The following is a 144,179-nucleotide window of genomic DNA, read 5'->3' as shown; positions in this document are numbered from 1 at the left end:
CTCAAAACCAACCGCTCCATGATCTTCCCCGGCACCGAGGTCAGGCTGACCGGCCTGTAGTTCCCCGGATCCTCCCTCCGGCCCTTCTTGTAGATGGGAGTCACATTGGCGAGCCTCCAGTCGTCTGGGACCTCCCCAGTTAACCAGGACTGCTGGTAAATGATGGAGAGCGGCTCGGCAAGCTGCTCTGCCAGCTCCCTCAGTACCCTCGGGTGGATCCCATCCGGCCCCATAGACTTGTGAACGTCCAGGTGGCACAGCAGGTCATTAACTTCATCCTCTTGAATTATGGGGGGTTTATCCTGCTCGTCGTCCTTGTCTTCCAGCTCAGGGGGCTGAGTACCCTGAGGATAACCACTCTGACTACTAAAGACTGAGGCAAAGAAGGCGTTGAGTACCTCAGCCTTTTCCTCGTCCTTGGTGGCAACGTTCCCCCCCGCATCCAATAGAGGATGGAGAGTTGGATCAGTCTCCTGTTTTGGTGAAAAATTGTAGATCTGCCAGTTCTACGTGCAGAATTGCTGAAATGTTCTGCATTTCTGTCACATAGTCACAATTGCCTAGGGATCAAGCATATTAAAGTAGATTAGCCACTCAGAATAAGGAGTAGAGCTACCCCTTCTTAATAGGTATAGGAAAACATGAGCATCAGCATTATACTAGTTCATTAGACTATCCAACATCCCGATATGAAAATAGCATAAATATAGTACATAGAGATACAGTTTATTTAATAGTAATTTATAGCATGTCTGATTTCATGAGAGAATTTGATCAAACCGCAAAACCAAAAATTCTGCAGATACTGTCACTACAATACCTGTACTGCTAGTGGGTAGGGACCACTTCAGAGTGGCCCAGAGGCTGGTCTCTCTCACATATGGGATGGCAGCCCAGGGAATGGCAGAGGGGATGGCAGAAAGCTGCCCAGCTGCTGATTTTTCCTCTAAGCAGAGCAGCATAACTGGGAACTGCTAGTGCCTCCACAGGACTGCCTCCTTTTCCACTTAATGGGTGAATCTGTCACTTTTTTCTTGGTCTCAACAAGGTCTTCTGTTTCTGTCACATTCCCTGGCTGCTAGGAGATGTTAACAATATGACAGTTTGGGAATCTTTTGCCTAGTGGGGAAAGGGTTTGGGGCTTCAGTCTCTATGCACATAATAAAAAAGGAGCAAAGTCCTTAAAGATGGCAAGGGCTAGGACTGAATGCTTTGCCGTGTCCCTGCATCCAGCCGGTCTAATTCTTAGCCAACAGAATTTTAGCCACTCAGGGAACGTCTTACTGCTGTATCTGGTGTGGGTCAGCTAATTAACAGCATGCTCCAGGAAGATGGGAGATTTCACTCGCTTTACACAGGAGTTGAACCGGCCTGAGTGAATGCTATATCACAGAGTTGCTGGAAACCAGGTCACACATCATCTCCAGCCACAGAACAGAGCCTTAACACTCAGACATCACTGGCTATGCTAGGCATCTTGTTGAAGGGACTTTGATGTATCCCATTTTGAAGCAAATATTTTCTGTGGGGATGCTGAACATCTAAATCCAGGGCTCTGGATTCTACTACCTGGCCTAGGTATACAAATTCTTCTGTGAAACTATTCCTACCCATGTGTATTTAAATGATACTGAAATACTTATACCTTGTTATACTCAACTCCCTGCTTCTTGTTTTTTTTCAGTGTACACAGAAATCAATAAAGAGATGCTAAAACCAGAGCAATGCAGAGATAAGTCATAATCCCATAAATACTGAGCAGACAAACAGGGGTCCTATTAAGTGAGGACTGAAAAGTTAGGCTGCAGTTATCCAGCCATGTTTATCAACCTCACTTTGTAATATTTATTTATGAGATGAAAAATCACCCACGTCCAAGTACCAGTATACCAGTGAAGCATACAGGAACTGTCACTTCCAATAATTCTGCCAATACAATAACTCTTGCCTCTGCAGCTGTAGCTGTGGAGCTTTCCTCTAGACTCAGTTATCTCTGTTCTATCTAGTTACACAGAAAGAGACTTCAAAATGAAAACACTGTCAACATAAGCAGGTCAGCGCTAGAGGGTGATCTAGACTTTTCAGGGTGTTGATTCATGACCTTTTAAAGCTATTTATCCCAGGACAAAATATGGTACAGATGGTGATAAATGAAAGTGAATGCAGAGCTTTAGGTAGGTGCTGGCTCATGCTTATCTTGCACAAATACAAGTGGCTACAGTAAATGTCAGCAAAGGAGAATCTGATTCCAGGAAATTATTTCCTTCTAACCTGCAATCACCTTTAGGCCTGTATATTTTTTTCATTGTCCATGACTAACATTAGAGACAGACTTTTTTTATACAAGCTATTATAAACTAGAGATCTTGCATGAATAAACAAACAGAAAAAAGGTGCATGCCCTAATTATTTTTGTTTATCTTTTGAAAATGGTTCTTAGCATAATGTTTTTCATATTTCCATAAAAGTAGAGTGGTGATGGTGTCATTAGATAGTTAAGTTACTTTGTCATTAAAATGATTCCAGCAATAGGATGAATAATGCGAACTGGGTACCTGAGACAGCCTTGATCTGGAGAGCCTGTTACCTACAGACAGAGATCAGAAAGGGAATAATAATAAACAAATTGCATACCATTTATACAAATAAAAGAATATCTATATAATTATAAAAAATATAAAATTAAAATTTACTAAAAATTGCTACAAACCAAATAGCCAAAGTGAGTTTTAGAGGTAAGCTGAATGTGGATAAGGTAGGATTCTCACAGGTTGTAACAGGGAGCTTGAATCATGCATACAGGGAGATGCATTTGTGACTAAGAAGAATTGTTATATTAAAATCTGATGAATATAAGTGCTTGTGAGCACTGGCAGCGTGAAAGTAAATGGGAGTAATACAGGAAAAGAGTAAGCAAGGTTTGAGATCTGATATACTAAGTGGAAAGCAAGCATAGAGAATTTAAGATGGGATTTAAAACCTCTTCTTTAAGCAGAAGTTAGCAACAATGTAGTGCGGAAACTAAAGAAAGATAAAGTAGGATTGTGATAATCAATATGAATGAGAAGAAAGAAAGAGGGACAGCTGTAGAAAGGGAGTACCTTGGAAATACCGAGGGAGAGAGAGTGACATGACTTAGATATGATCTGCAGGTGAGTTACAAAGTCACCAATATAGCACAGAAATCGTTGCTCAAACCTATGGTTTCCCCATGGGATTCACTGCTGTGACAGTCACTGGAATGCAATCAAGCCTTCAGTAGACTTAGATTAGTACCCACTTTAAGTAAGACAACATCATAAATATGATAGAGGGTGCTTTTCAAAAGGGCAGACTCATGAAGTCAGTAGTGGAGACTGCTGAAAGACATAACTTCTAAGTACATCACACGCTCTTAAACATATGACCCCAAATACCTACGGGAAATCATAATTAAAATGTGGTCTTTCAAATCCTTCACCCACACAGGCTATTTATTTTGATTTCACAGACTTGTACACGGATGAGGTACACTTGTCTCTGGTTATACTAGGGATTTGAAGTGAAAAGAGATGGTCTTCAAATGGTCAGGAAAATTAAAATTCTTCACTTTTATGGAAAAAAAAGTGCTGGATTTCACAAGATTTTTGGCTTTTTGTTTTTTTTTTCTCCCCTGACTCACACACAGTTGGTTCAAGTTGAACTGAACTCACAATATTTTGGTGTTGAAGAACACATCATAAAAACCATGAGGAACAGCGTAAATGTTTGTGACTGAAAAAGATTCTCCCGATGTAGATAAATTTAGGTAAAGTAGTTTTCAGTCAGATAAGTCCCTTTTCTCAAATACTGACATCAAAAGGTTGTTCTGGTTAAAGAGAATGATGGGATAGTATCCATTCATTATTTTCATTTTGGTAACAATTTAAGAGTGATTAGAAGTTACAGGAAAATGAAGTTGCAGATCCCACTTCCCGTTACAGTTAGAGTCTGGCTCTTTCAAGGGGTCTAAAAGACTGTATTTTTATATTCATACTACTGTTGGCTTATGTTAATATGTATGACAATTAGACGAAAATTTTTTATTTTAGTGTCTCCAAATCATCCCATTTGTTCTCAGCTGACTCACATTTCAACAAACTTTTCCCTAAGTATCTCACATGTGAGGAACCCTTAGTGAACATCCATCACTAAAGATGCTGGCTTGGTGGTCTTGTCCAGTGTCATCTCAGTGGCTCCAGAAAGAAAACAGAATGGAATTTAGTCCTCTGCCCCGGAAATTTCCTTTCTTCACTTAGCAACCACCTCTTCTCCTCCTGAAGATCTGCCTAACTCCTGCCTGACTTCTGCAGCTAGTGAGGATGAGGTTTAACAAGCCCAAGCTGTTACCATATAACCCTGATTAATTTACGGGACATATGACTAGTGCAGTGGATGAAAATAAATAAATTTTTAAAAGTATACTATCATGTGACAACATTGGCATTTTCAGAAACTTTAATCAAGAATCACTTCTACTCCAACAAACATTATATTAATCTCCTTAACAGAGATAAAGCATCATATTTTGTCCTGGTCTCTTTTTTAGAAATGGCAAAATAATTTGTTTTGAAACTCTGTAAGACAAAACAAAGTTTTGTGTGAGCACTGGAAACACTAAAGGTGGGACACTACAGATTTGTGTCCTATATTCCCTAAAGCCCGTAACTCCCATGTCTTAGCTTAGTTTTTCATTCAGCCACCAGTCTTCATGAATGTTGAAGAAATTTCATACTTTTGAGACCTCTAATTCCTCAGAAAGGTGGAGGCTTGGCTGAAATTGAGCCAAGGTACTCAAAAAAGGAAAGAGGAATTACAGATGGAGATCTGACCACATAAATTTTTTAGTTATTTTGTTAGGAAAATAAGATAATAAAATCATAATATTAATGTAACCAGTACAACACAGCCAAAGGTAGTGTGTGGACTATTTCAGACTGAACTGATTCAATATCGGGTCAAATACGGCGAATTATAGGCCATCGATGACTGACTGCCCTTAGAAACACAAACTGATTAAAACATACTCCCCATACATGAATTCATGGACACACACACAGAAAAAAACCCATACAACTAACAGACTAAACCTTGATTACAGGCGAAGTACAATTTGCACTGATGTTTATGAGAGCTTTGGCTAAATAAAATCAGTTTAAATTACACAGTCTAGCGAGTCTTACTTACAGTAGATCTTAGAGACTAAGATAGTCATTCTCCTTATTCAGATTGCCATAAAATAGTGGTAACTGCATTTGAAAAATAAAAATGAAAAATCTTGAACATAGGATTCTGCTTCTAAGAAGAACAAGAGGTTGTATAACATACCATGAATAAATCTATTTAATTTTTAAAAAATATTGTAAGATTGACTTTAGTTCTTGTAAAAACTGATAAATATGAATGTGAAGATGAATAAAATATAAGGTCATCAGCAGCTCACACTATTTTATGAACTTTGATCATGTAATAAGGTTTGCATTTGTTTCTCAGACATGAATGGAGATGGAATTCAAGATAAGATATTAATCATAATTAAACTGACTACGACAGGTCTATGCTGACAAATTCTTAACGACCACAAAGAATGCTTAGCCATAATGAACTGCTTCATTCATTAATTTCCTCATTAAGAGGGCTTCCACTTAATAAGTTCAGTAAAAAGTTGATATAATATTGTATTTGTATTCTCTTTTTTATCAATTTCCACTTCAGTGGTATATTATTTGGAAAATGAAATCAATCATTTAAAACATATAATTGCTTGTATATATTCATATAGTAATTCCCTAAGCGATGCTGTGTTTATAAGTTGTCAGTGTGCATATTAATTTGTCATACCCACCAACCTCATGTTCATTTATTTACTACTAGCCATTGAGAAGCAGATTAAAAAGCACATGTTGCCCCTTCTTTGAAAGTTTTATTACGGCCAAGTAGGCCAAACAGTATATTCCAATTGAATCCTGCTGGTTGCCAAGACTTGAAAATTACTAATTACAGTTCTAAATGACTTAATATGTTTGTATGCATGATTATTTATGAATACATGTTAAGTGCCGCATAAAATAACACTTTCTCATTTCAATATTAAAACATATTAATTGTTCAGTATGTACAGGTTCATATGAACTTGTTAAATACCATTAATTTACTGAAATGTGCGTCATATTTGTAAAAACTGGTGATGGCCTTGTGAGGAATAAACAAAAAATGAACTAAAAATACATCTTCCTTTTCCTTCTTCTTCTCCTCTTCCCTCCTTCTCACCACCAAACCAAACCCACACAACTACTCATATCACTACTACCCAGAGAAGTTAGTAGCTAGGCTTCTGCTTTCCAAAACAATAGCAGCAACACACATGCTGCACATGAGCAAGGAAAAAAGCATATTGTTCCTGCCTTTCCCAGAAACTAATCGGAATCATGGAATCACAAAATCGTTGAGGCAGGAAAGGACTTGTTGAGATCATCTCGTGCAACCCTCTGCTCGAGCAGGTTGCCCAGGACTGCATCTGACCGGGTTTTGAGTATCTCCACAGAAGAAAACTCTGCAATCTCTCAGGGCAACCTCTGCCAATCTTTGGCCACCCCCACAGTATAAAAATGTTTTCTTACGTCCAATGAAATTCCATGTTTTTTAATTCGTGCCCACTGTCTCTTGTCCTGTTAGTGGGCACCGCTGAGAAGAGTCTGGCTCCTTCTTCTTCGTTCCCTCCCATCAGGTATTTACATACATGGATAAGATCTCTCTGAGTCTTCTCTTCTCCGGGCTGGACAGTCCCAGGTCTCTCAGCCTCTCCTCATATGGAAGATGTTCCAGTCCCTTCATCACCTTTACGGCCCTGCACTGGACTCACTCCAGTACATCCGTATCTTTCCTTTACTGGGGAGCCCAGCACTGCACCCAGCACTCCAGATGTATCTCACCAGTGCTGAGTAGAGAGGAAGGATGACCACACTCAATCTGCTGCCAGCTCTCTGCCTATTGCAGCTAAAACTGTGAATGAGCCCTAGACTGCTGCTAAACACATATAATCCCCAAGATATAAAGCCTTAGACATAACATGATTTTCCTTAACATGTTTCATCCGTGTAGTAAGTAATAGAGTGAACCTTGCCATCGAACTCTGTTAAGTCGCACCTTTATAAATCTCTTTTAAAATAACTTTCTGCTAATACCTTTGACAGTGATTCTTTGGGCGGCTCCTAAACCACTCATTTGCAACAGACGAGTAAGCCTCACAAAACAACCTTTGCAGAAGTTACTGGGTTTGTTGCCCTGAATATGAATGGCCAATCTTAACTGCTTGTCCAAGAACAGATTTGACTGAGATTTCTACTCAAAAACTGTTTTAATTACTTTTACATACCTGAAAGAAGCATTTAGCAAACTGATTCTACATCTTTAACAGACAACTACTCACAGCTGCTCCAGATAAATAATAACATTGTCCTGCAGTTACAAATAAACCCACACAGATTATAAATGTTTCAGGTATTTTCTGTAAATTGGAGGTCACTGCAAAAAGATGTTAAGGTAATAAATCTACCGTATAAACATACTCTCCTGGCACTCAGCAGGGGTCCGCTTGGGATCATTTATCTCCAGTTCATTATCTTGTCTGCATTATTCAGCAGCCTGGTTCATGCTCAATGGGCTTCAAACAACTTTTAACAGCTGAAGCCTTCTTTGAATTTTGACTTAATTTCTCACTTTGTAATAAAAAGTTGAAAGTTGCTCAAATTGCTATGATGAATTAATGTCATTAATGCCATAGTTCAGTGTTCCTTCTTTATACGGTACTGTGAATGTTCAACTTGGAATTAGCTAATACACATGGTAAGATTCCATTTAACCATCATTACATTTACTTTCATATATGAATAACAGTTGTTAATTCAAAATGCATGTGAGGCACCCTTGAGGTATATATACATACTCGTGAAATTATTATTATTGTCTTAAAATTATAAAATATATAATATATTATTTTATAAAGATTTATTTTATGTACAAAGATGAACAAAAGATCAACATGTTGAAATAAAAGTCTGAAGAAGTAACGTTTTATTTGCATATATTTATAATTTATTGATATGTAAGAGTACTTAAAAGTCCACAGAATTATGTATCAGATCATGTATTCCTGAAACATGACCAGGACACATTTCAATCTAAGGGCTTCAAAGGTATCTGTAATACTGTGTATGGGGCTTGCATGGCAAGGTTTGGGTAGCAGGGGGGCTTCAGGGGTGGCTTCTGTGAGAAGTTGCCAGAAGCTTCCCCCAGCCGGCTCCAAGATGGACCCACCGCTGGCCAAGGCCGAGCCCATCAGCGACTGTGATAGCGCCTCTGGGATAATGTAATTAAGAAGGGAAAAACTGCCACGCAACAGCAGCTGGGTGAGAGGAGTAAGAACATGTGAGACACTGACACCCAGGTCAGTGAAGAAGGAGGGGAGGAGGTGCTCCAGGTGCCAGAGCAGAGATTCCCCTGCAGCCCATGGAGAAGACCATGGTGAGGCAGGCTGTCCCCCTGCAGCCCACGGAGGTCCACGGTGGAGCAGATATCCACCTGCAGCCCATGGAGGACCCCACGCCGGAGCAGGTGGATGCACCCAAAGGAGGCTCTGACCCCATGGGAAGCCTGCGCTGGAGCAGGCTCCTGGCAGGACCTGTGGACCTGTGGAGAGAGGAGCCCACGCTGGAGCAGGTTTGCTGGCAGGGCTTGTGACCCTGTGGGGGACCCACGCTGGAGCAGTCTGTTCCTGAAGGACGGCGCCCCATGGAAAAGACCCACACTGGAGCAGTTCATGAAGAACTGCAGCCCGTGGGAAGGATTCATATTGGAGAAGTTCATGGAGGACTCTCTCCTGTGGATGGGACCCCATGCTGGAGCAAAGGAAGAGATTGAGGAGGAAGGAGCAGCAGAGGCAATGTGTGGTGAGCTGACCACAACCCCCATTCCTCATCCCCCTGCGCTGCTCAGGGAAAAGGAGGTAGAGAAATCGGGAGTGAAGTTGAGCCCAGGAAGAAGGGAGGTGTGGGGGGAAAGTATTTGAAGATTTGGTTTTATTTTTTATTACCCTACTCTGACTTTTGATTGGCAATAAATTAAATTAATTTCCCAGAGTCGAGTCTGTTTTGCCTGTGACGGTAACTGATGAGTGATCTCCCTGTCCTTCTCTCGACCTATGAGCCTTTCGTTGTATTTTACTCCCCCTTCCCAGCTGAGGAGGGGGAGTGACAGAGCGGCTTGGTGGGCAGCTGGTGTCTAGACAAGGTCAACCTACCACACACTGGTTTTCTCATTCCTGCAGTTCCAAAAGAGCTTCTTGACAATTGTGGGCTCATATTGTCAATTTCAACATGAATTTATGTAATGTTTATGTCTGCTAAATGAACTCTTGCCATGGGAAGGAAGGTAGGGGGTTGTCATTATTTTCAGGCTAGAAGATGCTGGTACATGTTTTGAATTTATGAAAAAGAAATCTTTCTTTTTGTCCTAGGAAAAATAGATTTAAGAAAATCTGAATTCCAAATAAATTAATTTGGAAGGCATGTCTCAACATGAAATTCCACGATTTCCAGAGGTTTTTTTACTGGAGATGCAACAAAATACATTCTTCATTTTGAACAGCTAGAATCCAGACAGAAGAAACTCATACTTAAATACTTCTAAAGCAAATACACAACATTCCATGCATTTAGCAGTGTAAAGTTATGTCAGGGGAACAAAAAAAAGAAAAGTACAAATTCAAGTTTCTTTTTAATCTGTATATTTGTCAGATCTTAAGACAGGCAAGATTTGGGTCAGACAACGAGTACGTCTCTCCACGCTGTCATGTCTGGCTGTTCTATCTATTGCCAGAACAAGCTATAATTTGACTCTTAGTGATAGGATTTGATAGGCACATAAAAGCAGTAGAGACTACACAAACTCTATGAGCCAAATAACTGTATCTAAATGTATGTCACATGGAAGACCGTATACCAATGTAAAGAAAATACTCTTTTTCTTCCTCTCTCAGATTAGATTATACAGTAAAACAAAAGCTGAAACTTTGGAAAATTAAAGGGGTAATATATCTATGTTAAATTTATTACACGTTTATCATTGTGTACTAATTTGTAAGGTTTCACCACTGGGGAAGAATACATTCTGCCGTCTAAAGGCCATGCCAGAGTATATATTTCAGCACCAACTGGTGCAAAGTTGGTTAACTAGAGGTTGTAATTGAATATAGAACAAAACAAAGTTCTTCTGTAAGCAAAGTGGTTGCAGGAACTGCCAAGAATCCATGCAAACACAGAATGGGGGTAAAACAAAATTACACAGAAGAGCTAAGAAAGGTAGCTGAGGGACCTAGCAAATGCCAGTTATTTCATCCTATCCATTTTTTACAATTAAACAACCACCAACTTCTAATAACAAGTGCTGGGATAACAGTCCTGACAAGTCTGAAAAATGAGAGTGTTGTGAAATAGAAAGAATTTGCAAAGAATCGGGCCCTCACCCTTTTTCATTAAGAATTTCCCATTAGCATAACTTCTTTTGTCGTGTCATTCAGTAGTTTAACCACATCATGATCCTCCTACAAAACTAATATTTGAACCTTCCACTTCTGTTTCCTTTCTAAAAATACACGTCAATGAACAAAATAGAACAGTCAAAAGAATTTTGCTTTGAAAAGTAAGAAGAGTCATAACATTGTTTTTAAGTCTGTCTCACATCTATCTGAAGACCAGTTACTGCAGTCTGTAAGCTGTGCACTGGTATTGTACCCACCTCCCCGGAAGGAGACACCCACACCGAAGCTGCAGATAAACGAATAGACTTACAGAGGAGAACTCCACTCATGCTTTTGAACCCTTGAATATTTAATAGCATTCCAAGAGGAAACAGCCCCAACAAGATAAATGAAGATAGATACTTGAAGAAGACACAAAGAGAGCGGAGGAAAAAAGCAGAAACATTGCAGATCTTGGGTAGCCTGTAGCTAAGGAAGGAAGTCCTTGTGTGAGGACATGAATTTTGGTACAGTAAGTGCAGTTGTTTGCTGGCTTACAACAGAGCTTTGTTGAGATGTGGGACACGGAAATGTATTTAAAACAAAAAATGTGTGTTATTAAAGAGCTGACAAAAATAAGGCCAGGCTTTAAAACACATTTGGCCTGCAAACCTGAGATTTCCTCTTGCACTTGGCATGCTGGGAAAAAAACAGAAGCTAAAAAATATTAGAGTGTATATATATGTAACAGTACTGTTTCTTAAAGTCTACCTCCTTGCTGAGATAAATTTGGTATCGAGAAAATACAGAAGAGTTTTAATATTGGCCCAAGGAGTTTTTAGCCCTTTTTAGGCTATGTAAAGACACAAATCTTTTATAGTCTTTTCTAATAGTGCTGCTAGAGATGATCAATTTATTTCAATGTGACTGACACACATTTAATGGAACATCAACATCTTAAAATATTTTAAAAAATTATTTTCAAAAGTATAGTTTTCTCAGGCTGTCGTAAAACCAGTTTACTCTGAATAACAGAACAATTCAGAGCTGTGGTGCATTGGTTTATATCATTATCCCCCTACCGATTAAGCAATCCAGCAGCTAATTGTGGTATTACAACAGTGAATTACTCTCAAGATGCTTTACATTCCACTGTGTACTAAGAAATTAATTTGAATGGGATTAGGAAAGACTATGTAAGAGAGTACAAATGGTAATGATAGATAAGGTAAACCAAAAGCAGAACTAAGAGACAAAATCTATGACACATTACTAGACATGAGAATTCATCACTCATATAATCAAGAAACCAATCCAGATATTTCTCATGCTTCACTGATTTGCATTTATTATGTGATTTTTTTCTGTTAGAGGCAATATGCCTGCAAGATCAAGGTCTAATTTTTATTTTTTCATTTATATCATTTTGCAGAGTTGCTCATCCTCAGAAACAAACACCACAGCACTAGTGTAGCTGTGCCGGCAGTTGAATAATACATGTTCTTCTCTCAAAGGTTGGTAAAGAGGGAGATCGTATCAGCTGTAAAGAGACAAATGCAATCACACAAAGAATTATCAGCTTTATGAACTGAGGCTTCTTGACACTACTTGACATTCATTCTCAATTACCAATCTCTGGTTTCTCCCGTTGATTGAACAGCACTACAAAATATCTCAAGTAAATGAGTGGATTTTGTGAACCCATCATGGTGTAAGTAGCATGCCTCACTCTTCAAAGACGTTGAGTTAGCCAACAAAGCATTAAATGCTAATTTGTGTTTGACAGTAGCTACAGACTTTTGAAAATGCACCTTTCCACTCTTTCAGATATTTAGTTTTGAAGAAAGCTCTCACCATTTTGCTGCAATAATGAAGAATGTTGTAATTAATTTTGAAAAAAGGACATTTAACTTATGGCTATCTGCAGTAGCAGATGACTAGAAGCGTTAATTGTCCTCTTTCACATTTCTTCCAGTTACGACTCCAGGTAGGCTTGTTGGGAGGAAAAGTTACACTGTGTATAAAATGTTGTGAAAGAACAGCATGTTCTTAGACCTACATATGTATTTGGGGTAATGGGTTTATTTTAGAATCATTGTTATATCCTATTTATATTAGCAAACTAGTGATGTTTCTCATGGAATTCACCAATCACTTGATGAACCAGAGAATCAGTTGATTAAATCAATCAACTGATCTACCAGAAAAAATTATGTAATTACTTCTTGTCTAAATTCTGATTTCCATCTAACTTGTCTCTAAACCAGAAATGTGATTAGAATCTTGCAGGATTGATTAAAAAGGCTGTGGGATTTCCTGAACTAAATCTAATTTAGAAATAAATCATACACAGTTTTCAGTAGTATTTAATGACCACTAGACAGGTAGGTGTAACAATTAATTTTCTTTGCTGTTCAATCTTATAGTATTGATGGGTGATATTTTCACTTAAGACACTTGCACATTTGCACTTTTCAAAGCACTAATGTTGTATTCTGTTCTTCTACTAGCTGGACGGCGATCAGATCCCTAACAATATTCTTACAAACATTTCCCCAACCAGTGCAACACAGAATCTTTCTTACACAAAACAATCCAAGAAACCTGGTCTTTTTTCTTTTGATTCCTGGAAATTTATTACAGCCACTTACTTCACCTTGGAGTTCACAAGTTTTGTGCATTTTTTGTCACTACTCTTGCCATTGGAGGAAAAAAAATAAAAAGCTTCACAGCTTCACAGTTCTATTTAGAAGGTAGTGAAGTGGATTCCTGAACATGCTGCTGCAACACAAAAAAAAATCATTATTGGTTCAACTGTTGTATTCTTCTTTCATTTCCTTCCCTCACTGTATGGCTGTTGGACTATCAGCAGCTACTGATAGTCCAAATCAAATGTTACAATTTAATAGGAAAAGAATGCCAGACAACATCATTATGTCACTGAATAAACATCAATATATCACTGTATAAAACTCATGGCTCACCTGCATCTTGAACAGATAAACTGGAAAAACAAGATCAAGACAATGAGGATAATCAAAGTTATGGGATGGTTTGTCTGAGGAGAAACTAAATAAATTAAGATCCTTCAGGCTTATAAAGGCCTAGATGAAGCAAAATATGCAGAAGGCTTTTAAAATCATGAGTGGCTTCCAGGTCACTTTCGATGATACTTAAACCTTACATCAAAATAGATGTACAACTGCAATTCCTTAAATTTAAACTCTTTGAAGGATGCTGATATCACAAAACCATTATTTAATGATGTGTGAGGGTCATTATATTTCTCCCAGCTCCTCGCTGATCCACTGTAATTTATATTAGGTAGGGAGCACTTTTTCTCTCTTTAAATTCAGCAAGACCTGTTGAGCTACCTGCTCAAAGCTAGCTTTAGTGTGTGGCCCAGTATGTGATTTCCAGAAAGGATTTTAAATTATTCCAATCAGTTGCTGTAGGCATGTGTGCTATTCTAATAAATATATGCAGAGAGTATAGTCTGTGTTTACTCCCACCTTTCCTCAAATTGACATTACATACAATACTCAAAATCCAGAAACAAAGCGTTAAACCTCCTGCACCTCTACTTGCTGGTTCATTGCTCAAGTCCCAAGTTGGGTTCCCATCCACCCTGCAGAACCAGAAACAGGCTGATACACTGAGGACAATTAGACCTCAGTTTTAGGTGTTCCCACTAACCTCCACGGAAGCACTACCCCCATTCTGAACTACCCTGGAATCAACATATAAGGTATCTTCTGTCCCCACTAATACTTTCAACTGTTGATATGCCTATTCAGAAATATCATCAATCTTCCAAATGTGCTGCAGAAGGGTTCAGAGATGGCAGTACGCAGAAAAACCCATCATTATACATGTGGTTTTGTATTATCAGGGAACACATTAGGCAGATCACTGCATTATTTGTTTGGCATATGCACACTGCCAGCCCCTCACAGCATTAGTCTTTTCAAATGGATAAATCTGTTTGAAATGGATTAGCCCTTTTACTTCCCTGTGCAAGAATAACGGTACTGATGCAAATGTAAATCAGCTCTTTTCTGTTAGACATCACATTCAAAGCAAGTGCTTGCATTACAAAGGATATCGATTTGCTCTGAAGGTGTGAAGTGGTTTAGTGGGACAAAATTCTAGTCAACACTTGCTGCCATCTTCTGGTTTTATAAAAATCCACAAATGTATTTTAAAAATACTTCACTTCAAACCAAAATACTCCTTTGGGACAGACACAAAATGAAATACCACACTTTAAAAAAATCTACCATCCAATTTCATAGCAATGTTCATATCGCACAGGTGCAAATCTACAAAAAGCATACATGAAATTTGGGTTTTGACAACACAAAAAAAGAAATTAGGGCAAAATATTCATAATACAATTATTTTTTATAGGTACGAAAAATAAGAGATTTTTAGTAGTGGTAAGTTACCAGTGACAGACATTATGTTTTACTATATAATGTCCTATATAATATATATGTATATTCTTAGACGCATTATGTGCCGTATTTTTATGCTGCATAGAAATATTATGTTTCTATAAAAACCAGATGGTTCAACAAAAAACCCCAGAAGATTAAAACAGGTTTTGGGCTTAAGCCCTTTTGAGCACAAGTCCTATGAGGAGCAGTTGAGGGAACTGGGGTTGTTTAGTCTGGAGAAAAGAAGGGGAGACCTTATCGCTCCCTACCTGAAAGGAGGTGGTAGCGAGGTGGATGTCGCCTTCTTCTCCCAAGTAGCAAGCAGTAGGACAAGAGGAAATGGCCTCAAGTTGCACCAAGGGAGGTTTAGATTGGATATTACAAAAAATTTCTTTACCAAAAGGATTGTCAAGCATTGCAACAGGCTGCCCAAGGAAGTGTTTCAGTCACCGTCCCTGGAGGTATTTAAAAGACGTGTAGATGTAGTGCTTAGGGACATGGTTTAGTGGTGGACTTGGCAGTGTTAGGTTAATGGTTGGACTTAATGGTCTTAAAGGTCTTTTCCAACCTAAACAATTCTATAATTCTATGATTCTATGCCACTGGGAGCACATTATGCTTTTGGGCACTGAAAATCAACCGTACTGCAGTACTAGGAGAAGTGGGAGGGGAGATCAGGAGAATTTTAATGTAACTTCCAAGTCACAAACCAACAGGAATTCAGAGTTATGAAATGGGAGACAAGGCCATAAATTCTGAGGTTCAAAACACCAAAAGTGAGTACAAAACAGTGGCACAAGGGCCTGCAAGCTAGCTCCAAATAAGCTAATTCTGGAATTGGACTAGGATCTTCATTTCTAGGAAAAAAGGTTAATTAACCTAGACATATGACCAAGCTAATGCTTTGGTAATCCAAAAAGCCATACCGCAATTTATGAACATACCACTTTTTTCAGCATGGTGATCACTTCAGGTCTGCCCTGTTCAGTTTGAAAATGTCATTTTCAATAAATCACTTGGCTCGGTGCTCAAAGGCTGTTAAGCAACCTCCTCTACATGTGCATAAATCTACTAAATGCCACTGAAATTCACAAAATTACTCTTATTCAGTTGTCTAAGCCTTTAAAACTCTATGATTTCCCTGCTGTGATGTAAGAAACTTCCTAAAGTAGAAGTGGTTTAGATGCATTTCACCGGGAAGGCAGCCTGTCTTGCTTGCTGCCAAGAGCAAGCTTGCCTACTTCTGGCCAAGCTACTCAAATGGTAAAATGCTTATGTGCATTTAATGCCCTAGTACTTCAGTTCAATTCCTAAGCATCCCTTCCCTATCGCTATGCTTCCCCAAATAATGTATGGCCAGCTTGCGGCCACGTCTTGAGAAGGAGAATTTCAACAGGCACCAAGGCACATAGATTAGGACTTACCAAGTCGAGCTGAGCAACTTCAGGGACCTAAGACAAGCTAAACTTTAGGCATTTTTTAAAGACTTATTCTTCCAACTACAGAGGATTGCCCAGTGGAAGTAAAACTGAGAAGAGGAGAGACAATTTCACAAGCAGATGACCATTATTTGAGTTCTGGTCCTCATAATACACATTTTTTCCTCACTGAAAAAATTCTTGGGGTTCAGGGTTCTGTAGATAAATAAGTTCAATTCAGTACAAGGAAAAATAAGTGAAGAAATTGCTAGACAGAATTCTACATTACAGTATCAGGGAGAAATTAAGAAGCAGCCTAGAATGAATGTTATGAATTATTAGCCTGTTCTTTAACAGTTTAAACAGATCTCTTTGAAAACTTAAAACAGAGAATAAATGGATAATACAGTTTTCAGCTACTCAGACAGTCTGAAAGTTCCTGGTAAATTCTCTTACAAGAGAATACTTAGGTCCCTACTTGACTATGTGATGAAATATTGTCGCAGTATTAGAAAACAGGGTAAGAGATGTGAAATTGTAAAAATAATCGTTGTTCAATACATGAAAAGTTTAAAGAAGAGGTGATTCAAAGATGTTCATGGGTGTTGACGAATCTACTGTTACTACCAATTAAATAAATGAAACAGTACACTTATATTTGTCACAAAACCATGTTCTACAGTCAGGACAGTAGAACATGATATCTACAGTATTAGAAAGAATTTAAAAATTATCTAAACAAACAGGGTCACCAACTTTTTATTCATCATTTCATAAGAAAAAAAAAAATTTGTCATTCTGAGTTTTCACTTTGATACCTAAAATGTTTAATGGCACAAATCAAGAAGAAAAATCATGTTAACAATACTTAATGACTTACTATAATGTACAGAAAATTCACTCTATATAACGTAAAGGACAACCTTAAACTGGCTAACACCGATTTAGGCTTTGCTTCACCGGGGGCAAGTGGTTTCAGCTACAGTAGCAAGTAGCAAGGGACAAAGTTCAAACAATACATACATGCAAAATTTATGCTTTGAAGGTGGTGGATATCTGTTTCTTCACTATATGTCCCACATGGTCCTTCTATTTCTCATCAGTGATGACTTCAGACCTCCTAAACAGTTACCAGTCACAAGTAATCAGCTGCTTTTGCATAAGTTTGCACTCTACTCTAGTGCTTTTCTCCTATAATGATAAAAGTAACCATGGACTTTAATTAGACTACCTGGGCTAGGTGTTTTAAAATCAATTGAGCTCTAGTGTCATGTGGGTTTTAACTACAATGGTCCATCCCTCCTCTAACTGGGGTACAACTGCCCATACACCCTCTTCCTATGAAAAAGCTCATACAGGAGAACTACTGGATTCAGATCTGCCATTTGAGCTGTGGAGTCCAAGTATCTTCTTTTAGAACTGCAGAGCAAGCAACAGAGCAGAAAGACCAGGAAATGAGCATAGCAATGATGGCTCCAGTCCCTCCGGACTGAGTAGAGATGGGCAACTTGGCACCCCATCACAGCAGGGGTAGTCACAGTCCACATCCAAATGGTCCCTGAAGGAACTGTTTTGCTAGGGACCTCTCCACAGATTACAACATCAATGGTTTTTTAAAAGGGGAGACAAATGTGGCATTAATCCCTAGGACTTCTATAAATGATTTTTAGCATCTACATTGGCTTCCTGACCCTGTGGATGGAGATAAAACCTGCAAGAATGTCTTTGGTAACAAGTTCTATCTTTCCGTCTTGACCTTTTACCTATAGTACCTAAGGATATTAACAATATGGGAAGATCACATAGTCTTGCTCTACCTACTTCCATATAGAACTCATCCACTCGCTACTAGATGATTGCTGCGCTGTTAAGGGTGCTTTCCAAAGGACAATTCTGCCTGAAATGCAACTATCTTCATGTTGTGAGAATTTACGTTTGCCTTGTGCACTTAATTTAAAAAGGGACATAAAATAACTTGAAATTATTCATGTTAATTGTAATTATTTGTTGAATACAAATTACCAGAAAATGCATGAGCCCATCAATCCAATACTATGCTGAGAAATCTGTGTGTACCCACCAGGTGGTGCTGTCTTCGTCATTTAACGAAGACGGCTCCCCAACTGTAACTCTAAGTGTCCTGAACATTACGAGCTAAATTGCTCATTCACTCCGATTCCTGCAATCTTGTGAGGAAAAACACCAAGTGCCAAGTTCAGTATCCAGAGGTTCCATTATAGTTAAGGCTTCCCACTAGCATTTGAGCTTTGCCACTCTTTTTTTTTTTTCTTCCATATGTAGTCCTGCCTTTTAAGGTCTTTTTTTTGTTTTAATACATTCCTATCAGCTGACCCATAACACAGAAGAATTCGAAAAATACAGATACTGCAAAACAGTCCCAGCAATGCACATTTCATGAGAAGGAGTCATATTTCTGGTTTGGCCAACTGAAACAGATGAAAAAATATTTAGCCACACACTGACCTTCAGATCTGACACCACATACTTGCTTTCTCTTGTCTCCCTTCCTACTTTTTCCCACACCAAAAAAACCTCTAGAGGCATGCATTTAGCAGACTAAACAGTCTTACAGGTTAAATCTAGCGTACAAACTACCGTTTGACTTCTGCTACTACTAACTTCAGCATTGCATCAGTACAGCTGCAATAGCACAACTGTATTATCTGACTGAGGTTCAGTAGCACAACAGAAGTGTGAATGTAGCATAGGAAGTGCAGGCTTCATTGAAGACTAGTGCTTAGTGTTTAATTAAAACACAAATAATATGTTCAACAATTACATAGCATGTATAAATAGAAGCAAAGTGCCACGCATTGTCCAGGATATGCAGCATACTGCGGCTATGTGTCTCTGCAGCACAGTAGGAATGTACACTGTGGCTGAACAAATGAAGCTGTGCTTCACTCACAGAGGCTAGGAGTAAAGAACAAGATGAGGATGGCCTATGAGTTCCTTGAAGTGATTTCTTAAAATTAAGGAAGTTCTAGCTAGCTGCCATTTGTGTCAAAAAGAGGTTTGGGTTATTGTCGTGGTTTAACCCCAGCCAGCAAATAAACCCCATGCAGCTGCTCGCTCATACCCCCCCCACCCCCCCACCCTCCCTCCAGTAGGATAGGAGAGAGAATCGGGAGGGCACAAGTAGCAAAACTCCTGGGTTGAAATAAAAACAGTTTAATAATTGAAATAAAACGAAGTAGAACAGTAATAATAACAATGAGAACAACGACAATAACAGAATATACAAAGCAGGTGATGCACAATGCAACTGCTCACCGACCGCTGACCGCGTGTCACGAACAGGGGGCGAGTTCCCCCACACCCCTGGTTTTTATACTGAGCATGATGTCACATGGTATAGAACACCCCATTGGCCAGCTGGGTCAGCCACCCCGGCTGTGCTCCTCCCTCCCGCCCCAGCTTGCCCTGCACGTGGCAGCGCATGGGAGGCTGAAAAGGGAAACCAAATGTCTCCCCGGTGCAAGCACCACCCAGCAACAACCAAAGCATCAATGGGCCATCAATGCTCCTCTCATATCAAAACCCAAAACACAGCACATCCCCCAAGCTACTGGGAAGAAAATTAACTCTGTCCCAGCCAGAACCAGGACAATATCCACCCCTTATTCTATACCATCTACATCATGCCCAGGTCTCATATTTTCCCATACATTCCAATTAGTCATCACCGCTTTTCCTGCCTTTTGATATATACACACCAGAGGTATCATTCCCTTAGTCCATGGGTCATCCCTCTAAAATGTCCGTTGAGTTCATTTAGTCCATGACTTCGGGTTCCATCTGTCATAACAGTCTTTCAGGGCAGGAGAGATGGTGTGTGGTGTTGGGCTCTTGCATGCGGAGACCAGTTCTAGTCCCATTATCAGTGCGCTCGTCCGGTTCTGTCATCGTTGCACTTTGCTCGGTTTCATCGGAGTTCATTCTTCATTAATCTGGGTGATTCTTACTGTAATACTGTTAATATGGCATATAGTAACCAAAAAAGTGATGACATACAGTATTATATAGTAATTAACATCATACAATCCAGTTACTTGGCTATTTTCACCCAAAATTAAATCCCCTTGAGGTACACACTGGACTTCCCCATCCTTTTACATCACCCACCAAGTGCACCCAGGTCCTTGAGCAAAAGCAATCTCACGAATGGGTTTTCCCTTGCCAGAGGCAGGAGTAACCCAGACCGTCTTCCCCAGCATATTTCTCATATGCATGACCTCTTTATTCCCCTCTACAGTACGTGAGGCTTTTGCTAAATGTGTGTCCCACTGCTTAATGTCCCACCACCCATTGCCCTCAATGTAGTATTTAGCAGTCCATTGTATCGTTCAATTTTTCCGGAGGCTGGTGCATGGTAGGGGATGTGATATCCCCACTCAATGCCATGCTCTCTGGCCCAGGTGTCTATGAGGGTGTTTCGGAAATGAGTCCCGTTGTCTGACTCAATTCTTTCTGGGGTGCTATGTCGCCACAGGACTTGCTTTTCAAGGCCCAGGATGGTGTTCCGGGCAGTGGCATGGGGCACAGGATATGTTTCCAGTCATCCGGTGGTTGCTTCCACCATGGTGAGCACATAGCGCTTGCCATGGTGGGTTTGTGGGAATGTGATATAATCGATCTGCCAGGCCTCCCCATATTTATATTTCAACCATAGTCCTCCACACTAAAGAGGCTTTACTCGCTTGGCTTGTTTGATTGCAGTGCATGTTTCATTCACGGATAACCCGTGCAATAGCGTCTGTGGTCAAGTCCACCCCTCGATCACGAGCCCATCTATATGTTGCATCTCTTCCTTGATGGCCTGAGGTGTCACGGGCCCACTGAGCTATAAACAATTCACCCTTATGCTGCCAGTCCAGATCCACCTAAGCTACTTCGATCTTAGCAGCCTGGTCCACCTGCTGGTTGTTTTGATGTTCTTCCGTAGCCTGACTTTTGGGTACATGAGCATCTACATGACGTACTTTTACAACCAAGTTCTCTACCCGGGCAGCAATATTTTGCCACAACGCGGCAGCCCAGATGGGTTTACCTCTGCGCTGCCAGTTGTTCTGCTTCCACTGCTGCAACCACCCCCACAGGGCATTTGCCACCATCCATGAGTCAGTATAGAGATAGAGTACTGGCCATTTTTCTCATTCAGCAATATCCAAGGCCAGCTGGATGGCTTTCACCTCTGCAAACTGACTTGATTCACCTGCTCCTTCAGCAGTTTCTGCAACTTGGCACATACAACTCCATACAGCAGCCTTCCATCTCCGATGTTTTCCCACACGGTAACAGGACCCATCAGTGAACAGGGCATATTGCTTCTCGTTTTCTGGTAGTTTGCTATACAGTGGGGCCTCTTCAGCACATGTCACCTCCTCCTCCTCTGGGGATATGCCAAAATCTTTACCTTCTGGCCAATTCGTGATCACTTCCAAGATTCCTGGGCGACCGGGGTTTCCTATTCGGGCCCGTTGTGTGATCAGTGTGACCCACTTACTCCACGTAGCATCAGTTGCATGATGTGTAGAGGGGACGCTCCCTTTGAACATCCAGCCCAGCACCGGCAGTCGGGGTGCCAGGAGGAGCTGTGCTTCAGTGCCAACCACTTCCGAAGCAGCTCGAATCCCTTCATATGCTGCCAATATCTCCTTCTCAGTTGGAGTGTAGCGGGCCTCGGATCCTCTGTATCCCCGACTCCAGAACCCTAAGGGTCGACCCTGAGTCTCCCCTGGTGCTTTCTGCCAGAGGCTCCAGGTGGGGCCGTTCTCCCCGGCTGCGGTGTAGAGCACATTCTTCACATCTTGTCCTGCCCGGACTGGCCCAAGGGCTACTGCATGAACTATCTCCTGTTTAATTTGCTCAAAGGCTTGTCGTTGCTCAGGGCCCCATTTGAAATCGTTCTTCTTCCGGGTCACTCGATAGAGAGGGCTTACAATCAGGCTGTAATCTGGAATATGCATTCTCTAAAAGCCCACAACGCCTAAGAAAGCTTGTGTTTCCCTTTTGCTAGTTGGCGGAGGCATGGCTGTTATTTTGTTGATCACGTCCGTTGGGATCTGATGACGTCCATCTTGCCATTTTATTCCTAAAAACTGGATCGCCTGTGCAGGTCCCTTAACTTTACTTTGTTTTATGGCAAAACCGGCCTTCAGAAGGATTTGGATTATTTTCCCTTTCTCAAAAACCTCTTCTGCTGTGCTGCCCCACACAATGATGTCATCAATGTATTGCAGGTGTTCCAGAGCCTCACCCTGTTCCAGTGCGGTGTGGATCAGTCCATGGCAAATGGCAGGGCTGTGTTTCCACCCCTGGGGCAGGCGGTTCCAGGTGTACTGGACACCCCTCCAAGGGAAAGCAAACTGTGGCCTGCACTCTGCTGCCAAAGGGATTGAGAAGAACGCATTGGCGATATCAATTGTGGCGTACCACTTGGCTGCCTTTGACTCCAGCTCGTATTGGAGTTCTAGCATGTCTGGCACGGCAGCACTCAGCAGCGGCGTGTCTTCGTTGAGGCCATGATAGTCTACTGTTAGTCTCCACTCTCCATTAGACTTTCGCACTGGCCATATGGGACTGTTAAAGGGTGAGCGAGTCTTGCTGATCACTCCTTGGCTCTCCAGTCGACGAATCAGCTCATGGATGGGGATCAGGGAGTCTCGGTTGCTACGATATTGTCACCAGTGCACCGTTGTGGTAGCAACTGGCACCTGCTGTTCTTCAACCCTCAGCAACCCCACAACAGAAGGGTCCTCCAAGAGACCGGGCAAGGTGGACAGCTCTTTAATTTCCTCCGTCTCCAGGGCAGCTATACCAAAAGCCCACCGATACCCTTTTGGGTCCTTGAAATACCTTCTCCTGAGGTGTCTACGCCAAGTATGCATGGAGCCTCTGGGCCGGTCACAATGGGGTGCTTCTGCCACTCATTCCCGGTCAGGCTCACTTCAGCCTCCAACACAGTTAGCTCTTGGGATCCCGCTGTCACTCCAGAAATACAAATGGGTTCTGCCCCTTTATAGCTTGATGGCATCAGGGTACACTGTGCACCGGCGTCTACGAGAGCCTTATACTCCTGTGGGTCTGATGTGCCAGGCCATCAAATCCACACAGTCCAGTAAACCCGGTTGTCACTTTCCTCCACCTGGCTGGTCCTCCCTCTAGTCCTGGTCATCGTATTCGCTACCCATTTCTTGTAAGTACAAATCAGAAGTCCCTTTATTAAGGTTGGAAGTGGAATCAGCCCTTCTACTCTGTCTGGGGAACTGCTCACTGGAGACTGGAGCAGGATGTTCAAGGTACAGGCAAGTTATTTTAACGAAGGAGACGACATCATAGAGGAAGGTAGTGAGGGTGCCATTCTCGATTTCCTCCATAAAAAACCTCTCTGAGGAAGAGGTATAATTGCTAATGGTCTCCATGAAGTGGTACTCGAAATACAGTAGTGGTCATTACAAATCCCAAAAACCAAACAACCCCCAATGCCAGCGTTTTAGTAACAAATCTCCCAGGCAAAACATCACTAATCACTGCAGAGCACAGCAGACTACAAAACCCAACTCCAATCTTTAACAGGTACAGTAAAAACAAGAGCATGGTGCAGAACAAATTAATATGTTAACAGATATAAAATTCCTTAATATACTCTAGTTCATCTGTTGTTATCTTAACCCTTCGTGCCCCACGTTGGGCACCAAAAAGGACTGTCGTGGTTTAACCCCAGCCAGCAAATAAACCCCACGCAGCCGCTCGCTCACCGCCCCCCTCCGGTAGGATGGGGGAGAGAATCAGGAGGGCACAAGTAGGAAAACACCTGGGTTGAGATAAAAACAGTTTAATAATTGAAATAAAATGAAGTAGAACAATAATAATAACAATGAGAACAACGACAATAACAGAATATACAAAGCAGGTGATGCACAATGCAACTCTCACTGATCATCGATCACGTGTCACGAACGGGGGGCGAGCCCCCCCACGCCCCTGGTTTTTATACTGAGCATGATGTCACATGGTATAGAACACCCCATTGGCCAGCTGGGTCAGCCACCCCGGCTGTGCTTCCCCCCCGCCCCAGCTTGCCCTGCACATGGCAGGGCATGGAAAAGAGAAACCAAACGGTTTCTCCCCGGTGCAAGCACCACCCAGGAACAACCAAAGCATCAATGGGCCATCAATGCTCCTCTCATACCAAAACCCAAAACACAGCACACCCCCAAGCTACTGGGAAGAAAATTAACTCTGTCCCAGGCAGAACCAGAACAGTTATAAAAATAGCAAGTAGTGTACCCTGAGCAGTTCTGCCAATAGCATCTGTATCATATGACTAATTTTATTAACATTGGTTTCTCTTGTGTAAATTTGTCACATCAAATACAGATTACTTGTATTTCCAGCATTCAGAATTGCCCTACTGGGGCCCTGATGCCATTTCTACCGGAATCAGTGGTAACACTTCTGCTTTCTTTGTTGATAGGAGGATCACTTGCAATGACAGTAATGCTGCTCTTCAAAAAACAGACAGTAAAAACAAATGCTCCTGCAAAACTGTTTGGGATCCCAGCTCAGAGCGTATGTAATGGTCCAGGAAGTGCCACTTTTAAGGTGAGTTGCTAAAGTTGCTTTTTCATGTGTTTTTTTTCAATTGGAACTTTTCAGAGTAATCTTTTCCCCATATTTTACCTACACTGGAAAAGTAAGGGTCAGGATAGAGATCCAAAATCCTGTGAGTTACAGTAGAAATACAGTAGGAATAGGTTTGAAATGGGTCTAACAACTCAAAGGATGAAAGGTCTCAATGTTTTAAGTCCTTTAATAGTGGAGCAATTGTCATACTATGTGTGTTCAAGCTGAGTAGTCCATTCACTCTTTCCCTTTCCTCTGTCAACTCAAAATTTTGGTTTATCTGATAATACTTTATCAGAAAAAACTTATCACTATCTATGCATTTCTACAGAACATTTGGCTTCAGTGAAATTGTATACTTAAAAGGAGCAAAAAAATTTTTTCATTGGCCCTAGTAATCAAAGACCTGGAAAAGTAGTAGAGCAAGAACTAAAAGTGGAGAAATTATCTCCCAGATAGTTCAAAACACAGAAGGGATCCTTTACCTGGGAACTTTTTGCATGGATTAATGGTCTTTCACGATATATATTTTTAAACTGTAAATCCTTTAAACCTATTTGGTGGAAAGAATTATTGCTACTATTAAAAAGGTGTCAGAGGTTTTTGTCTGCCTGAAATTGTAATCCGTAGGTTTGGAAGGGTACATCAGCATGGTTTTTTTTTGTTTTGGTTTTTTTTTTTTTTAAATAGGTATGTGGCTATAGGACCTCTCCATATTGTCTCCTTTCAGATCTTTTTCTCTAGGCTTGCTTTCAGCCCAATCACTTTCTGTAGATTCTTAATTTACAACAAATTCTACACAATTCCCTCAAACGAAAACATGTCTCCTTCCATCACGTATGAACCCTGGCTACATATCTGCTCTGAGAAGCACAGATAAACTACGGAAGTCATGAATACTGCTTGAACTGGACTTATTTTTTTCCAGATAGTAGGGTAATACTACATTTAAATGAAAATATTTAAAGATTAAATTCAAGCCATTTCAATATAATAATAAAACTTATCTCGAGTGAAGAAAGGTTTTAAACTTTTTTGACATAGGAGGCATTAACAATCAGGGAAATAAAAGACATTTTAATTTCAACAACTCTATATTGATTTTAAAAACAACACAAAATCCCATAATACAGGATATAAGCAAATATTTGCAATCTAGCTAACATACAACATATCTTCAACTGAGCTTTTATCTACTTTTCAAGCCACTATCAATACAAATGACATGTACAATACTACATGTATATAGCTTATAAAACTCCCTGTAATTGCAGGAAATATATGCGGGTTTAATCCTAATACCCCTGTTCAAAATAAAGCAGACCCTGGCCTACTAGAAACATAAGCAATCTATCTACTTTACTTCATATTCTGCTCAAAGAGAAGATGGTGCCCTTTTATTAAGATTAACTTTTTCCATCAACTATAACTTCTCGGACCAGTCTATTGGTTTTGATTGAAATCAGGGCTTTATTTGTGATGCCCTGTGTTGCCTGACAAGCACTTTCATGAGTCACGAAACAGGCAAGGATATATAACAAAATATGCTCAGTGTCAGATTTAAATTTATCCTGCCAACGGTGCCACATCAGTATTTCCAGATGTAAGACAGATGTGCATTACTTTGTACATGCAAACATAATATTTCCAATTCTATTTTTCTTTCTGTGTCATGTTGTTTTTCATTGCTTATGAGTCATTTACCAAATTTAAAATTAAATGTAAATTCTGAAATCTGGTGTAAATTATATTTATTTATATGAAGTATAAAGAAAGTACATATAACACTAAGTATAGTACTTCATCAGTTCTTTTAATCAACTAGAAGATCTGCCAATATGCCAAATACATTGGAAAAACCTCTTTGGTCTACTCTATGTTAGACTACAACTCCATTTAGCTATTTCCTGCTGACTATACATTATGTGCTGGGTTTTTTATTCATGCAATCTACTTTAAATACTCCAATGGGAATAAAAAATAGAGCTTTTAAATAGCCATTGTTTCTCCTGATTTTTCATAACTGTTTCTCTTGTTTTGCTTAGATCATTTTAAAACAGGTTCCTATCAATCCAGATAACCCTTCAAATATTTATATTGATTAAAATAAACCATGAAAACACTGCTATAAGCCCACCTCATGAAAATCAAAGAATTTCAACTAACAAAGATGATCGTTCACAAGAAAAGAACTCCAAATTGCCAAGAAATGTCTTCACTCTAGAAAAGATTCCCAGATCTTTACTATTCCAAAACTATCAAGACCAATGAATGCTGTAAGAACCTGGCCAATATATCTAATCTCTACAGAAATATCCTGTGTTCTTTAAAAAAAAAGATTATTTTTCAGAAGTCCCACTTCTTGATTCTGGAACAAAAAGCATAATCAATAATAATAATAATGGTAACAATATTGTTCAATTATCAAACTACCAAAACAAAACCAGAAATATGGAAAACAGCAGTCTAAATGGCAAAGCTCATATTGAATCATATGGATAAAGTGCACAGCAATTGTCAAAACATGGTATTTTTTAATTCCTGGGACATCTGTATACAGGAAAGGAATCTTTATTCCACATAGATTTTACAATTACTGTAAATACACAAAAAGTAGAAACTTCAAAGCAAATCTATACGAAAGCTGTTTTAAAGAACCATTTGCAGACACTGCCACTAAGTTCACAGGAAACACGTAACGACTACAATTTATGCTTACAAGAAAGTACTGCCCATTATGACAGAAAAAGGTCACACTGTTCTGCATTTATGATGAAGTCAGCTTCAAGATCCTCACTGATTCAATTTATTAGTCCCAACATCTTTCCGAGTAGTACTTCCAAAAAGACATCCACCAGACCTTGTGATGCAAATCTGTGTCTTCTATAGAAAAATGCTTGTCTCCAGACAGCAATCCTGAGTATCTGATAAAATCTACAGGTTCATGCCCTATGCTGATTTCTGTTCCCGCATTATCTCTCAATTTCATCCAGTGTAATAAAGTACTGCAAAAGGAGAATACAGTGCAGCTTGACAAAAGAGGCCTGCTGAGGCGAGTTACTGAATGTAATTCAGGTAATGCAAATCTTAGAATGCATGTCATTGTGGTTGAGGATGTTTATGATAAGTCATTTAAAGCAAAAAAATGTTAACTGTAGTGTAGTCATGTCCCTAGTCCCAGGGAAATTCCAAAAGCTGCAAAGTGCAGTTACTAAAAACAGGAAAATTCTTGGTTTCAATGATGATTTCTTTTTTCATGGGATGATGAAAAGAGATCTAAAGTTTTGTCATTTTAAATTAAAGTTCTTAATAAAGGAACTACCATGAAAATTGACACAGTCTTAGGCAAAAATAGTTGCACACCTCTTGGAATGAATTGAGTCTCAGTGTTCTAACTGATGCATCTATTTTTGTGACAGCAAAATTACAAGACAAGGATTGCAAGTTAGCTGTAATAGGGTAATACTGTCAGTTAGAGAGAATAATAATGAGGGAGCAACTTCGGGACTTCAGATGTTATACTTAAAAATAACATTTGAAATAGAAATAATTACGTCCATGTATTATTAGTTCAAATATTGTAGTCATAAATCTGGTTTAGAAACATGTTTTCATGTTGTATGCAACATAAAAATATACATCCAGGTTATGTTGTCAAATCTCTATGAGATTCATTACTGATCTTGCAGGAAATGGCTGTAGGTGAAGCAGAAAGCATGAGGTACTTGCTTTCTAATACAAGTATAGGAGATCTGCCAGTGCAGGCAATTAAATATTGTTCTTACTCTTCCAGTTGGGATGACCCTCCACCTAAAATCCTCTGCACAGGTACTCTCTTACTTGTATGCACTTAGAATAAAAGAAAGACAAAGTGTGGATGTAATATACTTGGCCTTAATTAGCAACTTTGGTATCACAGAAGTTATTAATTTCCCTGCTTTTGCCATATGGCACCTCTTCAATTAAGGCAGGAACCTTCTACTTTGTTAACCATTTCTGCTAACCATTCACATATAGGGCCAGACTTTTGTAGTTACTTAGGCACCAAAAAATACATACTGGATGGTATTTGATGTGAGCAACTGATATTTCCTGCCAGCAGACATCAGGAAGAGAGAGCAGTTCACACCTATCAAGGGAAAAGCCACAGTTCACACTGCTAGGCATCTGCTGAAAAAGACTCTGAGTCTTCCAGGAGAATGTGTTCAGAAGCCTACTGGACTTTTAAAGTTTCTGTTTTGCCAAATCACTGAATGCATTTCTTTGATGACGGCAGGAAGAATATAATTTCTCTCTAGTTTGTTCCTAGAACTGCAAGAACTGGCTTTAAAATTAAGGTAAAAATGTTTTATTGATAAGCAGACTTTGGAGTTTTTATTGCATATCATGATCACATGGAAAATTCAGGAGTGGTTTTCTCCCCGAGTTTCAGAGTTTAAGCAGTTTAGGCTCAGTACTATGGACTTACTGAGTGAGATTACTACAGTTTTCAGCAGTTACTACATTGCTGCATGTATAATTGAAGTAGCTAGGACTTACACATATCTCACCTTGTCCTGAGGAAAAGGTTGTGTAAGTAGAGCAAATGTTGTTGCACCATGATTCAGCTGATTCCAAAAGAGATTCAAAACCATGTGCTCTGAAAGGTTTTAGAAATAAGGCATCCTTGCGATGTGTGGTTTTACTGCAGTTATGAGTGCATTCTAAAATAGTTCATTAAATAGTTCATGAATTTTGACATCCCTGTAAGACTGATAGAATTCTGGTTTTGAGGACACAGTAAATGAGGTTCATAGTCCATCCTGGTTCATCCACCACCCTTCATGATTCTTTGACCCTAAGCCATTTTGAAAGCACTATCTGCAACATGGAAGAAACACGGAAAAGAATTTCCGTATTTATGAACATGAAAATACATGGAATCATGGCCATATGCCTAAAGTTATGTGACTTCATTGGACCCTGGAAATTAGAAGTTTTTGAGGAGAATAAAAAAACCCGGAAACATATATTTTTTTCTATGAGCAAATTTACTTGCCCAGACTCTAATATGTGACTGAGAGGGCTGCCAGTGGTTGTCCTGTAGCAGAGGACAACACCGTACCCTGAAGATGACCTGCCATCCTGGTGGACCTGTGAGATGTTGAATCACTTCAGTAGAAATCTGAACAGTGTTCACACAGAGGCCAGCAGTAAGCTGGGATCCCCCTTTGGCACAGAGGAGACAGTGGCCTCCAGGCTCAGCTTGAAGAAATGGTATGAGCAGGGAGCCCAGAAGCTGGGTTGCTAATACTCAGGCAGATGTTAAACAGTTTTGTTATGGGTGTGAAGTGCCACCAAGGTATCAGCACCTTCGATTATAAAATTGGGAAAAGCACAGAGATTATTAATGGATTTCTATGGGGACTACGCAGGAACACACAGAACACCAGTTCAAGTGGAAAAATTGCTGTCCAGGTGGCTGTGACTGTGTCATGTATGTAGACAGAGTTCTCAAATTTCGTGGAAATCCCAGGGAGAAATTTTGGTTCGTGTGACTGGATAGATGCTCTGCAGATACTCCTCTGTTTGATGTACCCTGTTCCTTACTTCTCTGCTACTGCTCCGACTGGGCTTGAAATCACACTGCACCTGCTGGTGCCAGTGAGCTGTGGGACATGAGGAGGGATGAGGGAAAAAGAAGGTCTGAACCCCCTTGCCTTGGTAAGTCTGCAAATGTTATGGCTTTCTGCCTACGTAAGAGTCGCTAGTAGAAATCACATGCTTATCCATGGTCGCCTACATAGGCCTAGCAGTTCATCAACGGTAAGCAGTTTTTCTCAGATGCAGAGCTTCAAGCCTAGCTGACTGCTGTGGAATATTCACCCATATTTTATGCAGTGGAAAGATCTGTCATACCAAAAAAAATTTTTTTGCAGTAACAAAATGAAAATTGTATCCTTCTGATCAACACAAATGCTACTTAACGTAGGACACTTCTGTTCCCCTGAGTTAAGAATGCCTTCTGGAGAATATTTGAATAAGACAACTATACCCTAAGGAGCTGCAGACTTACAAAAGAAAATTAATTTAGAAAACTGACCGGTAGAAGAGAATCCTGAGAATGCATGCTGCCAAAGCCCGACTTCGGAAGAGTAAGTGGACAGGAGTAGGTGCAAATGGATTTAACAACTAGCTTTTCCACAACTAAATAGGAAGATATGTGATTTAGTCACAAAACAAGAAAAGCCCCGTGTTCACGCTTTTCTCTAGACACAACTTTTAAGAAATACATTTGGCTTTGTGTAAGAAATTTATGAAAAGCCTGCTGCGTAAGTGTTCTCATGTATGTGTATTAGTGCACGGACACAGTTACTTTTGATGCGCACAAGTTGCCGATTGCATTTTGGTTTTTATTGGTCTAAAATATCTCTTTCTAATGTAGTGTTTATTTTTACATTACTGCTGTCTCTCAAGAGAAAAAGGTGCTAAAACCAAGAACTGCAAATACACAGATAGCAATTTCTTCAAACAATACACAATAAACTTCAGAGGAACCTAAGTGTCAATATGTTTTTTCGTTGTCTGTTATCCTTCTTCCGTCTCTTTCTCCCTTTCCTTGCGTTAATAAACAAAGAACAACAACGATGCCCCTGCTTCCTTAAACCAAGCTACTTCTTTGTAAGTGATTAAATTCTGCATGTTGGGGGGAGGTGAGGCATTGCTGAGGCAGCAGACTGTGGGTGACTAGGCAAGTACAAGCCACAGTGAAAGGAAAGGTCAGGAGAAGTGGTAGGGAGCATTCTTTTATGACTACAAAAGGGAATGAAACAGGGTATCATTCTGCTGGTCTTCCCATTCCTATCCCCCCAGTAAGTTAGTCCTTCTAATTAAAATGCTTTCGTTTAGTATATTAGATACAAAGGTTCAGTGACACCCACTGAAAGGAATACAGCCTGCTCCAGCGTGTGTCCCCCACGGGCCGCAGTTCCAGCCAGAAACCCTGCTCCTGCGTGGGCCCTCCACGGGCTGCTGCTTCCCTCAGGGCACATCCACCTGCTCCGGTGTGGGGTCCTCCATGGGCTGCAGGTGAGTATCTGCAGGTGGACCTCCATGGGCTGCAGGGGGACAGCCTGCCTCACCATGGTCTTCTCCACAGGCTGCAGGGGAGTCTCTGCTCCTCCCCCTCCTTCTTCACCGACCTTGGTGTCTGCAGGGCTGTTTCTCCCACGTTTTCTCACTTCTCTCACAGCTGCCGTGCAGCGTTTTTTACCCTTTCTTAAACATGTTATCACAGAGGTGCCACGAGCACTGTTGAGGGGCCCAGCTGCACCCTGCGGTGGGTCGGCTGGAACCGGCTGTGCCTGGCACGGGGCAGCCCCTGGCGCCTTCTGACAGAGGCAGCCCTCCACCCCCCCAAACCTGCCATGCAAACCTAATACCGCATGCTATAAAAAACTCCGGGGTTTGCCTATCAAGAAAACATTTCAGCTTAATTTCAAACCCAATTGTTGCAGCTCCAGGAACAAGCTGGAGGATAATTATATTCCTCCTGCCATCATCAAAGAAATGCATGGTGGCTGTTTGGCAGAACAAGAACCTCGTGTGCGCGGGAGGCCTTGGCACTTACTCACTCAGGGAAAACATGACCCAGATTTTTCGGTTTGATTCAGCAGATCCCCAAGCCAGCAAACGGCATGAGAGTCAAGCTCTTTGGAGAAGCATCTTAAATTCAACTTGGTTTAGTCACTATGCTAATAATAGCTCAGCTGCCCTCAAACAGCTGAGAGATGTAATAATTTCTACACTTGCCTAGCCTGGGGAAAAAAAATTCTTAAGAAAATTGTAATGGTTACCACATTTAAACTCTTAGGACAAGCTGCTCGATATGTTAAAAACACACAAAAGCGGCTAGCCAGCGTGAAACCCTCGCATTTCCCTCGGAAATCATACGAAGCGACGCCGGACAGCGGCTACAGCGACTACACGGGCTCCAACGGCCACCCGGGCCGCCCCTCGGCCGCCCCTCCCCCAGCCGCAGGCAAGCCGCGCCGCGCCGCGCCCCGCCCCGCCCTCCCCGCGCCCGCCGCCGGCACCCGGCACCGAGCTACTGCGCCTGCGCGCGGGGAAGCGGACCAAGGCGCGTGCGCGCAGCGCCCCGCGGGAAGGGGCCCGCGTTTCGACGGCCGGCGGGAGGTGGGCGGGGCGGAGGCGGAGGGGCAGGACGGGGCCCGCCCCCTGGGGCCGCGGGGCGGGGCGCCGCAGTGTGTCTGTGGCGGAGGGCGGGGCGGGGCCGCAGCCGGGCAGGGGCAGGGGCAGGGGCAGGAGCCGGAGCCGGGGCGGCGGTGGTGCTGCTGCCGCTGCCGGGGCCGGGGCGGTAGGATGGTGTTCGAGTCGCTGGTCGTGGACGTCCTGAACCGTTTCCTCGGCGACTACGTGGTGAACCTGGACAGCTCCCAGCTGAAGCTGGGCATCTGGGGAGGTACGGGGCTGCCGCCGCGCCGCGGGGGGACGCGCCGCCCGGCCCGGCCGCGCTGGTGAGCCACCCGCCGCCGCCCTCAGCACCCGCGCGGCGCTTCTCGCCTGGCCGGGTGCGGGGCCGCCCTGCCGCCCGCGCAAGGGAGGAGGCCGGGGCGGTGTCCCCCGGGCGTCCGGCCGAGCCGGGCCGGGCGGTGCCGCGCCCGCCGCCGCGCTGGGCTGCCTGCCCGGCTGCTCTGCCGGCGCTCCACCTGCCCGGCAGCCCGACAGCTTAAAAATAGTCGTGGGGGCGGGCGGGCTGGGGAGGAGGTGTCCGCGGGGGGCGTGGAGCAGCCGGTTGCGGCAGCGGGGGGCGGCCGCGGGGCCAGGAGGAGCTGCAAGACCAGGGAAAGAAAAACCCGGGCAAAGCGCTCGAGGTGCGTGACTGTCCGGTGGGTTGCAGTTTTCCGTATGGAGCTGCCCTTGCTGTCTTCTCCTGGCCGGCGCCGTGCCTTGGCTTGCGGGCGGCGGGGTCCGCGCGGCGCGTACGGCATTCGCGGGAAGTTTGGGGAGGGCTGGGTGGGCAGCAGGAGCCGCCGGCGGCTCGGAGCCGGGAGCCCGGCCCGGCTTTGAGTGAAGGCGAAACGGAGGTGGCGTGCTGAGTGCTGCCCTGCCCGGAAGTAAGACACTGAAAATGAATGCCTGGGGTTTGGTAGCGTCTCGGTGTCGGTGCTGTGGTGGTGGAAGTGAGCAGCCTCTCTGCAAACAGCAGTGACGTGCCATTTCTTTTTGGTGCTGTCATCTGTAGGTCTAGGATATTCGTCATTTTTAGCGTTAAAGAATCAGGAATAGAGACTGTCTTAGGTGTTTGTAGGGGCTGTGACCGGCTGTGCTAGGCGAGCAATAGTCTGTAGAAATAAATTAGCACGCCAGTTCTGAAGGGAGGAAAGTGTTCTCTTTGAATGTGCTCTGTTGAGGTCCCTTTAGTAACGTATGTACAAGAAAACAGCAGCAAAGGTCTCTCTTTCCGGTATGTCTGGGCAAAGTGAGGTGGCATGAGAAGAGTAAGACACATACAATTAACAGATGCGTGCTCAGTGACCGCGCCTGGCTCGGTTTCGAATGTGCATTCCAGGTGTCTGCAGCCTCAGCAAAAGCAAACACGGAGGTGCTGGTTTTTTTTTTTTTTTACATGTGCGTTCATACGACTGCAGGTGTGAAGCATCCTCGAGGTATCCCCTACCTACAGTTCCATTCTTAGGTACTCATATATATGAATCAGATTTTGGAAGCTTCTCCTGGAGTTTTCTGCATCTTGGATGTTTTTGTTTCATGGTTCTGTTTTCCGAAATGGCGTCCTTATTTGGTTTCATCTCTGCAGTAATTTTCCTTCAGTTAGTCAAGGCATTTGTAGGATCTTTGCAAAGTTCAGTCTCTATGTGGAGTCTTAACACTGCAACAGCACATGTAGCTGCTGGAGAGAAAGTGGTAGTCCTTGATCTGTAGCAGAAGGCCCAGTATAGCATATTTATTACAGATTATGTGTGTCTTATTTGAAAGGTTGAGTTATTGCATCTTTCAGCAAAAGTGTGTCAAACTAATTGTTTGATTTGTGTACTTAACAGGTTCTTCAGTTGTCATAGTTTCTTCTTTCTGCTCAGAGAAGGCAAGCAAAATATTTAATATAAAATATGGAACATTCTGTAAATGTTTTGGGCAATATTTACACATTACAAAAAGGTAAAAGCTTATTTTTCCAGCTCTGTAGATTGTTGGTGGTTACTCTTGGCAGCTTATGCTTCTATGAGGCAACTCTTACCGGATTAGATGCACATCAGCTCTCACTTTTTTTAAAAAACTAAGTAGATCTCTCTAATTTTTACTTTGGAGTTTTGATATTCAGCTGTTATTTTTTTATGTATATGGAACTTGACTTCGGGATTTTTCTGTTATTTCCTCTTCAAGTAGTTTTAATATTTTAGAGGCTTTAGTGTATTTTTTCTTTAAATTAAATTCCTTTTTCCTCAGTACAGTGGCTTTGTACTAGAATACAATTAATTTTTCTCTACATAGTCTGTTTACTTGCTTAGCGTGAAAACTGATATATGAAGCTACGTCTTGCTTTGAGATGCCCAGAAACTACTGTGTGGCATTGTTGAAGCATCACCTCTAGAGGTTTATTTTTTCCTGGTCTCCCGCATGATGCTTTCACTTGTATTTACAACTTAAACTATGTTTAATGGCATGTGCATCTGCAATATTTCTTTCATTCCAAAGATCTTGGAGGACTTAGAAATTGCATTCCTCTATCTAAAAGGCAGTACCTATTAGTAGTAATAGCAGTAGATTAATATCTATATAGAGGCCATCATTGATTAGTAGGTCCCTACACTCACAGTATATCTAAAGTCTACTGATAATGTTACTGGCTTCCTAATTACAGAAATTGTGGAACTAAATTCTTTTTTAAGAAGAATATTCCTATTTTTTTGTCTTCATATTTTGTGTAAACTTGATAGTTTTTCATGCTTGTCTGCATGTTCTGAAAGCGTTTCCATTACAGCTATGTGTTTTCATACAGTGTTTGTCTTTATGTGTCGTGATAAACTTGCTAAATTTTACATAAATCATATAGTCTTGAAATTAAATTGTCCTAAATCCATTCAATATTTTAGTAGTGATTAAGTAACAAATGGCCAGTGCTTTTTAGATGCTATAGCACTGCACAGGTGCTATATATTTGTATCTTAAACTTTAAAAGGCATATATTTTTTCGCCTCTGAATGATTGAATACCCAAAGGAATTTTTTTAGATGCTGTAGGGAACAAGTTATGTCTTTGTGATATTTTATAGCTAGCCTGTTTAGATTAAGACTGATAACCTTGGTAGACTCTGGATATATGTATAAAAACTAACTTTATATAGTTTCAGCTTCTGTAAATTTGGGAGCTTTATTAATGAGTTCTTAATGAACATGCTTACCATTCATTTCAGTTTGGCATAACGTGAGGTAGGAAAGGCCAAGGCTCAGAAAAGTATGTAACAGGGAAGGAAGTCATATTCCTTAAGAACTCCATTAGTATGAAGCAGAATAAAAAGCTACTATGTTAGGCAGCCATCAAGGAAAGCTGTTGGATGGCTGATGCTGGGAAGGACAGTGTTTTAAACTGATTAGATAGGTATTTAGATAAGTTAGATATTTCTGAATGCTCTAGACCTAATAAAGTTATACTTCAATACCTGAAGAAACGATTGAAGCAATGTGAGATGTTGACAGTTATCTTTGGGAAGTGAAGTGTGTCTTTTACGTTTCCAAACACTGTGAGAGACCAGTCGTTTCACCAAAGTCCATGTTGCCACTATTTTCTTTTGACTGGGTCTAAGTAACTTTTCATTCAGTGTCTTGGTCAGACCCTCTATACTGCCCTTTAAAATACTTAATTCTCTGTTGACTTGGCACACCTACTTATTAGGTAATGTCTCAAGCATATCTTACTTAACACAACTTGTTATTTGAATAGTTGGTGTCTCTTACTGGAGCAGCTACGTTAGTCGGATGATATAGGCAGCTAATTGACACAAATTTGTGAGCGCACAAGCACTTTTTACTTTTTTTCTAGCTACACCTATTATTATAATAAAAGACGACTACTTTTGCATACTTGCCTTTTCTAGGTATAGCAGGTGCAAGGGTATAGCAGGTGCAGTCCCCCCCTTACATACTAGTAATTTGAATTGACTGGGGGATGAAGAATATGTAGTAGTCTCTGCTGCCTTTGATGACCTATTTTACAATAGATGTCAATAGAGGAGGTATTTGGCAGACTGATCCTCAAAGACTTACAGCTTGTCTCCAGAAGGTACGCTTAAACAGGAATAATTAACAGCACAAACACAAGTGGGAAATGACTGGCAAAGACAGCAGTTTGTATAAAGTGATCAAAGGGATTCACAAGTTAACAATGCTATTGCTAAAAAGCAGAAATTCTGTTAAAATACGTGAGCAGAAATGTTGGGTACTGGTCAGATACCAGCTGAGGGATTTTCAGTTTCTGATGCCTAACATCTTTCATCTGCCTTTCGTTGGCCTTCCCTGCCCCCCCCGCTACTTATTTACAAGACAGCAGAGATGTGATTAATACATAGGTTAAATCTGCAGGATTTTTATGTGGATTAATTTTCTTCCCTCTCTTTAACTTCTACTGACAAAATTTCAGTTAGGCCTCTTTGGTGAAATGGTTTATGGGTGTTACTTATTTTCTAGATCTCTTTTTGTGAGTTAAGTCCTTGGTAGTAGATGTTGGTTCATGCACTCAAATTTATGAAGTTATTTTGGGTATCTAATATTAAAACTATAAACTTATTTATTCCAGAATTTTGGCAAATGTTTGGTTTTGTTGAATTATTTACAATGTCCAGAGATCAGTAAAGCCAAGAATTTGCTTTATAATATAGCCTAAATAAATCCCAGACTCTGCTATAGGTATTTATAAACATTCTGGCTTTTATTATTGTTTTGGCTGTTAGCCTGCATGTTTAACCCTAGATATTTATACAACTCCAACTACTCGAATATACAGGTTGCTTAGTTGGGCAATTTTTAGCCCATCAAATGGGGTTTTATCTGGATGTATTTCTGTCGTCAAAACAAAAAAATATCCTATTGCCCCCAACAGGGGACCCCCCACAAACCCCAACAAAACCAAACAACCAAATCTTGATGTATTTTGAAATTCTTGCAATTAAAATCCATGGACAGGGCTCCAAGACAGTAAAATTCAGTAGCTGTGTTATGTCCTGTAACAGGCCTTTGTTCCCTGATTTTCCTGCTTCTGTTTGTGAGGGGTTGTTTTTTTTTTTTCCTCCCCCCGCCCCCGGCCCCTGTAGCAGAACAGTCAGGATTCAGTCCAATTGCACTTGGAGCTATGTTTCATTGCAAGTGAAACAGCCGAGTGTGATAGAGACTAAATTTTGGCAATGAAAGAGAATACTGTCATGGTCAGTTATTGCATTTGGAATCGTGAGTGTTAGAATTGGTTGCCAGCTGAGGTGTGGGAAACTTTGGAAGTAGTTCATGTTTACTTGCAGGAATGTTTAGTCAATCTCTTTCTTGCACTCTGTCTCAACTGTAGGAAAAAGAAAGGTTGCATAAATATACAAAACGTAGTGCTTTAGTAGTAACTTTTTGTGTGCTTTGGTAGTCCATTCACTGTGGGCAGACCTCAGTCAAGGTTTTTGTAAGTAAACTGTGATATTTTAGTCAACGTGTTTCAGTAATTTTATACTGAAACTGGGATGATTGAAGTTTTACTAATTTCTATTTCTTCTAATGATTTTAACTAAAACTTTTAAACTTATCATTTGTAAAATCATAGGTATAGGGAAAATGTTGAAGAATTATTTACCCCACTTCCCAATCCCAACATTTCATGTAGAATTGTCAAAGCCTTCTTGTTTGAAACAGTATCGATACCATGTCTATTCTCTGCCATTATGATGTGCTCAGGTAACATGAGCTATAGTTCTCCATCACAAAATATTGTTTGTAAGTGCTTGAGATAATAATCCTTGCTCACTTTGCAGTACCTTGTTTTTAGAAGCATTAGGGCTGCCAAATTATTGCATCTTAGGTTACTGTGCCTCAGCTGAAACGTGGCATGTGCCAAACCCTTGATAAATGAGAGGTAATGTTTACTGAGCCGACAGTGAAAGTGAAGAAACTGAACCCAGTTAAACTGCTTCATGTGTCACATAGTCTCAGAGTTTGCCTGTGAACATTTTTACCATGGCTCAACTGACATGCAAAAATTGCATGTCGTGCATGGTAGCTTGGTTACAAACCTGAACCTTTGCTCTGGGTACCATTAGAATTACTTGCCACGAATAGCATTACAATTAGTGATGTCTTCTTGGAAAAGCAAATGTTTTTTTTTTTTAGTGTGTGTGTGTCTCTCATATAATGAAACTTTTCCTAATGAGTGTTAAAATGGTCTGTGCAGGATCAGCTTTATCAGGGAATAAATTTAGAGTGGAACTGAACCCAATGGTATATAAAAACTGTCATCTTGTTATTGCCTACAAAGACTAGGTAGACTAGTTATAGTTACTACAGTAGTCACAGACTACTGCTGGGAATGCTTTCTTTGATTCCCCCCCCTCCCCGCCCCGGCTTTTCTAATGTTCCTGTCAATATTTGTGTATTGTAAGGCTTAAAAGCAGACCCACCAGCTCTCAAAAAACATCCTTCTGCACGCAGTATTTCTCTGGAGAGGCTGATGGTGGCACATGTCAGATGTATAGAATTCTACTGGAAAGTGATAACAGATGGTTGCAATGAATAAATTGAATCATTAAAAACTCTATCGTATTTTGCGAGTACTACAAGATGGATGGATTAGTCTACCTGGTCAGCTCTTCCACAGGAGTTCAACAACTTAAGCCAACTGTTCTAATGAATGCATTTTTGAGATTAGGGTCCAGTTTCCCAAAATTGGGGGTACTTTGAACAGTAGTCTAATGCCATCAGCACTATATGGAGCTCCTGTCTTCCCGTATGTTTGGCCATTTCTAATTTGCATTCCCAAAAGGAAAGCATTATTGGGTCAGTCAAATCTTCATTTGCAATCTCAAGTTGTAGTCCTTTCCAGGCCTATAATCTGCTTCTGGTTTCCTGAATCTCATTTATGCTCCTGCCCAGCTGTATCAGGTGTCTGTTCCATGTGTGTGTGTTAACACTATACAACTAATTCAGAGGTAACCATTGCAGGTGTTCCATCCTTCTTGTAGAACTTGCAGAAGACGTTGCTTCGGACTACGTGCCTGTTTTTAAGTTATGAGTTTCCTGGTCCCTTCCAATGTTCCTTTGTTATGGCAAGTGTCTGATGTCAAGTATGTTGTAAAAACAGATCTTGCAATTCAAATTGTCTGTGTTTACAGGGTACTGAATTTATTGCTGTCTTAAGGCATTTAAAAATTAGATTTACTGAAATGCTTCCTGTGAACTTTTATAAGCCTATAAATATAACTTGCAAATGGAAGATCTTTTGAGGGCTAAAAATTCACTCTAAATTTAATGTTGCTAGATTTCCACAAGCATAGGAAGCAGATGGTCGAGGAAAAAGAAGCAAACTTTTAATTTCAAAATGGGTCCATACAAAATGTGACAGTAATTTCCAACATTTTTGCTTTGAGAAATCTTAGTTTTTTTTCCATGGACATGCAAGCTCCATGCGAAAATCTCAGGTATTATTTTGTAGCATGAATGAACAGTGTGTTCTTAATCAACTTTCATGGATATTTGAGGTGTAGGTTGTGGATATTGCCCACAGCAAAGAGTTGAAGAACCACAGGTCAGGGACCACTGACTCAGACTTTGAGATGTTTAGTGTGCATCACTACTACTTTGCTTATTGTAGTTTTATTTATTGGCTTCTTTGCTTTTAGGAGCCGTAGCACTGAAGAATCTTGAAATAAAAGAAAATGCACTGGTAAGTTAGTGAAAATAAAAATAAAACTTGGAAAAAAGATTCTTGAACAATGTTTTGGGTTGTACATGCTTTTTTAGGTTCTTATTTTAGGATACACTATCTTTTAAGTGAAAACTTACTGGTTTGTTTTCTCTGCACTTGTGTGGATTGTCTGATTAATTCGAGATTAAATTTAAAGGTTAAGGTGTATGCTGGCTTCATTTAACTTCCCTCCCCCCTTCCCCCGCCTTCCTCCCCCCCAAAAAAACCCCACCAAACCCAAAAATCTCAGTAATTGCTGAAAGAATGTGTTTAGGTCAAAAACAATACTGAAAGACCTTTGTTTTTCTATAGCTAATGAAGCTAGAAACTTGCTCTTGGGAATGTATTTAGCCTAGCATGGCTTAACAATCTAAATCAGTAACCAAACGCTTGCTTGTACCGTTATACCGAATGGGTATTTTTCAGTGGTTGGAAGGTAAATTTGTTGGTAAGGTTATCATCATCTCTTTTTCCTATGCAGGAACATTTTACAAGTTGTTAAAATGAGCTTAAGTGTTCTAAAACATTGTCTTTCAGAGCCAGCTGGATGTGCCATTTAAAGTTAAAGCAGGACATATTGGTAAGTTACATTTTGTCATACACCCATGCAGGAGTTACTAAACATGCTACTTTTCCTTGCAAGTGGCTCTAGGCATCCTAAGCAAGTAATTTTCCTAGTTTCCTTGATTTGCATGCTTTGTACACTCTGAAGTTTGTCTCTTCTGAAAATAAATGTTTGAAGAAGCTCCTTTTCTTGAGCTGAGGTGGTACAGTTAAAATATACTGGAGTCTTGTCTAATCACTTCAATATTAATGAGAAAAGAGCCCAGCAGAGCAGGACTGGATCTCATCCCTTGTTTTAGCAAGACTCCACAACTGAATTTGCCTTCCACTTCCCTTTCTATCCTTGTTCCCTGTTTTTGCTAATATGAAAAGTTTTTTCATTGCAAGTTGACTGTCTTGTAAAAGTTAGTGGTTTCTTAAAGCAAACTAAGTCTAAAGGCATTATGTTTCCATTAAATCTGCCCTGGAAGTATATAGTTTGTTAAAATTGGCACTTGTGTGAAGAATGAGAGACGCTGTAACCTCAGGGTCCCCGTGTTCATAAAACATACATACTACCTTAAGATTCTCATCCACGGAAAAAGAAAGAACAATCTGTATTTTAAAAAATTCTGGTTTTGGGAGTATTTAGTTGACTGATCACCTATGAGCTGCCCATGCTTTTCTTGTGTATGAGGGTGCTGCAGTGGGCTTGCGAGGAAGGAGAGGTTGCTGTTAAGAAGGAATACAATTCAAGGGAGTATGGAGAGGACCTGTAGATTTAATAGTTCTGCTTATGTTAAAACTTGCCTCATGTTCATTTCTGTGCTGTGTAAAACAAACAACCCAAAGGACAAGTGCCTTAGATGCACTGTTTTTTCTGTCCAATATAATAATTGTTAAGAGAATTTGTGGTTAATGTCGATTATCTTTCTCATCTTTTTTTTCCCGGTCAACTATTTAACTGTATACCTCAACCTTTTTCTTTTGTGTTTGTAGGTCAACTTAACCTACAGATTCCATGGCAAAACCTTTATACTCAACCAGTTGAGGCAGTTCTTGATGGAGTTTATTTGCTTATTGTCCCCACAGCCAGTAAGTTAATGTAGAGGAAAAAGTGAACATAGGTTGGTGGGGTTTCAGAAGTATCTGGAATGGGTTGATATTGTTTTCATGAGCTTTATTCCTAGTAGATATTCTTAGCAAATACAAGAGATAATGGGAATAGGGTGACTTTCAGTAGTTTACATATGAAAATTATTTCTTTTGAAACAGCATCTTCCAAAAACATGTAAGATTTTTTGTATCATACCTTTTTACATTGTGTATTTAGGCATAAAATATGACGCTGAAAAAGAAGCCAGGCAGCTCTTGGAAGCACGACAAAGGGAATTGCAAAGGATAGAGGAAGCAAAGCAGAAAATAGCTGACCAAGGTAAGAGTGGAAAAAGCTAATGAAAGTGATGCGATTTCTTTCTTTCTTTTCAGAAAGATGCTGGATTTGTCACTTAAAGTGTTCTAGGTTCCTATTTTCCTCCTGATACTTAAAAACTTATTAGTTACAGATTTTTAGGTGTAGCTGCCATCAATATTGCAGAACAGGCATCCTGAAAATAAAAAGGATCAAGCATAATCTCATATAAATAAGGCTTTTGAAATATTGCTTACTTGTGTCATATGTTGCCTGGCATTTCCTTTTCTCTTCTTTCATAAGAAACAGTTTAAATGTGTTCCCAGTAGCAAAGAATTTTTATGGTTACACCTTTTTAAAAATTATGTTTAATTTGTTCTTTGATACATGTTAAGTCTTACCATCTTAAATTCAACTTTTGGTACTTTAAAGAAATATGTATTGGCCACCTTGAGTATCAGTGGATACAAGTCGTACTTTTGAACAACCTGATTCTTCATGCAGCAGGTAATAAAGCTGAAACCATTTAGTCTGAGGATAAAAATGTTATAGATTATACTGAAAGGACATGTTTTTGTACCACTAGAGTACAATGTAATAGCAAATTTGAATATGTCATACAAACTTTATTATGTTATTGTTTTCGCTAGTGTAGTTTTAAAAATACTTCAATGAAAACAAAATAATGAATTCTTTTCCTTTAACTTAGATAAAGTAAAAGAAGAGAAACAAGACACTTTTGTAGAAAAACTAGTCACTCAGGTCATCAAAAATCTTCAGGTGAAAATTTCCAACATCCATATTCGCTATGAAGATGATGTAAGTACTTTTGTATATCTCAGCATAAAGGGTTGTGCACTGTAACATGAAATTAGGAACCTGTCTGATTTCTTTTCTCCTAGTTGCTTTCCACATTGAGAGAATCCTGGTAAAGTTCTGGAAATTTCATAGGCTTAAAAAAAAAAAAAAAAAAAAAAAACCCCAAAAAAAAAAACACTGATAAAAAGCTTGTACCAAAGGATAAAGATATTTATAAGCATATGGTTGGGTACAAAGAAGATAGAATTGTCAGATCTTTGCTATACATATATTATTTTATTGTTGGCTATTTATTTCCAAATCTAAATTTAGAGCATAAGATAATTCTTTGTTGGTATTTTCCCCCTGCTCTATTAGATCACAAATCGGAATAACCCCTTGTCATTTGGGATTTCACTTCAGAATCTAAGTTTGCAGGTAATTTTATTTTTTATCTAAAAAGCGTGTTGGTGTATACTGATAGGTTAAGTTACGTTTTTGTGTGTTATTGTGCTGTCTGGTAACATACTGTCTAATGAAAGTACACCTATAATCATGAGCGATGTACAATGGTAACTACTTGGTTTATCAAATCCAGCATAAATACTGTGGCGGGGTTGCCGTTAAAGGTAAAGTGCTAGCATTAGAACAGACCTTTGGGACGAAATTCTTATTCTTCTGCCTGTTGCACTTTGTGGTTGCTGAGTACCAGACTTTGCTGGATTTGGGCTATTCAGAATCTACAAATATTTCACTGAAACTGCCTCGAGCCCCAAGAAAGGAAGTTACTACTTGATATTGGGGAGAGAAAAAAAAGGAAAAAAAAAAGAGGATGGCATCTTGTTTCAAACTGGACCTCATTTCTTTGATCTGCAAGCTCCACTTTAAAGTGCTAATAGTAGTCATCGTAGACCGTATACATTTTTTTTCTGGAAGACTACCTAGTGGCAGCAATATGCTGATTCTGCAGACTTGCTCTGATTCAGTAACTTTTGCTGTGTTAACTGATAAAGAAAATATGTCTAAGTAAATGTTACTTTCTTGAATGAAATAGTTGTCTTACGAACACTTGTTCCTAGCATATTGAAAGGTTTTTGCCAGCGCCTTCCCCTAAACAGTTTTGCATACTGAACAAAAGCTTTAGTATTCTTACTACTTCACTCTTGAAATGCATATTAGCTTTGAAAAACTATAATAGCATATAGTGTTTCTGTTGGGCTTAAACTAAAATGCTACTTCCAGAATTATGGAAGAAGTCTAGTCCCTTGTTTACCTCTTTCCAAAGAACCTGCCTAAAAATAATATTGGTGTAAAGGAAAACAGTTTGCAATACTGAAAACAGAATTTTGAAGAATCTTTTGGTTCTTGTGTGCGACCTGCCAGTCACTGCATGTACACGGGTGTATTTTTGGGGAGGAAGTAGCCTTATCAAGTTTCCATTTAAAATAATGGCTTAATCATCTTAAATCAGAAGGTGGCGTCCCATTATTTTCAGTGGGGTTTAATTATGATGATGTTCCTCTCTTTTTTCTGGTTTGTTTCAGTGATGATAAAATGTTGGTGTATTATAGATATTGGAATAACTTTCTTTAATTCTCATTTCAGACCTCAGATAAGAATTGGAATCCATGTTTACATGATGAAACTGCCAAGCTGTTCTACAAGGTACAGTATAAATTGTATGCTAAAGAAAGAATTGTTAATAAAACAAGCTGAGTTAGAGTTCCTTTCGCAGAAAGTGAGATCAAGAAAACATGTAACTGTATAGGCTCTAAAATAAAAGGACACTTAGTCTACAAGGAACATTCTGAATATTTTTATTCATCAAGACTTTGTGAAATCCAAATTATTAATCTAAAATTTGTAGGTATTAATACATATGTTCTGTTGTACTTTCAGCTTGTACGACTGGATAACCTTTTTGCTTACTGGAATGTGAAATCGGAGATGTTCTACCATGGTGGTTGTGATGAATCGTTGGTAAGTAAAGCATGAGATAATGTGTCTAATATTCTAGTTCATACTGTGAAGCATAGAGCATGCTTCACATTCTGTTCTGCTTCCATTTATGTCAATGTTCTGGAGAATTGTCTTGTTACTAATACTTTTTTAGGAAAAATAGTGAATGTTAAGGTTTTTATGTGATGGAAGAACTACACCCATCTGAGGAAGGAAAAAAAAAGTAGTCCTTTGCCAGTTACAAAGTTATACGCAATACATGGTCATCTTGCTGTTCAGTGATTTTATTAGGTAAAAATAGAAGTCTTATTCTGTTTAAAACATAGATGAGTGTTTTCACATCCAGAGGGTAGTGGTCAACGACTCAGTGTCCAGATGGAGATCGGTGACAAGTGGTGTCCCTCAGGGGTCCGTATCAGTGACATAGACAGTGGGATCAAGTGCACCCTCGGCAAGTTTGCAGATGACACCAAGCTGAGTGGTGCGGCTGACATGCCTGAGGGATGGGATGCCATCCAGAGGGACATGGACAAGCTTGATAATTAGGCCCGTGTGAATCTCATGAAGTTCAACAAGGCCAAGTGCAAGGTCCTGCACCTGGTTTGGGGCGACCCCTGGTATCAATACAGGCTGGGGGATGAAGGGATTGAGAGCAGCCCTGCCGAGAAGGACTTGGGGGTACTGCTGGGTGAGAAGCTGGACGTGAGAGAACAATGTGCACTTGCAGCCCGGAAGTCCCACTGCATCCTGGGCTGCATCAAAAGAAGCGTGGCCAGCAGGTCAAGGGAGGTGATTCTGCCCCTCTACTCTGCTCTGGTGAGACCCCACCTGCAGTACTGCGTCCAGCTCTGGAGCCCTCAGCACAAGAAAGACATAGACCTGTTGGAGCGGGTCCAGAGGAGGGACATGAAAATGATCAGAGGGATGGAACACCTCTCCTATGAAGAAAGGCTGAGAGAGTTGGGGTTATTCAGCCTGGAGAAGAGAAGGCTTCAGAGAGACCTTATTGCAGCCTTTCAGTCCTTAAAGGAGGCTTATGAGAAAGATGGCGGCAAACTCTTTAGCAGGGCCTGTTGTGACAGCACAAGGGGGAATGGTTTTAAACTAAAAGAGGTAGATTTAGACTAGATATAAGGAAGACATTTTTTACGATGAGGATGGTGAAACACTGGAACGTGTTGCCCAGAGAGGTGGTAGATGCCCCATCCCTGGTAACATTCAAGGTCAGGCTGGACGGGGCTCTGAGGAACCTGATCTCGTTGAAGTTGTCCCTTCTTATTGCAGGGCGGTTGGACTAGAAGACCTTTAAAGGTCCCTTCCAACCCAAACTATTCTATGATTCTATGATTTTTGAACTGTACTGTGTATCAGAGGGATTATCTGAAACCTGTATTAAAATGCTAACATTTTATATTTTAAAACTTTATCATGAAATAAAAATGCAACTTATTTTTAACTCCATTGTGTATGTAGGTTAACTTAAAACAGGGAGTTGCCAGCCACAATGTGATTCCAGAAGGTTACGATTTTGGTAAGTGGTATTTTATTTGTATTTGTAAAATGTGTATACTTCTAATTTTTAATGCCTCTCAGAGGTTGCTACTTTGGCTGTTATTAAAAAAAATCTTACTAAGGAGTGCAGTTTAGTTCTTTTGTAGGAATAACTGTCTCTCTGACAGGGAACACTGTACCATATCTGTAGCCTTAAAAAGGCTTTAATTAAAATATGAGTCTTGACACATGTATCGTTCTAATGGAATGTCATCCGTAAATCCTCATTTTTCACATCCATTGATAATTCCTTATTTTAAGAAGTTTAATGATAACGAGCATCATGTAAGTTTTGTGAATCAGATTGATTTGAGTAATAGAGTAATGTTTTTGAGGTCACCTGCCTTATGCAAAGTGTATATTTTTTCATTCGAGGTGGAAATAGTAATCGCACAGCTCTGAAACATCAACATTTTTATTTAATTTTTTTTAGCGTGGCCATATTGCAAGTTGTATTGCTTTAAGTGTGCTTGCTTTAGTCCGAAAGTCGCATCCACTCAAACATGGTGATTGTTTACTTTTCATTGTATGGAATATACATGGGGTTTCTTTCTCATGTGTATCAGTGTGATTGTTTAGTAACTGCTTGCAAGGCAGAATGGCCTTTGAAGTGGCTTGTTCTCTAGCAAGCAAGTCCTCGGTTCCCTATAGCCAAGGTTAAAAAGGGCACTATTAGTTTTATGGGTTTTTCTTCCTGCTGCCTTAACCTGAAAGAAGAAGCCTTTTGTGTCTCTTTATTTGACTGCCGGATAACTATTTAGTAATTTCTTCTGATTTCTTACCTATCTCTTTCAGTTGCTAGCTTTAACTCTTTTTACAAGAAGATAAGTTCAAACATCGTCAGTTGTCCAAGTCTTTACATAGAAGTTCAAAAATAATTGTATGTAAAATTGCAGGATTCAGGTTTTAAACTATTAAAATTCAGCAGTGCCATCAGAGATGCAGATATTTGAAGAATTACATCATGCTCATATTCTGTGGTAAATGAAAATTCTGGCTCTTTTAGAGTAACTCTTTAGATTGAGACATTGATAGAAAGGTAGTAAGCACAAAGTCTGCTTCTGTCATTTCATCTAAATGCAAACATAATACACATAGAAAGAATGAAAAAATGAAATTCAGGAAGGTAAATATAGGGAGAAAATTAGTAGAAATGCTACCACATAAAATATGTAGATAAAAGTAAAATAAGCTTCACAAGAAATACAAGGCTTAAAATGAAACAAAAGTAAATTGGTTTCATCTTGCAAAAATGTCTGTTTCAACTTGTATTTCACTTTCAGTGAATTCAGAGTATTTGGTATGTACATGGTCTATCAGTATTTCTGTTGAAACCAAAGGAATTTTAATTGATAAAAATACAATTTACTCAAATTCAAGTAATATATAAATTCTTATGGTTGGATCAATTGCTGAAACGGATGGAAATTGAACTAAACATGGCTTCTGAAGGCTATATTGGATGCCTGATATTGCCAAATTGTGGAACATTTCTGCTCTGAATATTTTTCATGTGATGTGCTTCACTTTACGTAGGATCCATATTGATGTTTTCCATGCTTACTTGGGCTTGGATTTAGAAATGTGGAATGTTTGGTTTTATCCACTGTTGTGAGTATAACTTATCAAACAGTGTAAAACATCAGTAACGTTAAAAAAAAAATCCTTATGGAATAAAAGTTATAGTGAAATAAGTGCTATGTTTGAAACTATCATACTATAAATAGCTTATGTCATAACCAAAAAAATTAGATTTGTTGCAAATATAAACTATTAATTGAAACATCTGCAATGTAATACTGCATACAGGAAATCTTGTGAAAATGTTCCACAAATATTTATTCCACAAATGTTGCCAGAATTAAACTGGAAATTAAGTATAGATTGTATTATATTTTAAGCTGTGTTGATGAAGTCTTCATGCTTTGAAGTCTAGCATTTTTAAATGAGTAATCTGGCATAATCTGAGCTGATAAATATTATGTATCATTTATGGCAGTCTTAAGTAATTTAATTGCACTTTTTATATCAACTTCTGTTTTTTAGTATTCCGCCCAATTTCAGCTAGAGCCAAACTCCTTATGAATCCTCGATCTGATGTTGACTTTTCATCACCGAAAATGGATTTAGATGTAAATTTACAGGATATAACTGTTGAATTCAATAAGCCACAGGTATAAACTATTTTTCTGAAGTTATATGTAATGTGGTAAAAAATTTAGTTTGCAAGAATAATAAGAAAAGCAGTCTGAAATTTTATAATAAACATACAGAGTCGATTCACTTCTTAGTCTTGTTCTTTGTAAGTTATTTTCTTTTTAAAGGGAAGCTTGATTCATGTTCTCAGACAGACAATAACACTCAATTTGAATTGTTTATTTGTTTGTTTGTTTTTTAGTACTTCAGTGTTATGGAGCTTCTTGAGTCTATTGATATGATGACTCGAAATCTGCCATATAGGAAGTACAGACCTGAGGTTCCATTGCACAACAATGCCAAGGCATGGTACGCCACCTCAGCCTTTGAAAATAATTTGTTAGTTATTCATTTGAAGTAATTACCAAGGGATTGTTTCTTACTTAAGGAGTTGGAACTCATTTCCTTCTTCTCTTATGTTTTTGTTTGTTTTTCTTAAGCTAGGAGTATTAAAAAAATTGGTGAGGACCTCAAACCATAGGTGAGGACACAATATTTGAAAGCCTGCATTTGCTGTCTTAAAGACAGTCTGATAGTGTTTTGATATCCTAACTCTGTGTTAATGAAGAAGACCCCATTAGATGTTAGGTACTGTTACAGGAACATAGCTATTATCTAAAAATAGGCAAACCTTTTCAACACAGATGGCAGAGATGTGATTTCTTTTCAGAATATTCCTTACAAATATGTTTTGATTATTCACACACACACACACACACATATATGTGTATTTGTGTGCATGTTTTGTACAAGGTTACTTCTTAATTTTAGGAAATAGCAACCTGTCAACTTTGTATGGGGAAAAAATTAAAATCCTTAGGTTCCTCTACTGATCAGAATTGTGAGATTAAACAAGGGATTTCGCTCTTTTACAACTTGAAGTTGTATTTAGTGGGAGTCTGCATAGCTGTAGGTGTCTTTTCAATATACCAAAAAAACTGTAAACTATACTTCATTTGTCTTTGCTTTTAGGTGGAAATACGTTATTTTTGGCATCCTTGAAATAAATGTTCAACCTAAGCTCCAAATGTGGTCATGGGAACATATTCGGCACCATAGAAAACAAGTGAAGAACTATAAAGAGATGTATAAAACAAAGATAACATCAAAAAAACCTAATGAAGAAATCTTAAAATTGTTGGAGGTTAGCCATTTTCCATTAAAGGCTTAAATATTGTTCATCTTGCTATTTTCTTAAACTTAAATGTTTACACGTTCCTAAGTCAGTACTAAGTTAAAAATAAATTTTCAGTGGCCAGACTTGCAACTTCATCAGTACCTTTCTCTGTGAGTAGTAGTAATAAACACATTAGATAATTTTTTAGATTAGTAACTACAGTGAAGAAAAGCTTAAACTGATGTGCTTTTCTTTTCCAGGTTTATTTTCAGTTTTCAGCTTGAGCAAATTATCTTGGATTGCACTGAAAGAGTTGTTTACTGTCACTTCCTGTAAAACTGAGCCGTGAAATCTAAGCAAATGAAATTGTCAAAAAATAATTTCTCATCTCCTTTCTAGGAATTCGAAAAGGCCTTGGATATTTTTAACATCACTCTAGCAAGGCAACAGGCAGAAGTTGAGGTAAAATTTCATCATTTAAGTGAGTCTAAGAGTAACTGCAACATGAGGTTGTGGAGATTTTAGGCAGATGCATTTTAATTCTAGTGATTGAATTGTGCATCATACAGTCTTTCTATTTTCCCTCTATTTCACATTTGTTATTATAAGGCATAGTTAGTTTTAGCTTGTAATTAAACAAAAATTAAATAGCTCCATATAGTGCTTCTTCAGAATAACTGATCTGGGATAAATCTCTTTCCCCTTTTGGAAAGGAAGATCTACTGTGCAAAATATGGTCAAAGGATGATAGGATAAGTCAAGTTGGAAGTGATTATACCCAAAGCTTCAGGCTTCCCCCCGCCCCGCTCCAGCCTAGACTATTAATTTATTCCGTTCCTTCCTGATACCTTATTATGTAGGCTGAACACCTGTATATGTGGTATGTTGACCTCCTGTTACTATTTGCAAATGTTACTTGGAATACAGCAAATGCAGAATGCATTTAAGTAGATAGTCACAATTAGGCAACGTAATGTCTTATTTTTGGCTCACATTCCATTCTTATCTAGAGCAAATAAGATGTTAGGCTAGAAAAACAAATACCAATTTATTTCTAATAGTAAAAATCAAAATGGTGAGAGCTTTTTTTTGGTGATGAGAGCTGGAGGGAAAATCTGCTATTTAAGGAGCATTTATTGACTTAAAATCAGCTACCTTTTGCTTGCTCTTTTTGTTCATAAAGGTGGTTGATTTTAGGCAATTGGTCTGATGATGCACTGGGTACTTGAAAAAGTTATTAGAAGAAAAACTAAAAAAATAACATACTGCCTTTTCAATGGTTGTCTAATGATGTTTTGATGTGTTAGAGCATGTCTTGGGTCTATATTTTTCTTCGGAAAATGAAGAAAGAAGCATGAAGAAAATGACTTGAGTATTTTTTAAATTTCAGGCAACTAAGGCTGGATTAAAAATCTACAGACCAGGAATAAAACAAGATGATGAAAATTCAGGTGGCTGGTTTAGTTGGATATGGAGCTGGTCAGGTGAAAAAAAGGATGAACAAAAACAAGAAGTAAAGGGTTCAAGTATGTTTCTTTATTGGTATATTTTTCTATTATTAAAAATGACTTATTAGAATAATATATCCCTAGCAATGGAACTTTGGAATTGTTTAATATTTGGGTTTTCGGATTATAGATGTTTACATTTTCTCTTCGCCTTTTTTTGCTGATGAAGTTAATTGCATGTTATAGAGGTATCTTACAATTCCTTCCAGAACTCTTTCTGAACTGTCTTCAATTTGTGCTTTCGTCTGCCACAGTTTTCGCATTTGTCTGCATGGTGTACTGTGTATGGGGATTTGAAGAAAGTGCTAGAAAACAGTAGCAGCTAATGGAATGTAAACAATTTTACTTCCATTCATTTTATAATTTGGCTGTTTCACGCAGTGTATTAAGTATGGGCACCTAGTAAAGGTTGTGGAACACTGAAAGTAAATCAAAAAGGTTGCTTCTATTGTTAGCAAGCTACGAAATAGAGTAGGTCAGAATAAAAGTATAACTTCATTTTAAAGCATGATTTAGGAGACTCAAGACTTTGCTTTAAACCTCAGGATTTTTGCTTTTACTAATTCAGGACAATGTTGACAGTATCTATTGTATGTAATAGAGCTACCAAGCACTGGAAAGTGTATAACGGTATTTGCATTTTTCAGATACCTATACTGAGTTTAACTAACCTCTTGTAATGTGACAGGTCTTGAAGAGCTGATGACACGTGAAGAGAAGGCTAAACTTTATGCAGCAATTGGATATAGTGAAACAGCTGTGGATCCAACCCTTCCAAAATCAGTAAGTCATAACTGACTATGATACCAAACAATTGGTATCTTTATCTACTAATAAAAATCTAAAGATGATAGGAAATAACTTTTAAAATTACTTGAATCTCTATCTTTATATTTGAATACTGTTCTGACAGTTTTCAATTAAGTTACTGCATGCTGGCTTTGTGCAGAACGGAACACCCTTAAATGTAGTTTCAGGAGAGTGGTTATAGAGCTTACTTTGGATATTCTGAAAAGGTTCAGAATGAAATTTTGCTTGCTCAGTCTAGAATAAAATCATACAAACAGTGTATTGTTGTTTAAGTTATAAAATGCTTATGTATAAAATGCTATAAATATATAAAATGCTATAAAATATCCTCTTACAATATTCAGAAACTTTTTAAGGAAGTGCACTAGGTGATTCACTGGAATCTTAAATATGACTGATAGTAGATGAGGTAGACTAGGTGAGTATTTAAGGAAAGAGGTGATTGAAGAACTGTAGTGGGGGAGAGCAACGTTTTTGAACCATTCAGGAATAGTCAGATAAGTCATTTTTATGTGCGATACAATGCATGGTACAATGGACTGCCTCTGCATCAGAGGCCCTTTATCTCGAAATGTGGTATAGAGACACCAAAGACATATGTTTGTAAGCATAGTGGACTCTTACTCTAACACTGTCTCTTTGTAATAACTATTTGGGAATGGCTTTTACGCCAGCTGTGATACAAGCTATTTATAGCACTGGAAAAATAGTATCAAACTGGTATTTGTGGTTTTCATCTCTTCATAAACTGTATTGAAATGTATATTAACATATTTTATAATCCGCTGTTGTTGTTTTTCCTGCATATCTAGTATGAAGCCATGAAGTTCTCTGTGAAGTTATTAAGCATGTCTATATCAATAAGAGAAAACAAGCAAACTCCTGAGCTGGTAGAATTTGCATTAACTGGCTTGAGTACAGTATTTACCCAACGACCAGGTGCACAAGCAATAAGGTGAACTTTCTCTGTCAAACTGCTTTTGCTCCTCATGAAATATTCATGATGGCTAATTGGCATTTTAAGGTTCTGTTATGATGTTTAACTTCCATTTTTTACTGTCACTTCTTGTGCAGTTTGCAAGCAGAATCATCCTGCAACTGATGGACAAAGTGAATGGATACTGTTTCCATGATTAAGTTCTCTCCATCTTCAGAATTTTTTGTGCCAATACAGAGTTTCTCCTTTTTTTCAGTTTATCATTGTTACATACAAGCAATCCCATTACTAACTTGGTTCTTGCTTTGGAAAGTGACTGTTAACTCCTTTTGAAACTTGATCTGAGCAAGGTGACCTCATAACTGCTTGTGTGTGGGGCATTTAACATGACTGAAAAGTTCTTGAGTTTTCAGCTGAGCTTTTAGATTTGCAGAAGAAAGCTGTAACTGGTGATTTTGGCTTCGTTTTGTGCTCTCACAGTAGGTGATGAAAAGCAGCGATATGAAATATTTTCTTTTCATTTCAAATGTAATGACTTAAAAATTGTGCGGGAGGGTAGCCCTCCTGTTTTAAACCTTGTCTCCTCTACTTTGGGGCGTATTAGTATAATCTATGTAGGTTATTAAGATACTATTGATCTTGCTGAGCTTTATGCATAATTTTATTTTTAAGTTTTGCTTGCAGCTTTTCTGTTTGTTCCTCTGTGCGTCTAAATGGCCCTAATAATGCTATCGTACCGAGAAAAAGGGAAGAAAATGTTGTATTTTTACAGTGAAACAACTTTCCTTTTAGTGTTGGAAGATAAAGATCTTCAGCTGAGAGCTGTTAAAGAGGTGGACAGGATATTGAATAAAAATAAATGCAACACCTAAAAAATACTTTCTCAGAGTAATAAGGCTATTCATCTTGTGCTCCTCTTGTGGTGTTTCTTCTGTTTCTCTGCACTGGAACAGTTCCTCCTCTGCTGTATCTCTGTTCCGCAGTGTAAACTGCGCAGTCTAATTCCTGAGTTCATACTACAGAATTTGCATTTGCAAGTCTCTTTCCTGCCCTGACTCCTGTCCTCGTGAAAAGTGCATGAAGTGAATAACTTGGACCCCCTTTCTTATTTAGTCAGGGGTGCCTAATAGACAGAAAAGGTAATGAAATGGAAAACAGTTAACACATCGATACATGTGTAATATCCTTAGACTAAGCTATTTATATTTGAAGTAGGGTAGAGATATGATGATGATGATGATGATGATGTTGTTTTGTTTGGGTTTTGATTTTTTTTTTTCCCTTTCAGCTCATTCCTTATACTCTTACCATCTAATTGTACCTAGCCAGATGGATATTACATTTCATGTTTACCTTTCTTTACAGATTTGAAACAAAAATTACCTCACTTGAAGTTACAGGCATGTCCCGAGAAAAGTGTACACCCTGTCTCCTATCTTCTCGAACGGTCTATTCAGACAAGAGTACCTCACTCTTAAGCATAATGTTTGAAACTAATCCTTTGGATGAGAAAGCAGATCAGAGGCTTAGAATAGAATCACAGCCACTGGAAATAGTATATGATGCGGTAAGTAAATATTTGAGTAAGTTGTAAATCTTGAAAAATCTTACTTAATAATAAATTTGCCATGTATTATTTTTGCTTTATTTTAACAGATGACAATAAATAGCTTAGTGGATTTCTTCAGGCCTCCGAAAGATGTACATTTAGAGCAATTGACATCAGCAACTCTGATGAAGCTTGAGGAGTTCCGTGAAAAAACATCAACAGGCAAGTGCTGCATGTTCTTCTGATTGCACACTCAGACAAATTTTAGATTCTAGGAGTATGAAAATACTATATCATTCCGTATGGAGATGCATGGATCCGAGTTATGGCTTTCTAACACAACACCTAAATAAGCTGAATTCTTCAGTCTCATTACAAAGCATTTGTTCAAGGTATTGGATAATTTTATGGCTGTATCTTTTTCAACTTCAACTTCCTTTGTAAAATATGCTCCACACCCTGAGGTAGTATTTCAGTATTTATTCTGTTGTACTCTATGCAGAGTTCAAAACAGTTTGTTACTTCCAACTTCTCTGTTCTGTTCATCTGAGTATGTAAATGGCCTTAATTGTTTCATACTCTTTAAAAACTGATACTGAGATATTGATCCTCAAAAGAAACCCCTAAATCCTTTCCAGAGTTGTTGCTTTTCAGGACACTATCTGCCTTTGTATAGGTGTTTTCCACTTTCTTTATTCCTTGATGAATGTTGATCTGAGTCAATCCAGATCAAAATCAAGTCATGTACACTATATTTATCTGTCTTCCAGTTACTCAGCATTAAAACCATTCCTCTAGTTTTAATTTCATCCTAGCTTTTTATCTCTAGAGATCTTATATTTTGACACATGAATGAAAATGGTGAATACTTTTAAGACTAACACTGAGCTTTGTGGAATTAATGTTTTGCAGTAAGGATGTCTGAGGCTTTCTAGATCAAAGGTGTGTCCAGCGCAGTGTCCTGTCTCTGACTGTGGATGGCAGAGGATGCTAAGGGGAGATTTCATATATAAATACTTTTTAAAAGGAGAAAAAAAAAAAATCAGTGATTTTTTTTTTAACCTCATTTAAATTTGTAATCTATTAATATTTAAATTATACATTTTAAAAATCTGAACACTCAGTGATAATAAGTGAAAGAATTTACAGAAAACTCAAGCATAATGTATATTTAATCAATTGCTTTTATCAAGCTAGTATCAGGAACGAAATCAGGCATCAATTATATTTTTATTCATTAGTTGTTCTTTGACTGACCTGTTTAATTAAGGACTAATGTCAGATTAAGCAGTCAAAGTTAGGTGGATCAACTTGCTTGCCTTTTCTATCAGAAACTTCTCCAGCAATACTGAATATATTGATACCACAGTTCATTCCTGAGATCAATTTGATAAAAATTTGCTTAGATTCAGTATGCTTGGTTGTTTGAGTATTCATTGCCGCTGAATACTCTGGTTCTGATCATGATTCTTTTTTTTGTGGAAATATGAAATCGTGCTGTGTGTCTATTATAATTTAAGCATAGCATTACTTTAGAGGTATATCCAATGACTTTTATCTTCACAAGAATGCTGAGTTGCCCATAGTAATCTAAAAGCTTGTTCCACTCACAAATGAGAAGCCTGATAGAAATTTCTAAAAATATGCTGTACATTGCTTGTAAAATCTTGGCTGAGACTTACAAAATTACCAGGAGAAGAACATTTGATCTGTAGAATATTCTGTTGCAGGGGACTATGCTAATCTCGGAGATAGAATAAAAAAAATTGAATCATATCAATATAATTAATATGTTCAGACTTGCAGTCCTTCTCAGGAAAGAATCTTTAACACTTTTCTTCCAAGCAGTAGAAGATAGCTGGAAAGTAGTGGGGAACTGTGGACTGCAGAAGTGAAGGAACTTGCTACAGCAAAATAGTTACCATTTTCAGCACCATTAAAAGACATTACAAAAGCTTAGTTTCCCAGAGTTCAATTTAGGGACTCAACTATGTTCTCTTCCCAAATGAAGGAAAAAAGAAAGTCTTTTCTTGAACTTTGTACATCATTCAGATACAGTTAGGCATTGAAAACTGAAAAAATCTCAACTTTTTTATTAATCCAAGTTATTTTATCTTGCAAATCCTGAAATGTCGTTGCCATCCAGTTCTTCATTGACTAATCTAGCTCTCCTGTGGCAGGACAACCTTTGATAATGTTGTACCAGTTTTAATTACTTTCTTACCAGTGTGGGTGTGTTGCAGTGTCCTGTTGTCATCTTCATAATTTATTATCTCTACTTCTGTGAGCATCATCTTATTGCACCTGGTAAATATTTAATGAGTCGTGGCTGAATCCTGAGGGAGTTCTCGGTGCTAACTTGAAGCAAGACCATTCATTCCTCTTCAGATGAGCAAAAAACCAGAATTTGATCTCAAATTTTCTGACAGTCTGAATTTCCCAACTAATTGCATGATTTTTAAATAGAATTTTGGAAAGACCTTGTATTTGCCGGTCTTCAGCATCTCAAGATGGAGATGCTTGTCAGCAGAATCAGTGTAAACTTCAGTATCTCAGTAGTGACAACACTAGCAGTTTGGCCAGTGCAGTTGGATACTTCCAATAAGAACTTCTAGAACAAATAAATTTCTGAATCTACAGAGCACAAGGGGTTGACTCAGCAATTGCCAAGTTGCAGTATGCATTCCGATTCTTCTTATTTCGTCTCTGCTCAGTATGAAATGTTTTTGGATTTGTATGTGTCATGCTGCTGTCTCTATTTGTCCTTAGCATTGTTTGCTATCATCATTTCACCTACTTCTTTAAAGACTGCCTATAACTACTGGTTCAGAAGAAATCTGAAGAGCATCTTTGCCTGCAATTAAACTTAGTTATCTAGCATTCACAGCTCATTTAAGTTAGACTTGAATTTCTTTTTATAGCTTCTTTTAATTCCATAGCTTCTGTATGGATTACTTTGTTTATATTTACTAATTATATTATTTTTCAGGTTTGTTGTATGTTATTGAAACCCAGAAAGTTCTTGACCTCAAAATTAACCTCATGGCTTCATACATCATTGTTCCACAACAAGGATTCTATGACCGTACGTCAAATTTACTACTTCTGGATCTTGGTAGTCTTAAGGTATGTATTTACCTAAAGAAGTAACTTACTGAAAAGGATAGTTCAGTTTTTATGTGATTTCCAGTTTCTTAATTTGTGTTTTGTGGTACTGGTTAAGTAAAAGTTCCTCTTGCAGTTTATGTATTAGGTATTTATTTTAAACTGCTTTCCAGTCAAGGCAGAAATTATTGAACTCTAGATTCTTTGAACCCAAAATAATTGTTAGAAAATAATCTTCCCCTGGAATGAAACCACTGTTGATGCTTTGCATGGTTATGTGGAAAACGTGTAACAATTTTTTACCTTAGAATATAAAATAGTAAACTTTTTACTTACATGATTAAATGGTCTTCTTATTTTTAATATAACTATTATTCTTGTTATCAATTACCTTTTGGTCATTCAGTTTACTTTAAAATGAGAACAGTAAACATTGGCAATTTATAACATAACTTGGATTAAATTAGAGATATATTTGAGATACTTCATGCAAGGGAAAAGTCAAAAAGGTAGGTTAATGATGTATTTAAAATTATAATTTAGCACTATAAAATCATAGAAGAGACTTTCTACATATTATTAACAATCTTACGCGTTGGTGAACTTGTGTTCTTTCAGGACAAATGGTCTTGGATGTGTACAGGCAATTTAATTTTTTTTTTTTAACTTGTACTCTCTGTAAGAATGATTCTGCCACTTACTATCACTTTAGATTGCCTTTTCTGCTTTTTTAACAAGAATTTGTTTCAAAGTTTAAAACCTTGCTGAAGCGAAGTAAGTTTTCCGTTTCTCTGCCACAGACTTACTTTCTGAGTGTGTGGGTTTCAGTTAGAATCGTAGAATGGTTTGGGTTGGAAGGGACCTTTAAAGGTCATCTAGTCCAACCGCCCTGCAATAAGGGACAACTTCAACGAGATCAGGTTCCTCAGAGCCCCGTCCAGCCTGACCTTGAATGTTTCCAGGGATGGGGCATCTACCACCTCTCTGGGCAACACGTTCCAGTATTTCACCATCCTCATCGTAAAAAATGTCTTCCTTATATTTAGTCTAAATCTACCTCTTTTAGTTTAAAACCATTTCCCCTTGTGCTGTCACAACAGGCCCTGCTAAAAAAATCTCTCCATCTTTCTCATAAGCCTCCTTTAAGGACCGAAAGGCTGCAATAAGGTCTCTCTGAAGCCTTCTCTTCTCCAGGCTGAATAACCCCAACTCTCTCAGCCTTTCTTCATAGGAGAGGTGTTCCACCCCCATGATCATTTTTGTGGCCCTGATCCACAACAGGTCCATGTCTTGTGCTGAGGGCTCCAGAGCTGGACGCAGTACTGCAGGTGGGGTCTCACCAGAGCAGAGTAGAGGGGCAGAATCACCTCCCTTGACCTGCTGACCACGCTTCTTTTGATGCAGCCCAGGATACGGTTGGCCTTATGGGCTGCAAGTGCACATCGTTGTCTCATGTCCAGCTTCTCACCCAAGTCCTTCTCGGCAGGGCTGCTCTCAATCCCTTCATCCCCCAGCCTGTACTGATACCGGGGGTTGCCCCAACCCAGGTGCAGGACCCTGCACCTGGCCTTGTTGAAAAAGAATATGTCAGGTGTCAGTGGAATTAGTGAAAAACATTGCTGTGTAGATACTAAAAATAATTTGGATTTACAACCAGATCACTTATTTCGGTGACTAATAATTCAACAGCTCTTCTGAATGCTGGTCAATTGGAGGTACTTTGTGGAGTTCAATAATCGCTGTGTATACTGATTCGGTGCTTGAGACGGCCTCCTAGATCTAATGGAGGGGGGGAATAGAACAGCCCACCTCCTCTACTCCACCCATGTGAAATTACTCTCAGAACAATACATAGAAGAATATGACTCATAAAGAGAATTAGGGTTGTAAAAAAGACAGTTCAGCTGTTGCTTCTCCTCCTTGCAACTAGTGAAAGGTGGAGGGGAGGAGGACTTCTGTGACAGGCTGGCGGGGCCGCCGGGAGTCTGAATATGACATAGAATTTCAAAATCAGACTCCAGTAAATGTGTCAATGAGATTTTTTTTCTGAAATAGATGAGTAATTTTCATAGTGAATGTGACTCTTGGATCGGTTCCTGTCCTTTAATAGAAATTAGAAAGCAAGGTGAAGGAATTGGGCAATACCAAAAGAGAAAAGTTAGATGCCTCTCAGGATGTGATTAATAATTTTGTATTCACTTTGAGTGACATATGCTTAAGTGAGATGTAGGTCATTCGTTGAATGAGTATGTTTAATACAAAACAAATAGTCTCTTTCCCTCAGTTATGTACTGGATAAGGTCAAGCCCCAAGGGGGAAAATGGCATATAAAATTAAAACTGTATCTCAATGCAGATACATAAGTGGACTTAACTAAAGTTGCACGGGCAATATTAATTTGGTAATTCTGAATTTTCAAACTGCAAGTTATTTTTAATGTAAAAATAGTCGTAGTTCAGTAGCGCTGGAAGAAGAAATGCTATGTCTTAGACACTAGTATGTAAACCTGTTTCACGGTTATTAACCTTATCTTGAATGTTATCTGGGTCCGACAAAAAAAAACATGGATCCAAAATTATTAGACATTCAAGGATGAGGACAGCCACATTTCACTGGAGCTGGATAGCAGAGAGGGCACATACAAATGTGAAATACTAAAGAAGTATGGGCATCCCAAAGCTGAGTCAAAGGGATATTGACTGAAGGAAAGACATTGAACATTGATGATGAATAGTCCAAACCCTCTTTTCCCTTTTACTCGTTTTGACCAATATGTAACAGGGTAATGCCACACTAAATTCAACAGGATTCAAAAATAGATTTCATGTTTCAGAGGTGATTAATGCAGTAATATTTTTATATATAAAAAACCTGAACAGTTATTCTTCTGATTACAAAGGGGTTGAGACTTTGTACTTTGGGGTATGAGTCATTTATTAAAGGAAATTATTCTATACAAAATATATTGTATAAAACTTCATAGATTTTAATTCATTTTTTATTTTGTTTCTTTCCTTGAAGAAATGGATTTTAATACTCTCAATTTTTTGTTTTGATACAGGCTACTAATTTTAGATAGCTCCTCTGCTGTAATATTTGTAAGACTGCCCTTATAATGAGGACTTAAATTTAATCTTTTTTTGTGGTAGAATCAAATATTTGTAGAATTAGTGCTTTGAATATTTTTGAAATTGATTTATGCTTTTTTGTAACTGTTTTTAAGATGAAAAGCAAAAGTCGTTCTGATTTATCAGAACTCAAAGTAGGACAAAGCACTATTGAAGATATAATGTCAAGAGCTTATGATAGTTTTGATATCCAGCTCAGCAGTATACAGTTACTGTACAGCAAACATGGTAAGTATTCATGAAAGCATATGAGTGAAAGTATTTTATATTTTATATTTTTAACTGAAGCAGTGGAGAATCTTTGGAATATACTTCTTTAAACTCATGTTCTAAACTCAGTGCTAAAACATGTTACAAATTTCCAAAACATATCTTTAGGCCTTAGATTCCAACCTTAGCTTTTGCTAAATAAATAAACTTATAATAAATCCCTTATTTTTGAAGATGTCTCATTTGATTTGTTGCACTATAAATATAAGAGTGTGATTAATTATTTATGGTATTTTCCTTCAGTGCCTTTTCCTTGCTTCCCTCCAAATTTAAAGCGGAATCCATGAGTAGTTGTAGGTTTGATCATGTTGTGAGGGTAAAGAAAGGATCAAAATCCCTTACTGAAGGAAACTTCTACTAGTAGTTTGGGAACTAACAATATAGAAAGAGTCAGAACCAGACAAGTCTTAAGCATTTAATTCTTAATCCTCTGGTTCCAGAGGGAATCCAGAGCCTAAACTCCCAGTACCATGCATGTTAAGAATTGGGCCCTTAGAAGTCTGCAGCAGGAATGGGATAGCTGTTTAGATGTGAACAGTAGTATTGAGTAGTCGTGTATGTCTGAAGTTCAGATCTTGTATAATATACATGTATTGATAGAGCTGTAAAAGACATCGTGTCACCTGAATTTTTAGCAAGGTATACTAGCTAATACAAGATACTTTAATGCTGTGGTATGTGTAATGAGAAGGAATCTCTTTCAGTGTTTAAAGCGTAGGTTTTCTTTGCTCTTCTAGATGAGAACTGGCAAGAAGCTCGGAAGTTGAAATATTCATCTCAACATATCTTGCAGCCCTTGGATGTAAAAGTGGAATTTAGCAGGGCTATGGTTGTTACAGATGCAAGAATGCCCAAGTATGTGTTTTTTCCTATTTTGAAATTTTATGGTAAATGACTTTTTTTAGGAGTGCAAAAAGAAAAAATCCAGAATCTACTTATAGTGGTGCTATTTTACATCAGCCATGTGTGAATCTTGGAAGTAAAACACCTCCATGGAGAAAAATAGAGAATAAACCCAAGAAGATGCCAGATATTGAAGAGGTGATAGAATGTTGTATTGTTATAAAATAAGTATCTATAATATATTTAAAGATTTTTATTAAAGATATTAATACGTGTTCTAGTTAGGTCTTTCTAATAGCTGCATTTCAGTTCTCATTGGAAATACTGAGGAGCAAAAAATCTGAACTTATGAAGTCTCTTTTATAAATATCACAAAAATATTTGAAAAGTAATGGGCTGTCATACTCCCTCTCTTTCACTTAGGTTATTCATCTTGTTTGTTTACTTGCTACAGATCACTTCTCAGGGAAACAGCTCTTAATGCGTCGAGTATGCACTTAGGCTTATTCAGCAAAAAACCTACTGTTATGGAAATTTTACTCAATCAGAAGAAAATATATGTTACTATTAATGATGAAACTTTGATGTTAAAGATCACTGAGTCAAAGTGGCAAAGATTAACTTTGCACGTATTTTGGAAAGCGCATCTTCACTAATGTCTAATAAGGACACTACTACCTAAAAAAAATCCAATTATCTTTTAAGTACTTGCAAACTAGCACATTAATGCATTACGACGTAATTTGGTTTATTAAGTCATTAATAAGAATCATATTCTTATGCTACAAGCGACCACGTGTTTATTTATTTCATAACACTGCTGGAAATTTAGTTAGGCACTTCAGAAAATTAATGGCATAAAAATAGACCTAGTGTGTAGTACAGTCAACAAAATCAAGAGGCAGTTTATGAAATAAAAGAATTACAAAGAATCTAGGATTTGCTTAGTCAGAAAAAAAACCCTAAAGAAAATGTACCTCACCAGGGCTGTGTATTGTGAAGGCAGATCAATGATTGCGTGGTATAATGGTGCCACCTTCTGGAAAGCTTGGACGCCAGATTCTGAGTTTTGATGCTTGACTTTATGAAATATCTTACTCTTTCCCTCCTCACTTCTCTGTTTGGTGGAGAAGGTGAGGTAAGGGAAATACAACTCACAGGAATCTGTCTTTTTATGACAGAAAGTCCAGGGAGGGAAAGTGAGATTTCATTTCTATGGCCATATAACAACAGAATGTCATTTTAATGTAGGTTTGTAATCGACATCTCTCCAAGCTAGTATAACCTGGATTAAGGCGTGTCTGCTCTTAATGAGAACACCTATTGCAGTATTGTAGTACTACCTGGCTTAATTGTTTCGGCTACCAGGTGTGCTTCTCCTTTTGGCAGTTTGTGTCTAGACTGATTCTGGGAAATTTTTCCCTAATGGATATTATTTCTGTGTTCCGAATTCTCATAGAGTCACTTACTTGACAGTAAATAGTTTCTACCTGTGTCTAGAAGTTGACAAATTTTTCTTCCACTGAGATAGTAATATTTCTTGGAGATCAGCTGTTCTTTCCTTCTCAGTCTACAACTGTTAGGAATGCCATGGACAGCAGTTTGGTACTACATAAGCGTATACCACAGTGAGTTACTAATCATAACTAATACTTTAACCTGTACCAAGAGCAAGTAACCATTTCAAATCTAGCACGTTGATACCATGACTCAGCAACAGCCGAACTTGTTCATTTTGTACCTGGTTCAGTCTCCAGATGCTTCCAGGATGTGTTCCACAGATAGTATTATAACGCTCTAGAGTCATCTATCAATCTTGAAATGACTGGTACAGCAGCTTTCTACCTGATGGTGGAGATTTGACTTTTTCTTTAAAGGCTTGCTGCTCTTCCTTCTTGTTTTGAGCTCTTTAAAATTCTGAAGTCTGAAAATCATGAACTCTGTATAGTATATATCCGGTTAGGATCTTATGATAAATTTTTACATCTGGTTATATGTCTCCTAAATCAGTTAAAACGACAAATGTTCTATTTTCTGTTGGTCTCTAGCTTTGACTACTCAAACCCATCAATACTATCAGTATTAATGTGGCTTCAAATGCCAAATCTCTTGTTATCACTGCATAATCTCCTTTTGTTTTTAAGAATGGTCAGTTAATGAGTGTTTATGTATAGATATATTAAGCCCGTGTGATCTCTAGATGACATTGTGCACAAATGATAAAAATTGATAGCTTTCGCATCAGCAAAAATCCCCTAAACTGTAAATTTTAGTAATTATAGTTGAATAGGGTATTATGCATCAGTATTGCTCACATCAGTTACACACATGAATGTATTTTTAGTATAAATGTAGCTATTCCTTTATGTTCCAATTTTTATAAGTATACTTGCATATAAAGCCAGCATTATATTTTTCCTGAGCCTTTTTTCATTAATGTTTCTCAACAGAACTGTTGAGAAAGGTGAGTGGAAAAATGTTTGTTCTACAGCAAAAACTAGTACCAAAAGGGCTCTGTTTACTGTAGTAGAATTTTATGAATGAGTCCCTTAGGTTGGAGGGTGCCTATTTCACTTTGTTATCTAAAAAGCAGGTGTCTGTAGTTTTTTGATTCTTTGATGTTTGTACTTCCTTGTACAGCCTTAAACAACCATCGAATCTAGTTGAATTCCTTGTGATTTTGTTGTTCAAAACAATAATGAATTCACCAGGACTTTGTGCTGGCTTTGTTTAGGAAAGTGCATTTCTATATTGCTGCCTTGAAGAGAATACTAATTTATGTAATTTTCATTTGTTGAAGACCACTGTATCAAGGGCCTTTCACTGTTAACCTGTGTTTTCATCTGCTTGTGTTTCCTAACCCTTAAAATGGGCTTTCACTCTGTGGTTGGATCTGAATATCCGCCTTTCTTTCATTTCTGAGAATAGGATGCAGTGCTCCTTGTAGTTTCTGTCACTTCACGTTTGGAAGCACTAATATAATTCTGTAGCTTTCTAGCCTGTGTAAGTTTTTTTTTTTTTTTAATGTTTGTTTTATCCTGTGATACGGTTCCCCCATTTTCTGAAGGAGGTGTCTGGGAGTCTGTCATCTGGTCTTTGAAGGTGTATGAAGCTAGTATTAGGATACCAGTATTAAAAGCATCCTTCCATATAATAGTGTTCATTTAAAAAAAAAAAATTCCAATTTGAAGGAATGTACTTATTTGCAGCTTTGAGAATGGCATTCTTAACGTTTCCTTCTCTCTAAATGTAACCGATCTGAACTTGCAAGAAGTTTCTGCACAGATTTCCTCATCAATTGAAATACTTAGCTCCTCCATGCCTCACTCTCTACAAATTGGGAATAATTGTATTCTGCTTCCGGATGTTTTCTGAACCTTAAAAGCTTTTGTTAAAAGAGCAGTCTAGCGAGCCTGGGATTATTTGCAGTTATCTGCCTTCTATCTGCAAAGTGCATTCCATGTAACTGCATGGGCTGGCTGCTGTGCGAACTTTCATCAAAAATGTCTTAACAATATACATGAATTTTTGTAGGGAGGTTTAAGTGCAATGGAAGAGAGAATTGCTAAGTGTCCTAGATTATTGGATCATTCAAGCAGTAGATGGACAGGTCCTTTCAGACCTGACAGCTACACTTCTACACTGCCCCTCTCTGTTAAAATAAAAGAAGAAAAAAGAAAAAAAAAAGGTCTAAATTTCTCTGTGACAGAACTGGAATTAAGAATAAAAATCAAAAGTAGCTGAGAATTAATTCCTTGAGAATTTAAGGATGTGAAGAAATTCATAAACTGTAGAGAACTAGGTACGTGCTGTTACAGCTTAACACATACAACTTTGTGCTTGGCTTGCACAGGTATAAGGAGCTGTTTTTCCAGTTACTCTTGTAGTTTCAAAGTACTCTTGTCATCTCAAAGTTAGTTGAGGGTGAGTGAAAATTTTGGGGGTCTTTGTCCTCACATTCTCCAATGTGTTATATTTTATGTTCCTTTGAAGATTGAGCTGTGAGTTAAGCACAGCAAAACTGGGCGGAAATAGCAAGTCCTGTTCCTTGCACCCCACATGTTAAGCATCTGCTGCTGCCTGTTGTTGGAGACAGTCGGCTTATTGAGCAGACCTCTTTACCTGTTCTAACTAGGTGTTGTAAGAAAAGCATAATAATGTTCTTGGAGCCAGTTTTCTGCTTACTTCTGTTCTGCTCACTTCTGTGAGAAACTGGGATGGGTTTTAGGTCTTTAAAAAATCATTGTCTACATTTGAAGTGATTCTACTTCTTTTTGGCCAAAGCCTATTCAAACAGGCTTAAAATATGTTTTAAAGACTTATGTCCTTTTTAGCTATGCCATTTATTCCTTTGTTAAGTATCTAGACTACTGCTAGAGTCAGCTTAAATATACATAACTTCTAGGAAGTATTTTGTATACTTTGCTTGAAATTTTGGGCTGTAAACATTCTTATGCAAAAAAACCTCACCTTTTCTTCTGTAAAATACTGTGTAAAGGCTCAGTTATGTGATTTATTACAAGTAATTCAATTAAATATACAAACAAGAGGAAACAATTTCTGATTGTGAGGAAAATATGCTTTATGTAGCCAAATTAGAAGCGGTTGTTAGTACTATTTGCAGTCGTGATGCGCAAGACATTGTATGAAATGGAAATATAAATTACGTTAATAATTGGGTATTTGCTGTTTAACTCACTCTTCTTTGTGCAACAGAAGTTACGCGCACATATGCACACACACATGCGCGAACATGCACACACACACATACACACACACGCAATGGTTAGATGAGTGATTTTCTGACCAGGAAGACTTGTGTGTTTTTCAGAAGAAAATTAATGTAAAGTTCGAATGAAATAGTTATAAGATAACTTTGATTGTTTACAAAACAGGTTCAAACTGTCTGGGCAGCTGCCTTTACTTTCTATCCAAATATCAGACCAGAAGCTGACAAGTATCTTGGAGCTAATTGATAGCATTCCTAAGCCAGAAAGTGCTCCTGCTACCAGTTCTCCTCCAAAAATAACCGAGGTAAGGTTTTTAAAAAATATTTCATTAATAATTACCAGAAAAATATCTTCTTGCTATTAACAGTGCAGTTTTGGAAGGAGCACAAGAAAGTGGAGAACAAGCATTTACTGAGTACCTCTTGAAAAACTTAGCTAATTCTCTAAAGCTATAGAAATTTTGCTTGTTATTTAGTTAGTTTATTGTGATCTTTAGCCAATAATTATGAAATAGTTGTCCAGTGGTTGAATTTAAAATAAAAAACCCGCAAACTTTTACTACTCTGGGAATTACTTTGTAGCTCATTAATCTTGATTAACAAGATTGTACCTTCAAATTTATGCAGGTATCAGAGTGCTGCAGAGTTTGGGTTTAGCTATTTTGTTCAATGAAAAAAATCGGAATTTTTAAAGTTGGAAGTATTGTGGATCTTAGACAGGAGTTTAACTTTCAAAAACATAACAAAAAATATCCACTGTCTGTGGCTAAATGTTGGCTAAACAGTGCCTGCCTGGCAAAAGTGGCAGCTTAATTTCAGCTGATTTCACTGCTCTTCCCAGCTTTTCTTCATTCAGATAGAACATACCCGAGTGGGTGGCAGTTCTGCCTTGCATTTCGAAGGTTTAGGAGTGTGGAGTGAGTTCTCTTCCTACTTCCCTACTCCCTTACCTTAGTGAAAGTGATTCAGGTCACTATTTTATGCTTTCTTCAGGACAGAGGGTTACCACTTTCTTGCTGTTGTTACTGAAAAGTATGTTTTACCTTTTGATGTGAGCTGTTTTGAACGAAACTAGGAAATTAACTCCAAATTGCTGATTTTTAACATCACTGTAGTCTGAGTGATCTGGCTATGTTTTATATATTTTTAAAGCAGTCAAGGACAAAATTGGGCTATCCATTTTTCTGTCATCTGTAAATACTTCTAATTATCTGCTATTTAATCTGTGTATTTGATTCTAAAGGAATAATTGGTATTATATGCCAATAACCAATAATTGGTAATTGTATACCAATACAAATAATGGTATTTGTGGGTTTTTTTAAGATTACTTAATAATTATCTTTCCATCTTTATACAAATTATTCTGCTCAGTTCCTGATGGCTGTTGCTGCAGTTTTGGTGGTGTTTTCTATGGGTTATGCTAGCATAATAGTCAATAGCTGTAAATGCACATGACTAGACATGCATACCTACTGAAAGTATTTGAAGAGTGAAGATTGTTTCCCTTCAACATGTAGTTCCTGCTATCTCTTTAGTGGTGATACTAAAATTGCAGCTAGTTTTGACCTGCTTTTTCACTCTTCATATACTAATAGTATCCCCAGCCAAAAGCTGCCCTAGTCTCTGTTGTTTTGTGCAGACAAACTTTCTTCAAGGATAAGTGATGGAATTTTAGCTTTACATAAATAAAATGTGCACATATAGGATGATTATCCTGTACTTTATAACATTGCCTATACTTGAATTTAATTATAGAATTCAACTATTACATTTAAAATATTTTAAGTGACTTTGATGTGCTTAGTATTACCTGTACATTACTTGTGACGTACAAGATAAGATGAGTAAAGACTGTTGAGCCAGTGTGAATGTATTTGCATTATATGCAGCATCCATATTAAAACTTACGGTTAAGCCTGTCTGCTCAAGCTTCCATCTACCGCAGAGCTTGATAGACTCTAATTGCTGATATTAAGTTTGGTTAATTTGAGTGGATTTGCTGCGTTGGTGGCAGATATACTCCCATGCTTTCATCCTTGTAGCTGAAATTCTTCTGAGCTTTGTTGCCATGACATCACTCCTGAACCAAAAAGGATGTGAAATCCTTTTTGAGAGCTCCACATGTGAACTTTGTTATTTACATTTTGAGTTAGTGGAGGAATTGTTCTTGGGCTGTGAAAACAGAAGACTCTTCGAAACAGATCCTTCTAGGTTTTTGCACCGTGCACTTTCTTGTATTTTGTACAAGAAGGCTGTCCACTTCAGTGTGGAAGGCTTTATTTCTCATGATTTGGTACTGAGAAGTCAAGTCCCACAGTTTCTTCTCCTTGTCTTCTTAGAATGTGAAAGTGTTACAGATGAGACACTTTCACAGTTACAAGACTCCTAGAGACTTGGTGTATCTATCACTCATAGACATGGATATATTCAGTAAGGTCAAATTATGTAGGCTGGAGACTGAGAAGAGAGACTGATGAAATGTGAAGAGCGAGATGAAAAATGGAGCCTTGGAAACAACATTCAAAGATGAATGTTTCTTTGTTGCCATAATACTTAGATTTCTGTAAGATACTGAGTTATTGAATAATTGTCTGAGACTGGGCTTTGAAAGTAGCAGTAATGGGGTGGGGGTGGGAGTGGAGAGAACTACTATCATGGGTGCAGTCCAGAGCTAAAGGCAGTCCAGAAGAATGGGCACACAGGCAACGGACGCGTCTCTCCTTACTTTAGTACTCTGTGCAAGGCACATGTATACTAAATATGCACGTGGATCATGCAGATGAGAATTCTTTACAAACTCAAACCACCGAGACTACTGAGGCTTGATGGGAAATCTGGCTTTGGTGAATAAACCATTTGGTTACCTTTGCTAAGAGAATTTAATTCAGTCACATATGATACCACATGGAGTGAGAATTCTTGTCCTTTTGTCCACTCTGGACAAAAACACTTTGGCAAAACAGTGACATTTCACATATTTTCAGTTACTTCTCTGGGTTGTGCATAACTGCATCTCACAATTAAAGACTCTACTAGCATCTCTAGTACAGATCTCAGATACATGAAGAAATGAGATTCAACAAGGCTAAGTGCTGGGTCCTGCACTTGAGTCACAGCAACCCCGTGCAACGCTACAGGCTTGGGGAAGAGCGGCTGGAAAGCTGCCTGGCAGAAAAGAACCTGGGTGTGTTGGTCAATAGCCAGCTGAACAGGTGCCCTGGTGGGCAGTGTGCCCAGGTGGCCAAGAAGGCCAATGGCATCCTGGCTTGTATCGCAAATAGCATGGCCAGCAGGAGCAGGGAGGTGATCGTGCCCCTGTACTCGGCGCTGGTGAGGCCGCACCTCGAATCCTGTGTTCAGTTTTGGGCCCCTCACTACAAGAAGGACATGGAGGTGCTGGAGCATGCCCAGAGAAGGGCAACGAAGCTGGTGAAGGGCTGGAGCACAAGTCTTATGAGGAGCGGCTGAGGGAACTGGGGTTGTTTAGCCTGGAGAAGAGGAGGCTGAGGAGAGACCTTACTGCTCCCTACAACCACCTGGAAGGAGGTTGTAGTGAGGTGGGTGTTGGTCTCTTTTGCCAAGTAGCTAGCGATAGGATGAGAGGAAGTGACCTCATGTTGCACCAAGGGAGGTTTAGATTGGATATTGCAAAAAATTTCCTCACCAAAAGAGTGGTCAGGCCTTGGAACAGGCTGCCCAGGGAAGTGGTTGAGTCACCATCCCTGGAGGTATTTAAAAGATGTGTGGATGTGATGCTTAAGGACATGATTTAGTGGTGGACTTGGCAGTGTTAGGTTAATGGTTGGACTTGATGTTCTTAAGGGTCTTTTCCAACCTAAATGATTCTATGATTCTGTGAAATTTAGAAGCAATTCTGTCTGCTCTCATGTTTTCTCTAGCTTTTTTTCTTTTTTTTTCCCACCTGCCAGTAGTATCATGCGATTTTTATAAAGAACAGTTATCTTTACGGTTCTCTGAAGTTGCCATACTGTAGTCCTGTGAGGGATTAGGTTTTGTCTTTCCTGAGTTTTCATATAATGTGCTGTTTCTGTCCATCTTTCGATCTGTGAAGTTGGATATGTCAACCTTTTTGCTGTTGTTTCCTGATGTGTTCTCTCTGTAGCTAGATGAATGTGCAGTACCCTGCTGCTTCTACTTGATTTAGGCCTCATTTCTCCCCATGCTTTTAATTTTAGTAGCGTAAGTGTTTAACTGTAATGATTTGCACTTAAAATAAGACCAATTTCCTTAAGTTGTAAAACTTCCATGCAGTATATGTGTATGCAATAGCATGACCAACAAATTCAAGCACAAAATTTTATGGTATCTCCTGTTTCAGGCTGCAATATCCCCTGTGCTCTCAGCACCACATTTGTCACAAGGTGTGTTTCCCGTTTTGGATCTTCATTCATTTGCTGAATCAGGTAATACGATCTATTTCAAAGTCTGATTTAATAAACAGGTCAAGTTAAGTTTTTGAGTTCACTGAATTAATTTGTTTCTTTTGGAGTAAGTGATCATTTGTGGCTTTGTTTCAAGTTCTTGAATGTTGAGTAGTGTTACATTCTGTGCAGCTTATTGTAATTCACTCTGTACAAAATATTTGTGTATTTTCTCATAGCAGTAAAATTCTGTACGCTTGTTCTTGCCGTTCCCTTTCTGAAGGCAAAGCAGTACAAGGTTTGGTAGGATGGGTTTACTTATTTTTGTCTTGGCATATGGTACTACAAATCTCTATTCAGAACCTCTGAAGTAGTATGTATGTCGTTTTTTGCTTCAGTATGTACTTAGTCCTTTGGTGATGGTATTAATTATCTTCTTCTTGCGAAGGATTTCTCTCCTACTTAGCTGGATTTATTTAAATTATTTATTAAAATTTAAATTATTTATTTAAATACGAAATACTGAAACAATGACTGTTAGAAACCACTGTGTTGTTATAAACAAACATCATTTCAGCTTCTACAGGATCAAACAGAGGATTGGCTGTGGAGAGACTGCTCATGTTTAATATTGCCTTGCTGTTAAAGCAGCTTAGCTACATTGTAACGTTCCATCTAGTAGTTACATCTGAAAAATAATTAAACATACCAATGTTATTTCAGTGTCAATCACCTTTGTCATGCCAAAACACTCGACTGGAGAAATAGAGAACAATACTTTTTCTCCTCTCTCAAGTTAATGATATATGTAGTTTGCAAACATTAGCAAAATTATCAGCAAAGTTAATTTTCATGTCTGCTTTATCACTTTAAATTCAGTATGTGTACAATATGTATAGAAATATGTATCTGTGCATCTTCATCTATTTTTTTGTATGAGTTCCTTTAAGTGCCCAAAGGTAGAGAAAAAGTGTCTTTCAATTCTTAAAAATCAGGGTGAGATGGGAGCGAACGCTGGCAACAATTAATTTGAGAAAGTAATAACTAGATTTAGATTGAGTCAAGTCTGTTTTTTGATTTATACTATACATACAGCTGTGCAATCATTTTAAGTGATTCATGTCGTTTTTCCATCTTCACCCCCCCAGACTCAAGGGTGCTTTTAAGCCTTAGAAAATACCTCTTAATGTAATTTCTTCAGTTTTGTTCCAGAAGAATGATACTTCTTCCACAGTTACCTTTAACTTCACTGTTTATAGTTTTTAGGTGGAGGAAAAGAGCCTTATAGGATGGTGCAATCTATTTGTCTTGGTTATACTTCTGTCAGGTGGATTAAAAGCTTCTTGTCCTTAGGAGCCTCTCCTGAAATGGGAGCTCCTTAGCAGGGAGAGCCACTGATAGGCAAAGGCTTCTGTACAGGCAGCAGCAGTCAGACCAGCAGAAGAGTTATTAAGCTATTAGTACACACGAAAGGCAAGATGAGGCATGGTTTGTCCTGTCTTTTGCACAGCCAATAGTGAGAGAATGCTGACAAAGGAGTTAGTTGATGAGAACTGATTTATGATGAAGTGATAGAGGGAGCTGTAGGTATGATGAAAAGTTGTGGAAGCAGGAGTGGAGATAATTACAGAAACAGACTTTGTTGGTTGCTAGTTATCAGTTAGGTAATCTTCTCATACTTGTATATTTAAGTTTTTACAGATGTAGACATAAAAATTCTGTGTCATGGTACTGCAAAATATTGGCTGTCCAAAATGTATATGTAATATTGTTGTGAATTAATCCTTAGAATCAGAAGAAGAATTTTACGATGCTCTAAGCAGTCCTGTGGAAGACATGCCATTTTTTGAAGCCCCATCTGGTTCCCTCACGCGAGCTAGCAGTACAAAGCGAAAAAAACTGCGTAAACAAGAATCTTTGAAAAATATGACAGAATTCCAGCTAAGGTTTGAAGTAGCTGAGGTAAAGTTAATTTTTTTTTTTTCTCTGAAGCACATCTGAACTTTTCCCGCTTTGTTGTATTCATGAATCCATGTCTGCAGAAGTATTGATTCCCCATTTCTTGCTGAAACTATTCTGTAGACTTTTTTCCAAGTCACAGTTGTGCTTCTGCATCCTTGTCGTCACTGAAATGCTTTGGTTTATCCACTTTATTTCCCAACTCATTTTATCACTGAATTTCCTTTACCTAACTATCACTCAGAAATCACATTATGTATTTGTTTTAAGATGTATTTGGCTTAAGATGTAGCTGTTGACATCTTGTTTCCAGGTACTGCTGTGGTCACTGGGAAAATTTCATTAATGTTTCATCTTGTAACAAGCACCCTATTTTTCCGCTCCGGTTTTTCCAAGACTGTGTTGGCCTCACACCTAAATCTGTAACATGTTCACTGTGAGGTGTTTTATGCGTTATTCGTGCTGTTTCGGACTCGGGGAAGAAAAAGAGTATTTTACCCAAATCAAGACACTGTTGCCAATTGCATTGGTTGGTCTAGTAAAAAAGATGGCCTCTTACCGCTATCATTACCTTTATCATTAGACCATCAGCTATGACAGTGTTGTTGCAGCTACTCACTGTATAACTTTACACATAAACCATACAAATTCAGTTAGCTTTATGAATTCTGTTTTAGAGTAGGGCTTACAGAATGGCTTCAACACATTATAACTAGCTTGCAACATATCTTACTATATACTACACGTTACAGAAAATACATAGGCAAATAAAGTTGAAATGTACTGATTTTTGTGTGATGACAAGACCTTGTTTAAGAACTACTAGTCTAAAGATAGATGCTGTATTTTACATTATTATCTAATGGAATCTACCTTACAATCTATAAGAAAAAAATACAATTGAGAATCTATTAAGAATCACTTTCTCTCTGTTTGTTGTCTTTATAGTTTAAAATTACTTACTGGGTTTGGTTTGATTTTCCCTATTTGTAGAGGGCATTATGTGGAAAGGAAGAGTAGATATCTTTGTTTTGCTTTGACTGTGAAAGACAGATAACAATAGCTTGGCTAGGTATTTATTTAACAACATCTTTGTCATGCATGGGTGAAAAAGTAGGAAATCCTCTCGCCTGATATTCAGCTTGGGAATCTAACTCTTACCAGGAGAGTTCAAAGCAATTCCAGTGAAAGCAATAAACTCTTCATGCCGACTGAAAATCTAATTTTGACTGTGTTGAACATTACTAAATGCTTTACAGAGTTGTTTTTAAAAATAAATTTGTTCATGTAAGTGTAACTTTGTTATTACATGTGTGCGTGTTGGAAGTTTTCGTTAAAATAGCAGCAGACAGTGTTCTAGCAATTTTGCTTGTTGAACTGCTTATCTTTTCCAGGGCATTTGCTGTATAAAGTTAAATGATCAATACACATTAACCAGTAAAATGTATGTACATATATAATCCTATTTAAAAATAAGAGGATAATCCCCTACCTTTTTTTTTCCCCCTGTTTGTTTGTTTGGGGTTTTTTAGGTCTTAATTAAATTATGCCGTCTTACTGGTAATACTGAGACACCCGTGCTGCAGCTTGATATTGTAGGGTTGGGCACTGAACTTAAATTAAGAACATTTGACATGACTGCAAATGCTTTCCTTCGTGAAGTTTGTCTGCTGTGCCCAGAGTATATGGGTAAGTATTTAGCAAATAAATCAAAGTCTGATCAAAAAATTATTCACAAATAACACTGAATTTGTTTTCAAAAAGCCTGTATGGCTTTCTTTTGTCAACTGACGAAGATTTGCTTCCTCAATTAAATGTGAGGCAGGGGGAAGGGAAAAGTAATTCAGGAGCTCATTCTTTTAGTAATGCTGTGGTAAATATGTTCTAGTGCTGATGATTTTAGTGGAGACATCTAATTATTTCAGGTCTGCAGAAGAGGTTTTGTGATTAAATAGTAATGACAGCTAGTAGCCTAGTTTGTAGTCTATAGATGATTAAGAGTTGTAGAAAATGTGTCAATTTTTTTTCTTTTAAAAAAAAAGTAATTTTTTTTTATTCTTTTGGGCTTTTTTAAGATGATAATGACAAGCCAGTTTACATAATTACTACTTTGGATAATGTAGAAGATGATCTTCTCACTCTGGAGTACATAAAGGTGAGAAAAGAGCAGACTTTGCTTTTGAATTGTAAGCCAATCATAAACAGTACAGTATTATTGAACAACTGTTTAAGGTTTTTTCCTTAGTTATTCATTCCTTACTGAGTGTACTCAGCATGATACTGAGTGTCATGCGCAAAGTCTGTCTGCTCCCTAAACAGATTAACTTGTACATCTTAAGTTGTAGTGGTTTTGAAATAAATTCTCTCTAATGAAATTTGCAAACTTCTCCTGATTTGTGTTTGTTTTACATGCGCTTTTGGTGGAATAGGCTGATATTAATGGACCGGAACTGAAAACTGCCTATCAGAATGTTCTACAGAAAATAAAGGTACGATATCTTTTTTTAACATAATTTTCTCATTGTGGGAGGAGAGGCATATTGGATAAACATAATTTGTTCTTTTAGGTGAACTTTTCATCTCTAGATGTTCATTTGCATACTGAAGCTCTGCTGAATGCTATAAACTATCTGAATAATCTTCTACCCAAACAAGAAACTAAAGTTGCAGAAGAACCGGTCCATGAAAAAGTGGAGGAGAAGAAGGATGTTCTTAAGAAATTAAGTAAGTTTCTTTACTTCCCGCCCCCCTCCCCCCCCTTTCATTCCTCTCTTTTAACTTATTTAAGCAAGGAAGAAAACAGACCTATTTTCTGTTTTTGTAAGCCTGTCAATGACTTTTGAAATGAGACATTTTGTTTAGGGTATATTTACGTATCCACTTCACAGTGTTTTTTAATTTCAATGGTAATAAGAATGTTAGCCGTCAGAGTACTATGGACTAGCAAGGGTATACTCTTATTCCATGGCTGGAAGTATGTAGGTGAGGAATAACTGGATAATTAATGAAGCAAGGTAGATGCTGCAGCTGTTGACGTTTCCTGAGGTAGAAATACTAAGCATGTTTTTTCAAGATATGTGTTCAAATTCACTTAGTTATGGTAATCTGCGTTGAAAAGTAGGTTGCTGATTATGTTCCTAATGGTGTTCTCCCATATAACAAGCAAAGTATTTTTGCATTGCAGTATTAATGCGGAAAAGGTGTTTATAAAAAGTAAGGAAATAAAAAAAAATTTATGGGTTAGAAAATTTAGCATGAAGGTGAAAACTTTCTGTATAAGTGTATTAAATATATTCTAGTCACTTTTGTGCTTTCCAAATAATAGCATAATTACTGTTTTAACTCCTCACTGAAACAACTTTGTACACTATCCTTCTTCCCATCCTCAAAATATTTTTGTTGGTTTAGGTTTGCAATCTGCAGATGGGTACTCATTTAGCAATTTACTGATTTCATAAACATTTCATAAGCTCTGGGACAGTTTCGGTTACTAGTGATCTACTGATTTGCTGAATGGCTAAATTCTGTTTGGCACCAATTTTGTCGGAATAATTTGTTGGAATTGCTGCTTTGGGTTTATGAACTGGCACATGAATTTGGATTTACCTTGAATCGTAATAAATAGGAAGTCCTTGCATGGTGGAAGATGGCTTGAGCATTTTCAATCTTTTGTTATAAGAAGCTACTAATAGCATTCATTAATATCAATTACTGTGTTTTTAGGGACACATAAGTAGAATATGAATTCCTGCAATTTGAGAGAAATCTGGTGAGCCTCTTCATGTTTATCAAAGGTTCCTGGTACTCTGTAGATATCCGGTTTCTATGTATAAATCTGGGTTCCTAGCTTTCCTTGGCCTGCAAAAGCATTAGCATGGTTGCATCCTGAAAGGGGTGCAGGCCAGTCAGTTATCCAACACTATTGGTCTGAAGGAATTACTGTGCTCTAATAAGGTTAATTTCATCTCTTTCCATGTGCAGTTTTCTGACATACTGGTTAAGATATACCTTTGCTGTGTATTCGAGGCACTGAGTATCTGCAAAAAAAGCCCCATAAATAGTCTTTTTTTGGGTTTGGTGTTTTTTTTGTTGTTGTTGGGTTTGGGGTTTTTTTTTTCTTTCCTGGGATGAATTGAGACTTTTGATTGCCTTACAGTTATTTTATTACCTTATCTTTGAGGAACACCAATCTCTTGTGAATACCTTGCTTGCTATGGAGTTTTATCATTTTCTGACCAAGAATTCAGCAGGTCTGATTTGTTGATAATGTTGTGCAGGAGCAAATGAACAGATCACTTTCATTTCTTGATCTTGCGTTTGGGAGCTACTTTGAAATGAATGCTTCTATTAAATGCTCAACATTATGCCAATGGTGTTCATTTCTGCTCTGAGAAGGATTTCTCTGAGATCTTTGCAGTCATTGCTTGCTGTTAATTATAAAACATTGAGGGTCCAGCTAGTTATTAAAACAAAAAAGAAAACACACACACAAAAACTATGGTAGAGGATAATTCTCAAGATTATTCTAGTTGAAGTTTTGTAATACTTCCTCTGCGTTACTGATTGCAGTAGTTCCCTCATTTGATTGACCTAGTCAACCCACTGGTATGCTGATGAGATCTTTCTGAGGCAGCCTGCATTCATGCAGTTAGTTCTTACAAGCATCTCAAGTTAAACTTCAGTACTAGTCGAGTTAAACTTCAGTACTAGTTTGGTATCTTTAAACCCCAAGTATCACACTTGCAAGATTTGGTGAGATTTTTTTGAGAATGTTAATTTGTGCTGCCTTTACAAACATATTTCTGTTTTGCCAAACAGAAGCATGTAAGGTGTATACTCATATTGAGTCATTAATTCACAGTGTTGCTGAGGGTTGATGATTTTATTGTGGGAGGTTGATGAACTAGTAGCCTGATTGTGTTTTTTGAAGAAGAACTTGAGACAGAAACGGTACTTGTATTAGGAAGAAAAAATTCAAGCTTTTGGATGCACAGCTCTTCTTGGGATTTGAGTATTTGTTTCCTACTTAAATGAAATCAGTTCTGTTAAGCATTGTGAAAGGAAAGGTAATTATCATGGTTATATCCTGGTTAACTGGGGAGGTCCCAGACGACTGGAGGCTCGCCAATGTGACTCCCATCTACAAGAAGAGCCGGAGGGAGGATCCGGGGAACTACAGACCGGTCAGCCTGACCTCGGTGCCGGGGAAGATCATGGAGCGGTTGGTTTTGAGGGTGCTCACGAGCCATGTCCGGGACAACCAGGGGATCAGGCCCAGCCAGCACGGGTTCATGGAAGGCAGGTCCTGCTTGACCAACCTGATCTCCTTCTATGACCAGGTGACCCGCCTAGTGGATGAGGGAAAGGCTGTGGATCTGGTCTACTTGGACTTCAGTAAGGCCTTTGACACTGTCTCCCACAGCATTCTCCTAGAGAAGCTGGCGGCTCACAGCCTAGACAGGTGCACTCTTCGCTGGGTAAAAAACTGGCTGGACGGCCGAGCCCAGAGAGTTGTGGTCAACGGAGTTAAATCCAGTTGGCGGCCGGTCACGAGCGGTGTTCCCCAGGGCTCAGTACTGGGGCCGGTCCTGTTCAATATCTTTATCAATGATCTGGATGAGGGGATGTCGTGGTTTAACCCCAGCCAGCAAAAACAAACGCCACGCAGCCGCTCGATCACCCCCCCCCCCGGTGGGATGGGGGAGAGAATCGGGAGGGCACAAGTAGGAAAGCTCCCGGGTTGAGATAAAAACAGTTTAATAATTGAAATAAAACTAAGTAGAACAGTAATAATAACAGTGAGAACAACAACAATAACAGAATACACAACGCGGGCAATGCACAACAGAACCGCTCACCGACCGCCGACCGCGTGTCACGAACGGGGGGCGAGCCCCCCCCCCCCACCTGGTTTTTATACTGAGCATGACGTCACATGGTATAGAATACCCCATTGGCCAGCTGGGTCCGCCACCCCGGCTGTGCTCCCCCCTCCCGGTGCAAGCATCACCCAGCAACAGCCAAAGCATCAATGGGCCATGAACGCTCCTTTCACACCAAACCCAAAACACAGCACACCCCCCAAGCTACTGGGAAGAAAGTTAACCCTGTCCCAGCTGGAACCAGGACAGGGGATCGAGTGCTCCCTCAGTAAGTTTGCAGACGACACCAAGCTGGGCGGGAGTGTTGATCTGCTGGAGGGTGGGAAGGCTCTGCAGAGGGACCTGGACAGGCTGGATCGATGGGCCGAGGCCAACTGTATGAGGTTCAACAAGGCCAAGTGCCGGGTCCTGCACTTCGGCCACAACAACCCCAGGCAACGCTACAGGCTTGGGGAAGAGTGGCTGGAAAGCTGCCCAGAGGAAAAGGACCTGGGGGTGCTGATTGACAGCCGGCTGAACATGAGCCAGCAGTGTGCCCAGGTGGCCAAGAAGGCCAACGGCATCCTGGCCTGTATCAGAAATAGTGTGGCCAGCAGGAGTAGGGAGGTGATCGTGCCCCTGTACTCGGCACTGGTGAGGCCGCACCTCGAATCCTGTGTTCAGTTTTGGGCCCCTCACTACAAGAAGGACATTGAGGTGCTGGAGCGTGTCCAGAGGAGGGCAACGAAGCTGGTGAAGGGCCTGGAGCACAAGCCTTATGAGGAGCGGCTGAGGGAACCGGGGTTGTTTAGCCTGGAGAAGAGGAGGCTGAGGGGAGACCTCATCGCGCTCTACAACTACCTGAAGGGAGGTTGTAGCGAGGTGGGTGTTGGTCTCTTTTGCCAAGTAACTAGCGATAGGACAAGAGGAAATGGCCTCAAGTTGCACCAAGGGAGGTTTAGATTGAACATTAGGAGAAATTTCTTTACTGAAAGAGTGGTCAGGCCTTGGGACAGGCTGCCCAGGGAAGTTGTTGAGTCACCATCCCTGGAGGTATTTAAAAGACGTGTAGATGAGGCCCTTAGGGACATGGTGTAGTGGGCATGGTGGTGTTGGGTTGACGGTTGGACACGATGATCTTAGAGGTCTTTTCCAACCTGTATGATTCTATGATCATGTCTGGAGCCAAACACATCATAAACAAAATGAGAGAAAATAAGATTTGTAGCCTCTGTTTTTGGGGAGGAGATGGAGAAAAAGAATATTTGCCTTAGGAATGCTGAGAGATGAGTTGTGGGAAAAATATTAATATGTCACACAGCCATTGTCTTTCAGCGGATGATTTTTTTAGTTCCTCAGCTCATTCTTTGAAGGTATTTTGTAGGTCTTCATTGCATAATAGAACTGAGAAGTAAAAGGTGGAATAATTGCTCTGTGAAAAAAAATTCTTCCATTTAACTGAATTTTTAAATTTTTTTTTTTGTGAGATTGTTCTCACTCATGGTGATTATTTGATTTCAGTTATACAGGGACATGCTTGGACACTAGATGAAATACTATTTGTGTACCTATGATAGTCTGTAAACTTAAAGGGTTCTGTTCTGTGGCTTACTAAGAGCTGTGGACAGAAGATTCAACACTTTTCTAGCTTTGAACTATTTTGCTAGGCAGGCAAACACTGAAGTGTTTGGTATCTTACAGAATTCTTGGAGGCAAAGAATTAAATTAATTTGTGTATTAACATGCAACAATTTAGACTTTACACAGCTGAAAAGCTTTCATAGGTGATCATGAAGCAGATTCTCCTGGAAACTATGCTAAGGCACATGGAAAATAAGGAGGTGATTGGTGACAGCCAACATGGCTTCACTAAGGGCAAATCATGCCTGACAGATTTGGTGGCCTTCTGCGACGGGGTTACAGCATTGGTGGATAAGGGAAGAGCAACTGACGTCATCTACCTGGACTTGTGCAAAGCATTTGACACTGTCCCACATGACATCCTTGTCTCTGAATTGGAGGGACATGGATTTGGTGGATGGACCACTTGGTGGATAAGGAATTGGCCGCACTCAATGAGTTGTGGTCAACAGCAAAATGTCCAAATGGAGACCAGTGATGAGTGGCGTTCCTCAGGGGTTGGCATTGGGACCGGAGCTGTTTAATATCTTTGTCGGTGACATGGGCAGTGGGATTGAGTGCACCCTTAGCAATTTTGCTGATGACACCAAGCTGTGTGGTGCGGTTGACACGCTGGAGGGAAGGGTTGCCATCCAGAAAGACCTTGACAGGCTTGAGGGGTGGGCCGGTGCAAACCTCATGAAGTTCAACAAGGCCAAGTGCAAAGTCCTGCACATGGGTTGAGGCAATCCCGAGCACAAGTAAAGGCTGGGCGGAGAATGGATTGAGAGCAGCCCTGAGGAGAAGGACATGAGGGTATTGGTTGATGAGAAGCTCAACACAACCTGTCAACATGTGTTTGCAGCCCAGAAAGCCAACCGTATTCTGGGCTGCATCAAAAGAAGCATGACCAGCAGGTTGAGGAAGGTGATTCTGCCCCTCTACTCTGCTCAAGTGAGACCCCACGTGGAGTACTGCGTTCAGCTCTGGGGCCCCCAACATAAGAAGGACATGGACCTGTAGGATCAGGTCCAGAGGAGGACCACGAAGTTGATCAGAGGGCTGGAGCACCTCTCCTATGAAGACAGGCTGAGAGAGTTGGGGTTGTTCAGACCGGAGAAAAGAAGGCTCCAGGGACACCTTATAGCAGCCTTCCAGTACCTGAAGGCGACCTACAAGAAGGCTGGAGAGGGACTTTTACAAAGGCCTGTAGTGATAGAACAAGGGGTAAGGGCTTTAAACTGAAAGAGGGTAGATCTAGGTTAGATATAAAGAAGAAATCCTTCACTATGAGGGTGGTCAGGCACTGGAACAGGTTGCCCAGAGAAGGTGTGGATGCCCCATCCCTGGAAGTGTTGGATGGGGCTTTGAGCAATCTGGTCTAGTGGAAGGTGTCCCTGCCTAGGTCTTTAAGGTCCCTTCCAGCCCAAACCATTCTATGATTCTGTGATTCTCCTCCGTCCTTCTCCCCCACGCCTGTACAACTGTGCAAACTAAACTTTGACTGAGGGTAGTTATTGGTTAATTTACAGTGGCTTGTCTTCTGTTAGCAACATACAGTAAAATGATGTAACTGAAGCTGGTGTATTTATGGAACCATAGCTTGATTGTGAGGGTTGAGAAAGCGTTAACCTACTCACACACAATACTTAAAGGTAATATCTCATCTGAAACCTAGGGGTGGAAAAATGTGTTGAATGTTTATTACTTTTAATTTTGCTGCTTTTAACTTTGTGTATAGATTACCTATAAGAATTTACCACATAGAACTCAAAGTCCCTGAATACATGATATGATATTTCCCTTCATTTGAAGTAACGTATAACATTACTTCAGATTTGACTTTCAGAAAAAATGGACTAAGTTATTGGCTGAGTCCCTTATTTGTTGACTTCTGTATTTAGCACTGTACCTGCAGATAATGTTGTGTGGCATCAGTCATGTCTCCTCAAAATGAACAGAGATTATTTCTCTTAACATGAAATTACTCTTATTCAGTTTTGGGAAAACCAAAAATGAACTAAATATTTGGACACCTCTGTTCTGAAAGGCACTATATTTGTGCTTGTATCTTTTGTAGGTCTTAAGGTTGCCCATACCCATTTTGAAGGATGCCCACTGTCCCTTCTCTTCAGTGGCTAGTTATATTACTGGTATTTTCATGTTTAAACCTTAAGTTTAGAAAATATAGGTTGTGGAGATTTAATAAGAAGTCACCTATCGTATGTAAACAAGACCACTGACTGCAGTTGACTGATCAACAGACCAGATAGAGTAGTGTATTAATGTGGCTATCATGTTACCACTATTTGAGGTAAACTGCTTAGTTCTGAATAACCTGTCTCTAATTTTGCATTCTGCTGTGTAGATGTATATTAAATATATTTCTTGCAGTTAATAAAATACTGATGTTGATTACCACAGTTAGTGAAGCACATGAGGATTCCTGTATATGCAATCCTGTATATACAATTTCTTTGTGTCATACTTACTAGTATCAGTGCAGTGTATTTTGCCAGTGCTGGAGGCTTGATGCAAACTAGGCTTTGGGGAAGGGATACTAAAATATTACATTTCCTCCTTGAAGAACTGTAATTTTTATTATTTTGTATTTCCCACAGCATCAAAAAAATCAAAGTATGAAGATGTTATTGACCTCAATATCTGTGCGGATTTATCCTGTTTACGTATCTTTATTAGAGAGAAAAAACATAGAATAGCTGAAATTCACATTGAAGGTAGGAACAAAACTTTAATCACAAAGGCACAAAACTTCGTAACCAGAATACTCTCTAGATTTTGTATGTCTTTTTTTTTTTTTTAAAGGTCTGGATAGCCAAGTTATCATGAAGAAAGCAGCAACAGAAGTGACCGCAAAATTAAAGAACATCATTATTGTGGATTCTGATGAGACGGCGTTGTATAAAAAGGTATGCATTTGCTTGTATCATTGATTTCTGAATAGAATAGAGATGCTAAATTGAACTTACTTTGTGGACTGTACTCTTTAACTGTGATTTTTTTTTTTTTTTAATAATGTTTTATGTATTTGCTGGGAGCATTATCCACTATAGGAAGACTGATTTTGCCTACACAACTGGTGATTGTTAGGCCGACATTGGTTTTGTGCAACTGTGATGCCCAGCTGCTCATTACGCTCCTTATTTTGTTGACTTTAATGGACAGAATTATTCAAGCTGAGATTCCAGCTGAATATTTTTGGCTATTTCAAGGAATTTTTTTTTTCATTTATTGTTGAGATATTTGAAGTAAAAATGTCTTAGAAGTGTGAGGTACTACATTTTATTTTGGAATTCAGTTCGTCCAGCATCTTTTTACGGTGGCGATACTCTTTTTTTTTCTTCCTAAGGCTCTTTACATCACAGGAAAAGAAGTCTTCAACTTTAGAATGATATCGTACGTGAATGCTACAGATGGCATTGCATATACAAATATGGATGTTGTTGACAATCGTGTTTACCTAACTGTTGGGTGTATTCAAGTAGTTTTTGTCAACAAGTTTGTTTCATCTATTTTGGTAAGTTAAATTTTCCAGATACTGTTCCTTAGCATTCAGATAACTGTCAGAGCTAGAAAAGCATAAAGCATTGCATATGGGATGGTGCCCCTTTGTGTAAGAACTCTTATATACTATTGTAAAAACTTCACTGGGATTGGTGGTTGGGCTATTTACCTTTCTTCTCCATATGTTTGTTTTTGTGGAGTGGGTGGCTAAGCAACAATATTTGCTGCTATTGTTAGTAATTTTTTTCTTTAAGTGACTTGTGTCAGCTTTTAGATATACACAGTGTTCATTGTTTATAACACTGAAATATAAGTAATAAACCATGAAAATTAATGCCTTTTCCATAAATTCTGCTAAGTAAATCTATCTTTTACTCTCTATATGAGTAAACAAAACGTGATTCATACAAGTCATGTTACAAGGTCATTGCTGTTACCGTCTGATTTGCCAGATATTTAGTATAGAAATCTATTTTTATATATATGCATACTTTACCATATTTTGAGGGGGGATTATCCCATTAAAGAATTCAGAAGAAATGTGTAGCAAAAATAGTATCTTAAGATGGTTTGCTATTTAAAAAACTATGATTCTTAGTGTTTTTGAAGTACTGTAATTCTTAATAAAATTCCAAAGATCTGTATTCTTTTCCTAGGCTTTTATAAATAACTTTCAAGCTGCCAAGGAAGCTCTTACTGAGGCAACTGTTCAAGCAGCAGAGAAAGCAGCTACAGGTGTAAAAGAGCTAGCGGAGCGTAGTTCCCGTTTGGCACTAGATATCAATATTAAAGCACCTGTTGTGATAGTTCCACAGTCAGCAATGTCTGCGAATGTCCTGGTGGCTGATCTTGGTCTAATCACCGTGAAGAACCAATTCTTTATTGCTAAAACAAAAACACGGTATACTCTTCCACCTGTTATTGACTCTATGACGGTGAAATTGAGTGAACTGAAGTTATACAGGTAATGTAGTGTCAAGATTTTTTTAAATTTATGTAATCCTTTTGGGGTACTTCAGTTGGAGAGCTTTGAGAAGTTCTTATCAAAATAATTAGTTAATGGTTGGTGCTTGATGGATACACTATTATCTTGAAATAACAGCAAATTAATAAAGGTTTTGTAAAAGCATTTAAAATGGGTGGTTTAGAAGAAATAGCAATCTACACATCTTTTAATAGAAGCAAATGTTTGTTTAGGGAATACTATGTAGAATAATAGACTTATGTATCATTCACTACTTTGGGACAGGTTATACCCATTTGTAAATGGCTATCTTGATGGGGTTTTCAAACTACACATAGCAAGAAAGATATCAAGTAAGGTAGCCGTAAAAAAGTGTTTGAAAATGAGCCTTGGCACAGGGTATTGGGAGGGAGAGAGAGAAGGGAAGGGGATTTTCAAACAAAGTTGAAGAGTACTGGAGAAAGAATTTACTCTGCAGTGGAGAGTAAGTAAGAGGTCCTAACTTGCAAGAAGTTAGTATCTTGCGTGCCTGGAATGTGCCTGATGTGTCTCCTCCCTGCCAAGAAAAGATGTCTAGTTGGTGGAGTAAGGCTTTAACTAGAGATACTAAGAGTAGTGTGAATACTGTTTCACAGTAGTACTCAAAAAGGTGAGGAAAAGACAGAAATGTGTTTGTTAGAAGGTGTAAGTGAAGTATATCAAGCTGGGAGTATTGTGTTTCTGTTACAGATCATACTATGAGCAGGGTTCATTGCAAACTGAAGTACAGTTGCTGCAGCCACTCAATCTGGAAGTAGCTGTTGAACGAAATTTAGCTGCTGCATGGTATAACGAAGTTCCTGATATTGAAATATCTGGCCGACTCAAGCCTATGAATGTAAGCACTCATTTCGGAAAGCAGCTGTTAAAATATCCGTGGAAAATGGCTTTGTTTTTCTGTCCATAAAAGTCCAAGTTCCTTAGTTAGGGTATTGTTTGATTTCAAGACGTATAGGTAGAGTGGATTTTGTTGTTTCATAGGGAAAAAGGAAGCTTTCTGTTCTAATCTAAGCTCTGTATTTCATCTGTGATACTGCAGGCAGACTTTGTACTATATATTACTGTTGCTAGTTAGAAATGGGTATGCTATTATAGCCTTCTTTTACCTGTCAGTTAGTATCTTTCAAAGAAGGATTGGAAAAAGTTGAGGGTTTATTGGTCTGTTCGTTAGCAGCACTATCACCTGCTGAATTTGTATCCATGACAAGCGTAAGTATGAGTTAGTGCACGTGCGCATTTAAATTTAACATCAAAAAATATAAAGCCTATCAGTTGTATGAGGAAAACCAATTTGCCAAATTTTGAAATAGAACTAGTAACCATTACTGTAAAGTACCTTGTGACTAAATGCAGATAACAATTTTGAGTGACTATAAGTCAAACTATATGTATACAATTTCTAACATTCAATTTCAAAATTGTAGCTTTGTAAAGAAAGTTTGTGGACAAAACCAAAATAATGTCTGAACGACTTCTGATTTCTACAAGTTACTGTAAGGGGTTGTGGGGATTTGAGGAGAACATTTTACTTGGTTCTTTAGTCTCCTAAACAAAGACTCAGATGAGATTAACTTGGTTTATCTGTTTATTTGTAAACTTCGGTTTTAGTTACTAGAAGTTTCATGAACTGAGTTGTTCTGAGTTTAATAACAATCTTTTTTTAAGCTAATTCTCAGTCAGGAAGATATTACCACAATATTGAGGACACTAAATGAAAATATAGGTGCAAGCTCTGGTGCATCAACGTCTTTACCAGAACCGAAAGATACGACTAGCCATTGTAGTGATATGCATAGTATTTCACAGCACTCTGCAGGTAATGTTTCCTAAAATTACGTGTGGTCTAGCATTTTTAGGTATTACTGTCAATTTATTATTTCTGTTGGAATTGCCTTTATGAAAGGTTGCCAGACTCAGGTGTTTTTTTAACAGTATGCCTCTATTATCTTGACATTGTGGTTTGAGCTATATCCAACAATAATGATAATGAATAGGAGCAACTGGGCCACTGTAGTGAGTTTAGTAGCATGATGTGTTTTAATGTAAGGACTGTCTTGTTCTACTTGCAATAATGCAGTGAGCACGTAAAAGTCTGTCAGCTGCATTTGGTAACATCCCAACTTTGGAAACTTGCTATGTTACTCTTTTTCTTGTGTGTGCTGGTTCTGTTGCTGTTCGGTTTTAGTTCTGTTTGTCTTGTCATAATGATGTCATCCCTAAAAGTTGTTCCTACTCAGTAGGCATCATTGCCCATAAGCTGTTCAGCATGCACTAAAAAAAAGCAAGTGAGGTTAAGAAAAGAATCTTGTTGAACTCTTCTATTAAATGTAACTCTTCTATTAAATAGCAAAAACGTGGCAAGATAAACAAATGAAGATGGAAGTAAACTTGTATTCTTTGTAACATTCTTGCACACATTACCATATAACATTAAGGGATGTTGTACATTTATGTCTTAAAGATGGTAAAAATTGCATGTAGGATATACAAGTGGAGTATTTTCTTTTCTCAGACTTTGTGTGATTTTACCAAAAGTAATTACAGAGAGCATGATAAACATATTCTAAGCGTGGATGGACTTAAATGTGGAGGAAAAGGGAGGTGGTTGTTTTTATAGTCATTAGGGAGCATGTTGGTTTGGGTTTGTTCGGTTTTTTTCCCCTTATTTGCAGTCAGGTAATTTTCTTTAATATTAAGTGTTTTTCTAATTTCTGAAAGGTGTAACTGTTGTGACATCAGCTGTGGTGGAATTGCATTCACCTATGAAAATAAAAACAACACTGAAACTGGACTTCAGATTCGACTCTCTGACTTTAGTATTGTATAGCCCAAATTCAAAACAGGTAAGTATCATTTTGGTTACAAAGAGAAAGAAACAGCTTTAAGGTTGCCTAGAGTCGTGGAAATTCTGAACAGGAATAGTTTAATTTATGGGCAGAGAAATTGATTTCTAGCAATAGTAACAAACATCTTGGAAATTATAAACAGTTATTTTAACTAAATCACGTGGCAGATATTACAGGAAAGAGAATAACCAGTGGTAGCACATAATATGTGGTATCTTCTGTGATCTGACTAAAAATTTGCTGAAAACTTATCTTAGTTTGAAATACAGTTTGGGAAGAAAAAAGTGCAGAGGGATCCAACCTATTCTTTAGTTACATACACACGTGTGGACACGCACATATATATAAATAAAATTGTAGAGAGATTTTAAATTTGTACTATAGTATGAATGCATTTTTATTCTTCTTGGTTTAAATTTACAAAGCTTGTCAGCAAATTTCTGCCTAGAAGTTAGGTAATATTTTATTGTAAACTTATAGTCTGTTATTTTAGATTTTGAACAATTTTCCAGTATGTGGCTAAACACTATGTAGTCAGAAGAGACAAAACTTAATTTTTCATTTGACGTCTTTGTATATACTATGTATTTTTAAACAGCAAACAAACCAAAATTGCTTATGCCAATTCTACTTTCTTTTAAACCTTGTCTCGCTCTCACTAAAGTAAGCTTGCTTTAGCAAGCTGGTAGAAGGGTAAAGCTTTGCTTTTTTTTTGTTTACTCTGTATGTTACTGATTTTTGTTGTCTTTTGAATTACCAGTGGGTTTATTTAATACATTATTATTAGAAATCTTACCAGTTAGAGTAAAGCTGTATATCACACCTGTGTTTTATTTCCATTACCTGTTAGCAAATCTACAAACATATTTTCATTTGATTGAAACAGGTTACAAATTTGGATCAGAGAGATGACCTTTTGAAGCTTGCAGAGTTTAAGTTAGTTTTGATGTCAGCTGCTGTGAAAATGTTATCAGATGGTTCAATGAATGCTTCAGTCAAGTTGGCAAACTGTACATTAGATGATAAAAGACAGTCAATCCAGAAGGCTACACCAAGGTGTGTATTTTGACATAAATTACTGTTTATTGGAGTTTGACAAAGAGTTCCAAATGTTTCCATTGTAGTATTCTGTTAAAACTGCAATTGTTTTGGTGTAGATGGTTCTTGAAGTACATGTTACTGTAGACTTGTGTCTTACTTGCCTTTTGTTCCGCATGTTGTTTATGAGAGACCAATATAAATGCTAGAAACAAACTTTAAATATGAAATAAAACAAACTTTAAATATGAAATTAATAAATGCATATAGAAACAAATTTCACTTTCAGCTTTAATAAACTGCTGGCCAAGTAAGACTAAGATTTTTTTTTTTCTTGAAGAGTAACAAACTTCAGTAAAGTATAATACTTTTGATATGTAAATAAGGAATTGTGATGGTTTGACTTGTTAAAATTATGAACACCTTTAGTTGCCAATATGTGGGAGTCCAATTAGTTTTGAAGTTTTAGAGAATTTATGTTAATGTTTTTATTGGTCGTTTTAAAATTTTTGGTGTTACTTTTTAAATTCACTCTTGTTAATGTATTGCAACTGGACTGAGAATCTTGAGTGTTTTTCAGTATTTGTGGCTGGTTTTTTATTGTCTCATTGAATGCTGCCTTAATGGTCTTTCAGGATGGTGGAAATGAAACATGGATTTGAAAAGAAAGTTATGGTGGATATAAGCTATAAGCAGGGGAGAGATGGCACTGTTCTTGATGTGATTGTTCAAGAGATATACCTTTGTGCAAGCATGGAATTTCTACTTACTGTTGCAGATATATTCCTAAAGGCTAATGCAGAAAGTGCTGCTGCACAGCGAAATCTCAAACAGTCATTACCTTCAAAGGAGCAAGGTATATACTGGAAATATTTTAAAATTTATATTTAAATCTCCATCTAATTTTGGTATTATAATACTATTTTAAAAATTATAATAGTCCTTTTATGGTATTTCTGGTGTTTATGTGTGTAGAGAGCTTCTTTTAACCATTGATGTTTCTTTCTTTGCATCATGGAAGTTGGTGTATGTCCCTTGGTCTTTATTTCCAAATGAAGTTTTGTCTTACCAGACAAAGGAAATACTTAAAAATGTATGTCTAAAATAAAATAAAATGGGAAAGGACAACTACAGCTGGTGCTCTCTAGGTTTGTTTGGCTATCTTTGCAGTCTCAGCGAAGTTCATAATGATGATTACCACCATTATTTTCATCCTTCCTGAGAACGATGGAGCATATTATATTATGCTTAAATGGGAATTCAGCCTGCCAGTTATTGCTGCCTAGAAATGTTGTCATTTCACTTGTGCACTGATGCGTGTTTCTTTTAGCTTGAGTGCCCAATTTGGTCTTTCTAGTGCAGGACCCTATACCTGACATCAGAAATTAATCCATAGAGCAGAAAATGGGCTATTTATGCTTCCAGGCCTCAGGTAGTTCACATCAGGTCTGTAAACCGAGTCCCTTTTTTTGGTTTTGTTTTCCTGTACCCTAAATATCTTAGTTGTGTCCACCTCAGCTAGGCCTGCTGTGATTATTTAGTAGATGAGCAAAATCTAAACAAATTAGGAAGTCTTACAGATGAATATTGATACTGCAAATGGTTACATCAACCACTAGTAAAAGCTGCATTATTGTACTATGGAAAAATGTGTGTTTTGCTGCTCCAGAAAGCAGAAAACGTGTCCAGCATTTTCATAAGATCCTATCATAGCTGGCCGATGTAGATATTTAGTGAAGCTGATACATTTGCTAGTGTCAGAGGTAATAACAGTGGTGATACCGTTATCCTTTCCATTTTGACAAAGAAGTGTTGTGGAATCTTTTGTTGTATCTGAAAGTAATTAGACCTTTAATGGTTTTGCATCTCCAGTCAAGAGCCTAGAAATAAGGCAGTTGCAGGGATCTACAGGTTTTCTGACACCAGTTATGCTAGATCTTATCACTAAATCTTTAAAACTTCTCTACAAGTTACAAGAGGTACGTAAATAATGACAATTTAATCTTTGAACAATTAATCTAATTTAATTTATGTTTTTGAAGCACCTGTGCAACCTGTATCTACCATGGAAATGAACATTGTTGTTAAAAATCCAGAGATTGTGTTTGTGGCCGATTTAACAAGAAGTGATGCTCCTGCATTAGTGGTTACAACACAGTGCGAGGTCTTCATTAAAAATAGTCCCGAAAGGCATAGCATGACAGCTGCTGTTAAAGAGATACAAATGAAAGCATGCCCATTTCTTCCAGAAAAAAGGAAAGGGAACATTACTACGGTGAGTTTGCAAACATCCAGTTTGTATTTAGAAGGTGCTGTGTAACTTATACTACTAGAATGCAAGTTACTTCTGAAGCTTTCATCATTGGAATGTATATTACAGACATATGATTAAAATTTTGTGGCTAACTTATTTTGCTGATGTTTTTTCTGTTTTGTCTGGTATGCCAAAAGCATCGTCTTGATCTGTGGTTTTGAGGTTTGCTTTGTATGACAAGCTAAAATTAAGAGCCCAGAGGAGTAAAATGTTAATAATCTCTTATATCCTGTGTAAGCCAAACAAATAGAATTTTATGAGTGTACACTATTTCAAATGCAATGTAGTAAATTTGGAATACTTTCAGCCTGAAACTTTGCATTAAAAAGCTATGTAAGTGAATAACAAAGGGTCACAGACAGAATGGGAAGTATATATTATGAAATAGATTACTTATGGTATGCTGTTCATAAATTCCTTTGTGTTAAGGTCCATAGATCCATTATATTAAAACTGCCTGTTTATATTTTTGGCCACAGAATCAGACTTGTTAGTTACTGGCTGGGTGGGAATGCATTGAGTCCTGGAGCTTCTTACAGCTTTTCTGCCTCTACAGCAGACTATACCTCAGTTAACTCTGTACTGATGTTGTTGTATCAGAGAAAAAATTCAATTTGACAGTGTATCCAGCTGTTATCTGTGTCCTCAGACCACAGGTGAATTTTGAAGAACGAGTCTTTTCAGCTCTGTGTTAATGCCTGCTTACTTTATGGAGAGACTAAAGCTATAAGCACAAAGGACTGGGACTTCCACTTCATCTCCTTATCAGATACTTTCATAGCAGCTCAGTTTACTCCTTGGGTAGACAGAGTCTTTGATTGCATTAATCTATTAACAATCTAGTCATTGAGAAAGTGATGCACTTGCACTGATAGCCCCACACAATCCAAAACTTGCTTGACTTCCACTTCCATAGCTGGCGAATGTGGCACAAATTAGAAGGCTTCACACCAAGCTTTCCCTCTTACAGGAATATCTTCTGCCAGAATCTCTTATCTCAGAGGTAGAAATACAGAAAAAGACCTGTATCTGACAGGGTGCTTGTGCTATAAAGAGGGTAAAAAATTCAGAGGATCTTAGTTTTGATGCTTAAAACAGTACCTTCTTTGGAAGATTCAGAAAGTTCTCGAGAGAGTAGTAGAGGTCAAAAAAGATGTTCTCTGTAGGTAGCAGCATAACTGCCCCTTTTGAAAACATGTATATAAGGAAATCTCTGAACCCAGGTTTTCTGTAAACAGTATGATTTCAGTCTGGGAAAATAATCAGAGAAGTAGAGATTCAGATGACGTTTCATGGTCGCGTTTAGTCAAGATAGAAGATGTATGATATGAGGTTATATGAAGATTACAAGATTTCTGAAGGCTGATATTGATGTGAAGATTTTATATTGCCTAAACTTTGGGGAGACTAGTGATGGATGAATTCATCCTCCTGATGAATAGGTTTCTCCAGATACTCAGGAAGCTAGCCTCTGGATTTGGAGTAGCACAAGTGATGAGGTTCTTTCTCTACATTTCTCACATGTACTTTGGTCTAAAGAAGAATATGTTATTTTTCATTCCTGGCTGTAACACAGAAGAAGAATAAAAAATAATTTGAGCAGCAGAGGATAAAATAATAATATGGACAAAAAATTCTGTTAGATCAAACTCACTTGGGAAAAGTGTGGTAAAACTGATTTGGGGTGTTTCTATGCCCCCAGCATCTGATTCAGATATGGACAGAGATGTCGGGAAAGATTGCAAAATCAGTATGGTTTGAAATTACTGTTTTTGAAAGACTTATCTTCTCGGGTAGGGACGGGAGAGCAAATTTTCCTGTCAATACAGTATCAGTAGAGTCTAACTACATCTGAGTGCTTTATTAATCACATAGCACTATGATTTTGTTTATAGTGTGCCTTGGATTTGGTTTTGGTAAACCTTGGCAAGTGGGAGTATGCAAGGACTGATTGTAAAATAAAGCTGGAACTGAGTGATTGTGATTCAAACAGTGATACTTTTATTCAGGAAAACTGTAATTGTTGTTGCTGTGTTGCCCTTAACTGAAAAGTCTGGTTCTCCTCAGAAGTCACAGGCATGATAATGTGGTGTATTTGAAGAAGCTGCAGACTTTAGCTAAAGAATGGAGTTACTGAAGTGTAATGCATTTTACTGTAGCTGACATTTGAATCTTTAATGATTGAGAATGGCTGAAGTGATGCTTCTGATACTTTTTTCTTTACGTTTGAACATGTTATTAGTGTTCAGATTACTCTTTAATTTTGAAGAAACAAATAATGATAACTTTTCCTTTCAGTACTTTTGATGTGTAGTATTTAAAAGTATATGATTTTTAAAAGATTTTTTTCTCTATCTAACGTGTGTTTTTATTCTTTCGTCTAGGTATTACAGCCTTGTGACTTCTTCTTTGAAATGAAACAGTCAGGTACTAATCCGCAGACAGCTGATCTAACGATTAAATCTCTAACAATAAAAGTAGGTAGACTTTTATTGTGTTTTTAGTTCTCTACTACTTCCTGCTCAGAAGGCTTTGAAGTTGCTTATGGGATATGTTTCTCTGAAAAAAAAAAAAATCATGAATAACTGAAGTGGGGAATTGTTTCTGTTCTTCATCAGGTCACCTACCTGTTTAGCATGTGAAAATAAACAAAATTGAAAATTAACGATTGTGTCACAATGCTTTGCTTTTGGAATCTGTGTTTTATAAAATGGCCTGATGTGCAGAGATAAGTTTTGAAGCGTTCAGGTAGAGCGTTGGATGATATAGTTTAGAAAGCTCCTATTTGGAAGAAAGCCAGGGGTTGAAAATCTGAATAGGTTGAACTGTAGCTTGTGGAAAGGAATGCGTTTTCAAACGTAAGAGTCCTGTAGAGAACAGAAGTGTTTTGTTAATGTAACATATTCATTATAATTTTGTGTCTGGAAGTAGCTGTCTTTTTCCTGTACTAGCTTCTCATTTCCAATTATTCCAACTTCTTATTTGTAGGTTTCACCAATAATCATAAACACAGTAATTACTATTACATCAGCCTTTTATCAAACTGCAGAAACAACAGAAGAAGAAATTAGTCAAATTCCTCCAGACTTGTGGAATAAGAAAGATATAAAAAATCTAAAAATGTGGTTTCTTGAAGAGTCAAATGAAAATGAAGATACAAATCCAACTGCTGAACTGGTTCCCACAGGAGAGTCATTGAAAATGAATATAGAATCTGTTTTTCTAACACTTGAAGCTGGGGTTGGGCACCGAACTGTGCCAATGCTTTTAGCCAAGTCCTCATTTCTCGGAGAAGTCAAAAACTGGAGTACTCTAATCAACCTACGTTCTCGTCTTGAGCTAGAGGTGAGGAATCCTACATAAGAAAGAAAAGTGTTCTTAACATATTAAACCTGATATGGTATTTAGACAATAGAAGAAAAATAATCCATGTATTTGATGACTAAACTCCTGCAGATACATATTGTGGGAGCAGGAAGGGAATGAGATGTTAAGGTATTTAAAATGAAAATCTAATGCATTAGATGTAATGTATTAATGGCAGTAATTGGTGTTATATAATCTCACATTTACGCTCTACACAAGTTCCCAAAGGCCTGTTGCATCAATATTAAATGTTGGAGTAGCAAATGGCTAAAACTCTTTGACAGTCTTAATTTAAGATTACAGTAGAATATATTCATGTGTCGTTTCTATAAAATACTAGTAGCAGTGGTACCAGTATTGTACCAGCCAGTCCAAACAGGCTCATATTTGGAAATTAGTGACATAAAATTCAGTGGTGGTTGTAGGTGGATTCTTCCTTATTTATGGTGCTTTAGAATTCCAGTGCCTACAGTTTAAGCCAAAATTATATTTTAAGTGACGCAGCTTATACCACTTATTTGGAAGTGGATCTTTGCAGTAGAGACTTAGCTGCCTCATTTATTTCTCTAATGCATTTGCTTCTTCTTATGGTGGGATCTGAAAGTGCAATCAGATTATAAATCTTTTATATTACCAAAGTAATTTATATATTTGTAAATCAGAATTTAAAGTCTTTTAAAATCTGTAAGAGCTTTCATTGATTTAACAGTTGTATGTAATTTCCTAATTGACTTCTGCTTTTCGATAGGTACACTATTTTAACGAGATGTTTGGGGTATGGGAACCTTTGCTTGAACCACTGGAAGTTGAGAAGACTGATTTATTCAAACCATGGATTCTTGAAATCAAGGTATATTTTCCAAAGCTGAACTCAAATCTTCCATTTCAATACCTTAGAAAAACAAATGCTCTGCACCTTACATTGCTGAGACTAATCTAACGATTTTGTTCTTCCTTCTTGTTTACTGAGACTTTTTCCCCCAATTAGTGAATGAAACCAGCTCTGGCACAAGTGAAGATCCAGACTCACAGGTCTCTTAAATAGCATTGTCTTTCAGGTGGCAGGGAGATTTTATTCCAGTTGCACTAGATAATCATAATGGCTTTTTATCAGTTTCTCTAAAGTTAGGTCATATGCTAATGATGCATTCAGTGACTTTGGAAAGATAGAAGACCACTCAACTCATTCTACAGTAGTATCTGTAGCAGAAATATATTAGGAAAACTGATACCTGTTATTGACTGGCACAAAGTGCACTGTGGGAATAGTGCCTTTACCACTTCAGTTCTGTCTTTCATAAGGAAATAGTCTGTTCTATTGCATTGTTTTCTGATTTTTTTCAAAACTTTTCAAGTATTTTTAGCTGAGAGGTAGCTGAGAATGGAAAAACCACCCTTTTCCTAGGACTGTCATTATGAAACAACTTTCTACAGTAATGGCCTCAGAAGGGTAAAGATTATGGACTGAGATATTGCAATTAAGAAATTGCTGTTAAAAATATTCCTAAGAATTTTCCAAAAAGATATGAGACCTAATGCAGGAGAAAGATAGAAGATACTGAGTCAAACCTTATATCTTCTTCCCTAGTTTTGAAATACAACATTTGGAAATAAATAATTTCCAGAAGTGTTGAAGACCTGGAAAATATATTCCATGTGATTTTTATTTTTTTCCTTCAAACAAATGAAAACATACAAAATAAGTATTTGGTTTGGAAACATACAAAAACTAAATTTGAGGTTACTGTTTTAAGAATAGGAAATCAATTATGTATAATAGTTTTTACACAGTGTTACTAGATATGTTAAGATGAATGTTTTCACACAGCATTTACTGGATATGTTAGTAGTTAATATATCTATGTTCTTTATTTTTGAGTAATCATAAATTTAGCTACTGTTATTGGAATTGCTTTGACTTCTGAAATACATCTTTTGCCTTCTTTATTCTCTCCCTCTTTTGTTTTTATTTGAGTCTTAAAAACATGAACAAAAAAAGGAAAACCATAGCAGGACATAGAAGTGGGAAAGGGAGAGAAAGAGAGTCTTGAGGTGAAACTTGCTTCTACAGAAGAAGTGGTCAGATAAGAGTTCTTTAAAAATCTCCTTTCAGATGAAGAAGAAGGCTAAAAAAGCATTGGTTGAATCAGATGCAGAAGAAGAAAACTACAAAGTTCCGGAATATAAAACAGTAATAAATGTTTCCTCAAAAGACCAGCTGAACATTACGTTATCCAAATGTGGGCTACAAATGTTGAGTAACTTGGGCACGGTAAGAAAGATTGCTTAACTATACAGTGTCAGAATTGTTAAATGAATGTTTGCACAGATCATCTTGATGAAGTCTCATTCAGTATATTTGTGTTTTGTATCTATACTTTGCTTTCTAGGCATTTGCTGAAGCAGCTAGTCAAACTTCAGACATCTTCAAAAAAGACCGAGCACCATTTGTAATAATAAATTCTTTAGGACTTCCCATCACTGTCTTGCCTAGTGATTCCTTTAGTGTCCTTAATGTTGAATTTGGAGCAAAAATATTTCATTTAAGAGATGGAGAGAATTTAAATATGGAATTTGTCAGAACTAAAAATGAGAGTGACCAGTTCACAGCAATGACAACTCTGAGTAGCAAGAGGTTTTACATTCAGATATGTAAGTTCCAAAGTTCATACATCTTCTGTTTTTGAAACTACTGCGTGATGCATAATACTGCATCTTGTACAGGTCAATAAGTATTGGGGACTACATGACATGAAAGGAGTGTTTCTTTGGATTCTAGATGCGTGGCAGTATTTGAAATACTGCTTTAGTCTTTGCAGCTAAAACTTATATGTATCATGCTTGTTAATTTTTGTAGCATAAATTTCCTACGATGATAAATTATTTAGGTAACTAATCTTTATTTCATAATTTTACGGCAATCAAATATTTTTGTTTGTATTCACATGTTAATGCAGAATTAAGCTGCCCAAAATAATTTTTTTTTTTGTAGAATTCTGAGGCCTGTATATATGTGTGTTCATAGAAGAAGTACTCTTAAGGGGGGGATGTTTTTAGGAAAAGATTGTTTTAAATAATTTAAAGTAAAACACAGTTAAAGCTAAAAGTAAAATTCAGCTATTTTGAATAGTGTATGTGTTAAAAATTTAAGTTGATTCATTGTAACAATTGACAGTTTTTCAAAACTGATTTTTCAAAATGGTCTTGACCATATGATTTATTAGTTGAATTGTTTTCGCAATACATATGAGCTATACCTTGTTAATAAGCCATTACATCTTGTATACATTTCTCTTTAGGCACTAATTTTATTTGCAGTGGCAAAACCCACTTAAATATATGAGTGATGGACTCATTTACACTTTTTCCTGTGGTGACAAAAGAATCTTTGCTGTTTCTTTAGTAACAGTGCAAGATTGGCATATTAAAAGTAGTGCTTGTACTTTTTCATCTGCTTTAAATCTTTTTTTAGTAGATTGAATGCATGTTTCTGTCTTTCAAAGGTATCTTTATGCTCCTTTTGAGTTTTTCATTTCTTATCTTATAAATTCTAGGTCCACATAATCATTCCACTGTGGAAAAGATTCCATTGACTAAAGTGGGTCGATGTATTTACAGAGTGAGACACGAGGAATCAGGTGTTGAAAGGTCTATTGTCTGCCAAATTGATACTGTTGAAGGAAGCAAGATGATAACTATACGTTCTCCTATTCAGGTTATTATACTTCTATACATTATAATTTCATTATTATTTTAATTTTTTAATGAAAATGATCCTATGGACTTTAAATAAACATTTAAAAAAAACATGTTTTAAAAACTTACCTGAACAATTCATATAACTTTGCTGTTGTGTATTATAAGGTAGTTTAGAAGAGATTTTCAAGAATAAAAAGCTTTTTCAAAGTAACAAAGACAGGGAGTGGGGTGGGGGTGGAAATGGACCAGTTTTTAGATCAGAGTAATTCATCAGTAATGTTTTTTAATACTAGCTCTAATTTCAGTCTTGTTGAACTATTTTTGCTTTGTGTGATCAAACCTCTCTTAACCTTACCTTGGTTCCGCGAGGTTATCCTGCTGTCGGATTATCTCTTTTTCTTCATCCTATACCATTGATACATGAATTTCAAATTTAGTACCAAGTCAGCTGAAGAGTGAGCCCTTTGAGCATATATCTTTTTTGATTGAATAGTATTTTTAATAGACATTATATAGTTTACAAGTACAGGGATGGTCCAGATACTAGGGTTCTATAGTGATAGTGCCCCTGTTACATTTCACTTGCTGCTTTTGCCCAGAGTGGTTTATGACTTGGTTAATAACGAGATTTACTATTTTATTCTTCCCTAAATTAATTTTTTTTTTCCTGGACCTAATAATGTCATTAAATTAACCCTGAAATAAAAAAAAAAATGTTTGCAAAGAACAAGAGAACTATATACCCCCCAAATTATTATGGGCGTTGATGGTTTAACCTTAAATGAATATTTGACTTCCCTTGTGTTTTCTGCTATATGGATTTTGACCCACACATCCTTGTTATCTGTTATATTTTTAGAAGAAAGTTCTTTGGAAAATTATTATATAGTTCAGATTTGTCTGTGGTTTTACAGGGCTTTATGTTTCTCCTTTACAGCTAATGTATTAATTTCATAATTAAAATATAGCATTAAACTGCAAAACCAAATCATTTAAGTAGATTTGCTGGTATTAGAGAGAGTTCTTTTGAAATACCGTGACCTTGAATGGTAAATGGGTAAGGTGAACAATGAGAGAGTTCTCATTCTGTGATCTATTAGGCTCAAAACACTTTTATCTTTCCAGTTTTTCCTAATGTATGTTGCTGGATTTTTATTTCACATAGATAAGGAATCATTTTTCAATCCCGTTAAATATTTTTGAGGAAGGAAGATGTTTAGGGACTGCTTCACCAGAAAATGAATTCAACATACCATTGTCCTCTTACAGGTACTTTATTGCATTGTTCTTTTATCATGGAATATGTTTATACATTGTTGATAATTATGTCCATACAATTATGCTAAAACCCCAAATTTTTTTCCCTTTGCTACCTAATACTGTAATTAATACTGTACTATTATTGTTGGGTAGGATCTTCTCAGAGCATCTAGTCTGAGTTAAAACAGAACACTATTTAATTCCTGAACTGGAAGTCTTTTGAAATCCATTTTACTGAACTTAAATTAGCTAAGTTACTTTAAGAGTCCAAGCCCAGGTACTTCTGGAACACAGTGATTGTTATCCACACAGTACAGACTTTTTTTCTTAGTGGAGTTATGTCCAGTGATGTATTACAGCTTTTTTTTTTGAAAGGCTTCTTTTGATTTTTGTGATTCTGAAGTAAAAAATTGAAACTAATACATTTAACCTCTATCACAGATGTAGAAAAAGACTTGTCAACCTCAGAAGGAGTTGGCTTCCAGCACAATTATGCTATTAGCACCTTCAAGCTAATACCCACTTAAAACTGCAATGAGTTTATATGTACAATTTAGCTGAACTGTCACCAGCTTTTAGGCAGATAAGTTTGTTTTGATTGCTTTTTATGATTACAGAGATTTTTTCCTTCTGTTTTCCCCCAAACACACTCCCCATTTTTTTTAAGATGACAGCTGTGTATCTTTTTCATTAAATAAGTTACACTTTACTGTAGATAATGTAAGTTCATTAATATTTCTAACTATCTGTATTTTATTTAATAAAGCTTACTGACATTTTGATTCATTGCACAGATATATGGGTGAGTTCTACTAGGCAGTCAGGAAATGTTTACTAACAAAAATCTTCAGTCAAGGAGCAGCTGATTGGATTAAAGCAGTTGCCTTACAAAAGCCATGTGTGTAAATAATCCATAAAGCTTTATGTAACTGGAAAGAAGGGCACTTTCTGCAGGTCTGTCATAGGAGTGACTTGTTTATCCAGACCTTTTGCTTGGAACAGGAATATAGCAGCACTTCTAAGGGAATTCAGTAGCCTCTTCATAAGAATCTCCAACAGTCCCTTCTTTGCAAGCAAAGTATGTAGAGGTATGGAACAAAAAACCCCAAGTGGTACAATTCCATGAACTTTTGGGATCCAGACTACCTTTTGCTTCCTCCTTTAAGCAAGATAAAGGCAGGCAATGAATTACTGTCAGAAATCTTCCAAAATCCAAATACTACTAGAATGTTAATGTTGCATAGTACTTTTTCGTAATTGAAAAATTAAATCTCATATTGGGTGTTTAAAAAACGTTTTCATTTACAGATCCATACTGAGTTTGCAACCACTAGCCAATGAAAGTGGAGTGGATGGAGAATATGATATGTGTGAAGGAATTACATTTGATGAAATTATGAAAAAAGTTGACAGTTTATTACAAAGGAAATGCCAGTCTGTGAGGTCAACTAACCACTCACTTATCATCAATATTGTTCCTGTAAAAGACACGTTGACATCTTCATTATGTGCAGAAGATCAATGGGATTTTCCATATGTTGTTCACTTATGGCCTTCTGTTCTTCTCCGCAATCTGCTTCCTTATCAAATAACTTATTCTGTAGAGGTAATTCTTTAATGTTTAAATTCTTTGTGGTGTTTCCTACCTATGATATGAAAGTTGACCAGCTGGCTGAATTATATTTATAAATGGATATTAAAATGGGCTTCTGTTAGAGTATTTGTGAAGCAAGTTTACCGATCTTGTAAGGGCAAGTCTGTATCTACAGAAATGAAACAGTACCAGAATGTGAAAAGTGGTTGCATTAATCATTAGTAATAAGTCATACTTTAGATACATATGCAAAGTAAAACTTACACTGTACAAGTTTAGCCCTGTGAGAAAGTCACTTTCTGTTGCTCAAGTGCAGCTTGAGCCTAATTAAACAGTGTAGTTTTTCCTGTGAATTACGACTGCCTTAAGCAACATAAATGGGTAAGCCTGCAGTAGCATTTTATGTAATGTCATTGTCGATGACTTTTAGCGGTAGCATGCTATTAATAAATTCTCACAGACCTGCTTTTTTTGCCAGGTTTTGGCTTGAATTGCAGCCTAGTGCCAGACTTTATATTATTTTCAGATGAAATTAAATGATTAGGTGCACTTTGACTGTTAATAGGCAGTCATTCCAGGGCCAGGTGAGAGCTAGTCTCAGGTAAAACACCTAAAACTTGTACAATGTGGACATTGGTTCCTCAGCGCTAAATGTTTCATTCTGTGGATCTGCTATAGTTGTGTCCCACTGCTTACTGATGTAGAGTTAAGATAATAGAAATACAGATGGGAGACACTGAAACATTTTTTTCCAGATGGTCTTAATATTTAGTATTTGTACTCAAATAGTAGAATTTAATCATAAAATTTTGTCACAAATGCACCATTACTAGAGCTAGAGACTGTGGCCTCTACCAAATTTATGGAAGTAATTGGCTCTTTTCTGTATGTCTCTTACAAATATAAATTCAGTGAAAAAAATACTGAGTTGGGGAAATCTGTCATTTAAGCATGTTTATGTATTTGAATTTGGTGACAGATTTTTTTGGTGTTACATATTGATGACCATGCATAGATTTTTTTTCTGTAAAATGTTGTATTGAGGTAGATGTTTAAGAATGTAACATAGTTAAATAGCATAATAAGCATTTTAAAATTTTGCCTAACTTGTACCTTAATTTTCAAAACTAGCTAGAAAATAAAAGTTGATATGAATTTTGAGTGTGACTCATGGAAATGTACACTGTTTGGTTTTTTTTAAAGGGAAATGGGAACAAATATGACACTCTACAAGATGGATGTTCAGCCCAGATTCATAATGCAGTCTTGGATCAAACAAAACTAGATTTACAGTTGCTTAACTATCTTGATCAAAACTGGAAAAGTGAGTACCATATAAAAAGCAATCTACCGGATATCAGCTTCACAACATTTTACTGCATCACGGAGTTGGATAAGACTGAACTGGATATTGCTGTCCACGTGACCTACACAACTGGGCAGATGGTTATAGCAATTCACAGTCCATACTGGATGGTAAATAAAACCGGTCGAATGTTACAATACAAAGCTGATGGTATTCACCGCAAGCATCCTCCGGATTACAAAAAGCCACTCCTTTTTTCTTTCCAGCCCAAAAACTTCCTCCAAAATAACAAGGTATTATATTTTGTAAATACTGTACTCCCCTGTGGTGTTGTATGAAAACTTTGTATGATAACTTTGAAAGTTATCTACGCTATGCTATGCTCTGTAAAGAGCATGAAACCTACGATAGCTCTGTCTAAAACCAGAGTATTTTAAGTGTGTTGTCAGATATGCTTGAGATGGGAAATTTACATTATCAAAGGTATTGTTAAGAAAGAGATTCTCATCTTTGAGAGGGATAAAACTCACTGAGAAATGTTTCCTAAATGAAAGAATTTCCTTTATTCCATTTAAACTGCATCAGTAAAGGTCCTTATTCTAAATAAGATGTAGAAGTTGTGTAAGAAATGTAAAGCTGTGGTACTTGAAAAACGAATGCTTGCAGTGGTAGTTGGTAGATTCGGTCTGAGTTGGTAGTAAGTTAAGGTTAAGGTGCAGTTTACCATTTGAGTCTGCTATGTGAGTTTTTTAATGCTGAATATTACTGATGGATGAATGATATGAGAGAGATCACAAGTCTGTGTTGATTTGCCTTTGAGATTTTAATTGTGGTATGTTTTGAAAGAGACCTTTATGTGGTTGCTATCTCTGGAGTATCTTACACTTATAATGCTTATTCCACATAGCTTATAACTAAGGGTGGTAGAAAATACCTTTGTGAGATGATACTGGGAATTGTTATGTCTTGTCTTTTTAATGGAAACACCAGTATTTCCAGTATGCACTTATGTTTATATATATACATACTTTATATATTATTTTAAATGTTGTCAATGTCTGTAAATTGAAAATTTATTCAAGGTCCTTCTTCATAGGTGCAACTTATGGTAACTGACAGTGAACTGTCTGATCAATTTTCACTGGACACTGTTGGAAGTCATGGTTCTGTGAAATGCAAGAGTCACAAAAAGGAATATCAAGTGAGTTAAATTTATCTTTCAAATTCATTGCTTTCAGGAGATATAAATGAGGTAAGAAAAGAACTGTACTTGTAACAATGTCTTTCTATTCACAGGTCGGTGTCACCATAAACAACAGCAGTTTTAATATTACTAGAATTGTAACTTTCACTCCATTTTTTATGATCTCAAATAGAAGCAAATACACTTTGGAAGTAGCTGAAGAAGGCAAGGAAAAGTGGATTCCTATTGTTTTACAACAGGTAAACTAATGAAGGAAGCTATTCTGAGTTGTTTCTCTAAGAAAAAAAAAAATGGTTTGAACACTCGCTGATGGAAAACATGAGCCATGCATAGTGTTCAGTGACAATGTCTGAATATATCGTGCTTTTTCAATAAATTATCTGTGTCCTGTTACCTTTTCTCAGTGTTGCTTCAGGACATATTGTAAAGCTGGCTTACATTGTAATTGAAATGTTTTCTCTGTTACCTGCATCATAAACAGTACGTCAAAAAGACCTGTACTGTTGCTATATTATCTCTCTCTGCAGTGGCACTGAAACTTCTGTTCAGTTTTTGCAGTGGTAATCTGGTAAAAGTGGTTTGGCTGGCCTGGTACATGTCGTGCCACTTTCATATAGGAAGAAAATCCCTCATGTGGATCAGTTCAGATAGCTTCAAACTGTTCTTCTGGGACTAGTCTCACTGCTGTTTTTGAGTGCTTAATGCATCATTTCTGGAGAGGGATCACTGGCCCCCAGGCTAAGTGATGTGGAAATGGCTTCTGGGCTTTTGTCTATGCTGCAGAGGTCTAGATTGTTGCAGACTGGGCGTACAGCTTGGCTGTTTGCACTGTAGTATCCCACAATTGCGTTTTGTATGTGTTTTGCAGCCATCATGCCTTCCTTCAGGACATGTAGGAAAAGCAACACCTCACCTCTTTGGGGTAGTGTTGGAGGTCTATGAAAGCTGAAAGTGATCCATACTGCCTTCTGGGAAGAGTGAAATCTTCCTCCTTCCCTTCCAATGAGTCTTGAGGAGAGCAAAAGAGCATATCCAAAACAGAGACAGAGTTTAGCCTAACAAATAGTGCAGTTGGAGGCCTTCTCGCTTTTCTTTAGCATTGTAGATACTCCAAATGGTTACCAAAAATGCTTACAAACTAAAATACCAAAGTTAAAAGAATATTTGAAATCAGATTCGTAACCAGATCTTTTTGTTACATTTTTGGTACCTTGAACACATGCCCCGTAAGTGTGCATTTTATCTTTAATGATTATGGAAGAGAAATACCATTTAAATACCATTATCTCAATTTATTAAATTGATACTACTTTGCTTGCTTTTTGTTGTCATTGTTCCATTGTGATTTTTGCTAAGTGTACACAATGATATTTAGATCTTTAAGTGTTTAAGTCAGGTCAGCTTCCCATAATGCTTATCATTATTTTCAAAAAAGTTTCTTTGCTTTTATTCAAGAATAGGCTGTTTTCCATAAGCCTTCACATTTGTTCTATTTCCTAATATTCTTATGTTCCTCTGAACCAAACTTTTGTTTGACTCTATATAGTTTTTGGGTTCTTACATGCATGATTCCTCATCTAGTTCATTGATAAGCTCTGAAATGACAAAGGTTCATGTGTAGCGGCATGGGCCACTTTATATCTAACTTCTTACTGTGAGAAAATATAGTCAGACTTTATTAATTCTTGGTGTTTTGTGGTTTATATTTGATAGAGAGTTGTTATTAGAATAAATTGAATTATTTTAGAGGAACTTTTGAAATTTTCTGCAAAAAATATTCAAAGGTAATATTTTTGAAAGTTCAAATACATTGCTACATATATAATCTGTGGTTTTCCTATATTGGCTGTTTTATTGATATGCTTACAGAATTTTCTAGCTTGTTCCACAGCCGTCATTGTTTTTCAGGTGTTTCATAAGTGTATTAATTGATCTTAGTCTCCTTTCAGTTATCAAGTACCAAAAGAGGGCTTTGTAGATTTTTAGAATCGCTCCTAATATCTTTTGAAAGATTAGATATGGCAGTTTATCCAATGGAGTAGTAGAGATCAACAGAGGAATCTGTATCCCCTCCTAAATTGTTCCAAAATTCACTCCTGTCGTGGTTTAACCCCAGCCGGCCACTGAGCACCACGCAGCCGCTCGCGCATCCCCCCCGGTGGGATGGGGGAGAGAATCAGAAGGCTAAAAGTGAGAGAACTCATCGGTTGAGATAAAGACAGTTTAATAGGGAAAGCAAAAGCCACGCACGCAAGCAAAGCAAAACAAGGAATTCATTCACTACTTCCCATGGGCAGGCAGGTGTTCGGCCATCTCCAGGAAAGTAGGGCTCCATCACGCGTAACAGTGACTTGGGAGGACAAACGCCATCACTCCGAATGTCCCTCCCCTTCTTCTTCTTCACCCAGCCTTATATGCTGAACATGCCGTCATATGGTATGGAACAGCCCATTGGCCAGCTGGGCCAGCCGTCCTGGCCATGCTCCCTCCTAGTCCCCGCGTACCTGGCAGGGCACGGGAAGATGAAAAGTCCTTGACTAGCATAAACATTACTTGGCCACAACTAAAACATCAGTGTGTTATCAACATTATTCTCATACTATATGCAAAACACAGCACTCTACCTGTTAAGAGGAAGAAAATGAACTCCATCCCAGCCAAAACCAGGACAAGTCCCAAAATTGCTTGCTTTTCCAGATTGTGTCGATATTTTCCCTTTTGATAAGCAGTCTCAAAAAATCTGGGTTGTGACAGTTAAGTCTGCCAAGGTGGTTCACTTGTAACCCAGTTGCTCAATCCAGTATGTTTCTTATGTCTTCTAAATCTAGGTAGAGTCCAGCCACTATTGGTCTATCTTTGGGCATCCAGGACAGATTTCCAAGAACAAGTTCCCATCAGATTCTGTTCTTGAGATATGAAACTCTGCTATCTAGCTAACCTAGATTTTTTTTTTTTAATTAATGCCTGTGATTTTTTGAGTGCTTCTCACTTTACTCTTTTACATTAGGTTGATCTTCAAAAAAACAAGCTTGTTGAAATGTTAATTCATATCTCAGCTTGCTCTCCTCTCCCTCCATTCTATTTTTGTCATTTTAAGTTAAGCAGAGTCCTTTCTGCTGCTTTTCTTTTTTTATCCACTCTTCTTTCTTAGTGACGGATAGACTGTCTTCTCAGGGAAAAAACAATCCTTGTATAGAACTCATCTCCTCTTGGACATATTCCCTGTCTGGAAAGCAGTCAATCTATCAGAAACTTGAATTACTATTTTTAGAAAAATCCATTGTTCTTCAAAGGTTGTAGTAGAAGTTGTTGGACAGTGATCAGTATGAAATGGCTTGCCAAGGACAGTCCTTTGAATTAGGTGTAGCACAAGACAGTTGACCAACATGCATCCTTAGAGAAAGAAGGAAAGAAAACATTGCCGAAGACTGTACATGAGACCACTGCTAAATATAAATTAAAGATCCTGTATAAATATAATACCTAGTGAAGCACTTAGCAAGTGCGTGGCAAAACATTTGGAAACAGTATAATTTTGTGACACGTTCTGTGGCTAAAGACTATTGCAAAAATTCATTTTTCAGTTCTCTGTGGTTGATTCTGTAACTTCTGTTTACCTGATCTTTTTTACTTATTTTGGTTTTGATCTCAAACTTCCATTTACTGTTGATGGATTCTCCTTGAATTTCCTTTGAGCTCTCTTAATTTCCATGTTGAGACTTACTTGCTGTGTTTTATGCTAGTTTACAACACAATTTAAATTTCCTTTGTTGGTAGGATACATGTTGATGTAGATTAACACCTTCAATCTTGCTGTTTAACTATATTTTTTTCCTTTGTCTTCCTGCTTCCTGTGGTGTGAGAAACAATGGGAAAGGGAACTTAGTGGCATGGTAAGTTGGTGAACTAGTCTTTCACCATCGAAGATTTAATGCTAGGATTCAGATGCAATTAAATATAAACATCTCATTTCTTAACCTATGTTGGAGAAAGATGCTCTTGAAGTTTTGGATGTTGCAAGTGAACAGTTTGAAATACAGGAAAACTAGGCTAACTAGACAGACTTTGGCTCTTGCTGCTTGAAAGTTATTGTTAACCATAGTTTGTGCCGGTGGCAGGACTCTTTTAATTAGTTGGAAACTTTTCATTAGTTACTTTCGTCTTCCCTGCCTCCCTGTCTTACCCATTTGGTGTGTAAACTGTTGAAGAGAGATTGTCTGTGGGATTTTTAAAACCAGATGTGATTTCAATTGTGGATTTGAACAGCAGAACATGCTGTCTGATTTAGCTGCCTAATGCTTCATATTTTATTTATATATGTTTTATACCCATATGTGTGTGTGTGTGTGTGTATATATGTGTATATGTATTTTTTTATATATATAAAAAGTATTTCAAAAGAACAGTTAGTATGCTGATGTCCTGTGTATTGAAGTTACCATGGGGTGTATTTATGCTAATATCCCTTTTTGTCATTGATTGTCACTACAAGATTGATTTTTAATTTGTACTTTTTTGGCAAGAGGTCTGTTAATGGAAGAACAGTTTTGTCGATTTTTGGGGGGTTTTGGGAGGTTTTGTTTTGGTTTGGTTTTTTGTTTGTTTGGGTTTTTTGTTTTGTTTCTTTTTTTTTTTTTATTTTTTGTTGTTGTAACAAGCTTGGCCATTTCGGTGTTGTAGCCATGCTCAGCTTTATACTCTGGATTTCGTATACATTATCCTTTTTAAATCTACTTCTTCATGTGAATATGAAGTCTTAGTCTTTTCGCTTTTAGCTCCTTAACTCCTTGGTTTGTTCGCTGTAGTCTGAATTATTTCTGACTTCCTTTCAATTTGTTGTGTTCAGGTAAGTAATTACTTTTAGGTTTTTTTAGTAGAGTTTCTGATCCAACTTGCTACACTTTTGGGTAGAATTTTAATACATGAACTTTGGGCTAAAGTGAATGCCATCTGACATCTAGTTTGTTTTCCCACTTACTTTAGAATATCTGTTTTTTTTTTTTCCTAGTGCATTCCCTTTTGGCCTGAAAATGATGCCAACAAACTGCTTGTTAGAGTTGAAAATTCTGATCTCCCCCCAAAGAAGATAAATTTTGATAAGCAAGAAAACTGTCTGCTACTGCATTTGGACAACAAGGTAAATGGTTGCCTTTGGAAATTAGGTAAAACAACATAAGTAACTGTTTCATTTCTATTCTCAAAACTTTCTGTCTTCCCATACAATCAAGTATTGCAAAACCTCAGCAAGGGAAAAGATTATGTATATGCAAGTGTATTATTCTCATTCTCATGCTCTCTCTTTCCTCTATTTGTACATACAGGTATAAGTAGGTCTTTCGTTTTAAGTACTTCTCTGCGAAGCAGATCTATAGAAGCTGAAACAGAGATTGTTTTGCTAGTGTTCTCTAGCTGAGGCCGAGAAGTATTTATATTAGTTCTAAAGTAACACTAAGTTACTTTGAAAAATAACTTCGACTCCACTAAGTTTACTTCTGTGTTGCATATAGTCTCACCCAGCAGTGGTTTTTAAATATATGAGTGTTTTTAATAATAGAATGTTTTGGAGGGCATTAATGCATATGAATAGTTCAAGAAAGATTCCTCTACTACCAACCTAAATTTTGTCAGTACAGAACTCCTCCATAATTTTGATTACGAAGTGCATTGCCTGTTACCTAGTAGTTAGATCAGGGAGATATTTTAAAGATACGTGAAAACAGTTTGGTTGGTTGACTATTTGATGTTTTTATCTTATGAAAGTAAAAGTTTTCCAAAGTATTTAATTTACATTTGCTTTACTAGAAATTCATTCCACTGTTATTTACTTTATAATTTTTACACCTAATAGCTTGGAGGAATTACAGTGGATGTTAACCTGACTGAACATTCTACAGTGATTACCTTCTCTAATTACCATGATGGTGCAGCTCCATTTCTGTTGATAAATCATACTAAAGAGGAAATCATTGAGTATGGGCAAAGGTATGTAAGAAGAGTTTTAGTGTGGATATCTGCATGGAGACATGTGAACTGTTATTTCATGTATTGTAAGCATGCCTATTTCTTAAGAAGCCTATTTTTTAAGAAATGGCTGTCTAATTTTGTCAGAGCACCCAAAAATCTCTTGTTTTATAAATTGAAGAGAATGAATTGTTAACAGAGCAGTGTTACATAGTGCTAGGTGCCTGTTTCTACAAGTAAGGAATCTGTTTTGTGAGCTAAAGAAGCTCTCTGGTCTCTTTTTATATGAATTTTGTGGCCTTGTCCTCTACATTCCTTTACATTCCTGGTGGAGGCAAAGGCTGTGCTTGGCTTTTCTGGAACTGTGCAGGTGCTGACTGTGCAGAATAAGTAACAAATGAGTCGTAAATGTAATTAGTTTTGAGACTTTTACTGTTCTATCATGTTCAGTTGAGATTTAGCTGAAAGAATGGGTTAAAAATTTATGGGAGAGTTGAGGGAATGGTCTGAAAAATGTGTAGTAGTTACATAAATTTTGTCAAGCCAGACCAAAACTAAGATTATTTTACAAATATGAATTATCTGCAATCAGTGAAAATTTGGTTCTGCACCCGCATGCAGCTATACTGGTTCTGTTCTCAAGCTGGAATGTCTTTGTAATGCTTCGCTACTGTATGCAGATACTGTGCAATGCTGAGAAGTGTAAGCATATCTACAGCATTCTTGACCTGTTTCTTTTTAAAAGCCGAACAGCCTTTACCATTTTTTCCTTTCAGTCAATCAGAGCAGTGTTGTTTAAAGATTTTTATTTGAAAAGTTGAAGAGCTGCTAGTCAAATTAAGCTTGCAGCTGTATGTTCCTGTTTGTCTGAAGAATACAGTCAATTACTTGGGTTTTATCTGTGAAGATTAGTAATTTTTATCTTCTTAGCTGGCTTTAGGCATCCCTGCATAAATTTAATAAGTACATATGTAACTTTTGTAATGAACTATGGGGAATAGAACAGAATATTTCAGTTGGAAGGGACCTACAATGGTCATGTAGTCCAACTGCCTGACCAGTTTGGGGCTGACCAAAAGTTAAAACATGTTATTAAGAGCATTGTCCAAATGCGTCTTAAACTGACAGGCTTGGGGCATTGACGACCTCTCTAGGAAGCCTGTTCCAGTGTTTGACCACCCCCCTCCGTAAAAAGAAGCGCTTCCTAATGTCCAGTGTAAACCTCCCCTGGCACAGCTTTGAGCCATTCCCATGTGTCCTATCACTGGATCCCAGGGAGAAGAGATCAGCACCTCCCTCCCCACTTTCCCTCCTGGAGTAGGCTCCTTTCAGAGAGCTGTAAAAGACAAGTCTGCCAGTTTTTAACTATATGTGAGGGGGAATGGAGTTTAAAGTCTCTTTGTCTGAAAATATCCACTGTATCCAGATAATAAACACTGCACTTTTTTCCCTTCAGCACATCATATAGGGGAAACCTTTCCTAAACAACAGATGTTGAACACTCTTGAAATATTAACGTTAGGCAGCACAAATCCTGACTTTTCCTTTCGGCTTGTAAGCTCCACTGTCTTTTTTTTTCCTCTGCTTAATGTTTCCCTGTTAATCACAAGTGGGGAAGAAAATGAGTATTTAAAATCTACTGTGTATACTTTATTTCTAAAGTATACATATGTATTTTGAAGTATAAATACTGTTTTTATTGTTGTCCTGAGAATGGTTTTGTGCATGTTTTTTCATGCACAATGTCGTTTTAAGTTTTCATTTTCATTATTTGAAAAAATAATTAAAGTGTTCTTGTTGAAATGCTAGAATGCAAAAGTCATTGACACAAAATATTCAGTGGCATTTTAATTTAATGTTACTTTGTTCTAGCTCCCTTAGTGAATTGGAAGACTATCTTCAGCCAAATAAGGCAGTACTGTATACTTGGGCGGACCCAGCAGGATCTAGAAAATTGAAATGGAAATGTGGAAATAGGACTGAGGAGATTACCCCAAAAGAGGTATGTTTATTATCTAAATCTCCTTTTAATGCTGTCTAATCTATTATCGTGTTCATCAGTGTATGTATGAAATTCCATATGTAATGAGTATCATCAGCAATCTCATATATGATGTTCAAACACAGAACAGTAACAACACTGTGTTTGCTGGAGCTTGTGCCAATAAGCATGGTCTTCAGTTCAAAAGCGTGTGTGTGTGAGAGAGAGTGCTGTAAAACTTCATAATTAAAAATTTTATTATTTTCCTGTACCTTTAAAAAATGTCCTTTATTGTTGTTCATGTTGCTAAGATTTTTGCATTTGTTTGTGGAGTAGAATGATGAATAGAGTTGTAAAAACTTTTCCTCTCTTGTTCGTAGGACAAAATGGAAATACTCAGCCTGGATTGTAGAAAAGTGGTCTATTTAGTGTCATTTTTTGAAGGTTTGCAGCGTATTGTCCTGATCACTGAAGATGAGAATGTATTTCAATTGACGTATGAAAGTGTAAAAGCAGAACTAGCAGAACAAGAAATTGTTCTGTCATTGCAAGATGTTGGAATTTCGTTGGTTAATAATTATACAAAGCAAGAGGTGTCCTACATTGGGATTACAAGGTAACTTATTTTGTGTGCAACAGTCTAAAATGTTTAACTTCAGGTATTTTCACTCACTGAATTTCATTTTGGGATGCGATGGAAGAGGAAAAAGAGGTCTGGATAAGAGTATTTAGAACTAAATCATTATGTCTTCCTGTTGTAAAGAGAAACGTCTTCACCGTGTCTTATATTAATGCATATGTATTTGGATGTACGTGTTTTTGCAACACATAATTGTAACTCTGTGTGGCAAATTTCCCAATACATTGAACAGATGTATTTCCTGTCCATGTAGTTTGGGGAGTGATAATAGATTTTTACCGAGTAGGGTCTGTGGGTAGTTTATGTCAGTGGATTTTTCTATCTTCATTACAGAAACAAGTTTCAGAATTCTGTGTTGAAAATTTTGATGCAGTAGCATCTTGCAGTTCTTTTTAGTTTTGATTGAGAAATTATGGCGACTCCAAGGCTCTAATACTTTAGATTTTCTACTATAACATTGCAGAGGGAAGCGGAAAAGAAACTATGTAATGCTTAAAAATGTGTGCTATAATACATCAAACAGAGGCTTTTTAGATGCTCAGGGGACACTTGTATATCATCGCTATAATCTACACACTTCTGTATATTCATAGCCATGAGGTTGCTAGAGTGAGGGTTTTTTCTCTTGGTTAATTCTTTGCACTGCACTGCAAAACAAACAAGCAAAAACTTCACATACACGTATACTTCACGTATTCACATCTATCATTCACAAAGAATCCAGTCCTTGCCCTCACCGGAGAAACTGAGCTCTGATAACTATCTAGACGGTGGAAAGACTCCATTAAAAGTGGCTGGTAGTTGCCTAGATTCAAAGTAGCATTGAGATTTCACTGAATCAGTGTTTTCTGGAAGGAGTCATCCATAGTCAGTAGTCTAGCAGTGCTTATAGTTGGTATTGTTTTCTTGTTAAACCTGGAGTGGATGTCAAACTCCTGAAAGCTCTTTCTAAGGATAAGAGATTATTCCTTGGGTACGGTGAAGAAAACCCTAGAAAACTAGAATGTTCCTGTCTGTGAATGTCTTGTTATAAAAAGAACGGAAAAGGCAGTTTGTATCTAACTTGATGCAGAAACAAGTTTCACCACGCCAGTTCTGGGATCACAGCACATTCGGGGGAGGGGGGGCGGGGAGGGAGAAGGGGGAAAAAAAGGGGGGGGGGGGGGGGGAGGGAAAAAAGAAAAGGGGGGGGAGGGAAAAAAAAAATGGGGGGCGAGGGGGAGGGAAAACTCCCAGCAATTTTAAGGTAGTACTCTATTTTGTAGTTGTTGTTTTGCTTTTTAGCTCAGCTTTTTTTTTTTCTGGTGGTTCTGCCATTCATGTATCTGAACACAGACACAGTTGTAGCTAAAACGGATTGGATTAGGGCGCTGTTTCTGGAAAGCTATGTATTTGTAGGCTATAGAGTAACTTGTGGAACAAAGAAATACCCTCCACCTGTCTGATAGCGTTGGTTTGTGCCCTATCATGTGCCTTCAGTTTGACTGTAAGGTGAAATCACACATGAGAGCTTCTCACAGAAGCAGTGGAATTAAGCAGAAAAGAGTCCAGTGCCCTGTAAGGACGATTAGTTATTTTGTTGTTTTATTAATAATAAAAGTAAGAGACAGAGGAAAAGAACTGATTTTGGGATACCATTTAAAAAAACAAAACAACAAAACAAATAAAACCAAAAATCCCCACCACAAAATCAGTAGAGGAAACATGGAAACGAAAATCACCTTCTCTTGATTTAAACAGAAAGAGTGAAGAAATGAGCTGTCAAAAATAAGAGGCAGTTCAGTTTGTCTTGACTTGGAGAAGTTCTCAATTTCTAGTAAATTCAGCTATGCCAAAATACATGCAGGAGTATATGCAGAAAACTACATTGAGATTGTAGAATAATGGATGGCAGTACTGTTGAAACTGAGCTTCCTGATTAAATGTCCTTACATACCCATCTTCATTAAAGCAGGGAGTTGCACAGACTTGCTGTTAACTTTTCTTTTTTGCATTACATTGGAGAGAGTGCCTTCCACTTAGTACCAAGAAGGCAATGGGTGATTTGGGTCACTTTATTTAGTGTAGTAGTGCTTTATGATGTGGTTTCTCATTACGTAGTTACAATCTCTTAAAAGCCATACCACGGTAGGTAAAACTTGTTTTGAAATAGCTAATCCTTCTCTCTTGGTCCTTTGTTTTGTTTTCAAAGTTCTGATGTGGTTTGGGAGACAAAACCCAAGAAGAAGTCAAGATGGAGACCAATGAGTGTTAAGCAGACTGATAAATTAGAACAAGAATTCAAAGATTACAGTGAGCTAACTCCTTCAGAAAATAAGATCATTGAGTTGGAATCCAATGTTTTGGTAATATTGATAGTTCCCTAATTCTATTGTTTACATTCATACACAGGAAAAAGATGATGTATCAATTTTGCTATCTTTGAAGAAACTTCCGGTGAAAACTGAGATGATTGATTTACCTAATCCATTTGAAAACCCTTTATTTCTGTCAAGAAAAAATTTTTGGGAAAAAAAATCCTTAGACATGTGAAAGCTTGCTATAGACTTTTTGTTGTTAGCCTCTAACGTTGAAATTGAAGTGTAACATTTTTGCAGGTCATGGGACTAAATATGCATAAAGCCACAGTAAAGAAGCTTTGCATTTCGTTCATTTGTTATTCCGAGAAGGTGGGCAGGGTGTTAGTTTTGCATTGGTTGGTTTGTTTGTTTTAGCACAAAATCTTGTATTTTTCAAGTGCCTTATTGTGGGATAATTCAACTGTGTCATTCAACATATGAATGACATTTGAAAAAATGATTCCAGAAATTATTCTGGAATGTAGAAGCACATTATGCTGTAAATGCTGCTGCCTTTGTCTGTAGATAAGTTCTAGTTACTCATTAGAATTGTGTTGTAGATAAATGAACATGGTATAGGTAAATGAGCCAATTTTTATCTCAGTCGTAGACCATTATACTACTTTGCCTTTCCTCTAGAAAGCCATGTATTAAACTCCAGTAATCCCCGAAATAATGCAATATTTTGTAGTTTCACTTCTATTGAAATTTATGACAAAATTTGATCGTTTTAAATAAAGAAAAGTTTTGACATCTGACTTAAAAGCTTTTACTGCTAAGCTATCTCTATAATGTTAATGAACAGTGTAAATTTTAAAGTATTTTATAAAAAGCAGTCTTTTGAAACACATAGTGTACCAAATTTTCTTTAATAATACAATAGGTGTGTTTAACTCCTAATGGAATGAACATGAAAATTCAACAACCAAATGAGATTCCTATAAGGAGGAATTATCTGCCCGCTTTAAAAGTAGAATACAGTTCATCTGCACATCAGAAGTCTTTCAGAATTCAAATTTACAGGATACAGGTGAGTCTTGTCAAAAAAATAGCGAATTATTTATTAAGAAAAAGCAAATGTTATGGAAACTTGGATTTATTTTTAGAATTGTGTGGATTTGTCATGTTTTGAATTTAATTGTACTCATTGGCTTTTACATAAGTGCATCTCAGTCTTTGGAAATACTACTCAAATGTTTCTGGAAAAAAATGCCAGACAACTGTAACTGTTCAGGAAAAATGTTTACCATTCATCTTCCATGCTTTTTCATGTGGCTTTTCTTTACAATCAACAAAAAAATAGGTACAATTTGTTGTCTTGCATATGTTCAAGTTTTTAAAAACAAATCCTTTGCAAAAATTCTGTGGACCATTTACTACCACCAACTTAGAGAAGCTTTTCTAGACTATTTGGATTGGATGATTTCATTTTGGAAATAGATATATTTTGAACTACAATAGCAGCTTTTTCTTCTGCTTTTGAATTGGAATGCTACAGGTAATGTTCATAATTCTTGTGTTTGTCCTGATTTTAAAATATTTCACTATTGAAAAGCTAACGTGCTGCACCTTGTCCTGTCCTTACCCCTATTAGATACAAAACCAGATTCCTGGAGCCATATTTCCCTTTGTGTTCTATCCTATTAAACCTCCAAAGTCCATCACCTTGGATTCAGGTTTGTTGTTCTAGTTTAACATAATCCTTACTTCTAAAATGACAAGATAACTTGCTTGTACTGAAGTTAACCATGTCACCTTTATCAGATGAAGTCTGTATAAGCTTACTAACTACAGATAACACAAATACCAATGTTGGAGATAAGGAAGCAGTTTTCTCTACAAAGAAGATATACACAAAACCATTTAAACAGTTAACAGTCAGAAGAAAACAAAATTTCTTTCATCCATTGATATCATACCTTTTCAGCACATCTTTTTGACACACTAATTCAGTGCTCTTGGAGAGCGTAACATGAAAGTTACATTTTGATCAAGCTTAAAACAGGCTTTTGGCAGTTGCATTCAGACCACAACTAAAACTTAATGCTGACTAGTATAGGAGAAGAGTTGCCTGCGGAAAATAAGAGAAGTTTATTAAATTGTTGCTTATCTTGATGGTAGTGAATCTGGTGCACCATTTCTGTATTACTTGCACTTGGAGTTCCGGGGCAGTGAGGATTACTTTTTGTCTTTAGTCATTTGATTTTTCCCTGCTGTCCCAAATAACTTGTTTATTTTAATCATGTTGTTTATTTTTTTTTCTTTGCTTGTATGCAATAGGTGACCTAGTGATCTATCTGAAATAGCCCTAACTAATTAGAAAAGACGTGTGCCAGTGCCAATCTAAACTCAGAATTGCTATGTGAGGCACCATTTATAAGCTCTGTAGATGGCAAATTATATTTTGCCTTTTTTTTATGTAGCCTTCCGACTTCTCCATTGCTTGGAGCATAGAGCTCAATGTCAGTATACTATGTGATGAACTGCAGTCTTCCATTAACTCGTTCAGGGCAAAGTCACTTGGAAGACCAGAGTAATCTCAGGAGGAATTCTGGATTGAGACAAAGAATACTGCTTGTATTTTTGTACAGAAGCTAATAAGATGTCAGGTGTTCGTTCTAAATATGATCAATTTCAAACTAGAGTGCATAAATCTGTGGAATTCTTTTTTTTGCTCAGTTTATATTTTTCTATCAGCCATTGAAAAATCTTATTCCATGACTAGGGAAACTATTATCAATATTAATTTGTGGTTAAATGAAAATGGTACATTTTCAGAGATCAGTGAAATAGAATTTTGATGTTCCATTTCATCCTTGTCTTCCTTTCTGTTCCTGCTCTTTTCCCTGACTTAGTTGTTTGCCAGTCATATCCATTATGTAATCCTAATTTACAGGATTGAGAAAATCCTGAACATATATGACATTTTCATGTTAAAAATATAAAGGTATGTATATCATATAAAAATCTGTGCTGATCTCTTTTTATTTTACAACTTCATAGCACCAAAACCATTTACTGATGTCAGTATTGTCATGAGAACTGCGGGACATTCACAAATATCTCATATTAAGTAAGTATTTTGACATGGTCCATCTCTTTTGCTATTGATGATGTTTAATCAAGCTTTAAAATTAAAATTATTATAGGGGCAAACATAATGCAAGATAATTTTACACCAACTCATTCTCAGAAAGACCAGAGCACTTAAAGAGAGATGGAAGCTCAGCCCCCTTTATTAGCTACATAATTGTGAATAAAGCAAGGATTTTTAAGTGTCTTTTTAATGCAGATTTTTAGGTTTTTCTAATTTAGAAAAAACTCTATGTTTAACAGTGCTATGTAAGTGTTAAACGCTGCTACTTCATTAAAACAGTTCTGGTCAGGAAATGTGTTTATCTTACACCACTATGGGAAGCCTTCTTTTCACCAGTAATGGCGAATCCCTCAAAAAAAAACAACAAACAAACAAACAAAAGTACCTGAAGTCAATACATAAGTGGCCTAAATACCCTAGATTAAGTTTTACATGCTACACATTTTTATAAAACACCTTAATAATTGTTATTTGTTTCCTGTGTAGGTATTTCAAGGTCCTGATTCAAGAGATGGATCTCAGATTAGATCTTGGCTTCTTGTATGCACTGGTTGAATTCTTTACACAGACTGATGTGCCGAGTGACCAAGAGGTAGAAATCCCTTGTTGTTTAAAGATGAATAGATTTTAAGTTTGTAATTATTCAACTTGTATTTAAAAAAAGAAAAAAACAACTTGGTCTTCTGTGTCCATAACACTGGTTAATTGCTGTGTCTGGGACTAATATGAAGCTGTGAAGTTTTTAAGAGTTACCATGGCCTGAGGCAAACAGTAAACTCTTTCCTTTATGCTCATCTTGCATGCTATGCAAAGGCGGCTTCAAAGCCTTCTGAAAAAAATGAAACTAATGCTGTTGTGGACTCTTTGGTCTTACTAATGCCTGAGAGATCAGTTAATTAAGAACCCAAGACAGGAAGGAAGTGAAAATAGCACTCTTTTCCTTAATGTAGCTTATTTAAAAAAAAAAAAAAAATCTAGGAAGATCTTGGCCAGGAAATCACTGAAACTTATCTGCCTATGAGAGCAAAAGAACGTAAAAGGAATGGAGAGAGAGGTTGATTAGAAAGTGAAAGTGTCTTCGGTAATTTTATGCAAAATTATAAAACTGGAAGATGATGTAGTTGACATGTAGATACTAAGTGGAGAGGAGAGGGCATTGGGAGGGAGTTGAATTACTGTACAGGGAGAATGAGAGGAGTTTGTATATAGGAACAGTAAAAATAAATTAAAACATAATAATGTGAAGTGCAAGGTAGTCTGCTTGGGAAATAATAATGAAAACTTCAGATACAATCATAAAGCAACAGAGGAGCCAGAGTTTCTTGGATTTGCCAAAGAAAACCGAAACACATGATAAGCTGTATAGATACAATGCAGTTCTGATGTATATTGGGCATGCTGTTCTTGTTAAGAGTAGTGAAACTTGAATGTCAATACGCAATAAACTGATAATAAATTATTTAGCAGAAAGTGTTTCGGTTTTCTCTGTATCTCAAAAATGCTGCTAGTGAAAAATGAACCAAAAATATTTGTGTAAAAGATCTGCTTGGATGAACAGAGCAAAAAAGTCCTTTTTGATGGGGCATTAAAAGGTATTGTCTTACTGTGGCAAGTGAAAAGTATGCTGGAAAGGCAACTTACTTTGCTTTTATTTACCCATATCTAAACATCAGGGATTACAGTAAAATAAGGAGAAAAGATTAAAAAGTTGCTCCAGTGTAAGTATAAATTGAAAATTAGAAGGAAGTGTGGAACAACAAGATAATTAATTTCTGGAATAACATTTCAAGCAAGATAGCAATCTTGTTAGAATTTTGTAAGTTTACAGCAGAATAAATTGATGTAAGAATTGTCTGCTATGGCTTGTAGTTCAGTAGATACTTTCATCTAAGTAAATTTGCTACTCTTGCGTGGTATAATGTATTAAATATACCCTCAGTATCCTACTTCTGTTTCTTAAGCGTATGGAGTTCTTTGTTTTGAATTTTAAAAAGAAGATTCTGATTTTGGTGGGTTGTTTGTAGGTTGTTTTCTGGCCTGCAGTAAAGGAAAACTAAATGTACTGTCCAGGTCACAGAACGCTTATGTGGTTACCTTGAATTTGGGGTTATCAGGCATGAAGATCTAGTTGATTCTTCCTAGTCCTGTCTTTCTTTCCTTTTGCTGTAATTTGAAGCCTGGGGGCCTGTTTGAGCTCTAGTGGCACCACAGTTTTGGAAAGACTCACAAAACATGTTAATTACTTATTGACTTAGGAACTCTTGTCTCTTAGTGGTAATGTAAATGTTAAGTAAAATTTTAACTTAAAGAGTGGGATCCTCTCTCATGAGAGACGCCTTTCTCTGAATCGAGACCTAAGCATGTGTTTCTATATAGTCTTTTCTTACTATATTACAAACTTTTGAAGCAAAACTGAGTAATGTAATTTTTTTAAAGGCTGGATGAGTCCAGTTTTGCTAAACATCATAAGCTTAATTAAACATCTCTAAAAATATAAATAGTAAGAACGAGCAGTCTAATTGTGACTTATGAAAAATAAGGAAATTTGAAGGGTTCCTTAAACAAAGCAGATGTTTAATGAACATTGATAATGTTACTTTAGAATTGTTTCAGAAATGTTGCTGTATTTTCTTATGCGGGAATATGTAGTCTAAACTGGTGGTTCCCAGCAGTGTGCTAGGGCATACCATCTATTACATCTGTTGATACCAGGTGTACCTATGAATTCTAGATTACTGTGGTAGTTTGAAGAATTATGTTAATTTTCAATGCATGGTTGTGTAGTGGAAAAAATACATTGTTGTATTTTATCCTCTCTTTCTCCTACCTGTGGAAAGATGAATGATTTGAGATCAGGATTGTGAGCTGAATCACTGAATCCAGAGATTAGAGGAGGCCCTCCTCTGCACTTTCATTTCTAGTGGAATTGCAAGGCATGATTTTAGGATATGATCCCTACTTAGTATTTAGTGCCTTGACTGTTTTGCTTGTATAAGTAGCAAGGTGGTACCTGGGTTTACTATTCTGAAAGGCCCTTTCACATTATTTTCAGTTACAACTTCATTTTCTTTGACTGGTTAAGTCTTTTCTGACTATAACTTTAGAATTGTTATTATTTAAAAATCTTAAAATGTTTTTGTACTTGGCCAATTCTTCAAAAGCTGTTGTAAAGGAACTCTATCTTTTGAAAGAGAAGAGAGAAGAGGGCTAGGTGGAGGTCTTCTCAGAGTATGTATAAGTCTAGTTTCTATATGACAGAAAATAGTCTTCAGTCTAGTTTTTTGAATTGCTATATTATGTGTTCAGAAGGGTATATATGTATGCCCTTTGTTTGACCCAGATAAAAATTGGCCAAACTTTACTTGAAAATATTTGGTATTTGAACTTTTATAAAAGTAGATTTTTTTTTTAAAACCATTAAATAGATGTATTTTGGATTGTCTTTTTATACATACATTTCCTCCTCTTCATATAAAAAAAGGCAGCAAACATACTCTAGCTAAAAGTCCTCTAAAATGTCGACTCCTTAAGTAAAAAAAATAAGATCAGGAGAGTGTAAGTAGTATTAGTCAATGGATTGCATCTGAGTGACAAATGCATGGTAGATTTATATACTCTAGATTTTAAAGTAATATTTTTTTGAAAATGCATTCACAGCTAGAACTTTTCAAAAAGGATGTTGAATCTCTTCAAGAAGAACTGATGAGTGTGTCATCAATGGATACATCACAAATCAGCTTGTATGAATACTTTCATATCTCTCCGATTAAGGTATACCTTTTTCACAGTGTACAGCCTGTGTTTGCTCTCTAACTGAACAATTTTTGTCTCCTGCCGGATAGTAGGCACTGGAAATGAAGAAACATAGAGGTGATGATCAAAAATAAAATAAAAATGTCCTGGAAAAGTGCTTTCATTGTTACCATTAACTTATATGGGGTTTACATTAATATTTATTAAATATTGACATAAAAAGATCATTATTTCATTCCTATCCATGACTTTCTTCATATACAGTAATGCTTCTTATTATTTAAGAGATCCTTGCAAAATGCTATAGTTTGTGTGCAGACAGTGTGTTGTGGATTGAGGAATGAGGTCATTTCTAAAAAACACATACAGCCAGCATTACTGCACAATGCAATCTTCTGCTTTATCGTTACTTGCTCACTGGAAAAGCAGTTTTGTTCTTTGACTCCAGTAAAGTCTACTTTTGGCTTTTTCCGCATTCCCCTAAACATCCAGGTACAGCCGTTGAATAGTATGTGCATACTTATACAGAAATAACAGCCTGTTTGCCCAAATCTAACTCATGCATTTTTAGCTTACTGGTCTTCATTTTTTGATTATTGTGTAGCTGGCATTGTTAAAGCTGTGACGGTACTTTGTAGGCCCTGTAACAGTTCTTTGTAAGAGAATCTCCCCTCCATCCCCTGGGAAATAGATCAAAGAACTATTTACAATGTCTGATGAGAAACGGTCTGCTATTAGAACAGGTAATTCCAGGAAATCCTTGGCTAGCTTTATGTAAACAGCTTAGCCTAACTCATTCCAACTATATTTAGTAGCTGTTTCAGTGTATCTTCATTTAGATGTTCATAGGTATGTCTCCAGTTGTTTTATTACAAAAACTGCTCAGGACTTGACAAAAGCAAAATGCCCTTTACGTGTTAAGATAACAAAGTAATCAGAAGCTTTTTTTTGAATGTGTTCTGTCATATTTGACAAGAGAAATTACATGGAGGAGATAGGATGGAATAAATGGGCTTCAGGTTCTAATAAAAGTTAGTCTTTAACAGTTATGAGGTCAATATAGAGCTGTGACTTAAGTGACAATGATTCTGCAAGACAAGCTATGTGTCTTTGAAATGAGGTATAGTTAAATTAATGAATGGCACATGGTGGTGTTTTCAGAGAATCAGAAACAGGTATAACTTCTCATCTGATTTTGAAAACTGCTGAATACACTTGTGCACTATAGAGCCCTTTGAGCAATTTTCCTGAATGTTTTTCTGTTTTAAGACTGTCACCTTAGTTTCTGTGAAACAAATACTTTGGTTAATTCAGGTCTGCACAGGTGGCATTTTTCTTGTATATATATTCCAGTGTTTATTTAACACCTGTAAAACTTGTGTTAATAATTATTTGTTTTCAGGCCTTTGTTTCTCATTCTTGCTTGGACACCATGCTATGTTATCATTTTCAGTTTGCTTTGATATCGGGTATTAGATAGAGAAACAAAATGTTTTGGAAACAAGCTAATAACCTAAAGTACAGCTAAAAAATTCTGGAGACCTTATCTGAAAACATGAGTAAGCAACTTCAAGTTTTCTTAAAGGCAGTTCCAGTTACTCAGTTTGACTTTAAATGTCAGTGGTTTTTTATTGCCCTATGTGATGTATTTATGTTCTCTGTTATGAAGTCAGTCTGATTTCAATCATGATTAGAAATGTCTTATCTCAATTTTTAAATCACCTAAAAGATTATAAAGATAGAAATACGATAGTTCTAATAACCAACCATGTTATTTTCCAATCTCATTTTTATCCTTTAGTTACACTTAAGCTTTTCACTCAGTACGGGTGGAGAAGATAGTAACAAAGAAGAAAGAAAGAATGAATTGATACCACTTCAGTCTTTGAATCTCCTGCTGAAGAGTATAGGGGCCACACTCACAGATGTACAAGATGTTGTCTTTAAGTAGGTTAAAAATATGATTGTAAAGATTACTTCCAAAGATTAAACCAATGTTATGTATATTAGATTTTATTTTGCTCTGCATAATAAGGACTTACTTTTTCCCTTTGCCTTTTTTTAGGTTGGCATTCTTTGAACTCAGCTATCACTTCTGTACTACACAACAGCTCCAATCAGCAGTTGTAAGGCATTATTCAAAACAGGTTAGAATAAGTAAATTTCAGTATTTCAGTAAAATTATATTTTGAAAGCGCTACTGTGCACTTTGGTTCTATGAAAATAAATAAAGTTACTTTCAGCCTTGCATGTTTATAGAGAGGTTAAATACATAGACACATACAAAACAATTACTCATTAGTTGGATTCTGTTGCCTTTATTTTGGGGGCAAGTACCATTTCCAAATTATGACTAGAGGAGAAGTGGCATGGGTAACAAAACAACTTACTGGAATGGATAGTGGAAGGAAACACAGCTCTGGTAGAGCAGAATTGGCATAAAAATATTAATGCTTTTTCTTGGACATTAGTAGTGTATGAATTATGATCCCTCTTTGGCCTTTGTGTACTGTTCAGGTCCTGTCGTCCAGTGAAGAGAATCCAGCAGACATGCTTTTGCATAAAAGAATTAGTCCTCTTCTATCCACCCATCATTAATAATAAGGGATTCTTTGGACATACTAATTTAGTGGTCTGTCCACTCCATAATCTTTAAAGGAGAAAAAAACTATACAGGGTTTTAATTGGGGAAAGAGTTATCTATTGTTCTCTGACCCTTCATTTTCCCAGAGGGAAAATTTGAAATCTCCTAGGAGATGCTCAGCCTTTTTTTAAAATCAAATTACACTTGATATAGATGTAGTTAGAACGTTTTGCAGTGACAATCAACAAAATTTTCTCAGCATATGCAAACAGACCAAATTTTCTTCTGTATTATGAGAGAATTGTAGGTAATGTGCTTGCTTTGTAAAATCTCAAGAACGTTAATGTCAGTTATTTGTGAAATGCTTGTAAGAAGTAACATTTATTTGGCTGACTTAATATGATTTACTAACCGTAAGATCCTTTTTAATACTACTACTTCTACTTTTCCAAATAATTTTGAGGTTTTTGTATTAAACTCATGTTGCTTTCACTTTTTTTTAATCTGGGTATACTACACTGTCTTTGTTTTAGTGTAATTTCTGAAATATTTTTACTAATAACTATTTTTCACTTTAGGCTATTAAACAGATGTATGTTCTTATTCTTGGCCTTGATGTCTTGGGTAATCCATTTGGATTCATAAGAGGCTTGTCTGAAGGAGTAGAAGCATTCTTCTATGAACCCTACCAGGTAAAAATCTCTGCTGCCTTCTTATGAAATGTAGCACAAGTAGATAGATATGAGTTATATTGAAAATGTGGAAATATTAATACCTTTTTTGGTTTTAAATTTAGATTTAGAATTTAAAATTTGAAGTGAAAGTGTCAGGAAAAGTTACTGGAAAACTCAAGAGAGATAAAAAGGAGAGGGTAGTCCATTTAACTTAATTCACAAAAGACTGTTCCTTACAGTTCCTATTTTAAAAGTAATCTTTTTTTCCATTTGCCTTAAAATAAGCAGACTTCAGGGAATGAGTAGGTATTCTAAAATAGTCTTTCTTTCTCTCACAGGTGCTCGCATGGGCACTTTCACACTTTGTCATTCGGTCTCGTGGTCTTGTTCTCTTTGTTATATATAAATTCCAATAAAAATGTAAGATTTAAAGATATGTGATGCATGCTATTTGAAGCTTAACGTAAATGCATCCTTTTTTTTCTAAGGGAGCCATCCAGGGTCCTGAAGAATTTATAGAAGGAATGGCACTAGGACTTAAAGCACTAGTTGGGGGAGCTGTTGGTAAGTTTCAGTGTTATCACAATAGTATACTTAATAGTAAGCAATATAGGTGAGTATTTGTAAATTGCATTGGAATTTTACTTTGTTTTATTTTCCAAATAGGTGGATTAGCTGGTGCTGCATCAAGAATCACTGGTGCTATGGCAAAAGGAGTAGCTGCGATAACAATGGATGAGGATTACCAGCAGAAAAGGAGAGAAGCCATGAATAAACAGCCCACTGGTCTGAGAGAGGGTATCACTCGTGGCGGAAAAGGACTAGTTTCTGTAAGGAGAAAAAAAATCATAAGAAGATTAATGGACTTTACCCTTTATGCGGGCAAAGCTAACAGAGGCTAATAGAGGCTGCCATAGTCACCAGAGAGTTGTTACTCTTTATTTTAATCCTGGTTTTGCAAATATATGGCCACAATTGAGTGATAGTTTTAAAGAAAAATGTACGAGGGTAGAAGCGAAGATAGGAACTGTGAAGCAGGTGCCTCCAATTCTGTTAACTTGTAGTGAATTTTAGAATACTCCAACGCATGTACTTGGAGGCTATTCACCAATGAAGTAGTAAGAAAAATGTAAAAAATGAAAAATATCATTTGAAAGCATATTTGTAATGTCTCTTTTTTTTCTCTTGGTAGGGTTTTGTCAGTGGCATAACAGGAATAGTTACAAAACCAATAAGAGGTAAATTTAGGTTTTCTGATGCATTAACTGTTCATATGATGGTAAATTCTTGATATTTGATGAGACGTTATAAATCTGAGTTATAAAACTTTTAATAAAGATTTTATATTCCTACTGACTTTTAGTTTAAATGTTGTTTACATGAACTTTGTATGGAGAAGACTATGTAGTTGCATATCAAGTAAGATTTGTAATTAAATGGTAATTAAGTTTGCTAAGATTGTAAGAAAAACTAAAAGTGTTTTATAATGATTTGCTGCACTTAATCCTTTTAGGGGCTCAGAAAGAAGGAGCAGCTGGCTTTTTCAAAGGTGTTGGAAAAGGCTTAGTGGGAGCAGTAGCTAGGCCTACTGGAGGAATCATAGACATGGCAAGCAGCACATTTCAGGGTATTAAAAAGTAAGTAAAATAAGTATGAAGAATGACATATGGCATGAAAGAGACAATAGTAGTAGCAGTAGTACATTGTGTCTTTGTATCACTTCTGTGTCAGCGTTTCTGGATCTCTTATTAATAGGGACAAGCTAGAAAAAATCCTACCCATATTGCTATTTATGTAATAAATAGATAACTCTTTAAAAAATACACAGTTGATAGCATTTAAAACCCACAACATCAGATCTCGGGTATTTCTAGCATTACCAAAGAAACTAGTTTAGAAGTCTCAGCAATCAGACTTCCTTCAGTTGCTGATTTTTTCCTTTTACTCCAAATATACAGGAAGAAAGGACTTCTCAGCTGCATCAAAAATTACTTTTTATATTATTATTACGATATGAGATGAGTTCCAAGACTACCAGGTCATGCCAGGATCTGTCCTGGTTGTTCAGACTGAGAACAGTGTTAGGACTTCATATTGAATATTGTGATAGTCTCACTTTAATAAACCTGCTGCTGTAGATTATCTCACACTGCAATGTGTAAAGAAGTAGAAGAAAGTGTTTTGAGGGGGCATTCAGTAGTTTTGTCTGAATACAGCTGTTTAATAGCCCTGTTCTTCTTAGTGAGCTGGACCACTTCTGCTGCCATAACATTGCTAATCTCTTTTGTATTTCCACTTTAAGTTCTTTAGCAGAGAAATGCAAGAAAAATATCAGAGCAGAAGTTCTGTATGGCACAGATGTCTTTAATTTTGAAGCTTTGAACTACAATACTTGGACACTAGTGAAGTAGTGCAGGCGTGTGCTGCCCTGTGCTATCTAATTTTCTAATAATCATTCTCTGAAATAGATTTCTGAGTAAATCTATTACTGTTTCATAGAATATCTACTCAGTGTCTACTCATATACAAAAGTATGTATATAGACAACAACAGTTGCTGTGCTAGTACTTGAATTTGATTTGTATTTAAAATAATTTAGAGACTTTGCTAAATACTATAGCTGAGTAGAGATACTGACACATACCTTAAATTTGCTGCTTTATTGTCAGAGTTGCAGATTCATCAGAAGATGTGATAAGCCTGCGCCCACCTCGCTTCTTTGGTGAAGATGGAGTTATTAGACCTTACAGATTAAGAGATGGAACCGGAAGTCAAATGTTACAGGTGAAGAAAAAGAAAGATAATTTGGCATACATTTTAACTCATCATACGTTCAAATAAATATTTTACAGAATTTCCCATTTCTTAAATTCCCTACCACCCCTTACCTAGTAACTCAGTCATCAAGAAGTTCCATTTAATTTCTTAGGCTTATGACTACTTTGGTGGTTTAATTTCTGTGATACAACTTTTGAGAAAGACACCATAATTTATACCAGTATATCTGTAGAGGTTTGTGCAAGATACAGAGCATTTTGAAAGAAGAAAAAGGTTTGTATGTGCAATTAAAAAGGTTTATATCTTTAATTTTTATTTTTGATAAACAGTGATGATAAACACAAAGATACTTTTTTTCAGTAGTTTTATAATACACATTTTAAACAGTGACATTTTAACCTCAATTTTATGTAAAACAGTATTTTAAACACACTTAAAATAGCTGTATTTTTGTCATACTACAGCCATTGAAAGAACGTAAACAGTTTTGAATAGTTTGGAATAATGTTTGTTTGAAGAACATGCTGAGCAGCAGTTATTCTTTAATAATTCAGCTGCCATTTAAGCAAATTTTACTCAAATATCAAAGTGGAATTCATTTCAACTGTTATGCAGCTTACAAAGTTTCTATTTTTTTCTCTGTTAGAAGTAAAACTGCATTTTAGAAATATTCAAATAAAAGAAATAAAGTAGTAATTAGTGATTGCATGAATATAAACAGACTTTTTAAAATACACATTGAAGGATTCACAGTGTGCCAGGGAAAATGTTGAAGAAATCATACAAGAAATACCCTTTTTGGAGAAGTAGGTAAGAATGAAGTAGCCTTTGGAGAGGATTTTTAGGCTATTTTGAGAATTGCCACAGCTGTTTGTTTCATGTCGAGTTCCAATCTGATTGTTTCTGTTTCTTCTGCATTTCATTAGTGTGTCTTGTTTTCTGGTAGAAGAGGATTGTTCTATTTGGGGCATCTCAGCTATGGTCGCCATACCATTCACTGGTGATCTAGTTCAGGAGACTGTGAAAGTTCTTTGATAATTAATAGTGTGCCTCTACCTTCCTTTTAATGAGGTAGCTTTAACCTGTGCTCTCTAACTTACTGCTTTATAACACTAGCTTTATTACCTTAACTAGAGCATAGATAGAAGCTACTACTGGTGAATGACATAAACTTATTTTCTAATCTTTCTCTTTTTTTTGGTAAGAAAATGAATTTCAAAACATCCCCTTTTCTGTTTTAAAGCGTACCACTAAAACAAATGCTAGTAAGCCAACAGAGTCAGCTCTAATGTGCAGACTTCTTTAATGACTTTGCATCGCTTTTGGTTCTTAAATTTGTACATGTTTGCATTTTGTTTTTTTTTTCTGAGAAACCTTCAAAAAATTCTGCAATGTAATATGTAATTCTAATTTGTCTCTGTTGTGTGGTTGAGTACAGTACTACTACCTTCCATTATCCAACTTCTGATAGCATGAAGGCATTGACTTGTGTAATGCTTGTCATATTTTGTGATGGCAGCCACCATTTGAAAGTAGTTGAAAAATTTTATGTTTCATGTTAGTTTTCACTACTGGTGATTCTAAGGTAGAATTACTCTTGAAGAAATGCTTTGAAAGCTCCAAACAGGGCTGCAATTCTCCCTGTAGACAGTCAAATCAGAAAATAATGAATTGTGTAATTTTTTTTTTTTTCAGACATTAATTTCTGGTATAGTATGTTTGATGTCTTCATCTTATTTTACCCCCAAGCATACTAATGTTTTTGGTTCTTAACGTTTCTGGTTTTAGAGATACTTCCTTGTTTTGCAGGAGACTCAGTGTATTACATGTCCCCTATCTGAAGCAGTTTGAATAGCATAATATTTTCTTATGGGGGGAAAAAAGATTATTCTCCCCTTTTGTATTATTTCTGTGCATACAGGTCTGGTGACTGGCCCCACTGCAGTCACTGTGTTGTAGCATTTTCAACGGATTACTGGATTAAATTGGAATAAAACTTCTTTTAGTGATTTAGAGATTGTATATGCTAATTAAAGGAAATAGGATATAGGTGATTTTGTGCACTCATACTGTGTCCTAAATTAGGATGTCACTTCAGAATTTCTTTGGTTTCTGGGGTTTTATTTTGCTTTAATTAACAAATTTGCCAGACAAACTAATACTTCTAAACTAATACTTCTGCTTTCTTCTTCCCTTACCATGCTTTCAGAAAAGACAGGCCTACAGGGAATGGACTAAGACTCACAATAGTAGTGATGATGATGACAGTTAGGATAATACGGACTGTAACAGATATACATGGCCTTTGTCACGTTCTTTTGACCTTTAAGTATTAAATGTTGCTGCTATAATTTCCACTGAGAAGTTGGGGTTGTCTGATATTAAATTCTCATTTTTAAAACTGTGCAAAAAAAAATGTGGGGAAATAAACTGTATGATGATGACTGCTAGGCAAAGGAGCAAAGAATATAATAAAAATAGTCTTATAGATAAAACTGGATATTGGGTGAAAATAGTATTGAATAATATGAAGAAATAGTAATGCCGTGACTTAGAGTTTATTTCCAGATGCGTTTCTATTGAGTGTATTTTTTGCATTTACATAAGTGTTTGACAGGTTTTCTTTATAATTTGCTAGATGGAATGCTTTTAAATGTGTTTAGTAAAACTTTACCGAGTTGTACAGTCATTATTGGTGTTAAATTGCTGTTTGACTGTTTTATTTATTTCATATTTCAAAAGCATTTTGTCTGCTTTTCTTTTTAACAATAAACACGTCTAAAGTATCTAAAATGGATTCATCTGTTCTGTTCCAACATTGTTTCTCATGTTTCCTGGAACTAGGTTATGCAAAAACACTAAATGGGCTATGAAAGTATTTAAAAGATAAAATACATGTATTTTGAAAGGAACATTTAACATAAGCCTTTACTTTTTCATTTATAATTTGTTTTACCATAATTTTAAAATACTTATTTTGTGTATCCTTTGTAATCCTTAGATGTGTGAAATAACGGTTTATTTAGTTATTTTTTTATTTTAACCATAAATTATTTGGTTCTTAAATCAATATTTTTATTGTTTTCATAGCAACAAAAAAAAAGTAAAAAGGCCACCCAAGAACTAAACCCTGTGTAAAATCACGGACAGCTGGAGAAAATAACAATACTTTTACAAAGGCTCTGTGTAGTAAAACATACATAACATGCAAAAGTATTTAGTTTTTTATTTACCTAGAGACGGGGGGAAGAAAATAACACCACCGAACCACTATAATTCTGTATTGTAAGTTCTACAATATAGCTTTACCAAGTGACTTGTTTCTTTAAAAATTGTTTTATTCAATATTCACTGGAATGCTTGCACGGTTTTCTCATTCCTTTTTGTGGTTTGTTGCTAGATTTAGGTTTTTGTGTTGCATTTTAAAGACGTCTTGCAATAGATACGTATGTATCAGTAAGTACAGTAGTAAGAATTAACTCTTCTGCCAACATCTGAAGAATTAGAATTGCTCTAAAGCAAAAAGACTTTCTGAAATGTTTGCATATTTACTAAAGGTGATGTCATGTCCTTCATTGTTGTCTTCCAGTTATCAAAATTCTGAGGGAAGAGCCATTAAAATCCGTAAGACGGGTTATTCTGGCTCTATGCTTTTAAAAGCGTCTGTACAGTCTGATCTCTTGGGCAATGAGCCAGGGAGTACATGCCTGTAATCTCCCAGATAAGAGAGGAGAAACTCAACTTGAGAGCTTCTTTTAGCTGAAACTACTGATGCTTAAGATTGCTACAGACCATGTATTGCTGCTTATTTTGTAATACTGTCACCTCAAAAGGATGTCTTGCAGAAGTAGTTGAAACACTGTATTGCGATGTGTTACTGGCTGAAACAATGTGGGAAGAGTTTTGAATATTTCGGAGACAAATGGATCTCAGGTATTTCTTTGAAGAATGTAGGAAATTATTTTGGTCTTCAATCCTGAAAAAAGACACGTCATGCCTAGAAGTTCAGGAAATTGTTAGGTACAACTTTATGGAAAGGTTACTGCTGCATTTTATTAACTGTACTGGGTTTTGAGAACTTTGAACATGTTACCTGACATTTTCTTTTTCCTTTTTGGCTTTTTAGTGCAATTTCTTTTTTATCCTGTAAAATTTTGTTTTTCTTCTGTAATGACCTGTCTTACAAGACAATGCATGTCAATTTTATAATGAAACATACTTTTTGCTCATTCTAAAACAGCTTTAGACAGAAATGCAATCATTTTTTGACTGAAAAAGCATCGCAGCAAAAGCAAGAATTTGATTTTTAGGAAGAATACATTTTTTCTATCAAATTGACCTAACTTTTTTGGTTTTTTAACTTATAATTCTACAAATCATTACAGAATGTGGAAGTAAAATTTAGTGTGAACGGTAGTACTTCTGGGTCAGATGTCACTAATTCAAGTTCCACTGCAATATAACTAAAAAGAGTTCTTTCTTTACTCAGGAGATTGAAAGGTTGTAGAATGTGAACAAAAACAAACAAATAAACAAAACAAAACAAACAAAAAAAAAAACCACAAAAAAAAAAGAGTAAAAAAAATTTGTCTGTATAGTTGGCAAATATGATTATATACCTTTGACTATTTTGTGTCTTTCATGGAGTACAGTTCTATTTTTGAAGTTTTTCTATTCTATTCACTGGTCTTTGCCCTGCCGGGGGATAAAGCTGAATGACAGGCTAATCTCATGCTTGTAAAAATAAGTCATTAACACTTGCACCATGAAATCAGTGGAGTTCTCTGTGTCACAGCTCAGTGCCTACCCAAAACCAAAATAAATTCAAAATCTTTTTTTATATTTAATTTGCCTTTAATAGTGTATGAGTTTGTGAGGGCTTTTTTACAGTGTTGTGTAAGGTTGCTACCTAACTATGCTGCAGTGGATGTAAGCTTGTAGAGAAGACAGGCCTTCAAAGCTGTGCTTCAATACTGTATCCTACTGTGTTGGAGGTGTTCAGCTTTCAGTTCAGTGATCCTTTTTTGGTCATGAGGTAAGCTTCAGATCAGGTGGCAGAATATTGGAATGGGTTGAACAGACCCTTGTTTCTTAGTATTCAAACTTCAGTCCACCAGGAAGAACATCTGAGGAGTCGGAAAAGTGTGTCTTACTCCTCCTTTCTCTCCTTCCCTCACCCTCCTTGGGCTTGGGTTCAGATCAAAACATAAACATCCATATCGTGAAGTACTCCAAAACTGAGGTTTCACTTCACAAAATTATAGGGTGAAATTCTTTCCAAAGTTCAAAGTAACTTCATTTTCATTCGACATTGTCCTGACTCTTACCAGGCATCCATTCATGCATGCTGTCTAGTTTGCTGCTCCTTAATTGAGTCACAGCTGTCGTTATCCATCCTCCTTTGGAAAACCTGTTGTGCCTAGGTTAAAGGAAAGAGCAGGATCCTTGCCACTTAAATGTGCAACATTTGGATATTATTACACAGCCATTGCCCATCCCCAAATAGAAGACTTGTCTCTTATGGGAAGCTGGCTGAGACTAACACCAATTGTTTCAGAAGAACATGGAAGCTGGTGTGACTCAGTTTCATTTCAGCTTGTTTGTGATTGAAGCATAAATGCTTATATATGGTGGAAAAGTAAGTAAAAACTAGAATTATCCTAGGCAAAGCATATACCAGCTTGTTTGCTGACAGAGAATACAGAAAAGAAAATTGAAATATTTTTCCATTTCCCTGCTAATACAGTAATCACTTCAGATGCTACGAATGAAAGAACTTTGGTTGTATTGGCAGGAAAGACCATCTAGGTCATCATAACGAAAGTATAGATCAGTATGGTTTCTCCATTCAGCTCATCAAATGAATTCTCTGGGTGTTCAGATCAAAAATTGACCAAGATAATTCTGCCAGTCAGCGTAGGCAAATTATATTTCTGTTGTGAAGCAGAAACTTTGTGTTCTGAGAGAAAGCTGCTGTCCCAATTTTTACTGTCCTGCATACTGTGGCCTTAGATGGAAATGTTTGACCACAAATTTCTGTTGAATTGAACAAAATCATGTTGATTTCAGAGTAGCTGTTTGGCACGGCTGAATGGAATCTTGAATTCAGGCACTAATACATCATGGACAAAAGCTTTAGAATGACATAGCACATTAGGGTAACTGGAGTGAAGGAGTAGGCAATCAAGGATTAACGTTAGTTCTTATTAATAAAGGAAGATGAGAGAATTTTGCATGGCAGAAAAAGTAATGTTTTACATGTTATTTTTTTCTTTATTTAACAATTTTTCCCCTTTTTTCACACACATTCAAGCTAGATCTAACAAGTGACCCAGGTACTGCTTAGTATTATTAAATATTTCTGTGGGGAAGACTGGATATGTAATTATACCAGGTTAGCCTGCTGAAAGTAGCAATTCTACAGCTTTTGAAGAAATCACCTTATAATCTGAGCTGAAAGACACATTTCAGGCAACAACAGTGAATTGCCTTCAGAACTCACACATTTGGACAGTAATCAGTTCATAAGGAAATACACTAGCGATCTAAAATCCAGCTGAAAACTTCAAGTTAATCTGAACATCAAGAGAGAAGAGTAGCAGATTTATAACCACTTTTTAGGTAGTAACAGTCGCTTACATGTCGTTTCAGTTGAGATGAATTCAAGAAGGATATCAAACATTCTGCCTTTTGTGTCACACATACTACTAGTATATTTTAGAACTATAACCAGAAGGATCATAGATTTTAGATTTTGTCTCCACTAGCTACACTCATTTCTAACTTTGTCAAAGGCCTTTGTGCTTGCTCCTCAATAAATCAGGAGCATGTGGTGTGATTAGGAATCTTTCCAAATGCAGAGATGCCACTTTTAAGATACTGAGCATATTTGCGTATCCATCTCTGCACAAATGATCTCATCTACTGTTACACTATTGCAGTGACATCTAAGCATTTGTACTACAGGTAAGAATAATTTGCGAAGGAGGGGATTTGTGCTTGGATGACTTCACATTTTACAGCTGCTGGAGTGTCTTTTTTCAATAGATTCATTCAATTTCCATGTCTCGTCAATGAACCATAACATCTACTAAAGTAATTGGGGTATTAAACCTTTTTTAATTTGAAATACAGAAGTTCTCTTTTAAAAATTAGTGTTTGTTTTCTTACAGTGGTGAAACTAATATTGAACAAACAATTGATCAATGTTAACTTTCGTAGTTTTGAATCACCGAACAGTGGTCTCGGGTGCTGTCTTTATCCAAACAATTAATAGCTAAATACTGTAAAATTTAAGAAACATATTTATGCATCTATATCGATGGATCAATTAAATATCTTTTTATGTTTGAGTCCTATAAGCCACTTTGGTAGCAGAGCGCAGTAGTGATCTTGCTGTAAGAATTATCAGCAGTAAATTGGTGTATCCCTCTATGACGTATTTCTTAATGAATAGATGCAAGCCTAATGCTAAAAGGGATGAAGACTGTAAATGAGGGGTAGAAAAATCTAAAGGCAGAAAATGTAGAAGTAGTTACTGCTCAGCATTGGCATAGATACAAGTGTTACCTTTGCAGATGGACTGTGCAGCATTTTCCTATGCTTTATTTCCCAATTAATGTCTGTTGTCTACAAAACTATAGAATGCAGATAACTTGAGTTTAGGATCTTTGACTCATAGGTAACAATAAGGAGTAGTTAGCTCAGCGCTTACCACATGCTAACAGTATTTTTGAATTGAGCAAATCACTTGTTTGTGAATCTTAGTAGAATGAAATACTTTTTGTGGAATTTGGTGGACGTTTAAATAGGTTTTGTTTAGGATTGCAGCCTGTGTGATTAAGTACTGTACTTCCATAATAATTTTCATAATTCTCAATTCATTATCAGTAAACTGAGTAAGTTACAGTGGGGTGACATGACTTGTTGAAAATTAACTAGAAAGCTAATGAAAGGACAGAAGGAGGTACCCTGCTCTCTTAAGTCCCTCTCCCGCCTTACCTCAGTGCTACGCAAAGCATAAGAAAGTTATCTTCTTTGATGCAGGAGAAAGACTAGAGATCCTCTCCATCCTGACAAGGCTAAGTTGCTAAATGCTTCTCCCCCATAATTGCTTCTAATAGAAGAGAGATACTAGTCATACTTTGCAATATTTATAACGTGTTTGGTCAGTAAGAGAAGTGCTGGCATTGTCACAGAGTCTCGCAGATTAAAGGCAACGACGTGTATTTGTTACCTCCACTGAACCACCCTTCCTCTTCCCACACACATTATTTCTGCAAGTTCCTGTGATTCTTCTCCTCCCTTCCCTGTCTTTCTCACTAGGCCACTAACACTGAAAATCCATCAGGACATAGAACTAGACCAGTAGCCTGGTATCTGGGTCAGGTATCCTGTCCATGCTGCCTGCCCATACAGCCTCCTCTGTCTTCTAACCATCCAACCTGTTGTGTGCTGGAACGTTGTAGAGGCTGCCTCGAGAGAGGATTTTTTGGTTATTTAGGTCCAAGCTCCTAATTCATATGAGAGGCAGGGAGAGACTCAAATCGGAGGCATGGCAACCCCTAGACAAAGCTTGAATAAGGCGTTTCCAAAAATAATAAAAATAATAATCTGTTTTCCAACTCCTTGATTCCGCTTTTCTTATGCCGTTCTTCTTGCTGTATTTATCCTGCCCCTGACACTAGCTCTTGCAGAAATAAATTCAAGCAGTGACTTCTGTAGGTAGGCTCATGGATCAATAGCTGTGATTTTGTAGCCCAACAGAGTTGGGGAGAGAGAAATAATCTGAACTTTCTGAAAGCTTTCTGGAAAGCTCTCTTTTGGGAACCTGTTACTCAAATGTTCTTGCATTTTAGTCTCTAAAGAATCAGCATCTTTGAAGGAAGGCATCATTTAAAAAAAATCTGTTTGGGCAAGTGGAGTTATCCATGCGGCCAAATGTGAAGTTGTAGGGTATGCCTAATTAAACATCTTTATCATTTTACAGTGGTGATGAATACTCATTAAATGGTTTTGCTATTTTAACTGCATTGAGAACTAACCTACGTGTTTTAAAATACTGGCATACATATCTGAAGCAATATGTTTGTAGTTAAGGGTTTATTGAATCATACTGGTTTATACTAATTGTTTTTGCTTCCAATTTGTAACAGATGGGAAGTATGCAAGCCGTCATGTTGCTATTCCCAACTAAGATGCAGCAATCTTAATTTGATCACTAATTTAATCACTCATTGCTCAGAAAGTCAGAAATCCAATGGTTGCCAAGTCACATTAAAGTTACAGAGCCTCTGTCTTTAAAAATGATTCATCTGCTATTATCAATATTTTAAATTTATCGCCCAGTTAAGAATATTCTGCTACAATATTCACAGCAGTTGAAGGAAAAGATTAAATAAGTTGAGGGGAAAACAAAAGAATACGGAGAAGCATTACTTCAAGTGCATTATTAAGTCCCACTGTCTACATGATAATGGGTTCTTGTATACAGTTAAATATAGATTTATTCCCAGAGTTAATTACTGCAATGTTTCAGAGATGACTTGACATAAATTAGGAAATGAATCCTTTTTTGTTGTTGTTGTTGTCTCAGAATTGTATTAGTCAGCAGAAGTTCAGCATGTACTAAAAATATAGAGAGTCTTGAAATGTTTTGAGAAATTATATGGTTCCTTGCCAGTTTTGGTTAGGATTGATTTTTATTTGCATAGCTGCAGTAACAGCAAATGAATAATTCTATGTAATTATGAAGATTAGCTGTCACAGATCTGTTAGTCATATTCTGATGTTATGAAAGTAGCCTTTTATTTAAAAACATGTGCTATGTGCTTTGTTATAATTTATATTTTGGGGGGATAAATACATTTTAAGCACAAAATTAGTACATGAATTTATACTAGGATATTCAAAGCTATAAAACTTCTGTCTCTTTTAGAAAATTGAAAACGGAAGATTTGCAAAACTCAGATATATTGCACATGCTATGGTCAACAGTACAGACCTGTTAATGGTAACAAAAAGGTAAACAGTTTTGACTCTGAATAATAAGTACTTAAAACTATCATCAAAAATGTGCATGCCTTGATAATTGTTGATCCGTAACTGCGCTTTGACATGCCTGTCATGATGTACATAGATAAAATAATGGGGAAGGCATGCTTAGCGTGCTGTTAATAATGTTCAACAGCGGCATTGTTCAGCACAAGAGTATGTTATTTTGAATGCCATAGTAATTTCTCTATTTAAGGAGAGAAAAGGAATGTTGGTTTTATGATTTCTTCAGCTAAGAAAGATTTGTCATATATCTGGTTACGTTGAAGTCAATGGAACTGTGGGATTCGCTTATAAATTAGCATAATGAAAAAAGGATAATACAGGAACAGAGTCAGTAATGTCTGCTAGTAGAGTATTAGGCATCCTTCTCAAATAAAAAGTCTACAACTTTTTGTAGAAATACAGCTAAAAGTAGTGTTATGGTTTTGCTATGAAACAGTATTTTAAATAAGTTAGAGGAAGGTTCAAAATTCACTCTTTTGGAAAGTATGCTGTATGGTTGTAATATATCATTAGATGAGAACTATTTGGAACGAGTGACTTCACTAGAGCTAGGGTAACTCAACAACTTTTAAGTATTTTCACATTAGTTTTTAAATTACTGATTTTATTTTCTGGTGTACAGTGGTGTGTTATTTGTGACAAAAGGGACATTTGGACAGCTGACATGTGAATGGCAATACACTTATGATGAATTTACCAAAGAACCATTCATCGTTGATGGCAGAAGATTACGCATTGAAGCCAAGGTATGTTAACCTCATCATGCTTTGTTTTCTTTTTGTGTTACTGTTTATAAAATTGAACTTTGAATTCCTGATCTCTCTCCTTTGAATTCTTGATCTCTCTTCCAGTTGAGATGCACTCAGAGAAGGGAGTTGCAATTTGGCACGAGCAAACTCCTCAGATAACTAGCTTCTGACTGCTCTAAGCAGAATGATGACTTGGTGTTTGCAGATGAAATTATTCCTTGAGCCCTGGGAATTTTTGCACCAGTTTGTGGTGTATTCATAGTTTGGAAAATGGTGGTACACAAAACTCTCCCAGAAAGTTGCATTACGCACTCTGGTGCTGTGGAAATATGCCAGTATGTGGAAATCTATCTTGTTACAATCCCGAAGATTCAAATGTATCAGAGCAATACATTTGCATGTGCTATGCTTCAAGGATTGTTTTTTCCATTTGCTAGTAATCAAATTGTTCAAAAATATAATAAGGTATTAATATCTTCATAAAAACTGTAATAATATATGCTTATCCCTTTCAATGCAAGTTGAAGAATGTTGCTCTCAGTTGCAATTCTTCCTTTAAAAAAATCCCCAAACTTTCCCTGGTAAATTGGCAAAGGATATAAGAAGAAAGATGACTGCTGATGACTGAATATACTTACAGAGCAAAGTCCCTTAAAAAAAAAAGTTCTTAAATTCTTGTTGAGGGTGGTAACTGAATTTATTTTCAATCAATAAATTTACCTGCCAGTGTTTTGTTTTGTTTCTGTTTTTAATAAGCTTCATCTGTGTAATTACACATCTTGGTTGTCAGGACCGTCTTGACAGTGTACAAAGTCATTCACTTTTTCACTCAGATTATTTGTTTCTATTGCAGAGAGCATGAAAGGCAGAGCCATATTGGTTTGGAATCCTCCAAACTGGATTTCTGACTGCAAGTGAACTTTTACAGGATTAAATAATTCTTAGAGTTTCTGTCATTTCAGACAATGCTGAATAGCATATCCATTTTTACCCTTATACAGCAGTCATTTCAAAGTCCATTTACATGTCCGCAGTATGCTCTTTATTGAAACCTACAGTTGAAAACTGTATTTTGCAAAGCACTGCTTATCTTTTATTTCTGAAGCCTAAGTTGCTATTTTCACTACCTAAGGTCACTACTTGCAAGTCAGTATTGGTGGAATGTCCACCCAGGTAATGACTTGAAGGAGAATGAAAAATTACAGCCTTAGGGAGCACTGGATTTTGTTACCCACATACTCCATTATCTGCCTTCCATTCCTACACACTTTTATAGTCCAGTCTCCAGGGACTCCATGGTAAAAGGGAAGGCTGTTATTGCTGGAGTGTTGCACTCCACTGTGCTTTCATGCAGAAAATGAAGTTTCTCAGGGTGTGTGCATGCGATGTGAACATACCTAGATTAGTGTAATGGGTACACATTGCTGTCTGAACCATATAGCTGCCTTAATGGTAAATAACTTCTTAGTCATAAAGTTTGAAGAAACTAATTTCAATTTTGAATTACTGTTTTTTTTAGGAACGAGTAAAGTCTGTGTTCCATGCCAAAGAATTTGGAAAAATTATTAATTTTAAAAGTCCAGAGGATGCTAAGGTAAAGTCAAAATACTATTACAATTATACTGTACTAAATTGGGCTTAAAAAGTGAAACAGAAATATTCTTAACCTGAAACTACTGTGTATATTTAAAATTCAGTATTTCCACACAGCCATCGCACAGATGGAAATGGCAATGATCATTCAGAACTGAATTGCAAAAATACTTAATTCCAACACCAAACTTTTCCTTACATAAATCTTTGGAATTATAACTCTGTAAATGGCTGATTTAACAGTACTGCTAACAAAAACTAAACAATCCAGGATGTGAATTAAAATAGTCTGTTTTAATAGAACAAACAATATTTGTAAGTTACTCCTAGTTTTATTCCAGGGGGTGGAGAGGGTGTCATTTCTCTGTTCCATAAAATACAGTTTTGGTTGAAGAATGAAGAAAATCCCTAATAGAAACACAAATAGTTTATTTGATGTATGATATTACTACTATTATACACATATTTATGTGATCTCTTCATTTTGACATCACTAGTTTTCACTACAACAGAGAGTAGGAGCCGTTCAGGTCTGCTACCAGAACTATCAGGTAGCCAGATTGTGAAAGTTCTGCCGTGTTTTTATTAGCATAGCTCATTATTTTCACAAAAAATAAAGTAGCCATGTATATATTCACACCAGTGGGATATGGTACCTGGGATTACTCTTTGAAACAGCCTGCGAAAGTTGCATCCTCTCATCAGTTTAAGTTGCTTTTGCATCTTCTCATCAGTTTAAGTTGCTTCTGTCTTTATGAGAGTAGTTTCTAACCACAGCTGAGTGACACCTTTTGACTCTTACCTCAAAAAGCATTACAAATACTGTCAAGGTGTTTCAGGGCCCCAGGCTGAATTTGACTTGTCTGTACTCTTTGGAGGTACCGAGCTCCTCTTCGTTTTCTTTTTGGCTGTGGTGGGGCAGAGGCAGCGTTGAGGTCCAGTAGTCTGTGTGGGAAGGGAGTCTCATCTATGCCCCAGCTAAATCAGGAACAATACCAAAAATCAAATTAGTGCATGATATTATCTATGCTGTAAGTCTTAAGCAAGGAAAAGAAAGCTGAAAAAGCTGAGTGCGCTTGGTTTGCGTATTTTCCTGGAGAGGCCTGTGAACCTCACAAAACCAAAGAGGAAGGCGAATATGTCAGACAGGCTTGGTAAGGAATGTGGTTTTATCTTGGAGAAGGACTACTGAACAGGTTCATTCAAAAATTGCCATCAGGCCCTTGGGGGCTGTCCTACAGAAAGTAAGTCTTTGAGAGTCGCTTCTGGGCTTTTTAGCCTATGGCTCGCTTCTGCAAATGTGACGCTTGTGTGTATACACAAGTATATAGAGAGGGAAGTGTGTTAGGAACAGTGAAAATGAAACCTGTAGTAAAAAGGGTATGAGGTCATTTCAGTGACACTCCTTTGTGAACATTTTTCCCCTTGTCAGTCTAGTGGACATGACAAGGTTGTTCCATCTGTCAGAAGTGCCATATTCTGATGAACAGTAATTTCTTGAACAGCCAATTCTTCTTTCAAACCTTCAGCATCCTGCTAAACAGAAGCTCTAGTTTCCTTGGGGGGTGAGCTTGTGATGGGGAGGAGGGGATCCTAAAGATCTATAACATAGAACCTGATCTGGTAACAGAATCTGATTTGTAATAATCCACTCATCTTCCTTGAAAGCATTATGCAGTTTTCTCCTGGCAACCCCTTTGTATAACTTAATGTCCTACCCTAGATTTCCGTGTCGCTGCCCCTTTTTTCCCTTTTTTTTTTTTTTTTTGACTCTTGGGAAACTAATTTCCCTTCCATGTTCAGTAAATGCGTGAATTTGAAATTCCTGAAAAGAACCCAAATATAGTTAAAGAAAGCGCCTTTCTAAATAACTGTATTATCACATTGCTGCAACCTATTCTTGTCCTGTCTTTTGTTATCCTTGCTTCTCTATCATCATCTGTGATTTGTCTAGAGTTGTAGACTAATGTAGATCACTAATAATGATGTGGGTGAAATGATGGTGTAATTTTTTTTTTTTTAATATTACACACTGAAATACAGACCAGGAAACTGAAACATCAACCAGTCAGTTTAATTAGCTGTGCTATTCAATGTCAGATATTGGTACTTCAATGCCTCCATTTTCATGTGAGAAAATCAGGGGTTTATAATCTACAGTAGAATTTTGAGCACTGTGTTAAACCTCAGTTAGGAGGAGAGCAAGTAGTGAAGTGTCTGGCCAACCCAATCTAATTTTCAGCTGCTTTGCATGGTTTTTACCAAGGAAACATTTTTTTTTTTCCTTTTCCTTCACACAGTGGATCCTTTCTAAACTGGAAGAAGTGAGAGAGAATCAGCCAAAATTGTAATGAATGGAGAAGCACCAAGATACGAAGAACACTGAACAGCTACCTTTTAATTCCTCTTTAACAAGCAGAACCATTTGAATATCAGCAACAAAAGCAAAAACAGGAGGGAAGGAAGACTTACGAAATTGTTTATTATGGTCACAACAGTCTATGGCTATATCACAGAAATAGATGACGTTAAAAAAAAAAAATCTAGTGATGAAAAAAATTCTGCCAAGTTTTGGCTTGTTTTGTTTGGTTTTTTTTAACATAAGAATTCCAGATTTCATTTTTTTAAATACGGTGTAAAATGAATTTGTTTTACCATTACATTTGATATTGAAATTGAACTCTGGAATAATTCTTATGATACTATTCAGAGCATAATGGGTTTTATTTGGTTCTGAAAATAAATACTTAGTTTGTGTCTTAGTCTTCATATGACTTGAGGCTGTGTTGAAATTCATATTTCTTTATTAGAGGAAATGTTAACTTTAATAATCACTAGTCTTACAACTCAAATTCTAAGGAGGAGGCTACTGACCAGGGAAATCTAATTTAGATGATCACAGGAGTGGCTGCTTGGTTAACAATATTATTTTCTTTTTGTAAATGAATGGACCAGGTCGTGGTGAATTTAGAATACAGTATCACTTTTAGTGTAAACTTTTTTTATATTCTACTCAAGGAAGCATTGCAGCACCTCTATCAATATTCACAGAAAACATAACAGTTTACAAAAATGTGTAATGGGGAGAATTAATAGATCTCTGCACTAAAAATATTAATTAAAGCCTATTATTTTAAATAAAAGTTATTAACAGTCTTGCAACTCAAGGAGTTTATGGGGTTATAAGTGCACTATTGCATACCAAAAATAAATGCCTTGGATTACAAAGTGTTGTGTGCTAAGCAAGTGACTAATAAAGTCAAATTTATATTAAATAATAAATATCATATTTCACAGTTGCTTTTATCAACTTTTCTTACCCAATGAAACCTTTTTGTTTCAAATCCAGACAGCAGAACTTTAATAGGGGGAGCTTGAATGTGTGCAGATCCGCTTATTTCTTAGATGCGGTAGTCATAGTATTGTTGAATGTCTGTTTACTGCAGTTGATATAAAAAGTACAGGAAACAGAACAGTGTTACATGAAGGTTTCCATAAATTCCCGTATCAAAGTCTTCAAAATATCTGGTAGATATAGGAAGTACTTGTTGC

General features: G+C 37.2%; 1 protein-coding gene across 9 annotated transcripts; it reads left to right on the top strand.

Annotated features, from left to right (window-relative positions):
- Window positions 1-33,327: 33,327 nt before the first annotated feature.
- On the top strand, window positions 33,328-143,716 carry VPS13A (vacuolar protein sorting 13 homolog A). 9 transcript variants are annotated; one of them, XM_075136502.1, is made up of 73 exons: window positions 33,437-33,501; window positions 40,264-40,347; window positions 40,921-40,964; window positions 41,523-41,565; window positions 42,528-42,623; window positions 42,862-42,963; window positions 43,649-43,758; window positions 44,116-44,175; window positions 45,343-45,402; window positions 45,637-45,717; window positions 47,170-47,227; window positions 49,294-49,421; window positions 49,646-49,752; window positions 50,416-50,587; window positions 50,960-51,022; window positions 51,951-52,086; window positions 52,757-52,851; window positions 53,691-53,833; window positions 55,181-55,382; window positions 55,472-55,586; window positions 58,354-58,490; window positions 61,693-61,825; window positions 62,605-62,722; window positions 67,606-67,744; window positions 71,782-71,866; window positions 73,614-73,786; window positions 75,316-75,472; window positions 75,859-75,938; window positions 76,213-76,272; window positions 76,351-76,507; window positions 83,886-84,002; window positions 84,091-84,194; window positions 84,635-84,802; window positions 85,446-85,753; window positions 86,483-86,630; window positions 87,458-87,608; window positions 88,511-88,635; window positions 89,525-89,694; window positions 90,312-90,532; window positions 91,719-91,951; window positions 94,375-94,467; window positions 94,979-95,335; window positions 96,105-96,206; window positions 97,470-97,628; window positions 97,747-98,008; window positions 98,911-99,071; window positions 100,221-100,324; window positions 101,624-101,921; window positions 103,113-103,508; window positions 104,312-104,416; window positions 104,512-104,658; window positions 109,428-109,556; window positions 110,268-110,401; window positions 112,253-112,382; window positions 112,742-112,977; window positions 115,193-115,346; window positions 116,224-116,370; window positions 116,935-117,016; window positions 118,344-118,413; window positions 118,924-119,029; window positions 122,095-122,208; window positions 123,992-124,137; window positions 124,256-124,337; window positions 125,353-125,466; window positions 125,937-126,012; window positions 126,115-126,278; window positions 126,641-126,686; window positions 126,962-127,085; window positions 128,118-128,232; window positions 138,164-138,249; window positions 138,908-139,031; window positions 140,554-140,628; window positions 142,928-143,716. In XM_075136502.1, exons 2-73 carry the CDS (start codon window positions 40,332-40,334, stop codon window positions 142,976-142,978), a joined length of 9,504 nt encoding a protein of 3,167 aa, XP_074992603.1. In that variant the 5' UTR covers window positions 33,437-33,501; window positions 40,264-40,331; the 3' UTR covers window positions 142,979-143,716. The 9 variants fall into 9 exon arrangements, 8 of the variants coding, with proteins under 8 accessions (XP_074992602.1, XP_074992604.1, XP_074992605.1 ...); XM_075136501.1 differs by lacking the exon at window positions 40,264-40,347 and having other exon boundaries at window positions 33,328-33,501; XR_012670847.1 differs by lacking the exons at window positions 40,264-40,347; window positions 123,992-124,137 and having other exon boundaries at window positions 33,328-33,501; window positions 142,928-143,558.
- Window positions 143,717-144,179: the final 463 nt, after the last annotated feature.

Source organism: Calonectris borealis, chromosome Z (genome assembly GCF_964195595.1).
Source record: "Calonectris borealis chromosome Z, bCalBor7.hap1.2, whole genome shotgun sequence".
In the NCBI taxonomy this organism is placed as follows: domain Eukaryota; kingdom Metazoa; phylum Chordata; class Aves; order Procellariiformes; family Procellariidae; genus Calonectris; species Calonectris borealis.
This window is presented reverse-complemented; position numbering and strand designations above follow the sequence as displayed.

Bases quoted from the DNA above. Each gene is read 5' to 3' on its own strand.
- VPS13A (XM_075136501.1), top strand. From the start codon at position 33,402: ATGGTGTTCGAGTCGCTGGTCGTGGACGTCCTGAACCGTTTCCTCGGC. The intron at 49,422-49,645 runs GTATAAACTATT...TTTGTTTTTTAG, and splicing joins TTGAATTCAATAAGCCACAG to TACTTCAGTGTTATGGAGCT. The intron at 52,852-53,690 runs GTAAGTCATAAC...CTGCATATCTAG, and splicing joins ATCCAACCCTTCCAAAATCA to TATGAAGCCATGAAGTTCTC.